At 44.5% G+C, this 144179-nt stretch overlaps 4 protein-coding genes across 15 annotated transcripts in view; 1 reads left to right on the top strand and 3 right to left on the bottom strand.

Annotated features, from left to right (window-relative positions):
* Positions 1 to 1329: 1329 nt before the first annotated feature.
* Positions 1330 to 90410, bottom strand: PER3 (period circadian regulator 3). 10 transcript variants are annotated; one of them, XR_014023834.1, is made up of 23 exons: positions 89817 to 90410; positions 89038 to 89180; positions 88150 to 88265; positions 86164 to 86365; positions 82827 to 82875; positions 78981 to 79123; positions 77291 to 77369; positions 75247 to 75353; positions 74866 to 75022; positions 68514 to 68619; positions 67499 to 67627; positions 66998 to 67127; positions 56758 to 56890; positions 56188 to 56312; positions 55782 to 55955; positions 51480 to 51710; positions 49963 to 50627; positions 48342 to 48450; positions 47270 to 47453; positions 46457 to 46607; positions 7140 to 7297; positions 5331 to 5432; positions 3154 to 3244 (listed from the first exon to the last, which is right to left on the bottom strand). XR_014023834.1 is itself a non-coding variant. In XM_081308471.1 (21 exons), the coding sequence occupies exons 1-21, from the start codon at positions 89939 to 89941 to the stop codon at positions 3170 to 3172; spliced, it is 3333 nt and encodes a 1110-aa protein (XP_081164597.1). In that variant the 5' UTR covers positions 89942 to 90410; the 3' UTR covers positions 1330 to 3169. The 10 variants fall into 10 exon arrangements, 6 of the variants coding, with proteins under 6 accessions (XP_081164597.1, XP_081164596.1, XP_081164595.1 ...); XR_014023835.1 differs by lacking the exons at positions 3154 to 3244; positions 5331 to 5432; positions 7140 to 7297 and adding exons at positions 35151 to 35166; positions 37446 to 37627; XR_014023836.1 differs by lacking the exons at positions 3154 to 3244; positions 5331 to 5432; positions 7140 to 7297 and adding exons at positions 37189 to 37627; positions 41770 to 42120.
* On the top strand, positions 31093 to 35104 carry UTS2 (urotensin 2; the record flags this gene model as incomplete). The annotated part of the gene is made up of 2 exons (XM_081308174.1): positions 31093 to 32868; positions 34950 to 35104. The coding sequence occupies exons 1-2, from the start codon at positions 32748 to 32750 to the stop codon at positions 35102 to 35104; spliced, it is 276 nt and encodes a 91-aa protein (XP_081164300.1). The 5' UTR covers positions 31093 to 32747.
* A 2118-nt stretch (positions 90411 to 92528) lies between the features above and the next one.
* VAMP3 (vesicle associated membrane protein 3) lies at positions 92529 to 101729 on the bottom strand. The gene is made up of 5 exons (XM_081308727.1): positions 101666 to 101729; positions 99593 to 99674; positions 96111 to 96269; positions 95059 to 95110; positions 92529 to 94294 (listed from the first exon to the last, which is right to left on the bottom strand). Coding segments are annotated over exons 1-5 (312 nt in total). The 5' UTR covers positions 101668 to 101729; the 3' UTR covers positions 92529 to 94277.
* A 13098-nt stretch (positions 101730 to 114827) lies between these two features.
* Positions 114828 to 144179, bottom strand: part of CAMTA1 (calmodulin binding transcription activator 1) — a 693838-nt gene continuing 664486 nt past the window's right edge. Inside the window, exons 12-22 of one of the 3 annotated variants that reach the window (XM_081306646.1) lie at positions 143623 to 143819; positions 143161 to 143239; positions 142525 to 142840; positions 141622 to 142145; positions 135495 to 135682; positions 134845 to 135091; positions 134005 to 134076; positions 130870 to 131063; positions 130071 to 130145; positions 127155 to 127185; positions 114828 to 118049 (exon numbers count right to left, since the gene is read on the bottom strand). In XM_081306646.1, the coding sequence (XP_081162772.1) occupies positions 118017 to 118049; positions 127155 to 127185; positions 130071 to 130145; positions 130870 to 131063; positions 134005 to 134076; positions 134845 to 135091; positions 135495 to 135682; positions 141622 to 142145; positions 142525 to 142840; positions 143161 to 143239; positions 143623 to 143819 (1956 nt within the window). In that variant the 3' untranslated portion in view covers positions 114828 to 118016. Of the gene's footprint in view, positions 118050 to 127154; positions 127186 to 130070; positions 130146 to 130869; positions 131064 to 134004; positions 134077 to 134844; positions 135092 to 135494; positions 135683 to 141606; positions 142146 to 142524; positions 142841 to 143160; positions 143240 to 143622; positions 143820 to 144179 lie in introns of all 3 variants that reach the window. The other 2 variants (XM_081306647.1, XM_081306648.1) reach the window with 2 other exon arrangements.

The following is a 144179-nucleotide window of genomic DNA, read 5'->3' on the forward strand; positions in this document are numbered from 1 at the left end:
GTGTTGGTATTAGGTGGGTATTGGTATTGGCTTTGGGCTCCTGGTGTCAGTATTGGGTTGGTATTGGTGTTGGGCGAAAGCTCTAGAATACTCTTCCATTTTTTTTTCCTTAGCTATGTCCAGAAGTGAGACAAGCAGTTAAGACAGTCACCAATCTCTGTTCCAGAGGCCTCTGTAGGGATGCAGGACAAATGTGAGCTTCAGGTTTTGATTCACATCAAACAAACATTTTTGCAGGAACATGCAGAGGTACCGCCTTTGACATTTCTATGACTTAATTTGTTGTGAATGCTTCTTCACAAATCAATGAAAACAGGATGTGCCTCTCCTGAATGAGACCCCACTTGCCTGTTGCAGCTGTGTGAATGCTATGGGTGTTGGAAGAAGCACCCAGGGCAAGAAGGAAAAGACCAAAGCTCCATCCTCGCAGCAGTCAGCTGCTCAATAGGATGCCTCTGCAGAGCTCCTGAGCCCTGATAAGAACCCACCCTCCCATGTGAGGGAGGCTGCAGGGTCCCTGAGTCACCGGCAGGACAAGGCCCCACCTCCTCTGTAGTGTTCTGAGGAAAGGAGCTAAACAGTCACGTGCTCACCCCCCAGGAGACCAGCAGACCCAACCTCAGGAAGCCCCATGTCCCTGCTGCCTGTGGTGCCTCCAGAAAAGGGAGGCCAGGCACCAAGAAGGAGCTCTGACTTGTCCTTAGACACTTGGGAAGGACGCCCACCCACTCCGGAAGGACTGACGCTGCAGACAGGGCTGAAGGGCACCAACTGGCAGGAACCTCTTCCCTTCTCAGCTGAGCTGCCTGATAAGCCACCCACACCAGGGAGGGTGATCTGCTTCATCAAAATCTCCTGATTCACATGTTCATCGTGCAGCAATGTCTAGACTGGTGTTTGCCAAACACTGGGCCAACGCCTACAGCCAGCTGTTACACTGGTGTTTGTCTGTCCTGGCAACGGGGATGCTCTACGCTCACTTCCCAGCCACCAGATCATGTGTCGTATTGATTCACAGATACTGCGTCATATGTAAGTATTTAAGAGCAGTAAGAAGCGATGATCAGAGGGCATTCCAAAAGCAAAGTCCCCCTGTCAAAGTAAATTGACTGCACATGTCTTTGCTTCAAACATTAGACACATTTCTTAAGATCCAGTGTAAAATAAAAATCATATTAAAACCCTAAAAGTTAAATTATAATGAGATCAATGAAAATAGACTGTAATATAAATTTAGGGAAATTTTTATTTGAAGATCTGAAAATTAAAGATCACAGAATCCTGAATTCTAACTCTGGCAGCCATGAGCAGCCGACTTTTTTTCACCTGATGAGAAAAAATACGTCAGAGGGGTAATAACCACCACGATGTTCTCCTCCGACATCCAGCTGTGGGGTCTCAGCTTAGAGACAAGAGTTGGCCAGGAGCCTTTTGGCTCTGGGGTATTGGAAAGAGTGAAGGCCCAAGACTCCAGTTCTGTGAACGTGTCAGCCACTTGACACAGGTGCATCCAAATAGCTTGCAAATCACTCTCTAGAGCTCATGGTACTTTATTATCTTTAAGAACAAAAGCATAGCTGGCCTATAAACAGGCCCTGGGACAGTGTGTCCTTGATACAGACGAGCCACCTGTCGGCAGGGTGTCGTGCCCGTTTGGTATCTGGGATGCCGGCACAAATGGCTTAGCCGGTTCTGATCCCCCACTCCTCCTCCCTCACCTTCCTGCTATCTCTAAGCATCTGACGCCCGGTGCAGAACAGAAACCCCTCCGCCGCCAGAGGGCAGTAAGGACGTCCTCCTGGGATCCAGGAGACAAAGCCCCCACCCGACCCCAGGCAGGAAGGGGAAGGACGAGGAGGTCGGCGTCTGCCTGGAATTGAGGTGCAGGTGGCCAGCGCCTGTGTGCTCAAGGTCAACCTGCGCGGCTGGGGGGAACGAGAGAGGCTGAGGACGCAATGGGACGACAGTAGAGTCGTCTGACCACGACGAGCAGCCCACCAACAGAACAGAGATGCCGGCCTGGGTAGGACAATCAGGGAAAGGCACAGCTGCGCTGCACCTGGGTACAGTGAGTCAAAATGCATCCTCTGTCACTTATGCCTAATGAAAATAAATAAGTGAATTTAAAGATACAAACACAGAAAGGCAACACAAACACCAAGCCGTCTCCAGGCACAATGACATAATGTCAATGGAAATGATCTTCAGAGTGTTGCAGGACATACCTGCTGCCCCAGGAAATGGCCCCTTCCCCATCAGAGCCACTGGCTGGAGCCCCTGAGGAGGTGGGCATCCTGCCCAGGATCCAGAGACCGGGAACTAGGCTGACCTTCCTCAGGAGGGTGCAGGTGGTTCTGTGGGCACAGGACTCTGCACACAGGGGCTGGTCTCCGTGACCCCACAGGGAGGGCACCAGGAGAGCCTGAGGCCAAGGATCTGTGAGGTCCAGATGCTGCTGGAGGGCCAGGAGGAGAACTGCAGCCCCCTGCAGCCCTCTCCGCTAGGGCGCTGAGCCCCCATGGCCTCAGCCCAAACCGGTGCCCCGGGCTCTGAGTCCGACCTCCTGCCCAGCCATGGCCTCCTCTCTCTCCCACCCCATCCACCACCCTCTCCTCTCGCTGGCTCTGCCCCAGCACCACTGGGTTTCCTTCCATTCCTTGAACCCACTAAACTCACTCTGGCCATGCGACATTTGAGTTTGGGGTTCCTCCTGGCTGCAGTGCTCCTCCCCGCCCCATGGCTCGGGCTCCCCGTTATCTGCTGGACTGGTCCCTGCGGGGCCTCACAGACTTCTCCAGGCCAAGATGCTCCAATCTGGTCAAGAACTTTGCTTTGCATTTGGTGGCACTGAACCGAGCCTGGCTCCTCCTCTGTGATGGCTGAGGGGCTGCCTAGCCTCTGTAGGGCTCTCGGGCCGTGGGTGAAAGGAAGACTCGAGCATCCTTCCGCTAACCACACCTGGTGCAAGAAGCACTGCACCGATCCACAGCCGGGCTCTCCAGCAGCGGTCCTGACCCTCCGCAGCCAGCCCCTCCTGCTTCTGCGCCCACAGGTGACAGACTGGAATCTTTAGGCCGTGCCCTCTCTCTGGCCATTCGTGAACCCACTCACCAGGTCATATTTCCAGAATCGTATTTTCCAACCTGCAGCGCAGCTATCTTGAGCCGGGTTACTGTTGACTGGACAACCTCAGCCGTGTCCCAACAGCTCCCTTCAACTCCAGGCTCCACGTGGGCCCAGTAATCTGTGGGGGATGGAAACCCATCATGGCGTAAGAGATTGCAGCGAACAACTTTTTGACAACACATTTAAAAACTTAAGCAAAAGGATCAAATGCCTAGGAAAAAGTTTACCAAAACTGACTTTAGAGGAAAGGAAAAGTTTGAACAGTCCTCAAATTACTGGAAGTAAAAATCTTCATTGAATTAAACCCAGGGCCCTGATGGCTGTAGAGGTGACTTCTCCTAGACCATCAGGGATGTTCCTGTCTTTTACAAACTTCCAGTGGATACGGAACGTGAAAGGCGCGCTCACCCCGCTGCTCCCCGGTCCCTGACCACGTGCTGATGCAGTAGGAAGGCCTGCTCCAGAGGCCTTGATCCTGGACCTCCAGCCCCAGAACTGGAGCCCATAACCCTCGGCTCCTGATCAGCCCGGGCCCAGGTGTTGTGCTGCAGCAGCATAGAACAGGACAAGATGGTGACGTCCAAACAGCCAGATTCCCAAGAACTCATTCCTCACACATTAAAGGGTCAACAGACCCTTAGAAGCCTCATCATAAAGCACATCCTCATCTACGCAGGCCTATGAATATGGAAGCAGAAACCTCACATAACTTAAAAACAAAAACGACTCAAATATATTTTATACATGATCCATAAAGCTTCTTTCTCAATATGTGGGTTCTACTGGACCTAATTCTCAAGGAGAAACTTGAAAAAAATCTGGTACCCAGCATAGAGAAAAGCTCATCAGATTTTTACAGTGAGTTGTCAGAATTCTCTTTATGTAACAGAATCACTTGTTTTCCTGAGCAATAGGAAATAGCATTTTAAAACAAAAGCATTTTAAAGTTTCCCTCAGGAACATTTTTTTGTGTGTGGTGCTTGATAAACATAAAGTAATGGACAGCACACACCTGGCTTGCACGTGGACTAGAGAGCTATAACCTAATCTCTCTCTCTCTCTCTCTCTCTCTCTCTCTCTCTCTCTCTCTCTCTCTGTCTCTCTCTGCCTCTCACTCTCCCCCCACCCCTTTGTTTGCACTGGGAATTGAACCCAGGGGTGCTTACCCACTGAGCATACCCCTATCCCTTTTTATTTTTTATTTAGAGACAGGGTCTCAGTAAGTTGCTGAGGGCCTTGCTAAGTTGCTAAGGCTGGCCTTGAGCTTGCAATCCTCCAGCCTCAGCCTCCTGAGCCACTGGAATACAGGGCTGTGCCACCACGCCCAGCTTGATAACATCATCTTTTAGAAATATATTTGGTTTTAACTGCCACACTGCATTGCACTTCTGACTGGGGTACAGTGTGACCTTTCGATGTTATGGAATGTGATGATGGGATGACCAGAGAAGGGCAATTGGCAGGTCTGTCACCTCTACCATTTCTTTGCTTAGGAACATCTTCCATCAAGAACAACACAGCGAGACACACACACAACACACATGACAGTTCTACTCCAAGGCTGTGATTCAATCATGGCTGGTTCTGAAAACGTTTGGTAGAAGTCACCTGTGAAACCCGGGTTTAGGTTTAGCTGGAGGAAGTCTGCACCTGTTTCCATGAACCCACCTCACACAGATGTGTGTACGTTTGGTGGAGAGCATGCCTTTCCTGCTGTCCCCACTGATCTGCAACGTGGCTTTTAAAAACTCAAGTTTCTAACTACAGATGAAGCAGAGTTTTTGTTTTGTTTTGTTTTGTTTGTTTGTTTGTTTTTTGGCTTAACACATTGAAGTTCAAATAACACCCAGAAAAAAAATTCCACTCAGCCCTTGTAATATCTTCCCTAGAAAGCATTTTCAGAGTGAACAGAAATGTGAAAAGTGCCATTCGTTCTCCACACCCCCACACCCTTCCCCCACAAAACAAGCCTTTTCCGTTTATAAGTTAATTTTCTCAGGCATTTTGTTACAGTAACAGCAAGCTGACTGGTACAAGGCCATATCTTGTGGTTACCACCAGAGAGAGGTTTAAATGGAAAGCAAAGACTTAGGAAACTTGTCCTTAGCACCTTCTCCTGTTAGTTCAATTTTTGTTAAAGAAAACTTGGGCAGATTGCTAGTGTCTGCAGCAGTAGGATTCCATCCACACGTGACCAGTCCTACCTCTGCACCTTCTCCTGAGGTGCCACGTCCTGCTCATGCTGGGTGACCAGGGTTGAGGTTCTCTCTTGGATCCATTCTTTCCTCACAGGCACATAGGGCTTCCTGTGTGCAGGGATCACACAGGACAGAAACACTCGGGGACATTTTCTCACATGGTTCCTGGCACTCCCTTTCCCATGGTCATAGAGGAGGGTCCAGCAAAGCAGCACCCAATGCCCAGCTTCCCACGAGACCCTCAAGGCTGGTCTCTCTCTCTCTTTCTGAATCAGTAAGATTCGTTGCATTTTAAGTGTTTTCTTTACAGACCAATTATCAAACCTTTGAGAACGAACAGTTTACTAAAGGGAGGGGAAAACCACTCAAAAATCCCCATTTAGAGAGGACTGTTTCCAGTTCAGTGTAGGAGTCTCTCTGTACCTGGACATGAATGAATGAATTACACACACACACACACACACACACACACACACACTTTTTGTTACAAATGCGTACATCCTGTTTACTCCAAGTGGGGTCTGTGGACCTCAGCCCTGGAATCATCTGTGAATTCATTAAAATGCAGAGGTCAAGCTGTACTCACGCTTACCAAATCAGGATGGGCAATTATTATCATTGTTGCAAGAAATCTAAGCATGAGATGTACACTCTGAGCAAATTTCTAATGCTTCTATTAGTGCATTACAGTGACACAAAATAGTGGGGTTCATTTTTTAACTTTATTTATTTACATTTATGTGGTGCTGAGGATGGAACCCAGAGCCTCTACCTGCGAGGCGAGCGCTCTACCGCCGAGCACAACCCCAGCCCCTGGGGGTTCATTTTGGACATAACCCAGTGTGCGCGGAGTCTAATTTGCTCCATTTCTGTCCCGTGATTCCTCTTTCCCTCCCCTCCTCCCTCACCCCATTCTCCTTCCTCGGTTCTACTGGTCTCCCTCCCGTCTATCTGTTGTTTCTTTTCAATTTGTGCTTTACAGATATGCCCAGGGGAGGGGTTCACTGTCACTCACAGGTGGACATCTGCCCTGTCGTCCGTGTCTCCGCAGCCCCCACCCCCCCCCCGTCGTCTTCCTCTACTGCATTGACTCCCTGTGTTGGTGAGGTCTGCCCCACAGCCGTCCTCCTGGCCGATGGCAGAGCACCCTGCAGTGGTGGTGACTAGAGATACAGGCTGGACATAGGAGCTTGGGTCACTGTTATTCTCTGAAGGAAACATTTCCCATTGGGGCTGGGGATGTGGCTCAAGCGGTAACACGCTCACCTGGCATGTGCGGGGCGCTAGGTTCGATCCTCAGCACCACATAAAAATAAAATAGAGACGTAGCGTCCACCGAAAGCTAAAAAATAAATATTAAAAAATTCTCTTTCTTCTCTCTCTCTTAAAAAAAAGAAAAAAAAGAAATATTTCCCATCAGTCTGTCAGTCATTCCTAAAATTGGCATTTCAAGGCCAGCAGAGTTGCATGATTAAGAATGGGATTCTGGGGCCTGGGGGTGCAGCTCAATGGTAGAGAGCTTGTCCAGCAAGCACGAGGCCCTGGTTCCATCCCCAGAAGGAAGGGAGGAAGGAAAAACCACAGGATTCTGCAGCTCAAATCCTCTCTCCCTTGGCCCGGGGCCTGCCCCTCACCTCTCCATGCCCAAGTGTCTGTGGGATGGGAGAAGGGTACCAGCCGGCCTCCCAGGGCTGTCATAAGATGGACATGAGTCCATGAGTGGACCTTGGTGCCAAGGACCCAGTGTTTTTGAAATACATGATTTGATCATCTCAAAATCTAGAAATAAAGGGACATGAATAACAGGATCCAAACCTGCTCTCTGAGAGCGTCCGTCTGGCCCGGACCCCTGCGGGCTCGTGTCTGTCTCGCAGGGAGGGGAGCAGGTCCTCGCCTGTGGCTTTCCTCTGGAGGCTGTGGGACCCTTGAGTTTAAGCACCATGAAGCCTGTTTCAGACTCTGGACTTCGAGGGCTGTTGGAGAATAAGTTCATGTTGTTTTAAGCCACTGGGTTTGTGGTGATTTGTTACAGCAGCAACAGGAAACTCATACCTTGATATAATAAACCCTGTGTGAAGTGCTCCCCAGAGAGGTGCTCCAGGCCCAGAGAGGACCGAGGAGCTGCCCCTACTGCAGAGGGAGGCAGGGAGCTGGCACGTGTGCACACGTGTGAAGCTGCCACACTCAGGACCACAGACACCCCCGCAAGGCCTCTTCGCGCCCTTGGCAGCTCACCCCCTCCCACGCCCACCCCAGCCATGCTGACCTTGCCGTCACTACAGATTGGCTTGAGTTCTCTAGAATTTCACACCAATGGAACAATTTAGGGCACACTCTCTTATTCGGGGATGGCTTCTTTCTTTTAAAATCTTCAACTATTATTTTAGATTGACAAATAAAAATGGGATACAGTATATTTGTGGCTTTCAATTTGGTGTTTTGAATATACATGTATTTTGGAATGGCTGAGTCAAGCCAGTTAGCCTGTGTCCAGCTCATAGTTATCCTTCCCCTCCTGTGTGTGTGTGAACTCTCAAGTGTGTGATATGCTGTTAACTACAGTCACCATGTTGTACAGCAGAGCTCTTGAACTTGACCTGCTGTCTTGCTGGCACCTTTACCCTCTGACCAGTGCCCCAGGCTCCACCCCCAGCCCAGGCCTGGTTAGCCACCATTCTGTTCTCTGATTCCATGAACTCTTTGGCTTCTCTCACTCCTCCTAGTGATTTGGAGATTCATTCATGCCATTGTGGAAATAGTTCCTCCCTTTTCAGGGATGAGTATTATTCCACTGTCTACTTAAGCCACCATTTCTTTGTCCAGACGTTAGCAAGCATCTGGGAGATTTCCAGTTCAGGTCTATCATAAATGAAGTTGCTGTGCACAAGTGTCTGTGAGTCTTGGCTGGATTTATGTTTTCTTTTCTGTTGGTTAAATCCTAGGAGTAGAATGGCCAGGTGATGTGGCAGGTGGAGTCAATCTTTCTGAGGAGTGCCTGGTCTGATTTTTCTTACATTATCTATCCTTTACTCTTATCAATATTTTGGGAGCATTTTTCTGTATCAGTATTAAATTTCCCTCACCATTTTAACGGGGCTAGAAATATCTTCCTAAGGCCTTTCTGCAATACCTCCTGCGGGTCTCCCTTGGGGCACGTGCCCCGTCACAGGTCATCTACACTCACGGACTTTTGAGCCCCATTCCCAAGTCTTCGGCGTGAAGACAGGAGAGCGGCCTGACCCGGCTTTGGTGACCCTCTGCCCTTGGTGCTGGAGGGAGGGAGGATGATTCTGAGGTCCGATCGCAAGGGCAGGAGAAACCCGAGTCGCAGCGGGTGCTTAAGTCAGAGAAAGCTGGGGGTGAAGAGCTGAGCTCAGATGGGATTTGGGAGAGGTTCTGAGGGGACTTTAGTAACACAATTGTCTTTTGTTGCTGTTTTGTCACACTCCTAATGACGGGCAAAGGGCTCTATTTTTCTAGTATTTCAGGAGGCTCTTCCCACACCATCTCCAGCCACATCACAGTGTTTCTGTCAATGGCCATGATCCTGGAAAAACATAGCAGATCTGGGAAGTTCCTGTCACACAGCATCTAGCCAACCTTCTCCCGTGTTTGTAGTGATGCTGCAGTAAAAAGCTACCGCCAGGCCAGTGTGGTGGCACACGCCTGTAATCCCAGTGGCTCAGGAGGCTGAGGCAGGAGGACCATAAGTTGGAGGCCAGCCTCAGCAATTTACTGAGCCCCTAAGCAACTTAGCAAGATGCTGGCTCAAAAAAAGAAAAAAAAAAGTTCTGAGGATTCCGTGGCTCAGTGGTCAAGCACCCCTGGGTTCAATCACTGGTACCAAAAATCTAAGTCCAGGAAAAGACTGAGGGGCGAAGAGCAAACTGCCAGCCATGTGGAGGCAGACTGGAGGATGGGTGACACTGTTGCGCACTGTGTGACACTTTTTATGCTGTTTCAAAGTGCACCCTGCTTGTTCAATAGAGCTTACTGTGCGCCAGCCTGACCCACGTGCCCGCTCACCTGCTCCCACGCACCTGCACCCACGCACCCCTCAACTGCATCAAGAAGAGCCCGAAGTGGTGCTGGCCAGATTCCAGGGTCATCCCCTGTGCAGTGACCAGCCCCAGCACCCTGGAGAGACGGGAGAGAGGGCCGCTTGGTGCCTCCTCCCCACCAGGGCTGAGCGAGCGCTCTGACATCTGGGGACAGCCACGTCACTGCTTCCCACCATGCGCCCCCGCTGCTCAGCAAGGCGTGACCAGGCTGAGCTGACATCCACGTCCCCGTCCCTCATTCACGAGCCACGAGTGCGGCCACACCTCTTAGGATCCCAGGGCCCATGGGCACCACCATCACCCTCAGCGCCCACAGGCCAGGATGGAGCCCCCAACCACCCTTATCTCCACGCCCCCTCCAGGCCAGCGCCGGGCTGTCCTCCACTCTGGACAAGGGACCGAGAAGCAGAGGGAAGTGGCCCTGCCAAGGCCCCACGGTGGCCAGAGGCAGGGCCGGCTTCCCCGGCGGAAGGTCAGCCCAGCCTTTGAACCTACCCAGGCCCACGGGGGAGCCTCAACTCGGCAGGACAGCCACAGCTGACCGTCCCTCCTCCCTCGAGCTGGTTTCCAACCGTCATGCAGACACAGCTGGTGTTCAAAGTTATGTCTGAGCCTCACGCGTGTGGCTGGCTGAGACAGGAGCTCAGCATTTTAACCTCCTTCCTCATGGACATCATGCTTCTGATGAGATGGCCGGGGGTTCCAGCAGCCAGTTCTCAAGCTGGTTCCTGCAGACGATGGAAACCTTGGAGTAGACACAGCGCTGAGACAGAGAGGGATGACAGACGCCGCTTCGGGGAAGGGCTTCTCTCCTTGTCACTGACTCTCGGGGGCACCAGAGGCTGAGCGGAGCCCTGGTGAGGGAGGGCTGGTCCCAGTGAGTGGGGTGGGTGGGAGGCTGGGGCAGCAGGACACGGCCAGGTGCCCTTCGGGGGTTTCAAGGTCAAGAGCCCCTGGTGTGAAGATGTGGTGGCTGGAAAGAGGAGGGGGAAGGGGTCTGAGGGCCACGCGGGTCTGGAGGGGTCTGGAGCAGCGGGGAGGAGCCCTGGGCCAGGGTCCCCCTAAGATCTCACCGCCCTCTGCGAGGGCCAGGGCCAGGCTTCTTACCATCCCCACAGAGAATTCCGACTTTGGGGAGGGACCCTGCTGCTCTGAGGGAGGCCATCTTCACCTGGAGCCTGACCCTCAGTTCTGTGGTCAATCTAGGGGGCGGGATGGATCTCAAACCCCGAGCTGGAGGAACACAGCACAGCAAGGGCACTCCCGCCCCCAGCTGCGGCCCAGGCCTGAAGGGGCTTCGGTTATTGATAAATGTCCCGAGTTCACCTCTAGTCTGCCCTAAAACACACACACACACACACACTTTGATTGTTAAAAGATATTTATCTTTTAGTTCTAGGTGGACACAGTATCTTTTTTTTTTTTTAATATTTATTTTTTAGTTCTCGGCGGACACAACATCTTTGTTGGTATGTGGTGCCGAGGATGGAACCCGGGCCGCACGCATGCCAGGCCAGCGCGCTACCGCCTGAGCCACATCCCCAGCCCCTGGACACAGTATCTTTATTTTGCGTTTATGTGGTGCCGAGGATGGAACCCAGGGCCTCCTGCATGCCAGGCGAGCGCGCTCCACTGAGCCACACCCAGCCCCCTTTGGCTTGTCTTTGTTGTCAATGGATCTTTGTTTTCTGTCCTGCGCTGAGGATCGGACCCTGTCCTCCCCCAGGCCCGCAAGCGCTCTGCCGAGCCACCACCCGGCCCTCCAGGTTGCTTTAGACACTGCTTTTATGGTGCAGACCAACCTTTGCCCAACACTAGGGGACTATTAGGGAGAAGAGGTCATCCCGTGTCCGTCCCTGAAGCTCGGCTTCTGCCCCCAGCCCCTCAGCATGTGTCTGTGACTGAGTGTGACGCTCGGGCCCCTCTGGGTCTCGTGCCCGCCGGGGAGAGACACGCTGAGAGGCCCCACCTACTGGGAGGCCCCTGCAGGACACCCCAAATGGAAACCCCGACCCTGAAAGTTCACTCCATGGTGGAACTGAGAATGTACACAACAGCCTGATGACTCTTATGACATTGTCACAGTCACGCTGACAGAATCCCACCACCTGCCACTTGGGTCAAAGAACAGGGACAGAGATGAGGAGAGCAGCAGCCCAGGAAGGGCCCCAGGTGAGCTTTCTTTATTCTGACCCCACAAAGCCCTGGGAGGGACTCCATGTGACCACACCGCTGTGTGGACTGCAGAGCCACGGGCCCAGGGCCAGAGGGGCTGAGGGCAAAGAGAAGCGCCCCTCTCCCTGGGGATCGCAGGTCCGGAGGGAAGGCATTACTTGACAACCGCCAGCCGCTCCCACGAGCCCTCGGCTTCCCTTCCCTGCACAGCCCGCAGGCTGCCTGAGACGGACGCAGCCCTAGGTCCCAGGGCCACACGGCGTTCAAGGGGTTTCCTCAGTGTTTCAGGGACACGTTACGTGGGCTGTGGGACTCTTGGAGGTGGGTGGTTTGGTAAAAAATGAAAGAAAGGAAAGCTATTCCCAATAATCACTTGAACTACTTCCAACCACTGCACTGCACTCCACTGGCGATACCCACGCAGGGCTCTGCTCCGCCCAGCAGCAGTGTGAGCTTGGGCAAGGTCGGCCTGTTGTGCGCTGTGGAAAGCCAAGCAGCCACTGTTTATAATGGGACTTCTCTCTTCAGAGTCCAAGGGACAAAGTAAAGTGCAGGAGGGTCAGCGAAATGGAGAGATGGCTGGGGAAAGTGCCTTGTGGACTCACTGGAGGCTGAGCCCACAGGGACAGAAGGCTGGGAACCCCTCCCCAGTTCCCAAGGCTGCGTAACCAACAGCCCCTAAACTGAGTGTCCTAGGACAAGCGTTCAACATGCTCGTGGATTTCGTGGGTTAGGAACTCAGCCAGGGTGATCCAGCTCTGCTCCACGATGCCCGGGCCATGTCTTCCAGTGACACAGCAGCTCGGGCTTGGGGCATCGGCCACTCCTTTGCTGCCACAGGTCTGCAGCTGATGCTGCTGTCCACTGGAGCACCTACACATGGCCTCTCCACGTGGCCCCAGGTTCCTCACAGCATGGTGGCTTCAGGGTAGTCAACTTCTAACATGGAGACTCGGTCTTCAGGGCCGAGCGTCTCCATAACAATGAAGAAGCTTCTGGAATCACCCAACCTCACTTCTCCGGGTTGTATTTGGTGGAAGTCACAGGGTAACATGGTTTCAGAATAAGTGTTCTTTGATATGGCGCCTTCCAAGGGTGGAAACAAACTGTCTTTCTCTTCTGAGTGACTCAGGATGAGGAGGTCAGAAATGTGACCTCCAAGAGCAGGTGATGATCTGTCATCACTGAAGCCAGCTGTCAGGTCATGAGTCACTCCAACAGCCACACGGAAAGGTCACCTGGTAAGGAGCTGAGGCCTCCTGCTGGGGACCAAGCAATCTTGAAGGTAGCTGAGAGCGGGCCAGAGCAGCTGAGCCGCTCCCAAGTCCCCCCTCTAAAGTCCTCCATTCCTCCCATGCCCCCCCCCCACTGCCATCGCCATAGTGAGTCAGCAGCTTCATATCAAAGAAAACATCTGGTCGCAGGTTTTTTGGGATTAGGTAACTTCACTTAGCATTATATTCTCCAACGCCATCCATTTACCTGCAAATGACATGATTTTTTTCTCTTTTAGTGCTGAGTAATATTCCATTATGTATGTATAACAGTGTTTCTTTATCTATTCATCTGCCGAGGGCATCCACAGTTAGCTATTATGAACTGAGCTGCTGTAAACATTGATGTGGCTGAGTCACTACAGTGTGCTGATTTTAAGTCCTTTGGCTACAAACCGAGGAGTGGGATAGCTGGATCAAAAGGTGGTTCCATTCCCAGTTTTCCAAGGAATCTCCACACTGCTTTCCATATTGGCTGCACCGATCTGCAGTTCCACCAGCAGTGTATGAGTGTGCCTTTTCCCCACATCCTCACCAACACTTACTGATGTTTGTATTCTTAATAGCTGCCATTCTGACAGGAGTGAGATGAAATCTTAGAGTGTTTTTTATTTGCATTTCTCTCATTGCTGGAGATGATGAACATTTTTTCATATGTTTGTTGATTGATTGTGTATCCTCTTCTGAGAAGTGTCTGTTCAGGTCCTTGGCCCCTTTATTGATGGGGTTATTTGGGTTTTTGAGTGCTTTATAGATCCTGGAGATCAGTGCCCTGCCTCATGTGGTGTGGTAGAGATTTGCTCCCCTTGTGTAGGCTCTCTGTTCACCTCACTGACGGTTTCTTTGCTGAGAAGTGTTGAGATGACAACTGTTGTTTCAAGGCACTGAGTGTCAGGGTGATTTGTGACAGGGCAGTGGATGACCAGTCCACAGGACCCGCCCAGACTGAAGCGGGGTAGCCTACATCCCACTTCTCCAGGGGAAACATGTAAAACGAATTTGTGGACACTTTTTTAAATGTGCTAATGGAACAGCAAACAATGATCTAATTCCCCCTGAGCCAAAAAGGGAGGGGAAACACTGTCCTCTGGAAGCTCCACGGCTAAGCCCTTCTCATTGCTCCTTTCCAGGTCAGTCCCAAGCACCTGGCGGAATTCCGAACCCTGAACTGCTCAGAGGAGAGTCCTGGCGAGAGCCTCCCGTTCACTCCTCTTCTCAGAGCTGCTTTTAGGTGGCTCCCTGGTCACACCTCGCGTGGTCTCCCCTTTGGTCCTGCTGACCCCACGCTGGTCTCCCCTTCCCCCAGCCCCCTGGCTGCCCGCCCTGTCTGCCCAGCAGGAGGGAACTCCAGGTGCCTCTCCGGGGCACCCAGGCCTGTCGGGAGCCCTCCACCCAGCAGAGGGTGCTCAGGGCTAATGTCCTATTCAGAGAGCGCTGGCTGTCACTAAAGAGTGGTGACGGTGAAGAGTCTGGGGCTGGGGGAAGATGGCCAGGGCCAAGAGCCCACCGAGGGCTCGCTGCAGACCACTGACTCCTGAGTGGGTTCCACCTCACTGCCTGGAGACTGCCCACAGTGTCCAGTTAGCAAGGGGGCAGTCCACTCAGGGTTCATCAGACTCGGAGCAGGAGCTGTTGCCACAACTAGGTGCGGATCCCCAATCCAAACGTGTTTCAGCAGTTAGAACTTAAATTGTTTGTTTATGGGGGAGGCCCTGGGGATGGAGCCCAGGGCCTCATGCATGCTGGACCAGTGCTCGACCGCAGAGCCACATCACAGCCAAGAGTTAGGTTTGTTTGTCTTCCTTCCTTCCTTTCTTTTTTTGTATTGGAGGTGGAACCCAGGGATGCTCAACCAGTGAGCCACACCCCAGCCTTTTTAAATTTTTTATTTAGAGACAGGGTCTCACTAAGTTGCTTGGAACCTAGCTTAGTTGTTGAGTCTTCCTGCCTCAGCCTCCTGAGTCACTGGCATTTCAGGTGGGTGCCACCAAGCCTGTCATAACGAGGTTTTTAAAAAGAAGTGACATTCAGAGCACTAATGTCTCTCAGATGATACATTTATTAATTACGCCAGACTCGTTTGTCAAGTGATAAAGAAGAAGAAGAAAGGCAATAAGAGATAACGGAGTCATTTTTCCTAACGGGTTTGGCTCATCTTGGGTAGATGACTGCAGGAACACGGAGACAGAAGTTCTCTGATGGACGCGCAAGGCCACCCATACTTAGAAACCCAGAGGCTCAGCGACCAGAAAAGAACCATCAGATTCCTCAGCTACAAGAGAACAAGGTAGAGCTTGTGGCATGAGTCTCATACTTCCCGTGGTCAAACCGTTCACTGTTTTTCCTTGTAAAAACTGTGGCCTCCACAAATAGTTGGCACGACTGGTGAGCAGAGAGGGAGGTGGGGGAGGAGGCGGCAGTGCTGAAGCTCAGTCAGCTCTTCAGTACAGGCCTCACGTGGACCAGGAGCTGAGCTCAACAAATGGAATCTCCAGCTGTAAAGCAATCACCCTCTAATGCAGGCAGAACTCTGATCTCTGAAATGCCATCCAATTTATATTGATTAAGTTCCACTGCCCCATATATTGAAGCCAACAAAATGAGAATGCAGAATCAATGAGACTGACCTTGCAAAGGTCCAAAGGACTACAGATGCAGTCTCCAGGCTGAATTTTAAAAGGCATTGTGTCAGGAAATTGTTGTCTTGGGCTTCCCTACCCAGGGGTTGAATTTGCTCTACAAATTGGAAAAAGAGACTGGATATGTGTGTGGTGTGCGCATTCGTGTTCTGAATACAGATACACCACTTGAGGGTTTGCACAGAATGTGACATTGAGACTTCCATGAAGAGGAAAGGAGGATAAGGTCTCTTTCCAGTGCCTGCTAAGTCCTCTTAGCAAACAAGCCATCTTGAAGGAACGAGATCTAACTTGAGACCCCTGAAGAGTAAACAGTAGGCCACAGACTGCCGGGGAGTCAAAGCGAAGGTGCGATCCTGGGTGGAGAGGAGGGCTGCGTTGCTGGTTTGGTTTTCTCTGTTGCTTCCCTGTGTTTGACACGAAGGCATCCCACCATGGACCGCTCCAACTCTGTCTTCTTGGCCACAGAACCAAGAAAAGGGGCCTTCACAAATCAAAGAGTACAGAGAAATCTCTGGTTTTTCTCTTTTTCTTCCTCTCCCTTTTTTCCTCCTCCAGCCCTGTCCTTCAACCAACCCCAGTGGCAGGAAGTGCAGTTGGAACTCTGAAAGAAAATCCGGATTGCCGGCCAGAGGGTTGGGAAAGAGGCTCCTGGGATCCAGAAAGTTCAGGGAATCGCAGAGCGGACAGAGCTGAAGAAGGGGAACCTCCCAATTCTAAGTATAAATTGGAACAAATCCTGGGTTCAACCTTAAACTCTGCAGGAGTGAATCCAAAATAGGATAGCAAGAGCTTTGAGAACTGAACTACTATCATGCTCCCAGATAACCTCAGAGTGGCACATGCAAAGGAAAGGCCCAAAGGAGCACAGGAAAGGTTTTAACAACTTAGGTGGCACGGGAGCCACCATTCATAGAGAACAAGGTAGAACTTGTGGTATGAGTCTCATGATTGCCTGCCACACAGCAGCAACCAATCAATATTCTCCAGAGGATTACAACAGAACATGGAAGTCTCCCAAGAGAATCATCAAAGTGTCAAAAATTCTTCAACATATAAAGAACCAGGAAAATGTGAACAAACGAAGGGAAAGAACTGTCAGATGGCAATGCTGAGCTGACTCGGATAACGGAGTGCACACGGGTGTTAAAGTGACGGACATAACCTCTTGAGGGAAGATGAATGCACTTTAAATGAAGGTAAAGGTGCTAGTCTCTCAGCAGAGAAACAGAAACCATGAGGAAGAAATGGGAACTAAATGGCAACTTTAGAACTGAAAAACACACTGTCTGAAACAACACAGCAGAATGAGACAACATAGGAAAGCGTTAGTGAACTTGAAGATCGAAAATTTTCAATGTGAAGAACAGAGAAAAATGATTAAAACTACTGAACAGGAGGCGCAGAGCCCTCTGGGACAACACTGAAAGGTCTGACACCTCTGCCACTGGAGGCTCAGGAATAAAGGGGAAAGAGACTGGTACAGAAGACATTTGAAAAAATAATGACCAAAACTCCTCAGATTTTGGTGAAAAACAACTTTACAGATTCAAGATGCTCCATGAGCCATCCAACAAGATAAATTCAAAGAAAATGGGCCCATATACACCCACTCAACTGCCCACAACCAGAGACAAAGCTCTGGGAAGCAGCCGGGAAACGTGTCATAGCAGACGCGGGAAGGATTAGAGGGACTGCAGATTTGTCATCAGGAACCATGGAGGACAGAGGGCAGTGGAACAGTGCTCTTGGTTTAGGTGAAATATTCTTAAGGAATGGAGTCAAACAGATGTTCTCAGATGAAGGAAAATGTAAAAAAATTGTTGCCAACAGACTTGTTCTAAAATAAATACTAAGTGAAGTTTTTTTGGGCTGAGGAGATGTGAGAGAGAAACTTGGTGCTCAAGGAATGAAAGAACGAGAGAAGTGGTTAATATCTGACTAAATAGAATAGACTGTTTTCTAAAGTTCTTTAAAATATTTTGACTGCAGAAAGAAAAAAAATATCATTGGTAAAATGTTTGATGAATGTAGAGATCATACATAAAACAACTAAAGTATAAAGAGGAAGGTAAAATATGTTTATAAGGCTTGTACATTTTACTTGAAGTATTAAAATATTAAATTTAGATAGACTATTAAAAATGAGGGATGTATGTTGTGCTGTCCAGAGCAACTCCTATGTAATAATACTAACAGATACGGACTACAAGCAATAGAGTAGGTGAATTAGACATAGTACTAGGGGCTTGTTTTAGTCAGCTTCTTTGCTGCTGTGACTAAAGGTCTGAACAGAACAATTGAAGAGGAGAAAGGATTTATTTGAGGGCTCATGGTTTCAGAGGCCTCAGTCCATAAAAGGCTCCATTTCTTGGGGCTCAGGGTGAGGCTGAACTAAGGCCTAGTGTGCGGCACAGGGAAGCAGCTCACATCACGGTGATCAAGAAGCAGAGAGGGGCTGGGGACATAGCTCAGTTGGTAGGGTGCTTGCCTGGCATGCACACGACCCTGGGTTGGATCCGCAGCACAGAGAGACAGAGACAGAGAGAGAGAGAGAAAGAGAGAGAGAGAGAGAGAGACAAGACAGACAGACAGACACTCCACTCTCCAGACAGATACAGAATATATGTACCCCAAAGCCACACCCCAGCTCCCACCTCCTCCAGCCACACCCTACCTCTTCAGCTACCACTCAATTAATCTCTACCACTGGGATTAAAACACTGATGGGGTTAAGACTCTTACAACCCAATCATTTCTCCTTTGAACTTTCTTGCATTGCTTCACATGTGAGCTTTTGGGGGACACCTCACATCCAAACCATAATAGGGTTTGAGGTGTCGCTTAGTGAAGTGCTTGCTTAACATGCATGAAGTCCTGTTTTCAATCCCCAGAACCACAAAAATAAATAAATAAATCAGAAAGTACCAAAAATATTTAAATAATCCCCAAAATTGTGAGAAAGAGGTAACCGAGCAATAAAAAACAGTAGGAACAAACAGAACAACAGGGGCCCAGTAAGTAAGCCTGTGGACCAAAGCACATCCCTTCTCTGGTGACACCTGAATTCAACACAACAGTTGAAACTGGTTCTCCGCCAAGCAGGGGCACCATCACTTAGGGCAGGCCAGACAGTCAGTGGAAAATCTACTTGCAAGTTCCCATATCTAATGTTTGAGAGTCCAAGCTGTCTTCCAGTTCAGAGACATCAGGGATCCCCTTAGTAATGGGGGTCCCCATCGACTAGCCAAGGGCATTTTCTTTTTTTTTTTTTTAAAGAGAGAGTGAGAGAGGAGAGAGAGAGAGAGAATTTTTAATATTTATTTTTTAGTTCTCGGCGGACACAACATCTTTGTTGGTATGTGGTGCTGAGGATCGAACCCGGGCCGCACGCATGCCAGGCGAGCGCGCTACCGCTTGAGCCACATCCCCAGCCCCCAAGGGCATTTTCAAAAGGCCAATTCCCATGCTCAGTCCCCAAAGTGGAATAGAGAGACACATGAATGATGTCGAAGGCCCACAGTCTATTTGATCACTTCTTCTATCCACGCGCACCCACAGCTTACCTTCTGTGTTCAGGCCACCTGACACCCAGACCCAAGGTCGTCCCGGGGAAGGAAGCCCCCAGCCCCCAGAGCAGAGGGAAGCAGCCTCGCAAGCCTTGCGCTTCTTACCGGTACTCCTACCAGCCCTGGGCCTGGGCCTTCTGGTTAAAGACATCCCCAAGGAGAAGTGTGGGGTAAAGACCCCGTGGAGGGGCCAGGCGCCTGCCAGCCCACCGCAGGGAGGGAGGGAAGCTGAGCTCACTGGATTTCCCAGGTACATCCTCTCAAAAATTGCTGATTTTCATAAAGTTGCTGAAGTCATTTTTCTGACTCTGAAGAGACTATATTGAAAGAATAAAATAGAAATAGCATCAACAGAAAAAGATTCTAACTGAAGCCCTAGAGTCATAAGGGAATTCAATTCCCAGATTTGCTTTTTAAGTTCTTTGATTCATAAACAGTTGAATTTAGTGTCATCAACTGTTCACTTCATACTTTTCTTGTTTTGGTTAAAATTTTAAACTATCTTGCAGTAACTTTTTAAAACGCATGTAAATAAGGGCTACAGAAAGGTCTTAGAGAATTCTGCTTCTGCAAGTAATGTGGTAATTTTGCCTATGCACCAAAGGTCTTGTTTCTTTTAACCACTGCTCATCAATCTGGTAATTATCTCATTTAAACTAATCCATTCCACTTTTTTTTTTTTTAATGCGGGGTCAGTACTCTACCACTGAGCTACTAGCTACTGGACCAGCCCACATTTTTGGGTACTGATTCTGAGGCTCCATGGTAACTTCCTTTATGACTTGATGGATGGAAGAAATTAAAGCAAACATTTCTGTGTCTGACTGCCACCTCTCCAACTTCAGCCCATTTGCTGAAAGGCAAGATCAAGAGGGCAAGCCCTGCTGGAGTGACACCCGTGCCTGTACTTGCTGTATTTTGAATTTTTGTTTCCAACTAAAGAAATCTGCAAATATTAAATAGGGTTGGGAAATGATTCCTTAAGCTATGTGTAAATAAATGTGGAAAGTTTTCAAAGAAAAAAAAGATAGAACTAGACAAATCTACAACTCTTAGAGATTTCAACATTCCTGTCCAGTAATCAATAATAAAACAAGTACAGGACAGCAGCAAGAAAGTGTGAGGCCTGAGCACTAAACCAAGTTGACCTGATTGAGATTTACAAAGCACTCCATCTAAAAACTCTCTGCAAGTACACATGAACACACATCACAATGGACCACATTTTGGGTTACCAAACATTAATGAACTTAAAACAATTAAAATAATGCAGGATACATTTTCTGCCATATGAAATTAAACAGCGATATCTGGAAATACCAAAATATTTTGAAATTAAAAAAAAATACAGTTTGGGAGCTGGGTTATGTGGTATAGTGCTGGCCTAGCATGCGTGAGGGCCTGGGTTTGATCCCCAGAACTACCATCAAAATATAAAACAAACCAAAAACACACTTTTAAATAATTGGGATTTTTTTTTAAAGTCAGAAAGAAAACCATAAACTATTTTTAACTGAATGAAAAACCCAAAATATCAAAACATATGGATTACAGCTAAATAAACATAAAAAATTTGTGGATTCTACTTAGAAGGAGTCTTAAGATAGATCCTAGAACTGGCAAATAAGTCTAGCAAGGTCATAGGATAGGAAGTAACAAAAATCAAGCAAATTTTTATATACCAGCAGTGAACAAATAGAAATAGAAATTACACATTTATAAGCACCCAAATCGTAAATAGTTTGTTATAAATCTAACAAAATATGCATGGAATCTGCATGCTGAAAACTACAAAATACGGAAACCAACTTAGAGGGGCACGTGTTCGCTTTGGCTTATGATTTCAGAGGTTGCAGTCCCAGGTTGGCCGACTCCACTGCCTTGGGCCTGCGGTGAGGCAGACCATCACGGGGACTGGAGTGTGTGGCAGGGGGTCTGCTCAGCTCACAGCAGCCAGTTTTAAGATTTCTATGAATTTGTTTCCTGCTAGGTTAAATAAAAAGTACTCATTCCATGATTTTCCTGCTTGCATTTGAACCCTCATTCCAGCTTCGGGGGCTGGATGGAGCTGTTCTCTGTGCTGATGGTGGTGGTGGGTACATGACCACAGGTTGTCCAAAACTCAGAAATGCTTAGCAGAAGTATACATTTCACCATACGCAAATTTAAAGTCAGGTAAACAAAACTTAAAAAAAAAAATCCACACTGACTCTGAGTCCAATGTGAGCTGACAGCGTGGCACAAGAGCAGGTGGCACTGCAAAGCAGAGCTCTGGGCCAATGGCACCATGACAGGAACCTGTGCCACGGGGCTTATCCTGGCGAAATAAAGAAGAGAAATAATGTCGGATGATTTAAAAAAATAACACGGCCATGGGGCTGGGTTATAGCTCAGTGACAGAGCACTTGCCTACCAGGTGTGAGGCACTGGGTTTGATCCTCAGCACCACATAAAAATCTAAATAGAGTTAAAAAAATAACAGCCACAAACTGCCCAAAGGTTTTTCTTTTTTCTTTTTAAGTAGAAGAAAAGCACTGATGAGCTCCATAAGGCAACATCTGTCTTCCTTATATTCTGTGCAGAACCAATTTCTTCCTCCAAAAATATTTCTAGTTTTGGACCCTCCTCCCCATTTTACTTTTATTCCACAAAGGCTCCTGAAGTCCCCACATACTTTCCTTGAGCCTGAAATAAAAATGTACGAGGCCTGGGTTCAAATCTCAGAATCACATGTAAATAAGTAAATAAAATAAAGGTCCATCAACAACTAAGAAAATATTAAAAAAAACAAAACAAAAACAAAAACGTGAGCTGTAGCACAGAAGTGGCCTCTCGGCTTGACGGGTGACTCCTGACACAGGCAACTGCTGTGCATCAGGCAGTATGTTATTTTTTTTCTTTGAATACCATGCTATTGTTAGAAGGTCATTTGGTTTAGAAACTGTAGATCAGACCAATGCCCACCTGTTAAGGGACACAAGAGTCCTTCTGGACCTGTGTGGTTGGCATCAGCAGATGTAGCCAACTGAGGACTGAAAACATTCAGGAAAAAGATTCTGTCTGTCCTGAACATGTTCAGACCATTTTTTTGGTCATTATTCCCTAAACAACACACCACCAGAACTATCTAGCATAGATGCTCCCTACCTAACACAATACACTGCATTAGGAAGTGAGCCAGAGATGACTGAAAATAGACAGGGGAATGTGCTGTCTTAGATGAGGGACTTGAACATCTGTGGATTTGGGTATTTTGGGGGTCCTGGAACCAATTCCCTAAAGATCCTGAGAGACAACCATATGCCATATGGAAAGCTTCCCAGCAGAGAACCGTTACCTGACCACAGCTGCAGGTCTCTGCGCACGTCCATTGAATGGTATGAGATGTTAAGAAAAAATATTTGCTAGCACTTGTAAGTGGGAAGATCGTGCATATATTATATGTTTTTAAATGACATTATAACAACAGACTTTAACAAAAAAAAGAGCATACAATTTTCTTTAGCTGTTTCTCATAAGATTTGTATTCCCTTGTAATAATCGAAGAAAATAAACTTAATGCAATAAATAAATAAATGAACTTAATGCAAAAAATGCACCCCTCTGTGATTCCACCCATGAAATTAAGTGATGTTCTTTTATTTCCCATCATGAGAACCATACGGTACAATTACAAAATCACCTGGCTTCTGTTGTAAAGTCCAGAAATGTGCCTCAGAATTACCTTTCAAAATAATCTTGATAGAATTCCTTGGAAGGCTTATTTAGGATGAAACTGTGGAGCTGTTTGAACTTGACGTAAGGACCCCCTGTGAGGACCCTGTTTTTGCCCTGCACACACAACAGTGTGTGCTCGCTTCCTGTCTGGGCCACATTTGGACAGTTCTTGCAATATCTCACATTTTCTCACTATTATTTTACCTGCGATGGTGATCTGTGACCAGTGATCTTGATGTTACTATATCGTAACTGTTTCGGGGAGTCATGAACTGCACCCTGGTGAGATGACAAACTTGATCACTAAGTGCACTGGTGTTCTGGCGGCTCCACTCTCTCCTCTCCTGGGGCCCCTGTTCCCTGAGACACACGAGTTTGAAATTGGTCAGGTGGTAACACTGCGGTGGCCGCTAAGCCTTCAAGGGGAAGGAAGATTCACCCACCTCTCCTGCCTCCCTTTCAATCTAAAGCTGGAAGGATCAGGCTTAGTGAGGAAGACAGGTCAGAGGCCAAGACAGGCCCAAAGCTCAGCCTCTTCTCCAAGAGCCAAGCTGTGAACACAAAGGAAGAGTCTGAGAAGGGAGAAGTGTTTTCCCGCAAACGCGATGATACAGTGGCCACACAGCCTGTTGCTGTAGGAAGTTTTATTGATGAAAGTTTTGGCAGTTGGGACAGAAGATCAAACCAGCCACAGCGTTCCCTTGAGCCAGATGTAGCCAGAGCCAGGCCCCCACTCTCCCTCTTTGGGGACCGAGAGGTGAGGCTGCCGAGGTCGCTCCTGAGGCTCTACCAGTCCTGGTGCAGGTGACGCAGCAAGGGCGGTGAAGCAGCTCAGAGTTGTCCCCAGGATCCATCTGGGACAGCTGATGGAGCCGTAGCACCAGCAGCAGATTTCCAGTGTAGACGGAGCAGCCTTCTGTGGAAGCAGGTGTTGCCCAGGACTTTGATGGCTACAGAGAAGTCAGCGCCTGAGCAGGTCATCAAAGGACAGTGACTCCTTGTTAGGGGCGAAGGCAGCTGGTGACTTCAAGGGGAAGATGAAGCCCGTTGGGGCCTTCCGAATGACACAGCTCTGCTGCCTGCGCTCCGTAAAGGGAATGGCCAAGGCTGTGACGTCTCTGTCGTCACGTGGCTTGCTGAGCACGTCCACCGTGGAGCCCGCTGCGTGAGAAGAGAGTCCTTCCCAAGCGTTACTGCTCGCCGACAGCGCGCTGGTCTCCCAGGGGCTCTGGGGAGATGCTCCGCGAGACTGATGTCCTTTCATGCCTGCCAGCAGCCTCACCGTGCAGCTCCTAAGTCTGATTATCACGGAGACACATTTCCTAAGGCCGTGGCTGCCATCAGTAGCGCAGAGCGCCTGCCCAGCCTGCGTGAGGCCCAGCACTGCACACAGCAGAGTACACTAAACAGTGTCCCTCTGAGGGATCTGGGCAAAGTCAACAGGACGCCTCGGGAAAGGACCCGCCATTCAAGATGACATTAAGAGCATTTGGTACTCAGGGAGGAGGTCAGAACACCAGCACTTCACCGGAGTCTGGACGGGGTTGATCCAGCGCTTGTGGCCCACATGAGGGCTTCCGGATTCCAGTGGAGGAGGAGCTGCAGGTGCGGTGAGAACAGCAGGAGGACTGGAAGTGGAGCCGGAAGTGGGGCCTGACTGCTGCCATCTCAAGGGACAAGGAGCTGCCTCTTACTGATGAGCTACGAGAGCGCTGTCTGGAGATGGAATCCACTGAGGGTGCAGGAAATGCTGCTGAAATGACGACAGAGGCTTGAGAATGTCACACAAAAGCTGAAAGGGCTGACCTCGATTTTGAAAGAAGTTTACAGGGTTCAAAATGCTGTCAAACAGCACGGCGTGCTGGAGAGAAATCTTTTAGAAAAGAAGCATCAATTGATGAGGCAAACTTCACTGTTGTCTTATTTTAAGAAATAAGCCGTAGCCACCAGCCTTCAGCCACCACCTGATCAGTCAGCAGCCAGCAACAGCAGGCAAGACCCTCGACCAGCAAAGATCATAGTACTCAGAGGTGACAGTTAGCATTTTTTAGCAATCAGGTACTTTTAAATTTAAGATAGGTACATTTTTTAGACATAATACTATTGCACCCTTAATAGACTACACTACAGTGTCACCATAACTTTTACATACACCCGGAAAACAAAAAACTCATGAGCCTCTATTTCCATATTTGCTTTATCATGGTCCGGGCTGAACCCACACTCTCTGAAGAATGCCTATAATTTGCCATAGTTAAGATGTGGCTCCTTTAAAGTTAGCACTAGCTAGAATAATATCCTAAGCATCCTCAGAGGACTTGCATAGGCTGTATAGAAGTGGAAGATGCTTTGTTCTAGCTTGGTAAATACTAGTAATTTGTTTCACTTGGGATACATGCTGACTGCCAAGGATAAGGACACAGGGACAAGGAAGAAATGAGAAAACTTTCCAAAGACGTTCCCTTTCCAAATGAGAATTATGCACAGCCCAATATAGTCATAGATGGATAGCTGGGTGGCTGGGTGGACAGACAGGCGGAATGACTCCTATTGTCATCTGGAAGTGTGGCCCTGGGACTCAGGACACTAGAACATTCTCTTAGAAAAGGCCAGATGTGACTCAGCCAGGCCCTGTGGATTCTACAGTTAACAGTCTTTATTAAGGGCCAGCACTGGTAGCCGAATTGAGCCTCCCCTCCCGCACGTGTTCCAGGGCACGGGGACTATGGATGAACAGAACAGATACACACTGGTCCCCAGGAGCTTATGGGCACCAAATAAACCAGACATAAGCACATCAACAGCCCGTGGAGGACAGGGCCTGTGGAGAGAAGCCAGGACAGGGGAGGAGGACACAGGCAGAGAGGCAGGGTGACAGGTCAGGACTTATCAAATGACTCCGTGCTTCTGAACCGCAGAGCAGGTGGGCTGTGCTGGCTACCTGACAGGTAAGTGGCCGTGAGTGGGAGGAGGAAACCAGCCCATCAGCAGGGCTGGCCCGGCCCTCCCAGCGGTGCCTCAGTGTCCTGCTGAGCCTCATGACTTCCATGACCACCAGCACCAGACAAGCACACTCTGGTGTTGGATCAGGTCAGAAACAAGACCACGGCACACACGACTGAGGCTGCCCCGACAAAGCAGGAGCATTGTTTGAACGGAGAAGTCCCCCAACCTCTCTGTGGCTGAATGAGTGAGGGCTGCTTCTTTGCCAGTGACAGTGCTAGCCTCTCACGAGTTCTGGAAGGTTCTTCCTTATCTTTTCATCGAGAAGGTAAGACATCCTAACAGAGAATCCTCCTGCTTCCCGATGGCATCCAATCTGGAGCAAAGCTCTTTCTATGGGTGCTCCCCCAGCTCACACCGCTCAGGCCACAGCTCTGGAACGCCCTGTCCTCACTCCTCACTGACACCCCCACAGTTCCCCATGGCTATGGCTTTATCAGTGAGTCAAAAAAATGTAACCTTCTCACCAGGTACGGTGATGCACACCTGTAATCCCAGCGGCTTGGGAGGCTGAGGCAGGAGGATTGAGAATTCAAAGCCAGCCTCAGCAAAAGCAAGGTGCTAAGCAACACAGTGAGACCCTGTCTCTAAATAAAATACAAAATAGGGCTGGGGATGTGGCTCAGTGGTCAAGTGCCCCTGAGTTCAACCAATTCCGAATACCAAAAAAAAAGAGAGAGAGAAATCTAACCTTCTTTGACTACAGATATGTTTCTGGCAGTTTTGGGCTAGAGGAAATTGATAATGGGCAGGCAGTACAAATTAAATGATGTGAGGAAAAGCAATAATTCAGTTTCAATATTCTATATTTTTTGAAACTTGAGGCTATGTCCTTTTTCAACTGGAGGACTCAGGAGACTAGATTCTGACCCTGGACAGGCCTACAAGCACTATAAGGGGGACTTTGGAGATCGAAGGTTAGTTCCTATTCCCAGAGCAAGAGGACTCTCTCACATGCAAAATCAAGTGACCTGTGACCGAGTACTGTGGGGGCTTGATTTTTCAAGATGGGACAGAGAGTGAGGAGCCGCAGGTCTGCTTCCTCACAGCTCTGGAGGCTGGAAGCCAGGATCACGGTGCCACAGGGTGGCTTCCTTCTGACACCCCTGTTGCTGGGCAGAGGGTCTTCTCCCTGGGTCCTTCCCTGGCCGTCCCTTGTGTGTGCCTATGTCCTCATCTCTCATAAGGACACTATTCATATGGGTTCAGGGCTGCCCTGATGACCTCACTTTGGCTTGGTTCTCTTTGAGAGGCCCAGTCTCCCTTGCAATCTGAGGTCTGAGCGTCAGGGTCTCTGTATGTGGAACTGGGGCCGGGAAGACAGCTCCAACCAAATCTGCCCTTAACAGGAGTCAGTGACAGGAAGTGGGAATACGTCCTTAAATAAAGTCTCGCACTGGCTCAGCACCCATTGCCCTCACAGGGGCTCCCTGGTGGCACGACTCAGTGGTGACTTTTCATTTCCGTTTAGTGTCACCCCTGGCTCCCGCAGCAGTCAATATTCTCTCTGACCGAGTCTCCTCTAATGTCAGTCCTGGCGGCAACGCTGGCGCAGCCCGTGTGCCCTGCTCAGCTGACGCTTGAGTCATTCCCTAGAACCTTCCTGGGGAGCTGCCTAGGAAACGGGATGAATCAGATCAATGAAGAGCGGATGTGGGACACGTCACCCTTCCTCCCTGCCCGGCCTCGCTCGGTGCATCCGCTGCTGGATCAGACCCAGGCCCGGAGCCACGTCCCCTTGGCAGCTCATCCTTCCTTATGAAGTGACGGCCAGTCACAGGAGATGGGGGACATCTCCCTGGAAGACGGATGCCTGAGGGCCGAGCAGGACACCAAGGAAACCCGAGGCGCTGCAGCTGGTTCTTCAGGTGCTCTGCAGGCACCTGGGCCCGTGAGGCGGTGCTCCTGTCACCAGGAATGTCACCACATTCTCTGTGGCCACCCTGTTTCAGGGAGGGGACAACCACAGCTGGCTCCCCGCACCAGTCCGCATTGCTGACTGGACTTGGGAGCGCGTGAGGTGGTGCTGGGGAGCCCCGCGCCCGGGTGGGTCATCACACAGCGGACAGCTAGGCAGGCAGCCCCAGCACCAGGCTGAAGGCCTTGCCAACCATCACGCCTTTGGTGGACAGCGTGAGCTCCCGCATGTGCCCGGGGCCTGCTAGGCTCTGGGGATACCCCAGCGAGCAAAATGGAGATCCCTGCCTCCATCGCAACCCCAAGGACATACTACCTAAGTCAGATGTGACAGGCGGTGTGGGAAAGCATTTAACAGACCAGGTGAGGGGCGGGAAATCCAGGGCTGGAGACGCAGGTTGTGATTTCAAACACAGGCTGTCCACATAGCTCCATTAGGAATGTAGATTTTGAGCAGAGACTTAAAGGAGGCAAGAGTTAGCCATGGAGCCACCTGGGGAGGGCATTCCAAGTAGCAGGAATAGCTCATGCAAAGGCCCTGAGGTGGGAGGAAGCAGGCTGGAGGCACGAGCTCCAAGCAGAGGACATGTTCCTGACGGGGCGCCCACTGTGGGGCAGAGGGTCAATGCCTGGCAGGGCCACTTCCTCTGGACTTCTGAGGACAATTCCATATCAATTCTGTTAGAAAACTGTGGCCCTTTTGTAAAGGCAAAGACAGTGGCAGAGGGAGGGAACCGAGATCCATTTCAAAACAGAAACTGAAAAGGGGCTCTCTGTGTCCATGCCCTCCCACTGGTCACTCATGCTCCATGGGCAGAAGTCACCCAAAATAGGACACGTGAATAATTGGCTTCTTCATCACACACGCAGGTGACCATTTTAAAAGGAACTTTGCAACCGACCTACGGTTTCTGCCCACCAGGGTGGACGCTGCTCCCAGGTGTCCCAACATAAACGTCAGGCCGCCCTGCCTTGCACGAGAACCACTGTGGCTCAATGACATGCTCGGGACATTTCTGGGACAAGGTGCCACTGTCATTGAAAGCCACTTGGAGGAAAGAAGCTAATTTTCTTCTGAGCTTAAGCTTTTGGTAGTAACTTAATTAGGCCGTAAAACCATCACTGATAGCTGTCGGAAGGACCTCTGAGTCACTAGGAGATGACAAACGTGGCAAAGCCACCTCCACCAGCAAGGATGGCTGGAGTTGGAAATCTGCCTTCTGCCTCCCTCCTCGAGGGTCACCCCAAGCCCTGGGCCTTGCAGCCTGTGTCCTCCCCACCCCTTTCTCCACACCCAAGAACTACACACACACACACACACACACACACACACACACCTGCAGCACGAGATTTAAGGGGAAGAAAAATCCTTTTAACCAATTATTTTAAATTTTGCAATGTTACATACCAATTCTTGCCCACATACCTTCCTTTTAAATTCTGTTTATTGGTTCTAGTTTTGAGTCGTACCTGACAGAGGACTCACTGTGACATGACTTCACAGGCATGGACGACATCTCGCCCTCACTCAGACCCCAGCACCCGCCCTTCCACCCCTTGCTCCCTCCCACAGACCTTTTTCTTTTTTAAAAAACCTTTTAGGTACTGCTTTAAGGGTTGCTAAAATAATATGCTGATAACTCTATGATCCACTAATACAACATTTATTTGAGGGTATTTGGGCTAAAAACGATGGCTATGGATTGAATCATGGCTTGCAGGTGTTTCTTTGGTGTTTTCAGGGACGTCACGGGGAGGCTTGGGATCCGGGTCTCAGCACACTGGCATGCTACCAAGTAGCAGAGGTGCCCCTTCAGGGAGAGCATGCGGCATCCACTTTGCTACAGTTGCCACCACTCCCTGATGTCACCCACCAGGCCTGCCTCCTTCCCTCACATTATCACCTCTCTGATCCCTATGAATACTTGAGTTGCCACCTTGGATTTCATGTCCCTGCCACTACAGATAGGTGACAGATGATGCCTTCAGGTAATTTTTTGCTCACGTTCAACAGAACATTTCCTTAGGGTCTATTTCTGAAAGTAGTCCCACTGTACAAACATGTTTAGTCTCCTGCCATACTGTACTCTACTTGAGGTGTCCTCTGGGACTATCCTCCTTTGGGGTGGCAGCTCTTTCTTTTACAATTGTCCATATAACCCCCTGCAAAGACCCTCTCCTAGGAACTTGAAAATTGGATTTAAGGACATAATTGTGTCTGAACTGGTCACTGAAACTGAACAAAGAGAAATTTTGGCAGTGGAGAGGTTATGTTTGGCCAAATATACACAGAAAAGAAAAAATGTTTTTGCTAAAAGAAAAATGAGATAACATGTGAATGGAGAGATGTGGAAGCAAGAAACCCTGGGGGAGAGCTGGGGACGTAGCTCGGTTGATAGAGCGCTCACCTCGCCTGCACAGGCCCTGGGTTCAATCCCCAGTGAGGGTGGGAGGCAGGCATTGAAGGCGGAGGCCAGAGGCCCATGGGCTGCCGGCTCCTGCCACCCCACGCTCCCTTGGGTGGATGCTGGCCTGTTCTTTCCAGGTTTTTCTCGGCCCTGATTTGGATGTCAGGCCAGCTCCCTGTCCTTTGTCCACAGCTGTGTCCCAGCTCTGGTGGCATGTGGGAGACGCTGACCTAGTTGGTGAGATGTAAGCCAGGAAGGACCCCTGAAGAGGTGGCCCCTGCCCAAGATCTCAAGGCTGGTTTCCCAGCTGGGCCAGGGTCAAGAGCCCGGCCATAGCCCACTTCTCCCTTGCTCCTGCTGGGTGGGCTCTTCTTACAGCCCCTGGGCTGGACCCTTAACTTAGTTCACGAACCTTGAACGTGTCCCCATCCTGCATAAATTTGGGTTTCTGCCAAAACGCCCCCACTCAAGGCCTCCCTCCTGAAAGCACACCGCCCCAGGGCCTGCAGGCTCCGCTTTTCTTCATGCCAATAAAGTCACTGCAGTTGGACCTCTGTTTTGTTGTTGGTCCCTCCAGGTAGAAATCCTTTCCTTGGGGTCACTCACTGCTTTTTCCTGAGTAGGGACGGCACATGGCGGGCGCACACTTCGGCCTGACAGGCACTGAGTGCCACATGTATACTAAGTACCTATGTCTAACAAACGTTGGAAGGAGCTCAGTGCAGGGGAAAAGATGGGAGAGGCAGGGTGCTCAGCATGCGGGGGCCAGGTGGCGGGAAGGTCCCGTGTAGAGGGTGATATTTTAGAAGACACCTGCAGGAGGTGAGAGAAGAGCTGTGCACTCCTGGGGAAGAGGAATCCAGGCAGAAGGACCTGAGGCAGAGATGTTTTCAGGAAGCAGTGAACGGTGGAAAATGGTGGTGGAATGGAGTGTGCAAGAGGGAGAGCAGAATTCGGTCAAAATAAAATCAGGAGTTAGTGGAGGTTTTTAAAAACCAGCTTTATTCAAGTATCATTCACATGCAGCAAAATACACCTGTCTTATGTGTACAGGTTGATGAGTGTCGACTGAAGCTCGTGCCCTCGCAGCCACAGCCTTAACTGTCATGGGGAACATTCTTGTCATCCAAAACTTCCCTTGTTTCCCCAAGTACCCCCTCTGCCTCCCACCCCAGGCCACTTTGTTGCTGTGGCCAGTTCTGCCTGTTCTAGATTTCGTTTGCACAGGACCATGTGACAGTCTCTGCAGGTCTGGCTTATTTTGCTCAGTGTGTAGTTTCCAAGATTCATTTCCTTTGTGTTCCAGAGTGGCTTCTCTGTAGTGCACAGGGAAGGACACCAGGTGCCTCTGGTTTTTCACTGTTATGAACAGAGCTGCTTTTGCCATCAGGGTGCTGAGGTCTGTGGGAGCCCATGTTTCATTCCACTTGAATGAAGTGGAGAGGCATTTTTGGGTTGCACAGGTAGGGTGCTTAATTTTACAAAAACATTCCAGAATGTTCTGGGCATGATAAGATCGCTTAAAAATTTAGTTAGCAGGCTGGGCTGGGGCTCAGTGGTAGGGCGCTTGCCTAGCATGTGTGAGGCCCTGGGTTCGATCCTCAGCACCACATATAAATAAAGTCCACTGACAACTAAAAAAAAAATTAAAAGAAGTAATGCTATAAAAAAGAATCTATTTAGCATCCTCAAGCGTGCCACCCATTGTTTGAACGAGTCACCCGTGAGCGTGCACCTCCGCCTCTGCTTTCTTCTTGTGTAGCTGATGTCCCTATAAATACCTGCCTGATCTGAGGCTGCAAAGGTATCTGTGTATTTTTTTCCCTAATAATATTCTTGACTTTTAAGTCAAAAGAGGGTTTTGAGCAAAGAATGGATGTCCGCGCTATGGCATCACTTTGCTTTGCTGAGGTGGGGCTCGGGCAGCGCTCCTGCGGACACCACGGCAGCTGCCCAGGCTTGGACCTAGAGGGCCAGGTGCCATGGTGAGCAGGTCAAGTTCTGGAGATATTTACCAGCAGGGTCTTGGGGTCCTTTAGCCCTGCTTGACGGATACCGTCCAGCTTTGCAGAATGCTCTTCCCTCTCCCTGACATCTCCATGCTTGCAGGCCCTGAAATGGAGTCCTGAGCTATGTCTGCTATATATTTCAAGTTATCTTCACTGTTTTAAAGAACTGGTTGTAAGTCTGTCCAGAGGTTGTGCTTGTCCAGGCACGGCAGCCCCAGCACCACACGGCAACTCATCAACTCACTCACAAGATTAAAACTAAAGGGAACCAACATATTTCATGTCACACTCTGCGCCACTTCTGTTAAGACTCATAAATCCATGTCTCCTACCTTGGCCACATCAACTCACTTCTGACCCTTTCTCTAACTCAAGATTTACTGCCAAGTGACTCCTGTTGCCAGATCTGTTCTTTATATCACCTACTTTGCACACTAGGCAACGAGACAATAAATTTATTGTCTATGAATTGTTACTTTGAAAAATTACATCAATGCAAAGTGATTGCCTTTTAGCCTACAGAGCCAATACATTTACAGTTTTCTGAATGAGGTCATGGGATGGTATATATAATCGGTGACCACAGACTGAGGAGGAGCAAGCTGACAGCATTCCAGGACAGAGCCAGGGGGACTTTGCCTCTCCACAATCATGTACCAGCTGGCCTCCTGCTGCTTGCTCTTAATAGGATTCTTAAATCCTCTTGTATCTCTTCCTGTCACTGACTCCAGGGACATGTCTCTCCAGCTCCCAGGTAAGACGCATCTTTTGTGCTAGTCTTTCTGGAGGATCTCCACTGGCCTTTGGGGCCGTGCTGGAGGTGAGGGTGGGATTCCTGCTTGGAGGAGCTGGTTACATGGATAGTCCCAGCTTTCCCAAGAACACCGGGCGCCCTTGCAGCACAATTTAGATTTAGTAGTGGACGCAGCTTTCTCTTTCTAAAATGTAAACACAGAAAAGTAGCACTGCTGGCTTCATATCACCTCTCCAATTCAAACTTTTGCTTTGGTCAATATTTTTTCCCATTTATAGAAATTGCACTGAATTTAAAACATCATTACTTTTAATTTTAAAATGAACTGGGTTGAGTGTAGAATCAGCTGTTCTAGTTACGGATCAGTAATGCTCTCTCCCCTTCTATAATAAAAAGTAATCACCTGATGTGTGGCTGAGACAAACGGGCTTATTAAAGATTGGGAAAGTGGCAAGCAGGGCAGGGATGTCACAGTCTTCCAAGTGCATTTATCTTTTCCTTTTGATACGTGCTCATTTCATAAAAGTCCAAGTTGAGCTTTAGGAAAATACAACCAGTGAGGTACATTAGTTTAAGAAGTGAGAAGGCCGAGGTAAGTTCCATTAAAAAAATTTTCACTGGATTTTATCTTTGAGTACTTTTAGACATTTTTTTAAATAAAGAAAAAAACCTCTTCTAAGCCATTGGTTTTATAATTTCTAGCCTCTAAAAGTTTCTGCAAACAGCTTTCTCGTGACTCTCAAGTGTTGCTAGTCATCCATACGTCGTCAGCCACTTCTGGGTCACTGAGCTCCTAACCGGCAATCACCTTGTTGGTCAAAACCAGGCACTAACCACATCTCTATTATTTAAAAAGAGATTTTGATAAGCACTGTAAGAAGAAATCAAATGAATATTCAGATACTAATGTATTTTAAACACTCAGATAATAATGAGAAACAAAATCAGATGAAATGAGGGCAGCACCTCTCCCAGATTCCAGGCAGGCAGAAGCTTACCGCGGAATTTTTGTCACAAATCTTTGCTCCTTTGTAAAGGATCCTTCAAGCCATAAGCACCTGTCCATGATCAGACTTTACAGGTTTCGTTGGTATTAGAAATGCTGAGAACATGCTCGGACGCCTTTCGGAAGGAGGGTTTGTGTGCCGTCTTGCAGACAAGGTCCTAGCTCCGCTGTCAGGCTGTGGCCATGTGTGGCTTCCGCCCACTCCCGCAGCCTGTGCCCCTGCACGGCAGCGTAGCCCACGACTCCGATCCAATACAAGCGCCCTCAGAGCTTTGGTGATGACTGCACAGTGCAAGGCCAGCCCACTGGCCACGTTTCATGCTGGAAAAGCACCTTAAATTGATTCACATCGATCAAGCGCCTTACAAGTGGTCTTGAAGCTAATTCTTTTCCAGGATAGTAATGGTTGTATCTCCACCTGGAGGACAGTGAGAGGTGCTGCCACTGCCCTCCCTTTATGGAAAGAGCAAAAACCATCTCTTTTCCTCTCATTCCAATGGCACCACACAGATATCTAAAGAAAAGGCAGTCAGCTGCAGGGGACAAGTAGGGAAGGAGGGTCCCTCAGACTCTCTGAGCTACAGGGTGCTAAGGGCCCCGGCCCTGCTCTCCCTCCGGGGTGGTGAGGTGAGTCACATATGCAGTGAAGAGGTGACATATGAGATCCACATCTCCTGACCTCTGTCCTGCTGGCATGCAAACGGACAGTGGGACTTTCACTTGTTAAAATACCACTAGTGCCGGATGCAGTGGCACATGCCTGCCATTCCAGCCACGTAGGAGGCTGAGGCAGGAGGATCCCAAGTTTGAGGTCAGCCTTAGTAACTCAGTGAGGCCCTGTGCAAATCAGTGAGACCTTGTCTCAAAATAAAAAATAAAAGGGCTGGGGATGTGGCTCAGTGGTAGAGCACCCTGTGTTCAATATCCAGTACTGCAAATAAATAAAACACCACCAGTCCCAGAACACGAACTTTGCATCAGAAGTTTTTCTAGTATTCCTCTCCCTGTTGCTGGTACTCCCCCAACACAACAGGGAGCAGAAATGATGAGCTGAAGGCCGGAGCGAATCACTTGTCTTGATCTCACTCTGCAGCACCTGAAGACGACTCGAGGTTGGCCCTGGAGGAGCTGGAAAGAGCCTCTATCCTAAAGCTGCTGCCAGAGGTGCTGGGTGCGGGCAGAGGCGACGGGCTGCTGGGTGCGGAGAGAGGCGACGGGCTCTGGGAAGCAGGTCAGCTGAGTCCCTGATTACAGAGGGCTTGGTTTCATGGCTACTGAATTCACCCTCTGTCCTCAGACGAGGGGAAACCCTGTGCAGGAGCATAGAGGCGCACCAGATGGAACAGCAAAACTAGTGACCCAGCGCTCTCCCCTCTTGGCCCGGACTCCCACTGCAACCTGCGGTCCTCACCACCCAGCTCCAGGGGTGCAAGGCACCCTGAGCCTCTCTTTCTGTGTGGATGGGGGGTGGGGGGCAGTGGTGATTGTTTCCAGTGAGTGCAATTTTAAATCCTGGTTTCCCAGAGTTTGAATCTTTTTGTAACCCAGCTCTTCATCAGTAAACAGAAATGACAAACACCTACCTCTGGAGGTGTTTTGAAAAGTCAGTGAAGAAATGCAAGTGAAATGCTCAGAGAACAAACGCCAGCTCTGACTCCTGTCCATGGCTAGTGTCTCCCCCAGCACGGACGCCATGCTCAGGACATTCCAGAAACAAGATGGAGCCTTTCACTGCGTTATTTAGCAGATGGTAGTTCAGCTTTTATTAATTTTTTTAAAAATCAAATATTGAACTGTTAAGCATTTTTGCAAGGCCTCTGTGAACCCCAGAGGTAAGGACCCCTCTCTGTATTCAAAAGTGAACCCTGCTGCAGCATGAGGGATTGGGAGGAGATGTGACTCATCATACACTATTTTATGTGTTCTAAAGTAAGCACACACTAGGCACAGCAGATCTGATGAACTGATTTCAAAACTGTTTTCCAGATCCTACTATGAACATTTCCAACCCAAGAAGCCATCCGAGAAAGGTAAGTATCTCTGCTTACGAGAGGTAGGAATGAAAGGGGAGCCTTCTAGTCCTGATTTCACAGGACTAGAAGGAACTAGTGTTCAGGAACTGCTGGTGTTCTTGTAAAAATTGCACCTTAAAGTAATTGGCCAGTGTTGTGGAAGCATTAACTTGACCAAACCATTATTCATAAAAAAATCTGAATGTGACAAGGACTCACCAGTGTCTGTTAAGGGTAAGTTAAATAAGTTGTAAGAATTTAAAGCAAAACAAAAACAACAACAAAAAACAACCAACTAAACAAACAAAAAAACCAGACAGGGTCCTTGCTCTCAAGTGTGCTGGTCACTGTACGGTCACCGTCTTCTTGACTCCCGCCAGAAGCACTGCATCACCTGGGAGCTTGCAAGAACCACCAAGCCAGCAGCGTGTAGTGGCACACGCCTGTAATCCCAGCGGCTTAGGAAGCTGAGGCAGGAGGATCGCCAGTTCAAAGCCAGCCTCAGCAACAGCGAGGAGCTAAGCAACTCAGTGAGACCCTGTCTCTAAATAAAGTACAAAATAGGGCTGGGGGTGTGGCTCAGTGGTTGAGGGCCCTTAGTTCAATCCCTGGTACCCCCTCAAAATAAAATAAAACCCACGAGCCATCCCCCTACCTCAACGAGCTCCCCCCCTCACACCTGACAGCCCTGGGAGCTCGGCACCTCCATCTCAAGGTAGGAATGCTGTGTCCTCAGTTGTGGGGTGCAGGAGCAGAGAGCAGTCTCGAGAAAGTCGCTTTGGGTGGAGAGGGCTGGAATAGGGAACGAGGATGGCAAAACCCTTGGTTAGAAATGGTGCACAGTGCGCAGAGGACCTGACAAGCTAGAAGAAAAGTCTATGCAATCATCATCAACCCCAGAAAGCTCTTGATGTTGCCTGAGGGGTCTCCTGAGTGCGCCTCCTGCGCCTGGCCTCGGCTGCCCTGGGTTCCCACTCTCCCTTCCTGGCAGTGCATGTACAGCAGCGTATGAAGGCCCCCAGAAGGTCACTAGCTCAAGAGCCTCATTTAACACTAACCAACCATTTCCCATTCTGACCAGAGGCACCTCTTTGGCTATAATGCCCCTTAACATTCCAGCAAAAGTACAAGGTGGACACATTAGATCCTGCAGACAGCACACACCACATACCACCTGCAGTCCCAGAGGGAGAAGCTACCCAGAAGGGGACGCCCTGGCTTCTATATGTGGCTAATTACAAGTCACCATTCCCATGTTTATGTTCTCCTGAACAGGGTTATGATTCACGATTAAAACCACACAGGTGATCAGTAGCTGTGTTTGTTAAATTCTAGGGGAAAAAAAAAAAAACAGAATAAAGAGAAAATTTTATGACCAAGATTTGATACACAGAGAACAATATATGTGCAGAACATGTCACTAAGAGAGAACTTACACAGGACTAGGCCAACAAGGGCTTAGAAAATGTCACAGCAACCACAGGTGGGGAGACTGGAGGCCTGGGACGAGGAGCCGGAGGGAGGCCAGCATCCAGGGGGCACAGGAACAGCCAGAGGGCCACAGGGCGAGCACTCACCCCAGGGGCTCGGCCAAGGCTCCTTCCTCTTGCACTGAGGGTTGACGTTGTTCTGGATTGTTCTGGTTTCAGGCTTTCCCTGAAGAGGGTCCTAACATTTTTCTGAGTCAGCTCTTGCCCAGACCCAGGAAACAGCACAAGCAGCACGGGCCCCCCTTGGAGTGCTTCTGGAAGTACTGCGTCTGAGGCGAGAGGGACCCGGCTCAGTATGGACAGTCAGACACAAGACACCTGACCAGAAGCACTGAAGAAAAACGAGGCCACCACCCAATTCGTCCTTGGGAAACACGCTCTAGTCCGCAAGATCACGAGTGGCTAGTTCACTTGTAAGCATGTCCTGGAAATCTGTCATTTTTCTTACCTTCAATTTAGTCCTAATTTCTTGGAAATTTAAAGTAAAGATAATAAATAAATAGAAACAAATACTAAGAAGAAAAAGCCATAAAGGTGAAATTTAGTCAAAATCATTCAACTACAAACCATTTAAACAAACAGCTGATGTCCTCTCACCCTTAAAAATGACCACATAAATGGTTACTTTTTAAAAAGCAGTGCCATAGCTTGGCTGGTCTCTAGAGTGAGTGACACCTCTAGGCAGAACCCAGGATGGGCTCCCACCAGGAGGTTCCTGGGCTTGGCCTCGCCCCTCCCGGAACAGCCAAGACATTCACACAGACACATGCTGGAACTGCGCTCCTCGGAGCTCTAGAATCACAGTTCATGTATTCTGGGGGAAATACCTTAGTTTCTTATTGAGAGAAAAGGCTATGGCAGGATTTAAGATTGCAGAACAGAAGAGCCCTGTTTACTAATCTTTAGAAACCACACATGTGTAAATCTACTCCACGTCACCAGCACCTCCACAGTGATGTAGTCAGAATGACTAGGGTGAGCACCAAGGGCTCTGCAGACTGTCCAGAGGGGGACCACAGGGGCTGTCCATCCTCTTCCCTCGCAGCACAGGCTGCACCAGGCACTTAGAAGCAGGTGATGTGCACTTATCTTATCAGCAGCCATCACAAATCTCTTAGAGTGCAGCTGGATAAAGCTCTCCTGGTTTAAGACATCAAGAACATCTATAGAGAGGGCTGGGGTTGTGGCTCAGCGGTAGAGCGCTCACCTAGCACATGCGAGGCCTTGGGTTCAATCCTCAGCACCACATAAAAATAAAGAAATAAAATAAAGGTATTTAAAAAAAAGAACATCTGTAGAGAAAGATGTTAGTGAGGAGTGGGTACTTGATCTCAGATGCATGCCCACACCAGGCACAGCTATGGGACACGCTGGGACTCTGAGAGCTGAGGGAGCCCATACCAGCTCGCACCACGACACCAGAAAGAGCCTCACGGAAGAATTCCCTTGTAGTGATTCCAAAATCCCTCACTCATGGTAATATCGGGAGATTATTCCTACAGCTCCGCAGTCAGATCATGAAATTCAGACCCTTACTCGCTTCACGTACCAGCTGTGTCCTCCACCAGGCTATCTGCTCCCTTGCCACAGTGTCCTCCATAACAGGGACGACAAGGCTTATTCGGGGGAAGCTGAGACCAGGAGCTGTTGACCCACACTAAGTGCCACCCACACTAAGGCCCTTTCCTTCCTGCTGTGGTCACTGTTGCCACAGAGAGGTGGCAGGGATTCAAAAAGGGTATTATTAAAAGACCTGTTGACTTCAGGCTCTTGTTCCATATTTTAATTTCTAGATTTTGTTGCTGCTAAGTTACAGTCTTTGTTTTTTTTTTTTTAATTTTTTTAAGAGAGAGACAGACAGAGAGAGAGAGACAGAGAGAGAGAAAGAGAGAGAGAATTTTTTTAATATTTATTTTTTAGTTTTCGGCGGACACAACATCTTTGTTGGTATGTGGTGCTGAGGATCGTACCCGGGCCGTACGCATGCCAGGCGAGCGCGCTACTGCTTGAGCCACATCCTCAGCCCAAGTTACAGTCTTTGTAAAACACAGGTTTACCCTGTGGAATATGAAAGAGTAATATGCTAACTGGGTTTCATTAAAGTGGCATGAAAATTACTACACACACACACACACAGAACCCAATAAATTCTTCACAATGCTGGAGCAAGGTTTAAATGAGCCAATGTGCTGGGAAAAGGGACTGAGCCACGCCTGTCACATTAGCCCACATGCGCTGCAATGGCAACCCAGTGCCTCCAGGAGAAGCACCTCTCATGACGCAAAACCCACTTGAGACCAGGGCTTGCCACATAGCACTGCTAGGGACCCACAGGTTTCACATGTACAGTTTATTATTTTACTTAAAAAAGATACCCAAATAAAATATTAATAGCCATTAAAAACCAGTAAATCACATAATTATAAATTCAGTTGAAACAAAATTTCAAGTTGGATTAAATTTACTTTATGAATAATGAAGTTTTGTGTAATTGCAAAACTATTCCCTTTGTACAGCATTTTGTTTTTCATAAATTTTGGCCTCTGACCCAAGAAAATAAAGCTTTTTGGGTAGTATTTATGTAAACATGGAAGTCTATAAAATACACTTTTATCACCAGTTCCTACAGTCATTAATACAAAAAGCTGATAATAAACTTGAACAACCAAGCTTCAACTGGGTGAGACCAGACCCCTGGGGGGGAGCAGAGGCCACTGTGAATTCCCTTGCATCTTGCAGTGCGACAACCTCTACATGCACTGAACAATCTTCTCATCAAGAGAAGAGGCCTGAGAGTGCTCCTATAGACCTGTCCTCAACAGCACCACATCAGATCCAGCCTAGCATCATGTGACTACACAGAATGTGTACGAAGGATAGAAACAGGTGATTCTAACAAGCGAACATCCAAAACAGCACAAAGAAGCCTTGCGTTGGCACAGAACACAGAGTTTAAAGTACACACACATAAAGGCAGAATGACCCTGATAGCTCCAAATGCCAACTTTGATTTACACAAACTAAGAACTTCATTACTCTAGAAAGTTGTCAGTGGACAGGCTAATTTTTTAATCTGATTTTTTTACCAAGGGAAAAAAATACCAGAACAACTGGATCAACACACAAAGACCTCAGAAATCATTTAATTATCAAGATGGAATAGAATATGAGTGTTCTCTATTCATAAAACAGCAATATTTGTATGCGAATGCTTGATACTAGAAAATTTCAAGAAATGTCAAAGGCAGCATTTGAAACTGATTTTTGACACCTGACGACTGAATCCAGAACCCACTACTTAGGGAGAAAATCTGAGCTACCGGATTGGAGAATCAGGGTCCATCTATTCCACAGACAAAAAGGTCAATATGCCTAATCATTATGAGGATGCATTTAGAAAAAGTTATGAAACTTCAAAGGAGAAAGAAGTCTTTTCCTAAAACAAACAAAAAACAAAGCAAAGAAAAGAAAAATAAGTTTGTTGTAAGTTATATAAAAATACAAGGTCACTGTGACCTTCATCTTCTATTTCCTTTTCTGAGCTGCATGGGTGTGGATCACGCATATCATTCTAAGTCTGAGAAGGAACCATGACTTCTCTATAAAGAGCACCAGAGTGAGCCAATCTGTCAAGTCAACACTCACTTCTTGAGACTCTTCGGCAAGTGACACAGAAATCAATGACTCCTGAGGACTGCAGTCCCTGAGGGCTGGGGATGCTGGGGTCGCTGAGCTCCCCAGAGGTTTCTCACTGGGTATCAGAACACTTACCCTGTTCAAGGGCAAACAAAAGGCAGTGCCAATCAGACCTCTGCTCAGCACAGAAAGCCATCTTTGTGTAAATTCAGTGGAAAGCAAAAGTTAATGGTTAAACACATATGCAATAAGAATAATATTAACTTATAGAACTTTTGTCCACTTTTTACAATCATTATTTTAAAATCAAAAAATCTTAAAAAGAAAAACACTATTGGTTGAGTAAACAGCTCTTTTGTTTTAACTACATTTACAATTGCTAATTTTAAGTTCTCAAAGAATAAGCCCCTTAATAAGTTGACGGATTCTTTTTAGAAAAGCCTTTTAGTGACAGGTTAAAAAAAAAAAGTAAAAATGCATTTGTAAGAATGAAAGTAAAAATCCAGCCTTAAAAATAGTTATTTCCTGATTTACTAGTGGACAATGGACTTTAATGGGTGGCAGGAAACTGGGATGTCCTGTCTGAGTCACAGGGGAGCACCACGCTGCGGAGGCACACGCCCGGAGTGTGCTGCTCCTCGCACTCCACCCGGGAGAACGACTCAGGCAGCAACAGCCAGATCAGAGAGGCTCAGCTGTGGGCTCATTTTAGCTGTACTTCTAATCATAATTTATTTTGGGTGATATTTGAAATAAAATTTCACCATACACCTACCTCTTAAAGGCAATCCAATCTCTCTAGAAGGCAGCTAAACTAGAAAAGGAGTCTAATTGGCAGTTTTAACACATCAGGAACAAAGAGAAGATTCGATATACAATGCTGCTTCTGCTTCAGAAAAATGACGTCTGTTAAAAAAGCACGGTGGGAAGTCTTATGTTGATGATGACTTTGTGGTCACTTGTGAGTCGAGCTTTAGAGACACACAGGGAGGTCTGTCACACGTGCCCTGGAAAGCTTGTGCAGGGACATCCTCATGGTGGCTCAGCTGCTGTCTTCTCCTGGATGCGGCCCAGGGGCCTCTGCAGTGTCACCAGCTGAACCTCCGTCTTCACAGGTGGCGCAGCTCTCAAAAGAGAACACAGGCAGGCCTATTACGCAACGTCTGTGCCCTCTGAGGGTTTAAAATCAGCACAGGGCTGGCCAGCAACATCATTTTCTAACTCCTCAACTTATTCATGTCCGAAAGTACCTAATATGGTCCATTTTTGTAAGAATGTAAATGACAGAAACTGTTTAGATATGTTAGCTTAAATTCTTTGGAAGCTCATTCTTCACGTACTCTTCCAGGGGGAGTCTATTTGAAGGCTACAACTTCCAGGGGAAGGCCTCAATGGTAAACTGTGGTCGGTTTTAGTCAAATTCAGCTGCAACAGAGCACTGGCTACCCAGTGGACATGCATGTATTTCTGGAGCAGCGTGCATGCAGCTCATGGGAATCAGAGTGGACAGTAAGGACTCCATCCTCTGACAACTGGGACCTGTGCTCTGGCTGCTGGCTGCTGCTGGTCTTGGTGGTGTAGACACTCAGGTGGGCAGCCATCATGACACCCTCCCCTCTACTGTTGCAAGCTCCTGCCCCACCAGCTGAAGCAACTCTCAAGGAATTTAAAGGGCCAATGCCCTTTTCTTTTTTTTCTACTCGCTCCTACCCCTCCCCCCACTTTGGGAGGCAGACATTTAAAGTCTAGGACATTCAAATGCAACCACTTATGTGGGGAATTGGAGAGTCTCCATGCACATCTGGGGAGAAGTGCAGACCTAACAAAGGTCTGGGAAGTCCTGAGGTCTGTGCCTCCTGCTGCCCTCCAGCAGGTATGGTCATGACAACCAGTGAGAAAAGCCAAAAGCAGCAAGCTCCAGGGACGGAGCAGGAGTCTACCACACAACCAGGTCCCAAGGTCTAGTTCAACCACCGCTGCAGGCCTAAAGACAGGAAAGCACTGCCCACTCAGGAAGAAGGAGCCGAGAGCAAGGGCTTCCGAGGAGGAGCAGATGGCTGGCTTACTAGACAAGGGCTTCACAGCAACTATCTCAGAGATGCTTCAAGAACTCAAGGAAGGGGCTGGGGATGTGGCTCAAGCGGTGGCGCGCTCGCCTGGCATGCGTGCGGCCCGGGTTCGAGTCTCAGCACCACATACCAACAAAGATGTTGTGTCCGCCGAGAACTGAAAGATAAATATTAAAAAAAATTCTCTCTCTCACTCTCTCTCCTCTCTCACTCTCTCTTTAAAAAAAAAAAAAAAAAAAAAACAAAAAAAAACTCAAGGAAGACATGGAAGAAACCAAGACAATGTATGAACAAAACAGAAATAGCAATAAAGCAATAGGAAATATGTAATGAGGGGCTGGGGCTCAGCGGTAGAGCACTGGGTTCCACCCTCAGCACCACATAAAAATAAACAAACAAAATAAAGGTAGGTGTCCATCTACAACCAAAAATAGTTTTAAAAAAAGAAAACATAAAATAAAATCAAAAAGAAACTCTGTACCTGAGAAACACAAAACAAATGAAAAATTCACTAGAGGGACTCAAAGGCAGACATGGAAGGCAGAAGAAGGAACTAAGAATGTGAAGACAGTCGAACTGTCAAGCTGAGGAACAGAAAGGAAAGACGGAAGGGAAGGGAAGTGAACAGAGCCTGAAGTGCCCGTGGGACCATCAAGAGAGAAGCAAGCATGGAGCAGGACAGGGGGGTGTGAAGGAAAATGGCTGAGAACTTTCCAAATTTAGTGAAAGATATGAACGTACACGTCCAAGAAGCTATCAATCAACTCTAGGAAGGATAACCTGAGAGACCCACCCTGAGATCCATTAAAATCAGTTTAAGGTTCAAGAAAGAGCATCTCAAAGGCAGCAAGGAAGGATTCACCAGGTACAACGGTGAGGCTACAGGCAGAGGTCCCATCAGATATTATGGAGGCCAGGAACACTGAGCCAATATATTTAGAGTACTTTAAGAAAACCCAAACTGTCAATCAAGAATCCCATATCTGGCAAAACTCCTTCAAAAGTGAGGGAGAGGGCTCAGTTGGTAGAGTGTTTGCTTTGTATGCACAAGGCCCTGGGTTCGATCCTTAACACCACAAAAAAAAAAAAAAAAGAGGGAGAGCTGGGCATGGTGGTACACGCTTATAGTCCCAGCTACTCAGGAGGCTAAGGCAAGAGGATTGGAAGTTCAAGGCCAGCCTCAGCAACTTAGTAAGACCTTGGGCAACTTAGTAAGACCCTGTTTCAAAATAAAAAATAAAAAGAGTTGGGGATGTAGCTCAGTGGTAAAGAAGTGCCCCTGGGTTCAATTCCTGGTACAGGGAGGGAAAAAAGTGAGGAAGAAATTAGGAATTAGAAATGCTAAAGGTTGAAATGAAAGGACAACAGACAATAACTCAAAGCCAGAGGGAAAAAAAAAAAGTTCTCAGTAAAGAAAAATATGGGGGTAATTATAAAAGCTACTATTATTCTAATAATGACATGTAACTTTTTGTTTTCTATATGATTTAAAAGACTAATACATTTAAAGAAAGCTAGTCTCAAAGCTAATATTATGGTAACTTTAGTTTGTAATTATATATTTCATTTTCTACATCATTTAAGAGATTAATGAATAAAAACAGTTATTAGTTTGTTTTTGGACATACAATATATCAAGATCTAACTTTGGGCTGGGCACGGTAGTGCATACCTATAATCCTAGCAATTGGAGGCTTAGGCAGAAGGTTTGCCAAGTTCAAGGTCACACGCACAACTTAGCAAGGTCCTATGCAACTCAGCAGGACCTTGTTTCTAAATAAAATACAAACAAAGGTCTGGGGATGTAGCTCGGAGGTAGAGCACCCTGGATTCAATCTCTAGTACCAAACAAACAAAATCTAATTTTGTAACATCAGTAGCTGAAAGGAGATAGAGATGGAGCTCTATAGAAGTAGTTTTTTGTTCGTTGGTTTGTTTTTGGTACTGGGGATTGAATCCAGGAGTACTTAACCACTGAGCCACATCTCCAGCCCCTTTTTTGTACTTTATTTAGAAACAGGGTCCTGCTGAGTTGCTTAGGACCTTGCTAAGTTGTTGAGGCAGGCTTTGAACTCACAATCCTCCTGTGCCTCAGCCTCCTGAGCTACTAGATCATAGGGATGCACCACCCTGCACTCAGCTCAGGTTTTTTTGTTTTTTTAATGTTATTGAAGCTAAGCTGGAATAATTCAAACTGGAGTGATATAACATTGGGATATTAAATATGACCCTCATGGTTACCACAAACAAAATAATTACAGAATATACACAACAGAAAATGAGCAGGGAATTAAAATTTTCATTGCAAAAAATAAATAAATAAACCTAATACAACAGAAGACAACAATGAAAAAACAAGGGTCAATGACAATAAGCAGCAAGAGGGCACCGTGCGCCTCTGACCAGCGGTCCCTTAGACGTAAAGGGCCCGACTTTCCACTCAGAAGGCAGAGGCTGGAACAAAGGGTGTGAACACGTTGATCTGACCATTTGCTGTCCACAAGAGAGTCACGTTACCTCTGGACACAGGCTGACAGTGAGAGGAGGGACAGACAGGCCACACAACAGCTACCAAGAGAGAGCAGGTGTTTCTACAAATAAGCCAGTCGGAAAGAGAGTGTGTGTGCTGCATCTGCACAAGGTACTGAAGTACTCTGCAGCCAGGCCCACAGGTGGACAGCGGGAGGACTGCCCAGGAGGTGGGAGGAGAGGCAGGAGGAGAGATATTTCTAACCTGATGCCTCCACCTCCCCATGTTGAGACCTGGGGGAAAGCCTTATTACCATGCAATTGTCACTTCCATTACTACACTGCACCACCGGTAGGAACAGTGGTGGATAAAGTCTTCGCTGCTAAAGCCGTTCACGAACATTCTACGGCCTCATGATGGCAAAGCCCACGTGGGCCCCACCAAGTTTCCTGCTGGCTGTGAACACCACCTCAAGTGTGAATCTTCTGCAACTTTTTTTTTTTTTTTTTTTGTGGTGCTGGGGATTGAACCCAGGGCCTTGTGCATGCAAGGCAAGCACTCCACCAACTGAGCTGTATCTCCAGCCCACAATTTTAACTCTTTTCAAACATGCATGTATATGTGAAATGTATGTCTCTTCCACCTCTCTCCTCCCTCATCATACATCAAAGGAAATATTATCTTTATTGCCCCCAAATAGTCCAACTGGTGAAAGAAAAAAAATTAGTGTCAAAAAGACCTGAGTTCAAAATTCAAAGAACTGCATAACCTTATATTATTATTTAACATCTACAAACCTTAATAGCACCTCTGTCAATTGGGAGGATTACAAATCTCAGTGGGATCATGAAAAAGCTCACCTACATTAAGAACACTTCCCAATGCAAAACACGTCTATGTGATGGTTATGCTACTGGGCTTACTTGGACATGCATTCCTCGAGGGACAGTCTGGCTTTGAATCCAAGGATGCACCTTGGCTAGCTCTTCCTTCTGCCCAGGAGAAAACTGGGGCTGTTGCTGTCTTAGGCTTTCCAGTTTTTCTAGATCTTCTTTTAGCACAACTTCCTTAACCCTGGAAACAAACAACGACATCTTCACAGTCCTGAATAAGGTACAGGGTTCTGTTCTCTTTGGTGGGTGAGACACTTTCACTGTCTGGTTAATATTAATACACGATGCACGCATGGACAACAGTGCAGAACCATTTCCCAGCCAGGCTGCTAGCAGGCCTTTTCTTCTCAATGGAAAACAACTGCGCGATGTTTCAATGAAGCACATGGAAGAAATGGGCTTCCCTTTGCTCCCCTTGTCTTTTAGCGTCTAAAGAGTAAAGTTCCTCACCTTGTGTACTATCTTGGAACATGGAGCCCCCCCCCCTTTTTTTTTTTTTAGTTGTAGATGGACACAATATCTTTGTTTTTATTTATTTTTTTTATATGATGCTGAGGATCAAACCCAGTGCCTCAAGCATGTGAGGTAAGCGCTCAACCACTGAGCTACAACCTCAGCTGTTTTCTTGTCTCAGGATGAGACACACATTTGTTCAGTCTGGGTCTGTGTATGTGCCGCACTACTACTGTAACCCTTGCTTTAGGAAGTCATTTCTTGCTTGACTTCAAATGAATGAATCTGAAGGGTGTGTATAAAACATTTTAAAATACTTTTATGGTTATGTTATATTTATAACACTAGAAGCCATAACAACATAGAATGCCTTTTAGAATGCTTTCTTACCTCTCTGGCACCTGATACGTCATCAGAACACACTCAGGAGTTTGTGCTATCATTTTCCAGATGGGATCCTCAGCTAAACTGTGAAAGGCGTTTGTTTTCTGTGTATCCTGAGATTGTCGCTCATTTTCAGAGCTTTCAGAAGAATGATCAGTACTAGTGAAGAAGATGCAGCTACTACTGCTTCCTGAAAAAATCAACAACAGATGAAAAGACAGACTTCCAGGTCTGTGGTGGCCAGCTGCTCCTCACCACCCAGCCCAGCAGGCGCCCCGGACACATCTGCTCTGGAAGCAGTTGGGCAGTTTCTAACCAAGCTGACCATACCCTTGCCACAGGCCTCAGTTCCACTCCCAGGTATTTACCCAAGGAAAATTTAAGCATATGTCCACGGAAGAACTCACAGTGGCATTACTGATCCCAGCCCCAGAGCAGAAGCGACCCGACAAACTTCCTCTGGCGAATGGATACAGGAACTTCCCACACACCAGGATGGATCTCAACAGCCTCATTCTCAGAGAAGCCTAACATGAACAGCTGCTTGCTGTCTAATCCAATGTGCAAAATTAGAGCAAAAGCAAAATTAAAGTGGCAAACCCAGGGCTGGAAATGTCTGAAGAGTCACAGAAGAACTTTCTAGAGTGATAGAAAGGTTCTGGTGATTGTAGAAGTGGTTTACAAGTGTACAAATCTGTTGGAATTCTTGTTTTGTGTAATTAAAACTGGTCAATTTTATTGTATGTAAATATACTCCAAGAAAGCCTATTAAAAAAAAAGGTGGAGGGACTTTTTTTTTTTTTTTTTTTTTTTTTTAAAGAGAGAGTGAGAGAGGAGAGAGAGAGAGAGAATTTTTAATATTTATTTTTTAGTTCTTGGCGGACACACATCTTTGTTGGTATGTGGTGCTGAGGATCGAACCCGGGCCGCACGCATGCCAGGCCAGCGCGCTACCGCTTGAGCCACATCCCCAGCCCCGAGGGACTTTATCTTTACACCAGTGCCTCAATCAGATGGCCCTCAACACAGCAACCTCTGGACAACAGAGTCTGAAGAAGCGGTTTCCCAGATCAACTACCTGAGGCTGCAGAACCAGCTCCAGATGGAGACACCTTGTGGGGTGGGGCTGGGGAGAGGTCACCAGCAGCAGAACTGCTCCTGCTGCCACCGCCACCTGAAACACAGTGCTGGAGAGGAGGAACAGGAGAAGACACATGTTAACATTCCAAGCATCCCATGACGGGCAAGTCTTCAGCTTCACGCTAGGAGGTGAAGACGAGCCCGTCCCTAAGGACATGTCAAAGTTCCTCTGTGTAACAGGGAAAGTGTCACTGCAAGTGTGCTCTTTCGTCTCTGTCGTTCGGTAAATATGCATATTGAACATTTCATTTGTTCCAAGCACTGTGCAAACTGTAGGCATATGGCAGCAGGCGGAAGGAAGTCCCAGGTTCCCCAGAGGGATGTGCTCAACATGTCATATGATCCTTGGAATAGGCTCTGAGCTAGCTATCTTTTTACTTTCTTCATAAGAAAACAAAGGCAAAGAAAGATTAAATAACTTGTCTGAGCTAACCCCCAACTAGTGACACAGTGCAGTTTAAACCATGTCCTATTCCCTAGCCCAGACTCCAGTCAGAATGACACGGGGCCTTGCTTTAGATTTTTAGCCAGTGCACTGGTGCCAGGCTCTCCATAGGTGAGCCTAAATTCTCGATTCTGATCATCATACTGTGAACATATGTTCAATGAAGGGTATTATACCTTGAAGGGAAGACCAAAGAAAAACAAGTACATATCCACACTTGTTGGATTCTATACTGAAATACAGGAATGTCAAGATTCCAAAATTTAATTTAGTAATACATAAATTTAACAAGGCACAGTATTTGAAAAGTTAAAGAAAAATGATCCAAATGATGTGTATAAACATGAAATTTAAAGCTGCCTGCTTCTCTTGGGTGGGGGTGGGGGTGGGCAGTGGTACTTCAGATTGAACTCAGGGGCACTCAACCACTGAGCCACATCCCCAGCCCTATTTTGTAATTTATTTAGAGACAGGGTCTCATTGAGTTGCTTAGCACCTCGCTGTTGCTGAGGCTGGCTTTGAACTTGTGATTCTCCAGTCTCAGCCTCCCTCCTGTCTCAGCCTCCCGAGCTGCTGGGATTACAGGTATACACCACAGCACCTGGCTAAAGCCGCCTGCTTTTTGATTACAAAAGGTGACTCCTACCTCTTGCATAAATCCTGGTGTCCTACAGATATGCATGTCAATTCATATTATATGGCCTATTCCCATCTTCCCAGATCTAACCTCAGTTGTAAGAAAATACTTTTTATAGGCAATAAACACGTTAAGTTTAAAACCTGGATATCAAATTTTAGAGGGTGCAGGGAACCTGGTTCACAAAGAAAACTTGAAAAATGGCCCTTTACAAAAGAGATCTCATCAAGCACCTGAGGACCAGTCCTGATCCCCACATGGGGTCAGGAGGCCCATGCAGGCTCTGTGGAGCAAGGGTTAGCCGAGGTCAGATGAGGACCAAAACAGGACAAGGGACATTCCATGGGGTCAGAGGCCCACTGCAGGCCACATGGAGCAAGGCTTAGCCTTGGCCATAGACAAGAGAGACAACCAAGAGGATATCAGTGTTGAGCCTAAGCCAGACGGTAGGTGTGTGCTGACAGCTGCATCACTTACGTCTGTGGCCTCGGGGCCAGCATCCCTTCTCACTGCGTCTGGAGGCTCAGGAGACGCGGGCACATCTGCATGGAGTAGGTCTAGCTGCAGTGGTGAGCTGCTCCGAGAACTGATGAACAGGTGCTCTTCCTTTTGCATCTCCCATTTTTCCTCCACTCTCTGGCTGTTGACTAAAGGAGGTGGTTCCAGGTTTGGAGCCATTGCTGATACCGAGGGAGGAATTTCAGAAGAGTCTGTGGCTCCCAAGAATGGATATGGAGAGAATGATGGTGACCACAGAGGACAGATACGGGGGTCGTGCAAGAAAAAGGTCATCAAAGTATCCACGTGCAGGGAAGGGAGAGCAGGCAGATGCTGCAGGCCACTGGACACAGGTGGCTTAGGTGGACATTCAGGCGTAGCTGCCCAGGCTGGCAGGGGAAAAGCTGGAAGGAGGTAAGAGGACTGGCTGGGAACCATCACAGCAGCTGGGAACCCCAGGCCCGAGGCGCAGGCAGAAGACGGGGTGGAAGGGCACCAGGGCAGCACATCCTGAAGAGGTCCCCCAGCCTGGGAACGGAAGCTGTCACTGGAGCTGCTACTGCCCAAGGGCACTGGTGGCTTCGTTCGTTTGTGCTTCCCCTTTCTGCATCCTGCTAACCTGCTCTGCTTGGAAGTGAAATCTCCTGAAAGGATAAAGATGGAGGCATATTATGGAAAATTAAACTGAAAGAAGGAAGAGAATGCATGTATAGGTAATTGTAAATAGATTATAAAGGAATGAACACTTGCCAATATTAAGTATGTCTACTTCAGAGACGGCAAAAAGTAGCTCTAAAAAGATGAACAAAATTCTGGGTAAAAATTATTACTGTAAAATAAGCTTGGGGTTGAGGCTGTGGCTCAGTGGCAGAGCACTTGCCTAGCACGTGTGAGGCACTGGGTTCGATCCTTAGCACCACGTGAAAATGAAACAAGTAAAATAAAGGCATTCTGTCCACCAACAACTACAAATTTGTTTTTTTTAAAAATAAATAAGCTTATTTTAGCATCTCTTCAGTTTCTTATAAAAATCAATAGCTCAGATCTCATAAAGATCCTAAGTAAATTACTGACAAAAGGGAATTTACTTCAGCATCTCTCTTTCAAGCACAACCCCAAGAGCTCACGCCATCTCTCTGGAAGTTGGCCCTCCATATCCACAGGGTCCACATCGATAGAGTCAACCAATCACAGATGGAAAATATCAGAAAAAAATCTGCATGTGTACTGAATATGTACAGACTCACCATCCTTGTCAGTATTCCCTAAACAATGCAGTAAAAGAACCACTGACATTGTCTCAGGCTTTACAGTAACTAAGAGATGAGAATGTGGCAGGTGTGGGCAACCCTCTGCCTTAGGACTCGGGCGCCTTTCAGGTGGGGACCTGCCAGGGTGGGACCTGGAGCCCATCCCAGCCAACCCTGAGGGACAGCGGCACCTGTATGGCTTTATCAGCTCAGGGACAAGTGGAATATGTGTTCTAATGTAACCACCTTGAACACAGGAGCGTCTGGCCTTGCTGCTGCTTTCGCGATGAAGACAGCAGCTATAAGGCGAGGAGAGGATCTTTTTCCGGAACCTGTCCACATAATCCTGTTCTTCTCTCTGTGTGTGGGCTGACAGAGAGGCGGTTGTGAGCCCTACATGTCTGAATTCTTCTGCAGCGAAAGGAGCTGGCTGGGCGTTTAGGGTCCAGGGTTCACATCCTAGGGCAGCACCCTCTGCTGAGGTGAAACAAGGCAGGTTTGATTGTAGTCCTTGTCAATTATTTCTATTCACTCATTTATTATCTCAAGTATTTCAACAATTTTATACACATTATTATAACACTAGAATATAAAAAACTTCACCATTCTAGCACAAAAATTCTTATTTTTCCTTATAAACAGATATATACGCACTTTACAGAGTTATGATAATCAGTTCATGTTTCTTTAATTGATTTTATCATAAATGCTTTTTCTATCTCCCTGAATTCTTTAAAACATTTTTTAAATCTTTGTATTTATTTTTCAAACAGGTAATATCCTCAGGTGGTTAAAAAACCAGCAAGTATCTTAAAGGTATTAGTGAGCTCTCCCCACCCTGTCCACTATCTGCCCACTACCTCCTGCTTCTCACTCGTCCTCCTCAGGAAGCCACTGCCTTACTATCACCCAGCTCTTTATGCACGCGGGAACAAGGGTGAGCCCCACCGAACCCAAGGCACAAGTGCCCACAAGCCCGCAGCTCGCTCCCTTCCCACACGACACAGTGGAGAGCTCCGCTGCACAGTCACCATGTGCTTGGACGCTGCAAGGGCTCCATCTTAGCTGCCACCCACAGGGTGCGCACTCCTAAAAATCACTTCTTTCAAAAAAAGATTCTGGGGGCTGAGGTTGTGGCTCAGTGGCAGAGCGCTTGCCTAGCATGTGTGAGGCACTGGGTTCGATTCTCAGCACCACATAAAAATTAATTAATTAATTAAAGGTCCATCAGCAACTAAAACAAAATTTAAAAAAAAAAGATTTTGTGGTGGGCACTGTGGTGGACTCCCCAACACCCTCTGGGGCTGGGCAGCATCCGGTGGCCTAGGTGGGCTTGGCCCTGTGCCACTCCCATCAGGGGGCCCTAGCTGGTCTGAATCAGCTCAGCAGACAGGGGACCAGATTTACCTTCCTGTCTGAAACAATGACAATGAACGAACCATATGAAACATGGCTTTGAGGCCGACCTCCAGATGGAAGGACAGTGACCCTGAGGACAGGAAACAGGGAGACCAGCCCAGGACTGCCCCAGCTCACTGCCTGGAGGGGCAGGTGGAGGGCTGGTGAGATGAGGGACAGGGTTTTCAACAAGAGTTGCAGGGAGAGAGGGTCCTGAGAGTGACAGCCAGCCCCCAGTCCATTTGGGGGAACACTCATCAGTGTAGTTGTGTGCAGAAGGAACCTCCTGAAACACAAGAGAAAGGGAACCAAAGATCCCAAAACAGCACTATTTCCATCAGTCAGACCAGAAAGCCTTGTGCTTCCTGAGGCAGGAGACAAGGACTCAGAAAGACCTCTTCTTGGCACCAGAGCAAAATCAGGCCCGGACCACACACTGCTTTGCTCCTGCCTACCAAACTGTGAAAGCAAAGCTTAAAGGGTCAGTCTGTTTCCAGGTAACTTACCTCCGATAACAAAGCTTAAGACTACTCAAAGGAATACAAACTATCTGGTCTGCCTCTATAGTACCTGGCATCCCATCAAACATCAACACTCCTGTATAGCAGCGGGAAAAAACAACCCACATCAAGACACTGAGGAGCGCCTATCATCTGCAGGGACAGAAGACTGGAAGATTCCAGGAACCTGGAGCAACACCACCCGTTGGAGGATTTGCACCACCTGATTTAAGATTACGAAGTTGAAGAGTCAGGCGCCACGGCCAGCACAGGGCTTGATGAATTTTGTTCATCTTTTCAGAGAAACTGCTTCTAGTTTTGTTTCAACTGATGCCTGTTTTCTATTTTGTTGACTTCTGCTTTTATCTTTATCACTTCCTTCCTTCTCCTGTGGGTTTACTCGGCTCTTTTTTTTAGTAAAATGGAACTTTGGATCACTGATTTGAGATCTTTCTTCTGTAGTATTAGCAATTAAAGCTACTAATCTTTTTTAAAAAATATTTTTTAATTGTAAATGGATCTTTTATTTTATTTATTTATATGTGGTGCTGGAGATCGAACCCAGGCCCTCCCACATGCCAGGCAACTGCTCTACCACTGAGCCAGAACCCCAGCCCCCAAAAGTTCCTAGTCTTATAAGTTCTTCTGTAGCTGTACTGCACAGGTTTGATGTGCTATATATACTTCCATTATTGTGGATTTTGAACTATTTTCTAATTTCCTTGTAATTTCATCTTTGAATCAAGGATTTTGTAGAAATGTGCTCTTTAATTTCCAAACGCTCGGGTTTCAATATCTTATTAGTGATTTTTAATTTAATTCACCCTCCCCCAGGAAGCACAGTATATATTTCATGGACCCTTTCACATTTGAGACTTACATTTCAGCCCCACGTGCTCTACAGGCCCGTGAGCACCCTGTCCTTACATGTACATTACGTGGTTAGCGGGCACAGGTTCTTGGCAGATCAGCTAGGGTGAGGTGGCAGGCATGTTGTTCAGCTCACCTCTTTGCTCAGGTTCTCACTCTGACCACGGAGGCGTTTCTCTACTGCCTATCTTCAGAAGCTCTTGCCTTAGTGAACGTTCCTGGCTGCGGCATCACCACAGGGCGCGCCAGTCCTGCCCTGTGCAAGCACCGCAGGCCTCCTCCCCTACTGCCCAACGGCATGGCCTTTCCCATTCCTTCACTCCCCGTGCACTTGTGAGTTTGTTTCAATTGTAGATTGATGACAGCACTGCGGGCGGGATATGGCTGGCTGCTGATCTCTGTATCTGTTCTGACAATCTTTGCCCCTTTCTTGTGGCATTTAGTCCATTAAGTCATTTTGATAATAATTAGATTTAAAGCTATTATTTTATTATGTATTTGATTTTTCTGTTTCTGTTGATTTTTCTGTTTTCATTACTTTATTTTTCTTGCCCAGCCCGTCTTTTGGATATGAGCATTTTTAAAGTTTTATTTCAATTTATGGATTGGCACCCAGGCATAGCGGCACATGCCTGTAATCCCAGCTACAAAAAAATGCTGGGATGTAGCTCAGTGGTACAATGCCCTGGGGTTCAATACTAGAAACAAACACATGGATTGATTTTTAGTCATCTCTATTTCACATTCCATCTTAATTGGTCCCTGCTACAGGTCCTATGGTGGGAATGGCTCTTGGGAAACACTTTCTCACTTTGCCACTCACAGGCCACAGGCCTCTGGGCTAGCTGGCCTGCTTCCCCAGTTACACCTGGGTGTTCCACACATGCAAGGAAATGCTCATGTGATCACGGTCTTCAGACCCAGCACATTACTAGGGCCAGTGTGTGACCACCACAATTTAAAACACATGAGCTGACTCTGCTTGGAACAGAGATGTGGCCTTGCAGTCACTGAGACTGGTTTAAGATCAGGAAAAAAAAAAAACTATAATCTGTAAATATTTCTTTAAATGAAAGCAGATGGATTTTAGCATGAATTCTTTCAAAACGGTAACGTAAGACCAGAGTACCAAAAGCACGGTGATATGGTAAAAAAAAAAAAGAGTTCTTATTGGTGGAAACCCTCCCCACCTTGCATGGGCCTGGTGGTGGGAAATTAAACACCCTGTATGATCCCTAAGTAGGATGAAAAGATGCACTAAAAATGTGCCCCTGCTCCTGTCCTGGGGGCCTGCCTCAGCTCTAGGAAAACACTTATCTTTGGCTAAGTAGCAAATAATCCAATCTCCCTTTTCTACCAACGACAGCTCTCTGCCCACCATGCTCCAGCTGACGGGCTGCTGAGAGAACCCAAAGGGCAAGATGCATCCAAGAACAAGAAGAAAAGGCACAGGAGCAGCTCAGCATGGGCTGGCGAGCCTCCGTGATGACCAGCAAGGACAAACTAGGGTACCTGAAAACCCAGTGTGACAGACCTGTCCCCATGTCATCTACTAAGTCTTTATGAGCTATCAAAAGGTCAAGAGAACAGGAGGGAACAGAAGAGAAAGAACAAGATCAGAATAATCCACCACGTAATCATGCTGTTAAGGAGAGTTTTCAATCTGTTCTACTCCTAACTTCTCCATCAACACAGACGTGGATGTACCCGTGACAGACCTAATTCTAAAGTTAGAATTAAGCAAATAGTATCAATGACTCAGTGAAGGTAAAGGTGGCACCTGGCTCTGGGGGTGGGACATGGACGATGGTGCTGCTGTAGCTGCACTGGCTGGTGCCTGACCCCAGGCTCAGTGTGGCAGTGGACAGGGTTCCGGCCAGGTCTGCTTCAGCCTCGGTGGGCCATCCATTTGTGGGCACTTTCGGCTGAGGCATGGCAGGGGTCTGTGCGACAGCTGGTGAGACACGAGAAACCAATAGTGAACAGAAGACTCCCAGTGGGAAGTTTATGCTAAAGGCCAACAGCTTACAAAGTTGGTAACTGACGAATTAAAGCCTCCTGGCCATAAAGAAGAGACCTGAAACTAGGGTCTCGTGATCACAGTGAAAGAGCGAACGGCAAGAAGGCAGAGACGCGACAGGCAGCTCGGGACGGCTCCCTCAGTGCAGACACGGAAGCCCCGTCACCTTGCACTGCTTGGGTGTCGTCTGCCTGGTGGCTCGGCTTCTCCTTTTCTGATGACGAAGCCATGGTGTTTGTGGAGGACACACACTTTCTTTTCAGAGCTGGGATGTGGTAGCTCTTTAGGTACCTGCAACAACAGGAGCAGGCCACAGCTTCTGCCTGTCCCCTTGCTGAGCCTTCCCACCTCTGCTTCTCCTGTGCCACTTGTTTGGGATCCTCTGTTCTTTCCTCTTTGGAGTCTCCCCCGTGCCCTGGCCTAGACCGCTGGGTTGGGACTGCTCATCTATCATGGACTTGGACTGACTCCACGTCCTAACCCACCCAACTCTGAGAAGCTCAGGTCTCGTCTTCCAGCTGCCCCACGCTCCTTCAGGGGAGGGACGTCATCTAATTGCACACTCCGCGATATTCAGTGTACTGTGGACTGCGTGCAGTAGGCACCCCATAAATATCTACTAATTTCTAATATGAAATCAAGACAGGACAGCTGTCAGAAATCTAACAAGGGTTCCGCAGGGACAACGTATGTATTTGGAAAAAGCCAACGTGCCATTAGAGCGTGTGTCTCCCACCTGATGACACTGTCAATACAGTTCATCTGTTGATATGATGAGCTGTGCTGGTCTTTCCTCAAATCCTCACAAAACTCAGTGCACGTGCATTTATTTTTCAGTGTCGGGGAGGAAGAAGAGGCCTTCTGTTCATCTGGAGGAGAATGAAAGAATGTATGTGCAGATAAAATACTGAGCATGCAGTTAAGAAAATCAGCAAAATTAAATCATAGTACTTTTATGACATACATTATTATGCACCTATAATACTATGCAGCTATTAAAATGAGCTCAGATCTTTTTTTTTTTTTAAAGAGAGAGTGAGAGAGGGAGAGAGAGAAGGAGAGAGAGAGAATTTTAATATTTATTATTTTTTTTAGTTCTCGGCGGGCACAACATCTTTGTTTGTATGTGGTGCTGAGAATTGAACCCGGGTCGCACGCATGCCAGGCGAGTGCGCTACCGCTTGAGCCACATCCCCAGCCCCGAGCTCAGATCTTAACGCCCTGACAAAAAGATATTCATGATACATAACAATGCACATAAAATAAGGTGCACAGCATATTACAACAGAATGATAATATTGGTATTTTTAAAAATGAGGAGTGAAACATATTTCAGACAAGAATCATCAATGAACTGGGAGGTGAAAGGCTGATGGGAGTTGCGCGATGCCAAGCTGACAACACCGTGCCGCCGGTCAGACGCTGCCCTGTGAGGGCAGGCCACTGCACGCAGGCATGGCTGCTGGTCATGGCAGGGCTGGGGGGTCGGCTGATCACTGCGTTTCTCATGGGCTGCAGTGTGAAGTACACAGCGCTGCCTGTGGACCCATGTCCAACAGAGCCTCTGCAATGACGAGCAGACTCCTGTCCGTGTGCCCAATATGGGAGCCACCAAACTACCACCTGAAATATGGCTAGAGCAACTGATGGAAACCAAATTTTCACTGTATTTATCCAATGAGGCTGGTGGCTACCATGTGGCATAGCGCAGGTGTAGAGAGAAAAGAGGCCCCAGGCCTGAGCTCTAGGAACTTCAACTTGCTGTAGAGGGGAATGAGCCAGAAAGGTGACTGAGAAACAGCCAGAGAGAGGAGACCCCTGCCCAGCAGGGGGTCACGGGAACCAAGAATGGGAGTGGTTCCAGGAGGAGTGGACAGCCTGTGTCAGACACTGTCTGCAGGGAGGCCATGTCGATGCTGCTGCCACTAGCAAAGGCCACGCTCACTGGCCTGGAGAGCTTCCCTGTCCTCAGTGCCATTCTGGAAAAATGACCACCTGTGTAACTTCTTCTGTTTAACTTTGAAATTTTAGACTTAAGAGCTGCAAAACCAGTACAGAGTTCCCACATACCTCTGACCCAGCTTCCACTAACTGTCCCACCTTAGGTACACCATCATCAAATGACCAAAACACAGAAGGCACAACGAAACAGTGGCCAACTGTCATACAGAGTTCATCTGCATTTTTACCAGTTTACACTGATAAGTTTAATTTTTCTGTTCAGGTCTTCACACTTAATGTCATGGTCACCTCTCCATCTACTGCATTCTGTGACAGTTCCTTAGTCTTCATTTATTCATTCAGTGGTTGATCACTATAGACTCTTGGCTTTATTTTGTTTGCTGGATTAGGATCCAACACTATCATTATGTATTTTTTGCTCCAATTATTACATTTTGGGCCACTGGCAGCTCTTTCAAATTGTCTTGTGTGACCTTCTGACACATCCCTCTATTTTATTTTGAACAATTTCCTTACTTTCTGGCCTTGGTTCTTTTTGTTAAAAAAAAATTTGAAACCAAGATCTGGCCACATGTGTCCTTGCTTGCGGATCCTCGACAATCAGAACTGTTAAGTATGTTTGTATACCGACCCTTGTCTGTCCATCTGTAGGTATGTCCATCCATCCATTAGACAAAAATGCCTGAGTTCCTCCTAATGTCTGTATCTGTAAGCCAACATGATTCCAGAGTTCATTCTAGCACTCCTTTTCCAATTATCTGAAACTTCTATGATAGTGAGGAGTATCATTATCCTTATTTGTATCACATTCACTAATTTGTTCAACCCCAGTTTACATATAAATCAGCTTCAGAACTGCACTGGTAGCCAGGCACAGTGGCACACACCTATAATCCTAGCAGCTCAGGATAGAGGCAAGAGGATTTCAAGTCCAAAGCCAGTCTCAGCAACTTAGCGAGGCCCTAAAGCACTTAGTGAGGTCCTTTCTCAAAGTAAAAAAATATAAATAGGGATGAGGATGTGGCTCAGTGGTGAGTGAGTTCAATCCCCAGTACCTCTCCCTCCAAAAAAGAATTGCTCTAATGAGAAAGAAAGAAACCATCTGGAGTCCAGTGTTGGTGCATGTTAGCATTTTGTGTTTAGCTCTAGAGTATCCACTGAAAATGTTGTTTTCAAAAGCTACCCAGCTCCTTTCGTCCCTATCTCCTTCTGCATCCTTACACCATTCAATTGAAACACCGATTCGTTTGTCACAGCTGGCCTACCACCTTAGGTTCTCCCTACATTCTGGGGTGGGGCCTCAATGGGTCTTCACCCAACTGACAGGGAGCCGTGCCTCAGTTGCCACAGTAACCAACAGAATACTCCTATCATTTAGAACTCTCCTAGCTGCCCCTTTGGAGCCAAATCCTTCCCCATCCAACCTTAGTACGTATCCGCCCTCATCTGCAGTCTCAATTTCTGTGATCTCAGTTCCCCAAGTCAACTGCAGTTTCCAGGAACTGAGAAAGTTCCAGAAATAAATGATTCTCAAGCAGTGAATTGTGCACTATTCTGAGGATCGTGATGTTCCATTCCACATGGGATGTGATTTACAACTCTCTCTGGTGTATCCACAATGAATATGCTACCCATTTGACATCGTCAGGGCTCAGTGATCCAGGACACCAGAAGCAAATGATCCTCTTTCTGAGTTCTATTGGGAAGGTCAGTAGTAGACTGACACTATGTCACAATGCCTACGTCATTCACCTCACTTCATCTGCTCACTTAGACACTATCATCGCACATCATCACAAGAAAGGACATTCATGTAACTTTCTAAAAGGACATTCATATAATTTTTATTCTAACATATTATACATATTTTATTATTGTTGTTAATCTCTTACTCTGCCCAATTTATAAATTAAACTTATAAGTACGCACATATGGGGAAAACATAGTGTATGCTACATGGGGTCAGTAACAATCAGTGGTTTCCGACATCACCGGGGGTCTTGGAACATATTCCCTACGCATAATAACTAGAGCATTCCAGAAAAGAACTGTACAATATATAACCTTTTGGCTCTGCCTTCTTTTACTCAGCAAAATGTAGTCAGGATTCACCTACACTTCTGCCTACATCAGGTCCACTCCTCTTCACTGCAGAGTAATATTCCATCATGTGGATGTACTAGTAATTCATTTGTTGAATGACAAGTGGGTTGTGTCCAGTGTAGTAAATATCCCTGTAGAGGTTTTTGTGTGAACTTAGGTTACTTCGTTTGGGTCAAGAATTAAAATGGATCTTTTTTGCCAGGTTATATGGTAAGAACATGCTTTATTTCATAGAAAAAGGTCAAACTTCTTCCAAGTGGCTGTATAATTTTGCATTTTGTCCAGTCATATGTGTTCTGATTACTCTGCATCCTTGCCAACACTTAACAGTCAGATTTTCTCATTTTAATTGATCCATTCTAATAGGTTTGTGGTAGGAGCTCACATGGTTTTATTTTGTCTAATGACTAATGAGGTTGTGAATTCTTCATATGCAACTTGCTGTCTATGTGTTTTGGAAAAGTGTTCAGATCTCTTGACTATTTTTTTTTGGGGTGGGGTGATGGTGAGGGTACTGGGAATTGAACCAATGGGCACTTAACCACTGAGACATCCCCTGCCCATTTTATTTTTTATTTTGAGACAGGGTCTTGCTAAGTTGCTTTCGGCCCAAGTTGCTGAGGCTGGCTTTGAACTTGCAGTTCTCCTGCCTCAGCCTCCTGAGCCACTGGATTTACAGGCGTGGACCATCTCGCCTGGCTCTTTACTATTTTTAAATTGTTGTTCATCTTTTTATTGTTGTTGAGTTTTAAGAGTTATTTATGTATTCCAGATACTAGTCCTATATTGTATATATAATTTGAAAATATTTTATCTCTTCATTTTCTTATCAGTATATTTCAAAAAATGAGTTCTCAATCCTGGTAAAACCCAATGTGTATGGACTTCCCTTCTTTCATTCTTTAAGCTAAAAATTTACTACTTTCATTTGCTTTTTTTTCTTTTTCTGTTTCTAATTCCACTGATATCTAGATGGTCTTTATTTCTTTCCTTCTTTCTTATCTTGGATTTAATTTGTTCTTTTTCTCATTTCTTAAGGAGAAGGTTGGTTACTGAGTTGAGATCATTTTCTTTTCTCCATATAAACATTTAATGCTGTAAATATCCATTAAGCATTGGTTTAGGTAGATCCCACACATTTTATGCTGTCTTTGGGTCAGTGAGAAGTCTATTACTTAATTTCTAAATTTTGGGGGATTTTCTAGGTACCTTCATTACTCATTTCCAGTTTAATCCATGATCGTCAGAGAACATACTTAGGATTATTTCTGTAAATTTTTTAAAAGTTGTAGTTGGACACAATGACTTTTTAATTTATTTTTATATGGTGCTGAGGATTGAACTCAGGGCCTTGCACGTGCTAGGTGAGCGCTCTACTGCTAAGCCACAACCCCAGCCCAATTTCTGTTTTTTAAAAATTGTTAAGTTTTTATTAGAACCCAGAATATGGTTTTTCTTGATGAATGTTCCACATATCCTTGAGAAAAATAAATGACTTATGTTGCTGCTGCACAGTGAATTAGTTCTGTCCTGAGGTGTCACTCAGATCCTTCCCGTCTTCACCCGTTTTCTGCCTTCTTCCTCTATCACAGAGCAGGGTGTTCAAGCCCCCAGCTATCACTGGTTTTGCTTCCTGTGCCTTGCAGTACTCTCGTTAGGTGTGGAAACATGTGCGTATGGACTATTCCACATTCTCGGACAAGAAACCCTTTATCGTCATGCAATCCCTTTCTGTAACCCTGAAAAAAAATTTTCCCCCCAGGTTTACTTTGTATGATATCAATGTAGCTTTCCAAACTGTTTTTCTTTTTTTCTCTTTTTACATTAACATGAAGTCTTTTCTAACCTTTTGTTTTTACCTTATATTTTTATTTTCAACATGGGTTCTTTCTTAGGGGTGCTCTACCACTGAGCCACATTCCCAGGCCTTTCTATTTTGAGACAAGGTCTCAGTAAGTTGCCCAGCCTGGACTCAGACTTGTGATTCTACTGCCTCAGCCTCCAGAGTTGCCAAGATTACAGGCACAAATCACTGCACCCAGCTTTCAAATGTGTTCTAACAGGTGACATGCAACAAGATCCTTTTACCTGATTGGACTTTTAACTGGTATTCTAAGATCATATTTAATGTGACTACTGAAGTTGCTGGGTTAAAGTGTACCATCTTGCTCATGTTTTTGATGGATTCTGCTGGGTTTTGTTTCTTTCCTCCTTTTTTGTCTCATTTTAGGTTGTTTCTTTTTTTATTTTTTAGTTGTAGTTAGACACAACTTTATTTCACTTGTTTATTTTTGTATGTGGTGCTGAGGATTGAACCCAGGGTCTCGCACGTGCGAGGCAAGCGCTCTACTGCTGAGACACCACCCTAACCCCTCATTTTGGGTTGTTTCTTAAATTTCATTTTATCTCTTCTATCGACTTATTTTTTTCATATTTATTTTTTAGTTGTAGTTGGACACGATATCTTTATTTTACTTATTTATTTTTATGTGGTGCTGAGGACTGAACTCAGGGCCTCGCATGTGCTAAGCGAGCGCTCTACCACTGAGCCACAACCCCAGTCCGTGACTTATTTTTTTAATACTTGCTTAAAAATATTTTAAATTGTTATCACAGTTTCTAATATATCAATCCTTAAATACTCAATATCTATCTTCAAACAGTACTATTTCAGGTATACAAATCCTGCAACAGTGTAGTCCTAACCCTCCCCATCTTTGTGGTATTACTGTCATTTGTCACTTTGATATATGCTGTAAGTGCAGAATGATTTTTGCTTTAGTCAGTTATCTTTTTTTGCAATTAAAAATAAAGCTTGTCTTCTTTTATTTTATTTTCAGTGCCCTTCACTTCTTGGTGTAGACCCAAGTTTGTTGCTTGTATGTTTTGGGGTGGGGGTCTTATATCCTATTCCTTCTACCTTAAGAAATTCCTTTAGCATTTCCTACAGAATGAGTCTTCTAGCACATAAATTCCTACGATTATTGTTTGAGAAGATCATTATGTTGTTTTCATAGCTGGAAGAAGATTTTTCACTCCGTATAGAATTCTGTGTGGGCAGCTTTTTCCTTTGAAGATGTCACTCTATTGTCTTTCTAGTGTGCTTGGTTTCTGGAGGAATGTCTACTGTGATTCTTATCTTTGGGTCTATATGTGATTTTCATTCTTTTTATTCTGGCTGTTTTCAATACGTACTCTTTAGTTTTATTCTTAGCAGTCTCACTATAAAATGCCCAGGTTAATTTTTTTTAAAAAATTTTATCTTACTTAGAACTTGCTGTCTGTATCCATGGAAAATTCTTGACCATTTTTTCTTCTGAAATTCCAACTGAACATATGTTAGTCTGACATTGTTCCCAGATCCTTAGGATGCTGTTTTCTGCTTCTGTGTCAGTTAAGTAACTACTGAAGTCAGCTGTCTTGGAGTTTATTGATTCTTCCCCTGATGTGCGGGTGAAAGGCCTTCTTCATCTCTGGCACTCTTCCCCAAAGTATGCAAAACTTAACTTCATTCCCTTTTAACTCACTTTACTTGATATTTTTTAAATGGCAGGAACAAGCCAGTAGGAAAACAGGCACTAGGGTGTGCAGTGTCTCAGGTGGTCCTGATGTCCGTCCCACCCTGACGCTGGGCTTGCACATGGCCCCTGTGGCCTCCAGCCTTGGGTTAGTGCTGGGATTATTTTATGACCTGTCAGGTGCACTTCAGAGCCACAGGCTGAGCCTTGTTCTGGTGACTACTTTATCTCTTGGGAGGATCTTTTTATTCTTGCTTTTCCACAGTTTCATACGTTTTTGCTGAACACTGAGTACCTGTATAGGACAGTATAGACTGGGCCTTTCCTTCTGAAAGTCCTGTCTCTGAATTAACCCTATTAAATTTTAGACTAGATTCGTGTTTGTTGTTGTTATGGTTTTATGGACATAAATCCATATTCAGATCATGCTACACTTTATGCTTGCAGGGGCAGCTGGTTTGCAAGGTTTTTGCTTTGCTTTGTTTTTTCTGCATCTGTTCCACTTCCAGCTTTTGGTCTTCCCTTTGCTCGTGCCTCAGGAAGGTCCACCTCCAGCAAGCTGCTGGAAGCCAGTGCACCCAATCTAGCACCTGCACCTCACTCCTCCCTGAAAGCACAAGCCTCGCCTTAGATTTTAGCTATGCTGACTGTCCTGTAACCCTGGCACACCAGCACTCTGATGGGGTCAAGAAAGGTCATGAACTTGCTGTCTGTCTTCCACAGTGAGTCTGGACTGCCAGGTCTGCTCCCACAACCCTGAGCAGAGCCTGGAAGCTCCTCCTAGGCAGCTTCACCTGTGGGCCCCCTGCTCTCACTCAGGCACTGCTCCAAGTCAGACACGCAGAACCAATCAGGCCTCTGGCAGTTGACATCTGTGTGCATGGCTGACAAACTTGCCCCCCCGCCCGCCCCGCCAATTTGGACTTTTAAAATCTCATTTCTCATTCTATTTTAAAGCATTATTTGCCCTTGTAAGAAACGTAAAAGTATAAACTCAAAACTTGAGTTCTTTTTGGCTCTGGCACACTATAGAGAACATGTACCAGGGTCACTGCACACCTTCCTTCTTGTTGATGTAGTCCTCTATTCAAGTTCTAACATTTAAATTGCAACATTCTTGAATCACATCCTGGTATCTCTCAAACAAACAACATGAAAGGTTTGAGAGAGACATTTTTTTTTTAATATTTATTTTTTAGTTTTCTGCGGACACAACATCTTTATTTGTATGTGGTGCTGAGGATCCAGCCCAGGGCCTCGCACCGTGCTAGGCAAGTGCTCTACCGCTGAGCCACAACTCCAGCCCCATGAAAGGTTTTGACAGCTCTTTAAACCAGTGGGTCTTAGAATGTTAATAAAAGCCAGGATCCTCAAAAGGCATTTGTTCTCCAAAGCTACACCAAATGGGGACAGGTCGCCCTCCCCCACAGTCACATCTGCATGTGAAATGTCTAAGAGCAGGAACATTTGTTTCCAAAGCAGCAGGTGAACAGAGAGACTGCCTGTCACTTATGTGACAACATGTAAATGATGAAAAGCTGTGATCTGCCTGTCTACAGTGTTTGATAGTTCTGATGGGGTCACCAGACCAATACAGTGATAAGAAACTGGACAGTGTGGGAGGTGAGACAGGAAGCTGCTTGGAAATGAGATGAAATACAGAAGTCAGGATATAAAACTGTGACACTAATAATGAGATCCTAGGTCAAGGCAGCAGGGAGCAGGACAGACTGGACCAGACAATGAAGAAAACGTTTAGAAATGTTAACTTTAAGACCTCCCCAAAGTATTTTCTGCCAAGACACATGAAATGATATATATATATAGCAAGAATGAAACTTAAGATAAATTCTTTTTTCTTCTTCTTAAGTTTATATCCTGGTTTCTCTTAAGTAGGAGTGTGAAAGAGAATCTGGTGCTTTCCAAAGACCAAAAAAAAAAAAAAAAAAAAAATGTTGCTATTCATTTCTTATGCTTCCCGCCCAGGTGAGAAGGGAAACTGACAGGCAGGCCTTGTTAGGTCTGGGGAGAACCCTGTGAGCTCCTCATGGTCTGAAGGCAAGTGTCCCTTCAGGATTTGTAGGTTGGCATTCAAACCCCAATGTGGTACTATCAGAGGTGGGCTTTGGTGCAATTGAATCCCGAGGGCTCTAGGACCGTCATTAATGACTGCACAGGGGCTAGAGGCGGTGCGCTGTGCTCCCAGAGTCCCAGGACTTGGGAGGCTCAGGCAGGACAATCGTTGAGCCTGGGAGTTTGAGGCCACCTGGGCAGCGCTGTGAGATCTGCTGGAGGGAGCCAGCTTAGTCCCTGTAGAACACAGTGCTCCTCCCTCTGAAGGACTCAGCACTCCAGAACCCACTCAGGGCACGTGACCACCGACTCTCATCCCCAGCCCTATTTTGTATTTTATTTAGATACAGAGTCTCACTGAGTTGCTCAGCACCTCACTAAGTTGCTGAGGCTGGCTTTGAACTTGTGATCCTCCTGTCTCAGCCTCCTGAGCCACTGGGATTACAGGTATGTGCCACTGCACGCGGCTTCAAGGATCCATCTTGAAAGCAAAGACAGGGCTCTCACTAGACTCTGAGCTTGCTCCTGGCCTTCCTGACCTCCAACACAGTCTCAGATCCTGACACAGCAGCATAAAACAACTAAGGCAGGCTACTGTGACTTTACATGAGGAAGAGCACTGCGATTTTTTTATGGCATACATGCTGTCAGGTCCTGAGAAACAGCTACTGGACTGTCATTACTGGCTTTAGGAAGATTGAGTGTCACCCCCGACATGTAAAATGCCTACAGCTGACAATGATAGAGACCATATATACCACTGAGGTGACTAAAATCCATCATGACTGCCAGAATCACATTAACATTCAGGGGAAAAAATGAAGGGAAAGTTAGCTAAGTTAAAAAGTCAATCTGACGTGATTTCTATATCAGAGTACTTTCCTCTGCTATATAATGTAACTAGGTTAACTTTTCAAAATAATGCCACTAATACAATTGATCAATTCTTTTGGAGTAGTCCTTACCTCATGCTTAAGAAAAGTAAGCATGTATTAAGGGAAAAAAAAAAAAACACAATGTTTTTCATTCAAAAACCAACTCTTGGTTTATGGGGAAACAGGAAAATCTTGAATTTGCAGGTATCATCATAAAAGTTAATTCTTCAATAAAAATACATCAGAGCCACATTCTAATACCATTTAGCTTTCAGAATAGTATCTGTTGCCACCATCATTGCTGTTAATATCACTAATGTCATTTGGGCAAATTAAGAAAGCTGAAAAGCAGCCACATGGCTCAGGGCTTCATGCTCCAGGCTCCAGTGCAAGAGTCTGCAAGAGATCTCAGTGCCTGGGGGAGGCCCCAGGGACTCTGACTCACCACCACCAGAGGGCTCTGGGCGTGTCCCCGTCACTGGCTTCACTGACGACCTGGCCATTGAATCAATGTAGAGCTGCTGGCCCAGATTCTTGACTTTGTTCACACTGGAGTAGACCTGCTTCAAGGTCATCTTAGGAAAAGAACAAGACAGGTTTCAAGTATTATGAATATGTACATGAAAATACACATGAACAAAACACTGTTCACTTCTGGTTCTCTGAAGACACAACAACAAGAAAAGCCATGGCTTGAGCTCAGCTGCCCATGGGCCACAGTACATGGTGCCAATGTGACTTTGAATGTATCAGTTCACAGCATGCTAATTTTTAGAACGCATACAATTAATCCAAATATCACCTTCCAAAGTTGTGGTTTTTTTAAACAGGTTTTCAAATCAAAATGGATTGAAATGTCTCTTATCGATTGAGGGCGAAGATGTCAAGTGCAGGCCCAGTACTGACAGACCACCCAGCGCCTGCACAGGAACATATCTGCACGCACCGGCTCCTTCTGCACTTCCTCCATGCAATGCCCGCTCGACTCGCTGGAAGAGTCCACGCTGACCTGGTGCTCCTGCGAACCACTGCTTCCCAGGCTCCCATAGCCACTGGAAGTACTCACGTGAATAGGCTGAGAGAGAAGAGGCCTAATTTCAGAGTCTCTGGCTATATAAATGGCAAATGGTAGCATTAAGCACCTGAAAGTTTCTCTAAAATCATCAGAAAATTAACTTCAGAAATTCCCCGTCCTAAATTAGATATTTTGGGGCTGATGTTTTTAACCTGGATGCTGATTAGAAAGACACTACTTTGTCATTTACTGTCAAGGGCAAAGTCTTGATTTGCAGTCTAAGTGGATATTTCTGGAACAGCAATTGTTTTAAATGCATAGTATAATTAATTTTTAAAACATGAAAATAAATTCTATTTATTTATGCTGAGTTTAGTATAAACAGAACAAACTAAATATATACCATTTTGGGGAGAACTTCACAGACACTTCACAAATCCTAGAGATTTTATCAAAGACATTTTGAAAACCACTGGGCTATTCTATGTGACACTCAGTTTTATTTAGTAGTAGAAACCATCTTTGGTATTTCTTTTCAACAGGCAATTTCTCCTGCTTTTACCTTCTAATAACTACAGATACTGAAACTTACTGTCCCTTTCCTTCACCTTTAAAGTTGGGATTATTTAAAAAAAAAAAAAAAAAAATACGCCAAAACCGAGAGGTTGAACATGCTGGTGGTGCCTCTTGTGTAGAAAGGTTGTTGCCCAACTGCTGTGACTCGGTAGGCTGTTTTACAATGCGTTTTTCCAAAAGGATTCCCTATATTTCACATGGAATAAGGAGCAAAACAATTAGCATAATTTAATCTAAAAGACAAAAATTTATGTAGAGGTAAAAATTTCTCTTTGCTTACAGTTCAGGAAGTGATTTTATTAATATTGAATGCTAACATGAAACCCAATTATATAATTTTGTGTTTGGTTTTTAATATCTTTCACTTTACCTGCAACAGAAGTTTATGAATTTGTTCTTGTAATTCTGTTATGTCTTTTTCATTACTGTTCGTCTTTTTTATTCTTGTAGCAAAAACATCCTCATTTAGTGGACTCCTATAAAATGCCAAGTAAAGATTGAATCAAGCAATTTTAAATCCATTTACAATGAAGTCCAGAGTGATTTTTAACAATTTTACTCGACAATAAGTTTGTGCTTTTATAAAGCAACTCTTGACTCCAAATACAGGAAATATGAAGCTAAAATTCTCTTCATAGAGGTATAGTAAATACAAGAAACAAATGAGGCACTGACAGGCTTCGTAAGTTTCTCTGAGGCACTAATCTTTCTGTAATCACAGCCATATGTATAAATAAAATCAGTGACGAGTAGCTCCCACCGCATCCTGCATGGGGAGGGAAATCAGTAGTCGTACAGAGGTGTGGGCTGGCTGGAAATAAAAGGCTGAAAACATGATATTAAGAAATAAAGAGGGGGGCTGGGGATGTGGCTCAAGCGGTAGCACGCTCGCCTGGCATGCGTGCGGCCCGGGTTCGATCCTCAGCACCACATACCAACAAAGATGTTGTGTCTGCCGAGAACTAAAAAATAGATATTAAAAATTCTCTCTCTCTCTCCTCTTTCACTCTCTCTTTAAAAAAAAAAAAAAAAAGAAAGAAAGAAAGAAAGAGGGCTGGGGATGTGGCTCAAGCGGTAGCGTGCTCGCCTGGCATGTGTGCGGCCCGGTTCGATCCTCGGCACCACATACAAACAAAGATGTTGTGTCTGCCGAGAACTAAAAACATAATAAATATTAAAAAATTTTAAAAAAAGAAAGACAAAAGAGACAAGAAATATATGAAAGCAGGGGCTTGACAGGTGGAAAAGACCTGATGGGTCTGAGCCTAACAAAGGGAGAAAGCCCACCAATCTTTATTTTATAGGGGAAAAGAATGCATTCTTAGGAAGGGTTCTTTAAGAGGGAAACTGGCACAGTAGGGGCCTTATCACTTACACAGTGAGTCTTCCTCCTGCAGGTAACTGGTGCCTCTAGGCTGTTCAGGCTCACTGGTGTCTAGTGCACTAGACAGGTGTACAGGCTAGCAGGTGTACAGGCTGGCAGGTGTATGGCTAGCAGGCATCTAAAAAAGCTACTGAACCCATAAATTACATGCCAGGCATGGAATTGGCCCCATTAACAGCTGCTGCCTGCAAATGGGTGTGTCTTTCTACGTCTTCTCATGGAAAGACTCCCAGATGCAGTCAAGCTGTCCAAGGCTATGGAGTTCAAAGCAATAATTTATTTGCCGCTCTGGACAAGTAGCCTCCTTAGCTTCTAAAACATCTTCAATAATGACTGGCTTCAAAATTTGACATTAACTCAGCAAGCTCCTATAGGAATTTTTTTTTTTTTTTAAAGAGAGAGTGATAGAGGAGAGAGAGTGAGAGAGAATTTTTAATATTTATTTTTTAGTTCTCGTCGGACACAACATCTTTGTTGGTATGTGGTGCTGAGGATCGAACCCGGGCCGCACACATGCCAGGCAAGCGCGCTACCGCTTGAGCCACATCCCCAGCCCTCCTATAGGAATTTTAACACCCAAGTTTGCCAAACAACAACTAATGTTTGATGCCCCTTATCACTTAACCTATCTATTAACAGGAGTCTAACTCACAGTCATGGTGAAGGTGTGGCTGTCACCAAATTATTTTCAGGCCCGTGTATACTCAAATTCTACAGATTTAAAATCTACTAGCTGAGTATAGTGAACAACAGACATGCCAACAAAGATAACAAAAAGGAGGAGAAATGAACACATTTAGGATCTGCTTTGTGACAAGAATTGTACTAGTTTTTATAATACACAATAAGAAGAACCAACATCTCAAAACCCTTATGATGTACCAGGCACTATTCCGAGTGTAAATATTATTCACTGGAATCACAACCTTCCCAGGTGATCTAGCTGATAAGGGGCAAGCAAGGATGGGTGAGGGGACTGGAGTCTAAGCCCCAAGGTCCATGCCTTTGCCACCGTATGGCTCTACCTCCTGGGACCTCAGCAAAGCAAGGTCTACTGAGGTCTACCCAATTAAATATACTAATTCACTGCATCCCATGAAGCAGGAGGTACTCCTGACTTCTAAAAGTGAGATGAGAGTCAGGGGCTGTAGATCAGAGGCAGACAGCTTCAGCTTGCCCAGCGTGTGTGAGGCCCTGGGTCTGCTCCCAGCATATCCCATGCATGCACACATACAGTGGGAGGAATTGAGTGTCCAGGGAACATGCCCAATTTACGTAACCAAGAAGCAGCAAAGCCAGGGTCTGAATCCATGTCTGACCTCAGAGCCAGTGTTTGTATTCCTAGGACATCAGTCTGCTATTTCTTACCACTTGCACATGAAGTTTAGTTACCTAAAACTCAAAACACTCTCACAAAGGCAGAAATTATTATCAGACAATCATAGGATATCGGCATTTTGTTTACCTTCTCACTCTCAGGGTCTAGCACAGTGTCTCACCAGGGCAGGCAAGCCCTAAATACTTGAAAGAATACTGCATTGAAAATAATTTTGTAAATATGATGAACAACTCTATCATTATCAGACAATCATAGGATATCGGCAGTATCATAAGAGTAGTCAGCAATAAATCTACATTGGGGACCATTCACTCATCATGCACAGCCCTAGTCATCTCTGTGTCCAGTAGCACCTAGATGGTAAACAGCGACCCATCAACATCTCTCAGCACAGCACAGTGCACTGCACAGGGCAGGCTGTGCCCTGCTTCACAACCCAACAGGCTGCACCTCACCTAACTAACTGCTCTCCAATCTGTTCCCTGTCTGTTCCCACTGCCATATAAGCTCCATGGGGCTGGGTTTTGTCTTTCTTCACTCCTGTACCTTCTGTACCAAGAACAGTTTCTGGTGCACAGCAGACACCCACAAAACGTGTTACAAGAATGAATTAATTAATATGAATGATTAGTTATCTGGAAAAAAAGTTCATCTGGCTCAAAATATGTTCCATCTTTCTGGGCACTATGAGCTTGAAAATCTTCCACATGTATTATTTAGATTTTGTTTTTTGGGTGAATTTCTGAAATGGAAACAGAATATAGACTATTTTATACTCTGAGATTTAAATATTCTTAGTTGTGAAAATTTCTACAAGACTATTTTTAATCCAGCTGATTAACTTGCAGGTGGTGGCCAAGCGGCTGAGCAGTACCAGGCGGATGTGTGCAGGGGAGTGAGCAGGAAGAAAGCAGGCCAGGCCTCACTTTCCACTTTCTGCTTCTTCTCTAAGTGACCTCACAACAGTGGCCACTTCACCTTTTGCAAGAATTAATATAAATGATTAGTTATCTAGGAAAAAAAAAAGTTTATATGACTCAAAACATGTTACATCTTTCTGTGGACTATGAGCTTGAAAATCTGAATATATGATTATATTCTTAATATAATCTGAATATATGCTCTGAGGCTTTTTAAAAAATTTTTTTTAGGTGTAGATGGACACAACACAATGCCTTTATTTTTATGTGGTGCTGAGGATCCAACCCGGGTCCTGCCCCTGCTAGGAGAGCACTCTACTGCTGAGCCACAATCCCAGCCCCTAAGGCTTATTTTTTTTAAAGAACTTTTTTTTTTTTAAGAACACTTTTTATTTATTTATTTTAAACAAGATTAGGGAGACAGTGTTTTCTTCCTCTAGTTAACTGTCCTGGAATACATCCATTACAGGAAGGAAAGCCAGGGGAGGATCTAGGAAGTGAATATCTATCTCCAAATTAATAAGTGAATCCTAACATGCCTCCAGGGTGGGCACCTGGGACCCCTACCAGAGCACTCCTGGAATGCAACCCTGTGCTCCTCCTGATGGAGAGAACCATGGCCTCTGGGACAGGAGTCCCCCGTGTTCCTCCTTTGCTAGCAAAGAAATAAAACTTCTTTTTCCTAAAACCATGTCCTAGTTTTTTAATTGGCACGGGGACAAGGACCCAGTTTTCCGTTACAATCTCTAGGAAAACTGTGCTGAATATGAGTTTTTTTCTGTAAAATAAGGTCTCAGGACCTAAGCTCCCTGCCCACAGAGCTTCCAGGAAGGGCCCAGAGAGATGTGGGTGGGTCTCCTGTTAAACACAGCCCCCTGCCCATTTCAATGGTCACACTTCCTTAAATTCTACTTGTATGGCAGAGCCTTTGTTTGTTTTTCTCTGACACAGGGTCTCACCAAGTTTCCCAGGCTGGCTTTGACTTGTGATCCTCCTGCCTCAGCCTCCTGATCGGCTGGTATTAGAGTGTGCATGCCACTGCGCCTCGACTGACAACACCATTTTTATTTGCTGTCTCTCCCCTTACACACATGTGGGTTCCATGAAGGCGAGAGAACATTTTGTTTACCTTCTCACTCTCAGGGTCTAGCACAGTGCCTCACCAGGGCAGGCAAGCCCTAAATACTTGAAAGAATACTGCATTGAAAATAATTTTGTAAATATGATGAACAACTCTAATTTTATGAAAAATTAATACCTGTAGACTCTACATCCTTTTCATCATATAATCTTGGGTCTTGAGATGTAAACAGTGGCATACTTTTTAAAAATGCTGACAACAGTCTGAGGATTCATTATATATCAGGTAATTCCACACATATTCTATCAAAAAACTCAAAGGATGACCTAAAAAATCTAGGATTTCTCTCAGGCACTGCCTGGGGGCAGGGGACACAGACCCATCAACAACCCCTGGATGGATGTTTTAGGAAAAAAATTTTATTTGCTCTGGGTTTCCCCCCCATTTGCCCTGAGCAGTTATCTGATTTTATTTTCATTTCCCAATAGGTTTCCTACTGAGAGAAGAAAAGTCTCCCTCTCACTGGCACAAACAGTACTCACTTGGTAGTCCTATTTCCTATTTAAACTTTTCAATTAGTTTTTAAACACAAATCAGTCTCAGAGTAGCAAGGAACCCATTCCTCCCATTGAGGTTCTAAACCTGCTCTGCAGAGGCCAAACCTTAGAGTACAAAGCAGTAAGGGAAACCTCGAGGCACTTCTCATCATGAAGGGAATATGAACCATCTCCACTGCCATATAAAAAAAATCTGATAAAATACGTTTTATTGGTAGATCTACTGTTCTCAGGTTTTTGTTATGTTTTGGTCTGGTTGGTTATTTTGGTATCAGGGATTGAGCCCAGGGGCGCTTAACCAGCCCTTTTTAATTTTTAATTTTGAGACAGGATCTTACTAAGTTACCTAGGGCCTCGCTAAGTTACTGAGTCTGGTGTTGAATTTAAAATACTCCTGCCTCAACCTCCCAAGCCACTGGGATTACAGGAGTGCACCCAGCTATTCTAGTTCTATGCTTACGTACACAAAGTTGTATACCAAGGTACAAAACATAACCTCTTGATTTCAGCATGTCAAGCAGAGGTAAATATGCATTCTATCCTTAAAAAAGCAAACACCACCCACGACCACCACCACCCAAAACCTCCAGCTATCAAAAAGAAACTTATGGCCAGGTCAAAAAACCCTACAGGTCAACTAAAAAATTCAAGGGACAAAGGCAGCCAGGTTGCTCCAGATCCATTCACATGATGTCATTGCATGGACAAGGAACAGGAGTCAGTCATGCTGGCAGGAAATGAAAGAGTGAAGAATCCAATTTTGTAAAAATCAAGATTTAATAAAACAGATACCAAAGACGGTGGACTAAGATGGACATCATTACCTTAAGTACATGTATGAAGACACGAATGGTGTGAATATACTTTGTATACAACGAGAGATATGAAAAATTGTGCTCTATGTGTGATATGAATTGTAATACATTCTGTCATATATAACAAATCAGAATAAAAAATTAAAAACAGAAACTACTAGGTAAAATTTGACAACAGAAGGCTGACATAAGAAGTTGTACACGCTATGGAGATCTTTAAAATATATAAGGAGCAAATAGAGGGAAAAAAATCCTTAGTTCCTCTACTCATACCTAACCCATATTAATTTTTTATTTCCTCTGATCTTCTTTTCCCTATTTCAGTTTGTATGTTGGAAACACAATTAAAAGGACAGGTGTAGATAACTTTGTATGCTGCATTTTACATCTCACATGTCAAACATTTTAGGTATCATGTTAGGTAATTTCTGCAAAAATTTTTATTGACCAATATAATAATACATCAAGCAAATATTCCAGAGTTTACTTAACAATGGACATTTAAGGAACTCTAAGTCTGACATTACTTACTTCAGGTGCCAACTGCTTCAAGGGGCAGTCAGTGGGCTAAAGAATATTATTTAGTAAAAAAAATGTTTAGAAAATATTAAAGCCGATTGACTTACGTCCGAACTTTATGCCGACCAATGATGAAGGAAACCTTCCGGCTCCAGGGGTTCACAAAGCTGGACCAGCTGGAATCCAGTATGACATAATCTCCATTTTGAGTACAGAATCTAATGGGTGAGTGTTCAAAGGGAGGGTGGCCTGCATACTTCAAGACTACGTGAAATGAGAAGACAAAAGTGACTTTAGAGACACTGATCACAAGTGCTCTTTTCAAGTTGTTCATCTGTCAATTTTTTCAAGTGTTGAAATAGAGAACAACTGCTTTAGGGTCTCAACCTGTTGCCGATCTAGTTAAAGGCTACTGGCCAAAGAGAAATGAAGTGAAAAATTGGACGAATCAGTGGTTAAAATTCCCCCTGCAGAGGAGCAGGTCCTACCTTTCTGGTGCATGGTGACCATCAGAGGCCGGTCTTCAGGGTGCAGGCATGCTAACACAGAGGTTCCGGTCAGATCCTGAGGGAGGTAGCCCAGCAAAGGCACTGCTCTGGACCGAGGACACAACAAAGGCAGCAGGTTACACTCATCGAGTAACTTACACTTCACACACTTTTAAAAACGCTTCTCAGCTGGGGTGCAGTTCAGTGGTAGAGTGCTTGCCCCACATGAGAGGCCTTGGGTTTCATCCCCAGTTCTGAGAAGCAAAACCCAACAACCACAAAGCCACCAACAATATCCCTGAAAACACTTCTTTACTAAGTTCTAAATAGGAAAAAAAACTTATGCAAAATATGTTCATGAAACGATTTATAAAAGCAACAACATAAGTGGCTGCACTGAGGGGAAATGGTCTTATGATCCAGTAAATGTTGGTGTCAACAGAGAAGCTGCATCACAAACACACACAGAATGAGCCAGAAGACAGACCTGGTAAGACCAGGCATCTGTTTCCAGCAAGTTCTTCAGAAAGAGTCTGATGCCTATTATGTTGCCATTAAAAAAAAAAAAAAAATCATAACATAGATGCTGATAATTTTAAATGAATAAAGCAGGTTACAAATTTATACAGTGTTGTTATAATTTAGATCTTGAATGTCTCCAAAAGCCCACATTAAAGGCTTGGCCCCTGGCCCATGCACATGCTGAGACCTTTTAGTGTGGAGGGTCTAGTGGAAGGAAGTCAGGTTACTGGGGACTCTGGCCCCTTGCGCTTTCTCTTTCTGCTTCCTGGCCACAGCTTTGCTCCACCCCATGCTCCTGCAGGGATGTTCTGCCTGGCCACAGATGCAAAGGCAATGAAGCCAACCAGCCATGGACTGAAGCTTGTGAAACTGAGCCAAATAAAACTTTTCTCCTTACAAGTTGATTATCTCGAATATTTTGTCACAGTAACAGAGAGCTGATTAACATAGCATGCTTAAGAATACTTAAATACAAAAGATGATATGAAGTAGACACAGAAACACTTTTAGGACACTTAACACATTCATGGGAAAAATGTTATGGTAAGAGTAAAACTGCCCTAGAAAAAGCTGACTTCATGACCATTTTCTGTGTATAGAAATCCAAAAACATTTTCTAATGCAATAAATTTAAGCTATTTACAGAATTAGCCTTCGATTTTCTAACTTTACACAGAATATATTATACAAAGTATTTCATTAATTACTGTTTGGTTTCAGGGTAACTATAATTAAATAAACCCATTTTCAAATGTTAAGCTTTTTAAAAATCAAAATTAATACCTATCATTATTATGCCCAAGTTTTTGTCATTTTTACTTTACACTATGTGTGGAACAGCATGGATTCCCAGATTTTCAAATTTCTTTAATAATTAAAATTCAAAAATAAATGTGAGGGAAAAATGGCAATTACAAATATAATATCAATCTTTAATATTTCCAAATAAAAATATTGAAAATCAGTGATAAGCAATTATTAACATCTACCATTACTATTCTTTAAATAATAAAAACTATCTAAACACCCTCCTCAAAGAAAGAAGGAATGACTTAAATTCAAAATAAAGAAAAATTCTTTAAATAAATTCTCTTTAAAAAAAAAAAAAAAAAAAAAAAAAGCTTTTCCCCCACTTCATAAACTGATTTGAGGAACACTTGTCCACTGGGAATGCCTGGGATTAGAGAGACCAGTGTCCAGTTTGAGTGTCCAACATCATGGGTATTACTGGTAAACTGGCTCCCAGGTTCACTGTGTGCTTCTGAGAAGGACTGACCGGCCACCTAAAGCATCATGAAATCTAATATGGTCTCTTGTAAATCACTTTTAGAAATATATCAAGTGTTTATGTTAAAAATCAGACAACACAAATAAATTCCAACCTAACTAACAACAATCTTGCGGGCAAAGGGATGGACTGCAGTTTCACAATGTAGAAGAGCATGCAAACCTGATGTAAACTTTTTCTCATATTTAATACATTTTCAGGAACAAATTTCTTATAGGTTTAAAAAATTCTTACCTTTCATCTATTTCAAGAAACACACACCCTGGGGTGTGTGTTGTGGTAAAAATTCTTTTATCCACTGGGATTCGAGGAGCTAGGAGAAAAACAGAAAGACCCATTTAAAGGCAATGGCTAATTAAATCCACTTAACTACTGCTTAACATATTAAAAAGGAACTAACATCACTATACGAAATAGTGAAAATCTCCCTTAGGGCCCAGGCCTTCCAGCAGCCAAAGCTACAGACAAATGATAAGAATTTCATTAACTACATCTTAATCAAACCAAGTGTGACATTCACTAAGGATAACTTGAAGAAAAATTCTGTACCCACTCAATAGCCTGTTTTCATCACAAATAATCTAGTGGTTAAAGCAGAAGTAAATAAAAAGTTTAGTGCTAGTTAGTGGTTGCAGACAACTCAACAACAAAAGTATCTGAAATTTACTTAGTACATGGACGGTCTTTGCATAATAAAATCGGTACTGTCGGGCTGGGGTGTGGCTCTGTGGTAGAGCGCTCACCTAGCACATTCAAGCCCTGGGTTTGATCTTCAAATAAAGGTATTGTGTCCAACTACAACTAACTAAATAAATATTTTAAAAAAAAATCAGTATTGTCAGTTTTGCTCCAACATGTGATTTAAAAAACAGAGAGATGATATCCTAGGGAACAATCTGAGCATCTACAGCACCACATTTGCTCAGGTGCGATTTCTTTTGCAAGAAACCTTACATGGAGGCAGAAGTTGAAACCACTGAAGACACTAAAACATGCACCACTCCCTCATCATCCTGCTAGCCGGGTTCTTCCTGCGTTGCCTGCCAAGCGAACTGCAGTGTTTCATATCTCTTAAGCATGATGGGGCTGGAGTTGTGGCTCAGTGGCAGAGCACTTGCCTATATGCATGAGGCACTAAGTTCGATTCCTGGCACCACATAAAAATAAACAAGTAAAATGAAGGTATTGTGTCCATCTACAACTAAAAAAATTTTTTTTTAAAAAGCATGAATGTGTAAAATTAGCTTTTATTTTTATTAGAATCCTGTCTTATTTTTCATGTGTGAATAAGTTTTGGGCTGACCCTACTGTCACCGCAGCTCTGCAGGTTTGTGAGTTCGTGCAGGCGAGCATGCTACATCAGAATGGCAGTGACGGCCACAGCACCCAGAGCTGCCTGAGCACTGGCACGTGAGTTTAGAAACATGGCTCTGCTTGCTCAAGTTTCAAAACAGTTTTTTAAAAACACACATTCCAGGGGCTGGGGGCATAGCTCAGTTGGTAGAGTGCTTGTCCCGCAAGTACAAGGCCCTGGATTCAATCCCCAGCAACCCCCCACCAAAAATAACAACAAAAAACATACAATCACTCCTATGGCCTCTCTATGCATCAGTTTCAGTGCTCAATTCCACACAGACAGAATCAAAAAGCCCTATAGAATGGGTCACCAGCAGAGAAGGGACTGGAGGACCATGGATCTGTCTGAAGTCCCAGGCTAAGATTGTGAGGCCAGGCTGTCAGTGAAGATGGCTGCTCTGGAAGTCAAGGTCAGTAAAAGTTGACCAGCATGCTCAGAGTCTAGGAGCCCAACTCCTAAAAACAAGCATTTTTCTGCCCTAGGGCTGCAGTGAACAGGCTTCGCTGTGTTCCTATCTGATTGCTGGCGTTTCTGCATCTCATCTAAAGGCAGGTCCTCCTGACTTACCTTCATAACCAGAGTGAATCTTCTCAACCAGCGTTAGACAGCAAGGTTCTGATTCTGGTTGGGTAGAGCTATGTACATGAACCAAATAGGGGATGATCCGGAACGGGGAGTAATGCTTCTCGTGCTCTCTGCCTCCACCTCCACTGAAGAGATGGAAGGTGGTTAGTGCTGGCCCTGGTGCCCTCTGGGAATGGCCCCATGGGGAATTCCCAGACAAACACGATCAAATCTAAGATTGTTTAAACAGCTTGTTTTCCATAGCAGGGCAAGGTTAGTTTGAAATTTCAATATCCAGGCAATACTACTCGTCCATTGTTCATTGAATATGGAGAACTGCTTATATCACCATGAGTGTAATAGCAGAAGAGACATTGCATGATTTTCTCCTGACCTCTGTGCCCCAAATGCCCAGGCTGACTCTTCTGCTTCTGACGTAAGGAAGCCTATCTTATGGGTCTACCTCAAGTGCCACCAAACAGAGAACTGGTTCTCTGTGGTCATGTCCCAAAGCCAACTCTCAGTTGTCCCTTGCCATTTCCTCTTTCCAAGAACTAATTTAGTCTCATAGCTTCAGCTGGACAGTCGGGCACTCTAGTCCTTCAAGATGCTTGCCTGAGGAGGAAAGGAGAAGTCGGGTCTGAAATCCAGCCCCTGCCCCAGCCCTGGCCCTGAGCATGTGCCTCCTCCTGATTCTCACGAAGATCTGGGTTAGGGGTGGTGTCTGGCTCTGAGTGACCAGTACAAGGATTTCACCCCAGCTGCCCAGGGGGCATTTTCACTAGGATGTGCCACCATCCCTTAAGAGTCCATATGCCCGAGGTCTGACTCCCACACTCCACTGTGCTAACCACACCTCTACTCCACACCATCCCGGTCCTGACACTAATCCCAAGCCAGTCTCAGTGCTGCCAGACATGCGCCCAGCACACACTCCCCACTGGCTCTCCCCTCTCTTCCCTGTTCCTAGGACCCTTCCTCCTCCTCCTCCTGCCCTGCAGCAGGTGGCCACACAGGGGTTCCTGGATTCCCTCCTACTCTTCCCTCCGTTCCACGATGGGCTTCCCAGGCTCCTCAGTCCAAGGGTTCTCATGCCACTGACATGCTGATGACCTAGGACCCACCTCTGGGCTGGACACTTCGCTTGAACTCGACTCATGTCTCAGCTCAGATCTCAAACTTAACTTGCCTTCCTGCCTCTCTCCAGGAAGCTGCTTCTCCTACAACTTCCTCCACCTCAGTAAGTAACTCCAGCTGAAAAACCCTGCTGTCATCCTCACACCCCAAATTGAATCCTTTCATAAATCCTGGTGATAATCCCACCCGAAGGCTGCTGCGCACTGCCTGCTGGCCTGGCACTACGGACAGGCAGCCTTCCAGCACTCTCCCTGCCTCTGCCCCTTCACAGTACTGCCAACACAGCAGCCAACACAACCCTTGGTAATGTAAATTATGCTTCCTTTCAAAAACCCAAAGCTGTCTGGCTCTGTGCACTGAAATTCCTGGAGCAGTGAAAACCCTGCAGCAGCCATGCCTACTACCCAGAGCCAGTCTCCAGAGCTTTCATGCTACTTCCCACAGGAACTGGGGATTCCCAGGGAAATGACTGACTGCAACTCTGGGAAATCACATGCCTGAAAGAATGGAGGTCACTGAAACCTCACGGGCACCCTCTCAAGGGCACAGGAACCACCCTGAAGGGTTTCCTACTGCTGAAATGGGCAATTTGAGTATCACAAAGATGACGGGAACAAACATTGTGAAAAAACCTTTGAGGAAATAACACGATAGCTGAGATTCGCTTCAAAATAACTTGGGGAAGAGGAGCAGAGGAATTGGTGATAGTACACTGGTCACAGGTTAAGGTTATGGAAGTTGGATGATTACATATTGATTCTCTACTTTTCTGTTATGTTAGAACACTCCCAAAGTAAAAGGTTTTTGAAACAAGTGATGACCCTGAACAAAACTTACTCTATTCAAAAGCTGCTCCGCGCATCTTGGTCCTTCCTTGGCCACAGCCAGGCAGTTTCCCTGCTGCCCGCCCCCTGCCAAGGCGGTGCCAGGCTGCACCCTCTGCCAGGAGCAGCTTCCTCAGACACTTCCCGGCCCTCCATTCCTGTATGGCTCACTACCTCACCTCCTCCAGTCTCTGGCTGCAATCAGGCTTCTTAAAAGGAGAGTTCCTTGATTACTCTTGCCACCGTCTGGTTATGGCTTGTCACCGCCAAAGTTCTAATTGCCAGTGCAAGGCACTGAGAGGTAGCGGGGCTTCAAGGGGTTTAGGGTCATGGGACCACCCCCAGGAAGGGTCGGTGTCGTTCCTGTGGGAGTAGGCAGTTTCAGTGAGAGTGGGTTGATCTGCCATCTGGTTCCCTGGCCCCTTCTCTTTGCACATGCCAGCCTGCCTGCATCATGAGGCCCTTACCAGAGGCCCAGCAGATGCTGGTGCCACGCTCTGGATTTCAGAACTTGGGCCCAAATAAACCTTTCTCCTTTATAAATTTTCCAGCCTCAGGTACTCTAAATAGCAACAGAAAATGGACCAAGGAAGCCTGAAATACAAGGGCAATCTCTTCACTTCCCAGAACTCCCTTCTGCTGAGTTAGTCTCTACAAAGAATTTACTGCCAGGGGACACACACATTTACATGTTATTGGTCCCCACTACAGAATTCAAGTACACAAGAACTCAAGTACACAAGGGCAAGCGTTTTGACCCCAGTACTATAATCATGCCTGCTCAGAAGTTGAACCTAAACACAGTCATTAAGCTGATGAACCCACAGGGTATTTCCTAGGGGCCTGGGCTGTTGGTGGGCAGCAGCATAGGCCTCCCTGCTTGCCCTTCCTTGGCTCACCCCTCCTTGCATTCAGATCCTACCAGTGCAGGCCTCCAAATCCATGAGTGATATCATTAACCAATTACATGGGTTTCTCTCTAACTATCTACAGCAGTTATAGCTTTAATCATGATGCCATCTTAAAATATTTTCCCTTTTTATTATGAAAGCAAACTCTGTAAGAAATAAACTACCATTAATATTATGGTCTATTTTCTTCTAGTTCACCATCTCTGGATCTTTTAAATCCTTCTCACAAGTATAAATACCTTGCTTTCTTAAAGCTATTTAAGTGGGATATAGTGGTACAGCAGAGACTTGGGAGGCTGAGACAGGAGAATTGTTAAGTTTGAGGCCAGCCTCTGCAACTTAGTGAGCTCCTATCTCAAAATAAAAAATAAAAAGAGTTGAGGATGTATCAATGGTAGAGTGTCCCTAGGTTCAATCCCTAGCCCCATGGGGGAGGGGGATGGAGAAAAAACTTCAAAAATTTAAAAATTCAAGTATAGCTGAGTAGGGAAAAAAAATTTTAAATGTGACTAAAAGATAAAAAGCAGACCAAAAAGTGCACTAAATAATGGTCACTTCAAAACGTGTGGCTGGGGTTGTGGCTCAGTGGAGGAGCGCTCACCTAGCAGGTGTGAGGCTCTGGGTTCGATCCTCAGCACCACATAAGAATAAATAAATAAATATAATAAAGGTACTGTGTCCAACTACAACTGAAAAATATATGTTTAAAAAACAAAAAATGTTCTTCCTACCCACTGACCCCCACATGCCACTGGGGTAGATAGTCAGCTTTCTGACTTTGCCCACTGCATTACTGTCTTGTTTATTCCCGAGCATGTCTCTTTTTAATACAAATGCAAATTCCTCATGGCAACCACATCTATTTTTTTTTTTTTAATCTACAACAGAATCCGGCTGAATATAAAAGAACCAGAATAAGTGCTAAATACAAACCAGAGCATCAGATGCATTCTGGCCTCCCCAGCCTGTTCACTTACCGGATCCTGCAGAAGAAGGGCTTCACTGGAGCACATTTGTACTGTGATGCTAGAAACAGAGATAAAGCGTCAGTTTCTCGTCCCAAGGGCCACACTCCTCATACGAGCAGTCACCCATTACTGCCAGCCAACAACTGAGGATTATTTTTAAAAAGAGATGAGCTTTTGACTGAGAGGACTCTTTTCCCTGGGCTGAATGGCCTTGTATTATCCCAGCAACCCTCAGGCAGACAAGTGGGGGCAACTGACTTAGTGATTGCTGCATGCCTGCCCACATTCGCTACTTCAAATGCCACCACAGTCGTCCTTTGACACCATTATTTTGGTGGTAATAGTCTGGATAGTTCTCAATACTTGGAAATTTAGAACAGTTTCAGCCTTTAGCTCTATGAAATATACATTTCTTTGACTTTTTCCCCTTCACTTTAAATTCTTTCCTTGGATAAGTTTCTGAAAGTTGTGTTCTAGGTTAAATGATGTGTTCATTTTACAACTCTCAGATATTCTTTTTTTAAAAAAATACATATTTTTTTAGTTGTGGATGGACACAATACCTTTATTTTATTTATTTTTATGTGGGGCTGTGGATTGAACTCAGTGCCTCACAAATGCTAGGCAAGTGTTCTACCACTGAGCTACAATCCCAGCGCCATCTCAGGTATTCTGAAATTAATTTCTAGAGACTATATAGATTTACAGTGTCACTAATGCTTTCTCTCAATAATATTTTCTCATGATCTTCATGCCAACAGTTTGTGTCAATTTAGTGACTACTAACTTACAAGGTGACAATTTAGAAATAAATTTGCTTATCTTAGGGTCAAATGAGGGGGTTGAACCTTTACCCAAATGTTTGCTATTTGTATTTCCTCTGGTAGAACTCCCTAAAAATATTTTTTGGGCATTTGTGCACTGCAGTAAAACATGGAAAGCTTTGAGAAGTTAAAAAACAAAACCAACAAAATAAAACAACTGATGGTAGCATAAATGGTGACAACCCTAAAGAACCAAAATACTGAATCAGGCTAATCTCTGCTTCCACGGAGAGGACTGTAGGAAAACAGGGGATCAGCCTCTGCTGTGATGTGAACTTGCTCACAGTGTGTGATTACAAACGGCACGAGGCTCCTGAACCCAACTGTGTTCACCTCAAGTCCCAGAACCCTGGGAGCCAGAATATGCGATCTCAGTGGGCAGAGCCCATGAAGCATTAGACACCCAGGCTACAAGTGTGAATTCTTGTTTCTGAAGTATGTTCGCAGTAAATAGCAATCAGATCCTTCTGAGAGGTATACAGAACCAGTTTTAAGAAGAAACATGTTCTGATGCAAGACCAAGGGCTGCCCACAGCTGACTACATCACTTCCTATGTCCTCTTATGTTCTGAAGGCGGTAACATAGGCCCATCCACTTGTAGGGCTCAGCAACTGCTCTCAGTATGAGCTTGAATCCTTGAGATTCACAGGAAGAAATATAATGTGCATCAGATCATGAAGGCACAAGTCAATTTGAGGTACCAAAGACAAAAATTGCAGGAGACACTGTTTTTACATGGAAGGAGCGTGTCTCAATCAACAAAGATGATCAGGCTGAAAAGACAGGACAGGGACCACACGTCAGTGCTGAAGGGAAAATGTGCAGGAGCTAGAGAATACTCTGGAGGGTCTGTCCTGTTCCTAGGCTGGACCCCAGCATCTAGAATTGTCCCTGGTCCACAGTGACTGCTGAATAGATGTTTATGAAAAAAATGACTAATAAGGGGAAAGAAACAAGCATGGATATTTAAAGATGAAAATGTGTATTTAGGAATGAGGAAGAGAAAAGCAATCAATGCTTTTGAAAGATGCAAAAAGTAGAAATGATGGAGCTAGGAGGCAAGACTGCTAGACATGTTTTCTAGAGCTTATGAAGAAATATTCAAAAAAGATGGCAGAGGGGCTGAGGCTGTGGCTCAGCGGTAGAGCACTCGACTAGCATGTGCAAGGCCCTGAGTTCGATCCTCAGCACCACATAAAAATAAAATAAAAGCATAGTGTCCAACTTAAAAAAAAAAAAATGGCAGAAAGGTGACAACTAGAAAAAGAAGCAAGGCCTTTCCTCATTGGGCCAAGAACTGGATTTAAAAAAATCAGAAAAGATATATATTAACCTGGCAAAGATGAAATAGTTCTGTTTCACAACAGTGCAAATATACTTCACATTACTGATCTATACACTTAAAAATGATTTAAGAAGGCAAATTTAATGCTATAGTTTTTTTTTTCTTTCTATTTTCTTTTTGGTACTGGGGATTGAACCTTGAACCCAGGGACACTTAGCCACGAACCACATCCCCAGCCCTTTTTAAAAAAAAAATATTTTATTTAGAGACAGGGTCTTGCTAAGTAACTTGGCGCCTAAGTTGCTAAAGCTGGCGTTTAACTCACCTGTGTCAGCCTCCCAAGCAGCTAGAATTACAGGCATACACCATCACACCTAGCTGCTATACATTTTTTAATCACAATTTTTAAAATTTAATTTTTTTAAATAATTAAAGGGTTTGGAATCAGACAGTAAGCTCTTCGAGACACTTCACAAAGAATATGAAATAAATATTATAAACAGTGATTTAAAATAAAGGAATTATTTAAAGATCATACAGGATTGAATGTCACAAGGAAAACTGACTACACATCCCCAGTTCAGATAGACAAGCATTTCAAAAAAGAAAGTAATGAGATTCATAAACTTTTAGGAGGAAGCAAGAAAAACTGGAAAAGGGAGCTATCAGTTTTATCTCTAAAGTAAAATCTATTATATAAGGAAATCATGAAATCAACATAGAGGAAAAACATTTAATTTTATTAAAGGAAACAGGTTTTGTAGCAACTAAACTGTTGTATAGTATGCTGGTAATCAAATCATATTTTAATATATAATTTATGAAACTAACTTGACTAAATGAAAACCAACTTCTTGGGTCCTTTGTGTTATTAGAAACATTTAAAATGCTGTTTCAGCTTGTAATCTCAGTGGCTCAGGAGGCGGAGACAAGAGGATCGCAAGTTCAAAGCCAGCCTCAGCAAAAAGCAAAGCGCTAGACAACTCAGTGTAGACCCTGTTTCTAAAGAAAACAGGGCTGGCGATGTGCTCAGTGGTTGAGTGTCCCCGAGTTCAATTCCCGATGCATGCCCCACCCCCCAAAAGCTGTTTCATCATATTTTGACATTTTAAGAAAAGAAATAAGACAAACTATATAGTTCACATATTCTAAGTGCTGCATTAATTTCTGCACTATTTTTGTAAAAATGAAACTGATCTTGGGGCATGATACACATCCCAACATTGGTCCCATTACCTCTTTGGGTCCAGCTGCTCCAGAAAGGAAGCTGAGCTCGGGCAGTGTGTGTGTAGAACACCCTCACGTCTTGAGGGGCAAGCAGGTCAACAAAGTGAGAGGACTTCAAGAAATCTTTCTTACAATTCAGGATCAAAGCAGCCTGCTCAGATATGTGCACTAACCTTCCAGAAAGAAACGAAAACACGGCCACAAAGGTATCCTATGAGAAACCATTTAAGACAAATGCAAATGTTATGATACTTATGGGAAATACCCCCAGAAAGGAAAGTTTCTTCTAGATTTCTACTATAATCAATAACCTAAATCATATTCAAATCCTGAAAAGGCAAGAAAATTCCAAAAATAGTTTCTTTCAGCATTCCTCTTAGAAAATATCACAAAATCTGCAATTCACCTGCTGAAGGTTTGATTTCTATGCCAAAAAATACACTGGCTCCTTCTACACAGACTCAAAATACATGTGGCACAAAAGCTTCTTCAGAAACCGTGCCTCACACCCAGGGAATTTGCTGCCTTCCCAGCAAGTTCTGTGCCTCCTTCAGGAAGTATCCCTGAAGACGCCTCACCCAGCACCACTGCTCTGGTTATCCATTAGACACAATTAGGATTTGTTTATGATCAGCCACCATTTGTAGTATCATGTTTTCCTCTTTAGCTTTATTTTAAAGATCTTAGAGGGAAAATGTTTTCTTAAACTTTTTTTTTTAAAGCTTCATATATCCTGCTACAGTATTATGCACATACTAGTTGGTAAAATAAGCTCTATTTCAAAAAAGTAGCTTTTTAATATTTTTATATGAGCTTATTTTACGTTACAAAATCGTTGTTACAAGTATGTTGAAGTCTAAATATAAAATTAAGTCATCACTCTATCAACAAAATGTGATGCCTATTTCCCTGTCAACAAGACAAAAAAAAAATTATCTTCCAAAATTTCACAAAAAATGAGAGCATCTCAATTCATCTGTTCTATAAAACCCAATGGTAATAACCTAAAGTAGTAGATATTGAACCTAAGAATGATACAAATAGAAATTAATAATCTGGAGATGAGAATAAAATGTAGGAAGTTACTCTGCGGCATTATTATTTTTCCTTTTTTAAAAAGCGTTCTCTCTGTATGACTTTTTTCATTGGTTCTTTGTAGTCTATAGGATTCATTTTGACATAATTATAAAAACCTGGAATATAATTTGTTCTAATTCATTCCCTAGTACTTCCCCTTTCCCCTCCTCTCTTCCCTCCCCTTTACTGATCTTTATTTGTATAGAGTTTTTTTTTTTTTTTTTTGTACTGGGGATTGAACTCAGGAGCACTTGACCACTGGGCTACATCCCCAGCCCTTTTTTGTATTGTATTTAGAGACAGTCTCACTGAGTTGCTTAGGGCCTCACCACTGCTGAGGCTGGCTTTGAACTCGCCATCCTCCTGCCTCAGTCTCCTAAGTTGTTGGTATTACAGGCGTGTGCCACCGCATCTGGCGTTTTTTTTTTGTTTGTTTTTTTTTTAAAGTTAGTGTCTTATGGATGTACATGATGGTGGCATGTTCATATTTGTACCTAGGAAACTTAGGTCAGATTCATTCCACTGTCTTTCCCTACCCCTTCCTTGTGCCGTCACTTCATTCCCCTTTGTCTACTCCACTGATTTCTTCTATTCTCCTTTTTTTTTTTTAACACCCCTCGCCCTTATTTTGGATTAGCTTCCATTTTTCCTTTTAATTTAAGAAAATTCAGGCATGCTAAGGGGATAGAAGCAGCTGGTGAACAAATGAAACTACTGCCCAGTACACAACACACTGCTTCGGTTTTTGGATGTTCTCTGGCAAGAGAAGCTACACATGCCTTTTGAGCAGTTTCTCCTCTGTTTACCTCAAACTGTGGTTCCTGAAAATTTCACTCAATATTTTTAAAAATATACAACTACAGAAGCTCCTTAGGAGAAGTCACCCAGGTTGACATGGGAACATTCATAAATTCTTACTGTGTTCTTAGAAGTGTGTTCAGAAGCAACAGTGGCCAGCTCCTTCAGACTGTACACAGTCACTTCCCTCTCAGGTGCTCTGTTTAGATTGTGAATCTGGAAAAATTCACTGTTTGCTAAGAAACACAGGGAAATAAACAGTCCAGTGACAATGGTATCTTCAGGAAATCACATTTAGCATTACTAAGCAGGCTTATTAGGAAAAGAACACCTTAAGAGCATTTCCCTCAAGTCAATATTTTTCTGCTTATATCTAAAATACTGACAATTATGCAAACTTACAATTGTGAATTTTATGACTCTGCCTGTTCTAGGTCATAAGAAGCAAGATACATTTAATATACTAAAACAAGTTAAAAAAGCTTCAGACACAGGCAATTTTTATGGTGGGAACATTACTTCACCATTCTGAAGCTACAGGTTATAGATGAAGCACAGAGTTTTGGGCTGAAGAGAATATGATTGTATGAAATCCCCTGAGGAGAAAAATCAGACAGAAAAAGGAAAAAGTGTTTAAAATTGTTCGTTTTTAATTTGGCAAATTCTTAGCGTATCATGACTGCATTTTCAAAGCATGGGTAGGATGGGAAAGGGTAAATTGTATTTAGTCAAATGTGTTTTCTCATGTGACCCCCACAGGAGACAATGTTTAAAAAGTTAGTTTTCAAAATGTACTTATCCTAAATTCTCTCTTGCAACAGATCAGCAAAGTATTGCATAACTACTAAACTGTTAGCCAAATAAGTTCTCCTGGTCTTTCAAATTTGAAAAATTAAGACACTAATGAAATCAGTCTTAGATGTGCTCAAGACATCTTACACAGAAAGCTAAGACTCCCGTTCACCGCCAAGGTGCACCTGCGCCTGCATATCGTCCGCAGCTGTTTACCTTGCACACTGCGCACGCAGCGAAGGGCATAGTTGAGGGCGTCTAGGGTGCTTGGTTTACTGCGTCTCTCCGCTGGGAAGTATTTTTTCATTTCTTGGACAACCATTAGAAGTTCTTCTGAAACTCTTTTTCGATCTTGTTCCCTGGAAGATAAAAAATGAGAAATAGGGGCTGGGGTTGTGGCTCAGTGGTAGAGCGTTCGCCTAGCGCGTGCGAGGCCCTGGGCTCGATCCTCAGCACCACATAAAAATAAAGATGTCGTGTCCAACTACAACTAAAAAAATAGATATTAAAAAAATGAGAAGTAACAATGTTGCACATGCAGGGACAACAAATTACTTTCCAGGGTCACTGTGCACATCCACTCTTTCATTTGTTTATGCTTTTTTTTTTTCTTTTCCTTTTGGCACTGGGGATTGAACCCAGGCGTGCTTCGCCCTGGAGCACATACCCAGTCCTCTCCGAGACAGGGTCTGAGTTTCCAGGGCTGGCCTCAAACTCGCCATCCTGCCTCAACCTCCCGAGATGCTGGGATTGCGGGCAAAGAGACAGAAGACGTCACTCTCCACTCCTATTTCCCACCTGGCCCGACCTCAGGGGACCTCTCGGCCACTCTGTAGCTCTGCTGTACTCTAGTCACTGTCTGCGGCATCCCAGATCCCTTCGTCCTGATCTCTCCCCGCACTTTCTCCCGGGGTTAAGAACTCAAGATCAAAAGGGCCCGAGTCCTGCTCTCCCAGTCCCTGCTCCAGAGGGACAGCAGACGGCCGGGGCGTCACCTGTGGCCGCTCTCGGCGCGCGTTCCCTGCCGCCGGCCCCCGGGGCCCCGCGTCCCTCCGCGCCCCGCGCCCCTGGACTCGCGAGCGTCGCCGCGGGGCGCTCCCAGGCCTTCACGAGGGTCCATGGCGCGCCGAAAGCCCTCGGCCGGCCGCCGGTTTCTCACTCTGCAGTCGGCGGCAGAGAAGGACCTCCCATCGTGGTCCCCGCCACCGCGCTGCAGGAAGACCAGTCACCACAGCCCGCCACCTCCGGTCGCGCTCATCTCAGGGGCACTTTCCTCCTCGGCATTTCACAGAAGTTCGCGCTTCTCCCTCGCGGAGGTCCAGCCCCGGGGAGAACACGAGGTGACAAGCGGCACGAGCAGCTCGAGCCCCTGCGCGGCCCTCTGCCGGGTCCTCGCCGCAAGCACCGTCCCCCGGGCCGTGCTGGAAGCCGGCGTGCACCCAGAAAGCCCGCCGGCCGAGGGGCAGCTCCACGGCGCAACGTTCCGGGGCGCGGGGGCCGAGCGCTCGCCGCCACCGCGGCCCCGCCAGCCCTGCCCGCCAGCAGCGTGCGGTCTCGAGGCCTGCCGCGTGCCGGGGTACTGTCGCGCCGCGCCCCTCGCGCGCCACGGGACGGGACCCCGCCCCCTCAGCGCGCGATTGGCCGCGGCGGCCGGGTGCGCGGATCCCCATTGGCCCGGGGGCGGAGCCCGAACTGGGACGCCTGGGTTATATAACCGCAGGGAGTGGGCGGGGCGAAGCCCTAGAGCACGTTACATAACACGTCGGTTAAGGGCAGCGCTCGGCCAATCCTGGCGGGCCGGCGGGTGGGCGGGGGTGGAGTGGCCCCGAGGAAGGCCAGGGCCAACTCGCGGGAGTCGCGCGCCAGGCTCCCTGGGGGCGGGGCCAGTGGCAGCTGGCACGGCATTGATAGGGTACTGGAGCTGCCAGTCGCGAGGGGGCGGGACCAGGAGGGGTAGGCGGGTCCGGCGCGGCCTCCGCCCTAGCTGCAGGCGGGGGCGAGGGTCCTGAGTGGCGCTCGCGGGTAGACAGGTGACTTTAACTGCGGGAAGGGAGTCCGGGAGGCCTTGGGACGGTGCGGTACTCTCCGGTCTTCTTAGTTCCCATTGTTTTCGTCTTTCCTAATATTGCTTTCCTTCCCGCTAACTCGAGGTTAGTGGGGCGTGCTTGGAAAAGCCGGCCTCAGGGCAGCCCAGGTAAAATGCAACTCGACCTTCAAACAGAGAAGTTAGACCCTGAAACTTGGCCTTCCTAAAGTTAGCGTTAATTTGGCAACTGGAGGAAGGCACGTATTTGGAAAAGATGGTTCAGAAAAGGGACTTGGAACCCTTGGAAAAGTCTGGGCCTGGGGATGTGGCTCAGTTGTAGAGCGGTTGCTTGACTGCGTGAAGCCCTGAGTTCCATCCCCAGCCCGGCTGAAACCAGACAGTCTGTTCCTTTCCGTTGGTATCTCAATTCATCCCGACAGAAAAAGTGCATATCAAAACCCTACCCTCGGCTGCCTGATACATCAAAAATTACTCAGTTAATTGTTTCATGAATCAAAGTTGTGATAAAGGGAGAGGGGAAAAGTGAAGTGGCGGTTGTCCATATTATGTATTGGGTAAAACACCTGTTTTTCTAAGCGATACTCTACCTTGCAACGCTGTTCTCCCAAGCTGTTTTGCCAAACTGCATTCCTTCAACAAACACTGATCGCATATCTGGGCAGGGATGACTGTTAGCTTTGGAGACAGAATGGTGGACACACAGAATGAACTCAAGATCAAAAGGGCCCGCTCAGGGAGTCTACATTTTGAGAAAGACATCAAGCATGAACTACTCCAATAAAGGAAGTTCAGAAAGCACTAGGTGCTGTGTATAAAACAAGCTAATGGGATGGGGTATACCTGAGATAGGTGGAGGTGAAAGGCACTTTAGCCAGGTGATCAGGCAAGGCCTCTGATGTGGAATTGGAACCCTGGTGATGAGAGAAGTAGGCCTTGAGGCTGGGGAAGGAGGCCCAACAGAGCAGAATAGACCACAGACCTGGACAGGGAAACTTCTGCTGTTGAAAAAAACAGGAAGGCAGTAAGCTTTGCCTGGAGAAGAGAGGGCCAGAATGGTATGAGACAAGATGGGAAAGTTAGGGCTAGATCATGGTGGGGTTTATAATACAGGAATGTATTTGGATCTGTTCACATACGCAAAGGTTTACTTCACAAGGGCTACATGTTTCCTAGTTGCTAAAGAGTAAGACTTGGAAGTAAATATAAGGGAAGGGGGAAATACAGGTGGCAAAATACAAGAGTGTTTGTGTTTGGAGATGTCCCTCACCCTTCCAAGCTTACCTACTCTACGCATGTCAGGGTCTACCTAATTCTCCATATATAGAGCCAGCTCTGCACATCACTTCTGAAAGAACATATTTAAAAACCCCAAAGCCAAATCCTGAACCTTTTGGTAATTGTGTGAAAGCCAGCTCCCCACTCAATGCTGAAAGGCACTTTTCAAAGGGGAGTGGTATGCTTCTACCCACTCTGGTATGGGGAAACTAAGGTACCAGAAGAGAGTGTGTCCTGGAAGGGTACGGATGGGAAAGAAGAGAAAGTGCAGTGTGTAAGGGAGAGGGAGGAAGTGGCACAAGGATGCCATTTTCAGTACTTGGACCAGGCAAAGCTATTGCTAAGGAACACAGGAGCCAGAGTCATATTTATAAACACTTTATTCAGGTCATTATAGTGCGTGAGTTCCCATCTAAATGCACGGATACAAGCGAGGTATTCCTAGGTTAATGCCAGAGCCAGTGGGTTACATGGGACTGCGTATTAAGGCTGAAGGGTGAGCACCAAGGATTCAGAGTCAGACCCTGTGCTGAGGGTGTGCAGATGTCTCTAAACCAACAGCTGCTTTCTCACAGCTGGGCATACTGCAAGGCATGTCTCCAACATTAAATCATCTCAGTGATATCAGGGAAACAGATATTAAAGAAATGGAACCAGTTCCTGGTGCAGCTCAGCTGTTGCTGCTTTGTAAAGTCATGCTAGCATGTAAACAAGCATTTTAGAACATTCTAGTAAAAGTGGGCCACAGAGCAATAAAGCTCATGTGTTTTTCTCTCTCAATGCCTCCTAAACTGCTTTCATTCACACTGGAATTCCCACCTTTAAGCCACATACCCTCATGTTAAGTCTAATGTATGTAACAAAAAGTCTCTCAGATGAGAATAGCTATTTCCACAGCGGCATCCTGTGCAGTTTGTCACTGAAGAAAGCAGGCATCTCGGCTAGCTATCCTCTGTGAAGAGTCACCCACCGCTAACCAATGCCTCATCACAACCCTGATTTAGAAGACTGATTTAAGAAGCAAAATATGAAAAAAAAAATAGGAAACAAACTTCAAAAAACTATCACCTCTGAGGACTGGATTAGGTAATGATCAACTGCACAGGTGGTCTTACTTAAAGGGCTACAAAACTGTTGCTCAAGTAATTATTAGACAATGGAGCCCACAGCTGATGGTTTGCAAGAAGCTGGGAAAACTCTTTGTTTACAAGTGTGAGAGGAAACTATGAGAGCCTCGCTCCCCTCTCAACCCCACTGCAAAAGGCCGAAGCAGAAGGGATGGGAGCCATCTACAGCGTTTCAGAGACACGGCAGTGCTCAGGGTGTGGAAGGTCCACACACAACATTATCATTCTCCTTTTGAAGGACACCTTGAATTCCATTTGGCACTTTTCTGAATTTATCTGTCAGGGACAGACTTAAGGAAAATTTATTCATATTTAACTTTTTGGCAAACTAGGAACTTTGGTCATGTTCATAGTTCTATAAAAACTTTTTAAAGGGGTTATTTCTAATTAATATTTTAGCAAGTGATATATATAACAAGAAAGTAAACATCTTCATATCTAATGAAAGAGCAAAAATTCTTTACCAGCATCTTATTTTAAATACAGCAAGAGTCAGTACTGCTTACAAAAAGACGGCTTACAAGGAACCAGAAAAGTATCAAAATAAGGCATAGCCTATTATTGTCACAGATCAGTATTAGGCAGTAGTGTTTTTCCTGGAAGGCACAAGTTGGAAATCTGATTACTCAAAGGTTTAAAATGTGGCTCTGAAGATAATGTCAAATGACAGGAGAAAGAACATGGAATGGATTCCCTTAACTGGAATCAATGGCAATGAATTAGTGACAACGTTAAGTCTAGATACAGTACTCTGGAGTCCAGATGTCCTGTTGCTCATAGGTAAATCTGTAAAGGCATTGTGCAAAACGGGGGCAAGCTGGCCCTCTGGTTTGGAGTGCATATTAAAAAACAAGGCACATAGCCTAGAAACCAAACTTTACATGAACTAACAAAAAAAAAATCATTTTGGAAATAACAGTAGGTAGGCTGGATAATGTAGCAGGTTCAAAGTCGAACGTCTTGAAGAGGTTTCCTGGACAGCAGGGTTGAGTTCCACCTGTTCTTCATTAAGAGACGCTCCATACTAAGATGAGAGGAGATTCAAAGACGAGGAGAAGGGCAGTTTAGTCTTTCAGAGAAAATCCAGAATGAGCAGGGACTGCAATCTAATTTTCTACAGGCTACAGAGGGCTGGAGACTAGAGCACAAAGCATCCAAGCCACCACACCCATTCTTATTGAAAGGAAACATCCACCAGCATCCACGTAAGCAACGAATGGAAAACACACTTCTCTAGTTCCCAGATACTGGTCCAAAAGTGGCAATGAGTTCTTCCAATATTATATGTAATAGTAATGATAGTAAGAGCTGTGGTATTTATTTATATAACTATTTTTTAAATTATATACTGGGTACCATCCTATGCACTTTGCATATATTTAATTAGATTTGTCCTCCTAACAAGCTAAGTACCATTATTATCCCTATTTTACACATGAGGAAACTGAGGTCCTGAGACATTAAATTGCTTGTCTATGACCACAGTGCTGGATGGTGGTGGAGCCAGGGTGGATCAGAGGCAGTCCATGCTTTTAATCATTACATCACAATAAAAGGAAATAGAAAATAAAAAATATATTCAGAAAGAAAAGCCAGTTAATAGAGATGAATAAATTTTCCCTAACCTAAAAGGATCAATGTAAAAAATCTTGGATTTTAATCATACAAAACTCAAATATTAAAACATTCGCTAAGGAAATTCATAAAACCCTTGGACTGAGCTAACATTCAGAGGGGAATTTTGTTCTTTACCTGCACACAATCATCTGGGAACACAGAGTAACTCACCAATGATGATGATGACGATAATGACCAGAACGCTGATCCCTATTGCCCACATCTGCAACAAAACACATGTCCACTTCACACTTCAACAGACAAGGAGTGCTTGCTGAAGAGCATCGTGTGAGGTGCACCACAGCCGGGAGCAATTCATAATTTCTAAAGTCTGAATTTAATATTCTCAATTAGGACTTGAAGGTTATTTACTTGCTTTTAAAAATACGTTCCTGGGCTGGGGTTGTGGCTTAGCGGTAGAGCGCTCGCCTAGCATGTGCGAGGCCCTGGGTTCGATCCGCAGCACCACATAAAATAAATAAAGATATGTGTCCAACTAAAAAATAAATATAAAAAATTAAAAAAATAAAATAAAAATATGTTCCAATGATCTGTGGCCCCTAGAAAGGCATCTGCTTGTGTATACACATTTTCCAGATAAGGAAGGGCTACTAACCCCTGTCCCAGGTATCTCAAGGTGTCACTTCTCAACTTCGCAGACAGGACTGGTTGTGTGTGGGATCTGATCATGGCACGTTTGTTTACTAACTATGTAAAATCTGCTTCAGGCCATGCACTCTGTGTGGCTGTTTTCTCATCTTCTGTTAATGGACATTTTATTTATTTATATGCAGTGCTTGGAATTGAACCCAGTGTCTCACACATGTGAGGCAAGCGCTCTACCACTGAGCCACAACTCCAGTCCCCAGTTGACCATGCATTTCTTTCCCTTGACCTTGGAGCCATTCACAGAACTACCTGCAAACTGACCACCAAGGCCAGCCTTCTCCTCGTAGTCTGTGTTCATGGTTCTGATCGGCTCAGGTCAGAAGGGGCTTCTGTCTGTGATTGCTTTGGGACAATCTTGTTTTACATGTCTCTTAAGATTAGCCACAGAACCTGGGGAGTCCTACTTATGGGTAAGTAGAAGGGATGCTTATTTTAGATCCAAATGTTCATGCGTACAAAATCAAACCCACATCCTAGGTTCATGAAAGTCCAGCATTTGTAATCCTTTGAGAATAGAAAGGGGGCTTAATGGAAAGATCAGTTAAGAGAGTTACCTTGCAATTCTTCCACCAGTATTTTCTCTTCAACTTGGCAGCACTTGTCTCAAATTGAGAAGCTCCTGCCTGCAACGCATCTGCACGGTCGTCCAGCTCAGAGAGCTTCTGGTCTCTTTCTAGCACCTTGTCCACGTTGACTCTCATTATGTCCACCACCTAAACCAATGTGATCACAGTAAGTTACATATAAAGGAATGGGGGAACCAAAATCCAAATGAAATTTATTGGCACACTGTTTTCCAGATCATCACTTTATAACTTTGAGCCAAACTTCATTAAAAAAAAAAAATGGGCCCTAATCTTTCATGATAAAACCACTCACAAACTAAGGATAGAAGGGAACTTCCCCACAATTAGTATCATACTCAATGGTGAGAGGCTGACAGCTTTCCTTCTAAGATCAGAAAGAGGGAACGGGTGCTTACTTGCACTACTGCTATTCAACACTGTACTAAAGTCCTGGCCAGACCAGTTAGTCAAGGAAAGAAAAAGCATCCAAGTTGGAAAGGACGAGTACAACTATCTCCATCTGTAGGTGATTCTATAGATACAGAAAAATCCCACAGAATCCACAAAAGCTACTAGCCTTAATAGATTCAGCCAAGTTGCAGAGTCTAAGATCAACGTACAAATCAGTTGTGTTTCTATATGCAAACAGTGAACAATCTGAAAAGGAAATTAAGGAAACAACTGCCTTTACAACAGCATTCAAAAGAATAAAATACCTAGGAATACATCTAACCAAGGAGGTGAAAGACTTACAGAATGAAAACTAAAAATCTCTACTAAGAGAGAGTAAAGAGCAGCTTAAATGGGAAGATATCCCAGGTTCAAACAGTCAAACTTAATATTGTCAAACTGTGAGGGTGGCAGTCCTCCCCAAAGTGACCCTGAGTCAACGCAATCCCGACTGTCATTTTTTCCTTCCCCTCAGAAAAATCCTAATGCTATTCCAATCACAGTGACTTTCTTCCATATTAATTGTAGGGAGACTTGAACAGGCAAAATGATATGGAAAACAGCTGAATAAGGTTGGAGGATTCACATCTCCAAATTTAAAACCCACTACAAACCTACAGTAATCCAAACTATGGTACTGGCATAAGGACAAAGACCAATGGAATAGATCGAGAGTCCAGAAATCAGAAAATCACAAATCAACTCAACCATTTCCCCCTGCCCCCTTGTGCTAGGGATCGAACCCAGGGCCTTGTGCATACAATGCAAGGTAAACTCTACCACTGAGCTATACCCCTTTTTGTCTTGGGGGGGTCAAGACTATCCAGTGAAGAAAGGAATAGTATTTTCAGTAAATAGTACTGGGACAACCAGTTAGCCACACGCCAAAGAATGAATCTGCACCCCTACTTCCCCTCACACAAAAACTAACTCAAAGCAGATCAATGACCTCAATGTAAAAGCTAAAACTATAAAACCCTTAGGAGGAAAAATAAGGGTAATCTTCATGACTTCAGATTTGGGCCTGGATTCTTTAGTTTGATACCAAAAGTAAAAGCAACAACAACAACAAAAAAAGATCACTAATAAACTGGGCTTGATAAATATTAAAAACTTCTTTTACATCAAAGTATGTTATCAAGAATGTAAGTCAATCCATGTAATGAAGGAAATATTTGCAATCATATATCTAAAAATGGCTTAAGATGGAGGATACATAAAGTATTTTTACTAGTTAAAAACAAAAAGACAGAAAACCCAATCAAAAATAGCTCCTTCTTCAAAGATATGCAACAACCCTATAAGCACATGAAAAGATGTTCAATATCATTAATCATTTACTCATGCAAATCAAAACCACTGCACCCATAAGAATGGCTCTATTCCAAAACAGAGAAAACAAATGCTATCAGGGAAATAGAGAAACAGGAACCCTGGGGCACTGCTGATGGGAAATAAAATGGTGCAGCTACTGGGTAACAGTTTGGTAGTTCCTCAAAAAGTCAAATATAGAATTACCATAACGGTAAGGCCACTCCTAGGTAGACACTTAAGAGAAATGAAAACTATGTCTAATCAAAATCTTGTTCTTAAACACTCATATAAGTACAAGTCATGAGACTAAGAGGTGGAAGCAACTCAAACATTAACTGAGGGATAAATCAACAAACAGTGGCATAAAACACAATGGAATATTACTCAGCCAGGAAAAGGAAAGGTACTGATACATCTAACAACTTGGATTAATGTTGAAAACATATTAAGTGAAAGAAACCAGACATAAAAGGCCACATGTTTTATGTTTCTTTTAATGATTTAATAGGCACATCCATAGAAACAGAAAGCAGATGAGAAGTTACCAAGGAATGGGAGGAAGGGGGAATGGGGAGTGATTACTAAATGGTTAGGAGTATTTTCAGGGATGATGAAAGTATTCCGAAACTAGAAGAGGTGATGGCTGTCAACACAATGAATACACTAAATACTTTAAAATGACTGATTATGTGTTAAGTGAATTTCACCTCCATAGAAAAGGGGAAAAAAAATCTTTCCTTTTAATTACTTTGGTTAAAAAAAATAGATGCAATTTGATTTTGTAAGTAAACAAAAGTTTCAGGTGAAAATCTAAAAGTTTCAGAATTAAGTTCATGAACCATCAAATCAAGACATTATTGTATGATTTAACAATATATCCAACTTAACTTTAACTGTACTTTTTAAGGAAACTAAATGCAGAAAGACCAAGATATTTTTGTTGGACAGTGACAGCTTTTAGGAACATGGAAATATGAGACAACTCCTCACACCATCTTCATGGGGTCCTGCATTATAGTGAAGGTCTTCTAACTCAAGAATTCTATAAATATAGATCAGTTGGGCTGGAGCAGTTTGTCAACATCCACCTTCTGCGTGCATTCAATGGTAACTGTCAGAGAAGAACTCTACAGACTTGCTCAGGCTGAGAAACTTGTTAAGACAGGCTATAAGACAAGGCATTCTGGAAAAAAAAATGATCTGAAGGACTTGTTCCTTGCTTGAGCAATCTGTAAACCTGATCCTTAAATTTTTCATTACCCTATTTTATAAATTAATTCTTGGAAAATGTTACCAAATGTTTGTGTTTGGGGTATATGATTTGGGGGCAGAAAAATCAGCATAAAAACAGCAAAGTCTGACCTCTGCTTAGATCAGGGCTTCCAGAACATCAGGGGGCAGATTTTTGCTACAGTGAAAATTTACTTTATATTCACACTTTTTTTTTGAAGGGCAGAACCCGAAAACAACTCAGTTTATTCCAAAATATTTCTAATTCCTAATGAATTAACTACACATTTCCCATGGCCCCATGTTTATCGCTGACCCATCAATTTAAAATACAAAGCGTACATTTCCCACATGTCCCAAGTTCTGCTATATTCACACTTTTGATTTTTTTTCCTAAGCAGAATTATTTCCAGAGTGTTTCCAAATTTGTCTAAAAATCTGTCTAAGATTCATGTTTTAGAATTTTAGAGCAATACCTCATCTACTTGATTTTGTGTCTGTTGAATTCTCCGATTACTGCCAGTGGCAGCACTGGAACCTGCAGGCGCACCAGCAGACCTGAAATGTACAAAGAAACAAGCACATACACATTATGATTCCACAGACATTTCTGTAAACACAAAGACTCCAGTCCAGATTCAGAACTAAAGCAAAATAAGAAACAAAAACAAAAATAAACTTGTACTGCAATAATGAACAAGGATTCTTAATATCCTTCTTAATTCCCAAGATTGTCCCCAAGATTGTGATCAGGGTCGAAAATGAAGGTTTAATAGTTTCTTCTTTGTGTCACTGAAGTGCCTCATCCCAAGATAGGTACACTTTTTTTTCTAATTGTTTTATTTACTTATTTTGGTACTGGGGATTGAACTCAGGGGCACTCAACCACTGAGCCACATTTCCAGCCCTATTTTGTATTTTATTTAGAGACAGGGTCTCACTGCGATGCTTAGCATCTTGCTTTTGCTGGCTTTAGACTCTAGATCCTCCTGCCTCAGCCTCTGGAGCTGCTGGAATTACAGGTGTGTGCCACTGAGCCTGGCTCTAATTATTTTTTACTTGTTTTAAAAGCATGTATCTGCTTAAATCCACTCAATATTCCCCAGATCTTTTTACTGTAGCAAAGACACACATAAATTTTTAAAAATAGGAAAAAAACTAACTTATAGTTATGAACAATTACAGAATGGCCCTTTTTCATTATGAAAAAATAGAACCATTTACAGAAACAAGATCAGGAACACTAGGATAGAGATGGGGTGGTGTGAATGGATGAATTGAAGCTATGCTCTTTTAGAAAGGTACTCATTATTTTTTTTTCTTACAATCTTCATCAAATGTTTCATTTTTCTCCATGCAGATCTTTATAATCACTCCAGCTTTGAAGTCCTTATTGCCTCCATTACTTGGCTGGCATCCCTTTGATTGCTCTGTATATACATGATTTTTAAATATATATAAAGTCTTGCCTACCCTAATAGAGCACAGGTTCCTGGTCTCAGAATTCTCTTCTCTGTATCCAAGACAGTACCTAGCACGGGCCTTGCTACACAACAATCAAGGATTCACTGATTCAACAGTTATTTCCAACCTACATTGTGTCAATAACCAGGAATCAGGGGACACAGCAGACCTGAGTGCTGCCCTCAAAGAGTTTAGGGTGTGGTAATAGATAAGGACTGGACTCGAGCTGCGAGCTGCGGGAGCTGCGTAAGCCCTGTCCAGGTACTTCCTCCTTGATCCTCAGAACTCTCAAGGAGATACTCTGTTACCCCCATTTTACAGATGAGAGGAGTGAGGTTTGGAAGTCAACACAGCTGGCTGCAGAGAGCCAGGTCCTAATTCCTCAGAGGTAGCTCTCCAACACCGTGACCCCTTTTCTGGCACAGCAACCTGGACAGGTACACTCCAAGTGCTGCGCTTGGGCTTCCTCTGTAGGTGACCACTGGGCAGGCTGGAGGGAAATACTGGGTCCTCGTGATTCTCTGAACGTTCCCAGTGGAAACACCGACTATTTAGGGGCCAGTGCAAGGCGGCTTTTGCTCAAGCCCAGGGCGAAGGCCCGCGGTCCCGTGGTCTCTCCAGCGCGGCAGCTCCCGGGGCTCCCGAGCCCTCACGAGCTGCTGGTCTGCTCTGGCCCGCAGCGGCCTCACGACGGGGCCCAAGTCCTTTCGCTTGCACTTCCGCAGCCCAGCGGCGGCCGGGAGGGGAGCTCCCGGGCGAGCGCAGTCGTCGCCGGCCTCCTGCGGACCTCGGGGAAGGAGCCAGGGTGCGGGTGGGGCCGCCGCTTCCTCCGGGAGGCGCGGCCGCCCCGCCCGACGGCCGCGGGGCGCTCCGGGGGACCGGCGGCGCCACTGGACGTCCCGACCCGTCTGCGACCAGCCCCGGGGCCGCCGCCCACCCCCAGGTCCCGGGCGTGCCGCGGAAGCCCGCCCGGCCTCGGCCCGCGTCCGAGCGGCGGACGGCCACCCCCGGGCGGTGCGGGGGGCCCTGGCGCCGGCCGCCGCCTGCGGGGCCCGAAGCCGCCGGCGTCGCGGCGCGTCACTCACATTTTGGCGGCGGGCGAGGGTCCGCGGAGCTGCGCAGCGGGCTGAGCAGGCCGGGGAGGTGGGCGGGGCGGCGCGCCGGTGACGTCTCCGGGCGCGGGTGGGCGGGGCGCGTCGGCCGCCGAGGGCGCGCCGGAAGTGGGCGGGCCGAGACGACCTAAGGGAGCCGCCCCTGCCTGGCCCCGCCCCGCGTCCTGCGGGCCTGCGCTGCCGGGTGCCGAGCGGGTGCAGAGTCCCGGTGCGGAGTCTCCAGCGCCCGCCCGCACCGCCAGGCGTCCCTCCCTCCTGGTCTGCAGGGCGCCCGCCCGAGGTGCCTTAGGCGCAGCAACGGGGATGTGAGGCAAGCGCGGGGCGTCCGGGCAGTTTCTCCGGTGGAGACATCAGCGACAGCGTCCGTGCTTCGCCTTAGCGTCCCATGTGAACCTAGTGATCCTGCGGAGACCCTGCGCTTTTCGAAGAAAGTGGTTACAAGTCCTTTGGAGGCATCTTCACAGCTTGGGTCGGGCGAGGTTCCCGCTCTCTGGGCTAGAAGTTTATCTTGTATCAGCAGAATACAAGAAAAACGCCACCCGGAGCACAGGACCAGGAGAGGAGTCTGCAGTGGGACCACTGGATTGCTGTTTTCCTCTTCGGGATTTGTCCTATTACCGGGGCAACTCCTGCTGTGACAGTGGCCCGTGCTTTGAATACAACCCTCGCTGCTCTGCCACTGCGTCTTATTTTTGAAATGGCCATGTTTCTGTCTCCTCCTCTCCCCTTCCCCCTACCTAATCTCAGGGGAACAGGATCGCCTTTCTTCACCATCCCAGGCAGAGTTACCTGTCCTGAGTACACACCCGCCATAGGAACAAAGTAATCCAGACTTTGGGGGTGGTACCAGAAGACCTCAGAAAAGGCCATCTTCCAAATTAACAAGTGGATTACAACTCCAGACAGAGAACACATGGACTGTAGCCTTTGAGTCACCTGTTCCTGCCGAGGTGCAGAATCTTAACCTCTGGGACAGAAGTCCTTGTGTTCCTTCTATGCTAGCAAAGCAATAAACCTTCTTTTTTCTTTTTCTCAAAACTGTGTCCTTGTTATTGGATTGGCATCAGGGACAAGGACCAAGCTTTCAGCAACACTGCCACTAGTTATATATTCTAATTAGATGAAAATAAAGTCACCAAAAGGTACAAACAAACTAGGGTCTCAGGCCTGCAGGGAGGCAGCAGACCAACACAGGACTAGACTGGCTCAGACACTAGGGCTTGCTTGAGCCATGCTCTCCCTGAAGCCCACTCTGCTTTAGGGAGTGAACTTTTGCTTTTAATAAACCTCCTCTGGCTGCTTCTCCCCTGCCTCTTGCCCAATTCTATGTTCAACATGTGTGAGAAACAACCTTGCCTATCCAAGCCCAAAGACTGGACAAAGACGCACAAGCAACAGCAAAAAGCAAGGCTCTGCTTTAATGAAGGTCTTGCAAGATCAGGTGCCTGGTGTCAGACAGCCCCAGAGTGGGTACAACTAGTGTTTTAAACCCTAGAGTGCATAGTCCCTCCCCCAGGTCTTCCTTGGTTGAGTACTATAGTATACACAATTTTTCCAATTGTCACCTAGGTTTTACTGTCTCCTTTTGGGTTATTTAAAGAAATATATTTTGAGTTGTCCCCACCTCCCTTCATTCTCAATACCCTTGGATTGAGTGCCTTTTGGCACATACATACTTTATCTCTGTTGGTCAGGTAGGCCCCTTCCTTCTCACCTACTCTTTGTCACACTCCAGTGTTAACTGCTTTAACTTTTCATTCTACATTCTCCTCCAGCTGTCTTTTTTTTTTGGGGGGGGGGGGAGCATACCAGCGATTGAACTCAGAGGCACTAGACCACTGAGCCACATCCCCAGCCCTATTTTGTATTTTATTTACAGACAGGCTTTGCCAGCCATCTTTCTTATGTTGCTGAAAGCTTGGTCCCTGTACCTGATGCCAAACCAATAACAAGGACACAGTTTTGAGAAAAAAGGAAAAGAAGGTTTATTGCTTTGCTAGCAAAGGAGAAACACAGGGACTCCTGTCCCAAAGACTATGATTCTGCCCATTCACAGGGGGCTTTTATAGAGGTGATTCAGAGAAAATGAAATTAGGGAGAAGTTCAGGGAAAAGAAGATTGGGAAAAAGAAAAAAAAAATAAGTTTCAAAGCCACAAAGAATATAGTCAAAGCATCAAGTGAATCCCTGTTACACTGACATCCTGAGTCATTTTACATGTAAAATATATTGTATTCTGAAAAATGGACCACTGGACTTTTTATTTCTCAGATCCCCTATTTCTCTTTTTATATCCTTTGGTCTCATTTTCATTTTGTTCTTATGCCCTTTGGTACTGTCACCAGTCCTACCCATATTCACTGTTTGAGGTGGAAACCACCCATGGTAATGAGTGGACTTTTTAGCAGTTCAGACAGCCATCCCAGGCAGGAGCACTTGGTCGGTTCCCTTCCAGCTTGGCAGAAGCATGTCTTCTCGCTAAGTCTTGATTAAAACCAAGTCACTAGACTATACGTGAGGAACTGTGAACTTCAGAAGAGGAGTCTGAGCAGAGTCTCTTTAACCTGAGGGATGATAAAGTGGAGAATATGGCCAGGATATATGTTCTTAGAAACTGACCTTTAGTTTCCATGGTAGGGAAATCTGTACTTTTTCCCAAATAAGGGAGCCATAAACCAGCTCATGATAAATATCAGGGCTAGATAATCATACCAGAAGAGGGGGGAAATAAAAGAAGTCCACTTATGTAAGGATGTTAGGAAGACTTATAGGTCTTAAATAGACTCAGAACAAACTTGTGACTCTGACAGAGCTTCTTGTGAGATTTATCAGGCACTCCTGTATAAAAACCCTTTCTTGGGCTGGGGATGTGGCTCAAGCGGTAGCGCTCTCACCTGGCATGCGTGCAGCCCGGGTTCGATCCTCAGCACCACATACCAACAAAGATGTTGTGTCCGCCGAGAACTAAAAAATAAATATTAAAAATTCTCTCTCTCTCTCCTCTCTCACTCTCTCTTTAAAAAAAAATAAAAAATAAAAACCCTTTCTTTATAATCTCCCAGTTTACTTCCTTTTGGGAGAACTGACACAAACATACATCTCTATTTTCATTTTTAAAAAATTGTCTTTTCTCTTAAACTCCCATGTATGACTGGGCATGGTGGTACATGCATGTAATCCCAGCCACTTGGGAAGCTGAAGCAGGAGGATCATGAGTTCAAAGCCAGCCTCAACAAATTAGTGAGGTCTTAAGCAACTTAGTGAAATCTTGCCTCTAAATAAAATATTAAAAAAAGGGCTGAGAATGTGGTTCAGTGGTTAATCACCTCTGGTTTAATCCCTGGTACCAAAAAAAAAAAAAAAAAAAAAAAAGACCAAGTTGGTCATAATTGATCCTATTCTTATCTACTCTTGGGAATGTGTGAGAAGCCTCTTGGCTCCTTTAGCTTTCCTCTACCAGTTGTGCCATCCACCAGGAGTGGTCAGGGTCTTGAGACCCACATGTGGCTTCCCTTGGAAGCACATGGGACATTTCCCTGTCCAATGAACCCCCTCTTTGCAGATGTGCACTGATTGGCTTCCTGTTCTCTAGGGTCCTATTGATCCCCCTGATCAGGAGGTTCAGTTGACTCATCAGAGTTGGCTCCTTAGAGGGGTCAAGCTGACCCCTTGGGTCCTGGCTGACCTTAGAGGGCAAGGGCCAAAATATTGACTGGGTTTTCCTTCACCCTTTTACTTCCTTGACTCTGCTTTCCCAAGTTTTGGTTTTAAATATCCAGCAGGCCAGTTTCACCAGTAACTAATATCTATAATTTTATAGTTAACACTTCCATTTAACTGGGATTTGCATTATAGAAGTCTGCCTTTTATCCAATTCTGTCCTGTAGGTGATAGCTTATTATCTCAAATTAAGTCAGGTTGTTTTGTTAGAAAGAGTACTTCTTTAAAACACTAATGGGAAAAAGTTATAAAGTTATATAAGGAAAATAAAAATAATAAGATCAAAAACATATTCAGTTTGTATAATAGCTTTGAAGCAAGAAATATAACTTCTATAATAACACTTTGGTATCTATTTTGCCTCCACAAATACACATACATTTATCAACTCAATCACGTATAAAACCCTTTATAAATTTTACATTTAAAAAAAACTGTCTGACAAACTTACATATGTTTTATAATTTGCTCAAACTGTTACTTAGTTTTGTAGTATATTCCTTGTTTATTTTGGAGATTGCAGTAATCTTTGCAATAAAAATCATCTTTTGAACATAACTTAAAATAAGCTTAAGTCTACCCTTCTTTGGAGCCATCTAACATGAAGTAGGGTGAGAGGCAGAGCTTTATCTCAGGTGAGGTGGGACTCTTAACAAATCTTAGGTAAAGTGATTATTTCTGAAGTTGATCTTTGCTTCTTTCTTAAATATCATTTTATAAAGTACTTGTATAGTTTACTGAGTCCATATGAATATCATTAACACATATAACATTATATCTGAAATGTGAATCAAAACAGAAGGTAAGAGAGCTCCTTTCTTTTTATGGAAAAAAAGTGGCAGAATGCTTCCATGTTTCATATTGTCAGCCTTTAAACAAATTAGGCTCTCCTTATTGTCTTCCAAAAATACATTTAAATTTCTATCCCAGAGTAAAAAGTAACCCAAAATTCTATATATAACTTATTGATAACAGGTTACCTTTATCTCGTTACAAAACATTAAATGACATAAATAAATCTCCAATTAAATTTTCTATTTTTTTATAAGTCTAAAAAAGACTACCACTACTGACAACTTTGGTTTGGAGAACACCAGTTTGGAAAAGTGTTCCCCTAAGCTCTCAGCTGTACCTCTAGTCACATATATTTAGGGTGTAAAATAGACTATAATAACCTAAAATAGCAGTTGTTTACTAAGTTATAAAGCAATCATTTAAAAGAATTTTTAAATGGTACAAATCCTAATTCCTTTATAATTTAGTTTCCCTAAGTAATAAAACCTAACAGACACAAGAAATTATCTTAATAGAAAATATCAATGTTTTAGACTTTGTTTCATATCAGTGCATTAAAATATGACCTTAGGGGTCTGGGGTGGTGGCTCAGTGGCAGAGCACTTGCCTAAGTGAGGCACCGGGTTCATATCAATAAATAAAATAAAGGTCCATTGCCAACTACAAAATTTTTAAAAATATATGACCTTAGAAAACCATTTAAATATTTTTTACTGACTGATGTAATAATAGCCAATTCAATCACATACACAAAATTTTTGAGATTTACCTCCACAAACCCTTTGAAATTTACTTAGTCTACAACTTGTTTACATTCTTAGATTTGTCCTCTTTCATCTTGGACTTCAGCACAAAAATATTCCATTTTCATACAAAATACTTTCTCATCTAGAACATACATTACCCTCCCTACGACTTTTTATATCTCACTTCTTCCGGTTGTTGACTCTTTCTTAAATTTACATTCTGAAAGTAGTCAAAACTAGGAAATTTCTGAATTTAGATAAACTACTCCTTTTTTTTTTTTTTTTTTTAAAGAGAGAGTGAGAGAGAGGGGGACAGAGAGAGAGAGAATTTTAACATTTATTTATTTTTTCTTAGTTCTCGGTGGACACAACATCTTCGTTGGTATGTGGTGCTGAGGATCCAACCCGGGCCGCACGCATGCCAGGCGAGCGAGCTACCGCTTGAGCCACATTCCCAGCCCCTAAACTACTCCTTTTTAATAAGATGAAATACTTTACTCTTTTTACAGTACTTTAATCAAAAGACAGCTGAAACTTTTTATTCTCTGCATATAGAATGACACCTATTAGAATTTTAACTTCTAGTAATCTTGCTTTTAGTTTAGGCCCAGAAGCACCCTTTAAACTGTTTTCCATTTACCAACTTATAAAAACATATTTAATATGCCCAATTATGTTACCTTATGGAATTTAAGAAGCTAAGAGAACTTAAATTTAAACTTAGCAGTTGTTTTAGCATTTTAACTTTGCAAATTATCAGATTTCTCCCCTAACAAACACATTCATAAATGTTTATCCCATTTATGTTAAATTTAATTTGCCCATTTTTAACTTCTGCTACCCATGAAAACCAAGGTATCAGACAAACCTAGTTAACACTTTAAATTCGTTATTCCTGCCAAAGAAAAATCCGTGAACATTGATTGCTCTATAAACATTTTATAGAAACTATTTTTTTTTATTAGCTGGCCAACTAGAAAAACATGTAGTTTAGCAATTTCAATGATATCTTCACTCTTACCAAAGTAAATTGACCCTTTAGAAATTAAAATGGAGACTGTCACAGATTTTTACAATATGACCCAGACATGAAGAGGGTCTGTGCAGTTGGGAACATTGGGAGTAAAGTCTGTCAGCCATGGGGGATGTTGCACTCAAAGATTTAGGTGCCACTTGTCCTCCAGGGGGGCAGATTCACTCCCACCATCATCATCGTTTATTTTCCCTGCTTAGAACTCTTCAAAGAAAAAGAAGACTTGTACATATGGGATCTTTCCATTTATCTTCCCTTTCCCCCCATTTTTGGTGGGTTCCTGTAACTGAGTTTCCTCTTTTGTATTTAACTCCCTGCCCTCCTTGGGCTCAATCCCCTTTATTGGGGATTTTTGGCACACCCATTTGCTCAAACCCTCTTATGGGAGGTTTCTTGTAAACCCCAAGCTCTTGTTTCATCGTCTCCAGACATTTCCCTTGAAGGAGAACAGAACCGTGGATCAGGACTCGGCACTCACTGGGGACCAGGAGACATCTCAGTCACACACATTCTACCTCAAAATTCCCAACCACCAAGGCTGCAGAGATCAACCCAAGGCCGAGAGGTGGTGTCACCAGGAACAACTCCCAATAACCAGTTTTCCTCCCTTAGCTAATGAAGCTGCCTGGTTCCCATGGTGCCTGCCTTTCCTGCCGCTTTGAAAGCCTTGCTGTCACTGTCCTCCAAAACAGTCTCAGGTGTTTCTGTGGCCTCTGGGGGAGGCATGGGGGTGGGGCATCCAGGCAGAGTGAGGCACTCAAAGTGAGGTGGGATGAGTCTTCCCTCTCTTCCAGAGGTCCTGGAGGAGCCCCGAAGTTGTGAGAAACACGCTCACCTGTCCAAGCCCAAAGACTGGACTAAGAGACACAAGTAACAGCAAGAAGCAAGGCTCTGCTTTAATGACAGTCTTGCAAGATTAGGTACCTAGAGGTCAGGGACCCCCAGGCCAGTGGTTTGCTCCCTAGAGCTCAGGATCCCTCCTCAGGTCCTCATTGACTGAGGATTCACAATATTCCAAAGGTCACCTAAGTTTTACGGTCTCCTTTGGGTTACTTAAAGAAATATACCTTCCGTAGTCCCCACCTCTATAAAGTCCTTGCTTAGCATCTGGACGGCCATCTTAAGTGTCAGTCGCCATTTTAAGGAAAAAAGGGTCGATTTCCCACCCAAGGGCCTTTCTGAGAAAGGCTCACTACTCCCTCACACCAACCCAACCCCTAACCGCCCGCATTAGGACCCTCAGCTCTGATTCCTGATCCTGCCCCATAAAAGTCCCAGAACCCAAGCCTGTTTTGCCCTTTTCCACTCTAAAGAGATGGCCTTTGTTGGTCAGCTCTGTGTATCTCCGCCTGGTCTCCCCTTTCATCTCTCACTCACCCATCTCTCCCGTTCCTTTCCCCTTCAACCTCCCTTTGTTCTCTTGGCTGGAAAGTCCCCTTGGGTTGAGTGCCTTCTGGCAAGTACAGTTTTCTCTCTGTTGGCTGGTCAGGCCCCTTCCTTCTCACCTCCTATTTGTCAAGGGGCTGTGGATTTTCACCCTGGTATTAACTGAAGGATCATGGAAAATAGTGTCCCCAAGACAGCCCAGGGAGAACAGGGGGAGGGAGAAAAAGGAAGGCAAACATGAACCGTCCCAGTAGTAATGAGTCCTGAAGGGACAGAGCACGGGGCCACGGACTTTCACCCTTTCCCATCGTTGATTGTGGAGCTCGGGGTGACAGTGGGTCCCAGAGGACAAGACACACAGGGAACCCCTGCCGCGTTCTGAGTTTTCATCACTTCCCAGTAACAATAAGTTTCTGACTTTCTACAACTTTTTTTCCCTGATTGCCCAAATCAATGAGTCCCGCTTTAGTGTCCAATGATTAATTCACTCTCATTGTGACATACAAACCTCAGAGCCCCTCTGTAACCAGCGGCCATTTTCTATCCAGAAAGTGATGCCCCCCACCCCCCAACAAGCTTGCTGATGCGTCCATCCGGCCTGGTTATCTTTGCTGACATTAACTGCCTGCTCTCCCCCCAGCTGCCTTTCTTACACCCCAAGTCATTTCACATGCAAAGCTGAATTCTGTGTTCTGCAAATGGACCACAGGCTTTTTATCTCTACCAGGTCCTACATCACCTTTTGCAGCTGGCCACGAGGTACGGGAGGGGGTCCTAAAGCACCACTTGGCCCCAGTTCTCTCTGGACTTATTTTTTTTTTTTTAAGAGAGAGTGAGAGAGGAGAGAGAGAGAGAGAGAGAGAGAGAGAGAGAGAGAGAGAATTTTTAATATTTATTTTTAGTTCTCGGCGGACACAACATCTTTGTTGGTATGTGGTGCTGAGGATCGAACCCGGGCTGCACACATGCCAGGCGAGCGCGCTACCGCTTGAGCCACATCCCCAGCCCCTCTCTCTGGACTTATGTCTGAGGCTGTCCCAGGGGTCCACACTCAGACTAACCTGCCAGCTAGGGATCATCCATGCCTGTGACTTCACCAGACCCAGTGTGTCTCAGCCTCTCTGCTGGGGCCCTACCCTGGCTCCTTGGGACCCTCTGAGTTTGTCCTGGGTATCTGTTTTCTTTTAATACATTTAGGCCTCCTACCATTTTCTCCTAAGTTCCTGGGTTGTTGACAATGATGTGCCTTGGATATGTGGCCACACTTAAGAACCATTTGGGCATCTGCTGCTCGAAGGCTCCTGTGACAGGATTATCTGGTTGTGAGCTGCAGTCAGAATTAGCCTGTGCTGAACTCAAGACAAAGCTCACCATCCTAGGCACATAGGAAAAAACATCCATCCACCCCAATCCTGTGGCCATACAAGGGCATAGTGGGTACATTCTGTGAGAGACCTCCCTCTCTGGTGGGCGTGAAGCCCATCCTATGATTTCATACTCTTCCTGTTTCTCTCACCTCCTACAAGTCTTGTCAGGAAACTTCCAAAACCTGGGTAACTATGCTACCTATTGCTCCCATGAGAATCCAGAAGGCACCTGGAACAAAACCAAATGTAAGCCCCTATACAATACTACATGGACGTCTTTTCCTATCTAAAGACCTTGGGGTAGATCCTGAGATCACTCAGCTCACCAAATATCTTGCAAACCTAGGGGAATTTCAATGGCCATTCAGACCATAGGTGGCTGGCTTCTTCCAGCTCCTGGTAGACATGCTCGAGTATATCAAGGGGAACAAGTTGTAGTTGAAACTGGGAGGAAGGCTTTCTGGAAGACCAGTTAAAACCTAAGTGATCCTGAGCACCTCCACAGCTGTTAAACTGGTGAAAGTAAGCAGTTGGATGTATCTCTCAACAGTAAAGACTGCTCTGACTCTTCCAGAATCAGAACAAGATTTGAAAAAAGACTTTGAAGACCTGGTCCAGTGAGCCAATTAAGGACCTCAAGCTATCTTCAGGAGACAGCTACCCAAGGGCTAGGTCAGTACATTAATCACTAATGTAATAAGTGTTTTGTTTTTTAATTGTTTCCAGAACTCTGACCACAAAACTTTCTAATCAAGGTGCAGGAATCTGTATCCTGGAACTGACCCTCACCCATGGCCAGTAATTGGCTCACGTTGGCCTCTAGGAGAATCTTTGGGTCCACAGACCTGTTTAAAACTTTAAACCTTCCCCAGCATATTTTAAATCAATTTAACCCTGGGTTGGCCAAGGGCTGCTGGGTAGACCTGTACCCCAGCTCTACAGGTACTAGAGCCCTGGCCATCCATGCCTGACCATGGGCTAGCAGCCTTATGACTCTCTACACTAAGTATCCAGGTGGCCATTCATTCCAGCTAATGACCTTAGGTGATTTATACAACATAAAAATGATAGACATCACTAAAAAACAATAACTGGAAGGTAGTTCAGTTCCTCCATCTATTAAAATAACCTAAGATCTCATCTCACCTGCTATGTAACCCACATGAGCCTATTACAACCCCAATGAGACTCAAGTTCCAGGTGCCCCCCTCTGTATCCAGAAGAAACAGAGTCCTGGGCATGACTTGGGTGAGTCAAAAGACCATTTTCATAATCATATCCTGGTAGCTTCTCCCTCAAACAACCACGCCAATTACACAGTAGCTCAATATACCCCCTTTAAACAACCAGTAAGGTTCTTGTGGAAACCATCCTTGAAAAAGGACCAATTGTTAAATAAAAATGCAGGTTACTGTCAAAATAGACCTCTGCTTGCACAAGCATCTTTCCCCGAAGACTTGCTCCAACCCAACCCTTTCAGAATGCTTACTAATCCCCAGTTACAAAAGCTCAACTGAATGTATTCTTTTTTTAAAAAAATATTTTTTGTAGTGGTTGCTAGATCTTTATTTTATTTATTTATTTATATGTGGTGCTAAGAATTGAACCCAGTGCCTCACACATGCCAGGAAAGTGCACTACCGCTGAGCCCCAGCCCCAGCCCTGAACTGAATGAATTCTCATTGATATGTTGGGGAAAAAAAAAACTAATCAACCAATCAAACAAAAAACAGGCGTTGGGAGCAGCCCCCGACCAGTCCTATAGTCCCTTCTGTCCTCTGACTGGGGCTACACTAGCTGAAACCCTATCCACATGGGGATTTGGAAATAGAAACCCCACGTGTTCACAATCAAAACTAGTTTCTTTATAGAAACACCAGGAATCTTCTTCCTATGTGGAACAAATTCTTCCTAGTGCCTACTGACCAAGCAGATGGGGACATGCACACATCTAGCTCTAAACATAGATATAGCCCCTAATGATCAATCTCCAATCACACATTTAACAGCATCCATTAGAGCTAAACCAGTTGGACAACTAATTCCTGTGCTGGGGGATTGGGAGTAACTGCTGGAGTGGGCACAGGGAGAGGAGGACTATCGACCTCCCTCTCCTATTTTCGGGGTCTGTCTAAAGATCTCTCTGATGGAGGAAATAGCAAAAAGCACAATTACCCTCCAGAACCAGAGATTCAACAGCAGCAACCAGTCTCCCAAACTGGAGAAGACTTGATCTATTAATTGCTGAAAAGGGGAGGAATGCTCCTGAGGAAGAATGCTTTTTTATGTAAACCCCTATGGGATAGAGGGATGCAGCAAAGAAAGAAGCAGACTGTGCCTTTAGGATACGGCAGCAATTGTCAAGAGTCAAGGGGATCATGGTCAAAAATTTAGAACTGGATATTGATTACTACCCATCGGCGGGACCCCTTTTGATGTTCCTCCTGGCTTTGTTTCTTGGACCTGCCTATTAAACCTACTAACAAGTTTCTGTCTCCTCATTCAGGGTCTCAAACTCCTGCTGGTGCTAAGCAGGGCTTCAGACCAATCCCACAAATGAGCCTGGGTGCCCTGCTGTCTCATTTGGACCAAATAACACGAGTTCGGTGATTCCCAATCGTTAGGGATGACAACCCCCAGTGGGCCTCTAAGCAGCTACAGAAGATGGGACTTCCAGCCCCTCAGCCACCCAAAAAGATTTTTGGGATCATGTCTCTTGTGGCGGGGAGTAGGAGTTTAGGGACATCAAGGTGGTGGAGGCGGGGTACCAGAAAAATGCCAGTTGGAGCATGGACTGGGAGAGGAGTTGAGCAGTGGGACCACCAAATGGCCCGTGTGTTCCTCTTCAAGAGTTACCCTATTACCTTGGCAAGTTCTGTATTCTAATTAGGTGAAAATAAAGTCACCCCTAGGAATAAATGGGGCAGTGTCTCCCATCAGGAATGCAGGGAGGGAATGAGGCTCAGACTCAGGGCCTTGAGCCATGCTCTCCCCTGGGCTGCTCTGCTTCGGGGAGTGAACTTTCAATAAACCTACGCTCTGGCTGCATCTCAAACTTTCTGTTTGTTCAATTCTTTGCGATTCCACGTACCTGGACCCCACCTGGACCCTCCAGCAGTAGCACTGTCATGTTTTCACTAGAGGTACAAATACCTGTCATTGCACAGACCACATTACAGATCGCAGCAGGGAGCTTGGCACCAGGAATGCAGTTTCTTTCACTTCTTTATTCCCTGGCCCTGACACAAAATAGGTCAACTTTAGGTCGAGTGCAGTGACTGACTTTGTTATGTATTTGTTACTGAAATATTTCTACCAACAGAGACAATATCCTGCATGAAACAAATAACATCAACCCATAGGTCTGTTGGAGGATCTCTCAGTAAGTGAAAAATAAAACTGCTGTCTTTTCCGGCACAGTAATTTGAAAAGGGAAATGTCACTGTATATTACACAGAAGTAGAATTGGAGTTGAGTAAATAGCCCAAGACAGAACTTTCCAGCCAAGGGATGAACACACACCATGAACAGGTCAGCAGAAGTGGACAGGGAATGTGCAGACCATCCAGAGGGTACAGGTTGGGCATAGGAGAAAATAAGATCGAAGTAAGAGGTGGGAGAAACAAGCATCTAAGTAAAGCACAGTTGGTTCAAGAAACCACCAAGGACTCACAGCTGGGAGATTTCTGATGCAAACTCTGTCCAGCAGTAGTTTTGAGATGGATTAAATGGGAGGGATGAGGATGGAAACAGAGGCTCTGCAGGGAAGGGGGCAGCCTGGAAGAATACTAAGGGGTGGGGGGCTGGCAGTAGTGGGCTGGAAAAGCCTTACAAAATTCAGAGGATCCAGCTGGGATGGTTTGATTGGCATCTCTCCCTCACAACCTCCTGACTGACTGTTGAGGGGGCCCTGGGAGGCAGGGAAAGCAATGGCTCCAGGAAATGTGTTCTTTGCCTCTGAAACTGCAACATTCAATATCAAGACACTGTATCTGGATGGGAAGGAAATACTTGAAAACGCATTGTGCTAAACACGTAAACACGTTGGATTTCGGTATCAGGTCCAGTTAAAGCAAGACACGCAGATAGTATGGGGAAATTTTCTTCATTTTTAATTTACAGCAGAAAGAATATAAAGCATTCAGAAAACATTTTCCATATTTTAAGGGCAATTCAAAACATTTTGCATGGTTTCCAGCAGCTGAGTTCTTCAACAGATCCATTGATTCAATGATGCTTTACATGCACAATTACAAAAATAAAACTTACAAAAAAGAAGACATCTAGACTAGTTTTACATGCAAATCTCAGGGACCCCCCATTGGGCGCCAACTACTGTGTGGAACTGCCATAAGCGACCGTGCAGCCAGAGAGGGGTTCGTGTTATTGTCTTTATTTCGTTCACACAGTACAGCTGATTTCGAATGGGTAACAAGAATAGCAATTAAATCTTCAGGAGACAGAATAAGATTAGCTATTAATTTTATAAGGAAACCCTACTCCTGGCACTTGGGAATTCAGATTATCCAAGAAAGCTGCGCTTACCTATCATCTTATATTCAAAATTAAGATTTACAACCAAGAAAAAGCGGTTAGAAATGCTTTGTTTCAGTGGAAGTGCATTTTTTTTTACCTCACCTAGGATTCACAGTTGGAATAGTAGGTTTTTGAACCTACTTCCTATTCCCTCCATGAGAACCGCCTAAATCTATGTAAGTCTCTATCTTCCGGAATTTTCTAACTTATTCAGCTAATAATGTAGATGTGAAACAATTAAAAAAATAAATGTGAGGGTCAAAGCAAATCCACTGAGGTCATTACTCTGGTCAAAAGATCCGTTGTTTGTACCATAATAAATGGAATAAATGTATCCAAATGCAGTATTAATATAGGATATTCTGAAAGAGCTGGCTTTCACATTCTGTTCCCAGTTTCGAATGCAATTGCGTTGTGTTCCTAAATTACTCCGCGTCCTCCTACAAGTCAAATTGTGTCAAACAGTGGGTGTTCGGGGGACTGCAACATAACCCACACATTTAGAAACAAAATTGAGTCAGGTCAGTTTACAAATGTACAGGTGGCTCCTAGCTGTGGGGCTGTCACTGTTGTCAAAGCTGATCACAAGCAGAAAGACATATACTGTACAGTAATTCGAGGTTGGCAGTGAAAGGAAGTAATTAAAAAACAAGTACAATTATAGAAAAGGCACCAAGAGCACTGACCCCAGTTTTTACCACAATCTCTTTGTATCTATCTTCCTTCCAAAGACACCAGTTTAAAAGCTTATTTGTGAATATTTTTAGGCTTCACAACAAGCCTTGAGTTTTAACTCCAAGTTGGCAGCCAGAACCAAGTAAAAACACCTCAGCTTTACACCAACTGATCCTCAGACTCCACCTGGGGGTTTTCAACTGGCATCAGCAAATGCAGACTTCATTCTCTCAATCTGACTTGAGTAGTTTAATGTTTAAAAGCATCAGATTTCTTTGGCTCCTCATTGTGTGAAGAGAGTAACATATCGTGGCATCCCTACGAGGCTGGTCTGCATCTTTTTTACTTTTAGGTATTTTTTGTGCAATTTGTATTAATTTTCTGATTTCCAGCAGGAGATATGAAAACGTGACATTTTTCTACTTTTCATACTATTCCTTTTGTCAGGTTTGATCATTCTACGTGTTCTTTGTTGGAGTGAGTGGATGGTGTTAAGCTATATACGGATTCATCTTATGATTATCTGTTTTGCAAAAGTAACTTAATTTTCTTCAGCAATATTAGCATTCACATTACTTGGCACCATTGGCAAAAAAAATCTTAAATAAAATAAAATAAACTCCTGGTAGCCAAAATTAAATGTAAACATATCCTTTTTTTTTTTTTAAGTAATGTTACTCTGCCTTTTTTCCTAAGTCTAGATACAGTAGCTCTTTTTTTTTTTTTTGCAGTTTAGTCATGCTTTAGCAAAATGTTCTTCTAAAGAACATTTAAAATAAAGTACTCTTATAGTGAAATAAAGTTTTTTTGTTTCATTTTACAGACCATAGCCACTAATGCTTTGCTTTTGTTCATTTCTTTTTTCTTGATTTCATGCACATATCTCTGTTTTAATATATACAATATATACAAACAATACATCCACATTTTTTTCTTGCTCGTTCAGACAAAACTATACAAATAATTTTATCTTGCCACGTTATTGACCTTTGTGAATAAAATATTTAGCAATTAATATAATCCCTTTCAAATATTTTCTCACTTTTCATTTCTACCTTCTATATATACACAGAAACCACTTAGTTTGGATGAGATAGAGCCAAAAACATGGGATTTACTGGCCAGAACGCAGCACCACACTGGTCGTTTAGGTGGTAAATGTCCAGGCTAGGTTTATGATTCCTTGGAATGACTAGTTTCCAAGGTCACTAAAAAAGGCTACATGCTTTACCAATTCTTAAATAATTCTCATTGCACATGAAAGTAAGGCAAAAAAATTAAAGTGCTGAACGTGAGAAAAGGGACAAGATGATGCTATCCTCGCAGGTTCTTGGGAGGTGGTGGGGACAAGAACATAAATTTAAATTCTGTAAGCTGTTTCTCTTTATTTCCCATGCATTACCCATTTACCACACACCCGCCCCTCTGCAAATTTCCACAAGACATTAAAACCTGCAGATTTTAAAAGTTGCATTAAGTGTGCTGTAGAGATTAAAACAAACAAACAAACAAACAACAAAACAAAAATAAAACAGTGAAGGAAATGAGAACACACGGATCCAATAAAGATTTGTATGATCTAAGCCCTCCACTGAGAATCAATCCCAAAGATTCAGCTTCTTGGAAATAACCGACAGGGGCAGGTTCAGCATTCTTTTTTGTTGCTAGTGTATCCCCACCTTTTCTTATCTATATTTTTGGTATAAATATTTGTACAGTTCCACACGATGTTTGAATACAGCCCTATATGAGAAGGAAAACGGCTTCCGCCTAAGAGGAAGCCTCTTTCAGTTTCTCCTGGTGTCTTGATTTCCTATGATCCAACAGAAGATTGAGTTCCAAGATGTCTTGCTGATCAAATTAAAAGTTGTCCATGAAAGTGCAAATGCAATGACCAAAACATTCCTGTTAAAATCCTGCAGCTGATCTCCCCAGAACTGCAGAGGGATTGTGTGTGCGTGTGTGTGCGTGTGCGCGTGTGTTGTTGTTGCATGTCTCTGCTAAAAACAGAAATGAAAACAGTCTGAAAAGCAACGTCACATTGCTAAGGGATGCTGCTGTATGTCTTCAAGTTCCTTGGCCTTTTTCAATTCTTTCACTCTGGAAGAGAAACAAACAGAACACCAGGCGATGACTATACAGTGTAAGTGCGACCCGAAAGGGGCCGGGGTGTTACTCTTCCCTCTGAGATGAAAAGCCAAAACAAAACCCCTTTTGAGGACAGATGGCAAAGGAAACTCCTATGACACTGCTGGGAAGATCATCCCAGGAGGACGCCTGTACCCTACTTAAGGTGGTTTTTAAAAAAAATTTAAGAACTTTGTCCTGTACCAGGTCCTCCAAGAGCAGTGTGAAATCAGTCTGTTGCTATGAAATATAAAAATATGTTCATCTTGGAAAATTTCATTCAAGTAACTTCCTCCTCTGCCTGCTGGACCACCGTGAATGCCCAATGTTGCACGGCGTAGAGTAGGGGAACCGAACACATTTTTTTTTAAGCTTTGGATAGACCTGGGGATCCAGCTATTACTTTGCTCACAGGTTCAATTGCTAGCGACCACACAATCTGCACGACTTCTCTTTCCTTCATGAACTGTGGAATCTGATTTTCCTATTCTCCTCCCTTTGCACCCTGTAATTGTGAGGGATGTTTGGGTTCCCTCTCAGAGCTCCCAGATGGACGGCAGTTGGGGCAATATGGAAAAGGTACTTTGTTCTACTTAGATTTATTGTAGCAAACAAATTTAAATGGAACTAGTAGAGGCTGAGTTATGGAAAGTTCCTAGCAGCTGAGTATTAATTATCACTTCCAATCTATATTTTTAATGTAAAAAATTTGCTTCCCCCACCCCCCTTAATGTGGTGGCTGATGTGGGAGGGTGTCAGGGAAGCATTTGTAAACTAAGAAAATCTCTCTGTGCTGACCAATGATAATGAGCTTGCCTTAACAGCAGAATGATCAGATGCAAGCCAGTGCATGCTGTGCACGTCTCAGTGAGGAACTACAGACCATGTTGTGAGGTTTGTTTCTCAAAAGTGGGTGTGAGAGGACAGCTTTAGCCAAACAGGAGCAGATGTCTCTACTCTACCTCAGCAGCAGGTCAGGGAAACACACGATTTGTTACAGGCCTACAGCGAGGTTGATAATTTCAAATACTATTTCCTCATTCCCTCATGGTAAGGTCTCTCCTATTATCTTGTTATACCAGTAAATTAAAATTTTAACATTCATGCTTGTTTATTTTTTATGTGGTGCTGAGGATTGAACCCAGTGCCTCACATGAGTGAGGCAGGCGCTCTACCACTGAGCCCCAGCACCTTGTGCTTGTTTACTTTCTAAACAGACTCTTGATAGCACTCGGGCAGGAAGAAAAAGCATTCTGGAAAAAAGAGGTAGGCTTTCTGCAGAATTAACACACACTGGGAGTCGAAGGCTCTCCTCAGTCAGGAGCAACAGAGGAAACTGAATTCACAACCTGCAAGCATCATCATTTCTGAGGATTCTGCAAAAGTTGACAAAATCTCTTCAGAGAGAAGATGCTCTCTTTCAGAAGAAAAGATAATTCATTTTACCATCAATAATAAAAATTATTGTTTGAAAACTTGCTTATTTGTCCTAGTGGTGACATATTCTAAGCCCAGCTTAGTCTAGGTGTGATTTTTATAGATGACAATGACCGACGCTCTACCTCCCAAATGGTTGACTCTTTCTTAATAGCTACATTCAGAACACAACTGCTATGTTCCTAACTAGATCTGGATATTAGTTTTAAATTTTATAATTAAGGATACCATTTTTATTAAATTTTAGGGTAATGTGAGTCATATTACAGTACAGAATTGTGCATCATTACAGGTCCCTAATTTTGGACATGCATACTTGATAAATAAATGGCTTTTTAAAAATTGAAACATGCTACAGTCTGTGTTCAATTTTTAAACATGCAATATCTATACTAACATCTCTTTGCTGGAGAAATGCAAGGCATGCACGGATGCCAACTTTACTTCCGGACATGCAACATCTGTACTGTGCAGACCTGTTTCCTGAATTCCTGCAGAATGTGCATGCTACTTCAGATATTACATCTTATTTCTGCACTAGCACAGAACTCATTCACAAATATGCAACAGTGACTCCATCACTGATAAGATTTCTAGAATTTAAAGAATTTCAAGTTGGAAATCTGATAGCATAAACACAGATATTCATTCACAGTTTTTCTAACATGAACAGGAATGCTTTACAAACATTAAATTCATCATCGAGATGAAATAGAGAAGGAGAGTGAATTATAAACCAGAAATGCTTTATGTAGTCTCATACCAAAGAATCTGTAATCAGCTGGTCAGGGAAGGTATCACTTAAAACATTTTTCTTCTAGTTAAAATGGTCACATTTGTTTTTTCATTTTCCCAGTTTCTTTCAGAACTAATTAAAAAGTCAACCAAGTTTTCATAAGGTTTTTAAGTTATCAGATAAATACTCTGCTAAAATTAGTGATGTCCTCACAGACTAAGTTCAGGATAGGTGCACATCCACACATAGGAATGTCTGCAGAGGAAACATGAAGACGTTCCAATTTTCAGATTTGTTTTCTGGGCTTCTGTAACTCTCCTAGAGCTCTAGAGGAGAATCTAGTTCCTGGTTTCATCATGAAATTACCACAGTAAAGTAGCATTATAAAACACCTCAAAATGACTTCACTAGTAAAGGAAGAATGAGGAGTACAAGAAGAGCTTATGTTCCAGTAGCTACACAGGACTGAATATTGTCATCTAATGCAGCACTCACAATTCTGCCATTCTATCCAATTTGTACATTAGAACTTCGGATTGATAAGTATTAAATAACCTGTCCCAAATCATACAGAAAATAAGTGGCAGAGCAGGGATGTGAGCCCACTATGGTCTGACTTCAGAGCCTACAGTTCTGCCATTCCACTCTCCTGCTTCTAGTAATTTCTCAGGCTAACTAGAAATTTTAATAAATTCTTGCTTTATTGGTTTTTCCAAAAGACTTACAGAAAACATGCATTTGGAAAGTTTCTAAAATATGAAATGAAGCTGACAACAATATTTTCTTAATTCTGAGATGTTGCTCTTTATGAGACCCTATGTTGATTTAATTACAATGTTGTGGGGGCACAAAGACCCCCACATAAGATGTACTTGATTTATAACACAATTAAATTTAGAGTCCTAAAACATGTATAAACAATGTACCTAGAATCAAATCAGCTTTTTAGCTTTGATCTCTCATCTGTGATTCAGACTGTGTTGATGTTTTGGGTCTTTTTTTGAATTTTTAATATTTATTTCTTAAGTTTTCAGCGGACACAACATCTTTGTTTGTATGTGGTGCTGAGGATCGAACCCGGGCCGCACTGCGTGCCAGGCGAGCGTGCTACCGCTTGGGCCACATCCCCAGCCCAAAGGATTTAGGCTTTTTTTCTTTCTTTCTTTTTTTTTTTTTTTGTGGTGCTGGGGATTGAACCCAGGGCCTTATGCATTCAAGGGAAGCACTCTACCAACTGAGCTATATCCCTAGCCCCCTGTGTTGATGTTAACTTACCTCTGAAAGTTCACATGAAATTGAGACACTCACCCTCTGTCCTACTGAACTCATACGTGGGGTTTTAGGTTCCTTGAGGGCAGATTATTAAGATAAAATGGGGTGCCTAATTTTTGTTTTAAATCAAATGTCAACTGGGTAGATGTAACTGAAAGTTACATTACCTCCAAAGAAACAGAAAATGATGATATCCCTGAAGGGACCTGGAATAACACCTGTTAGAAATCTAAGAAATAGATACTTCATTCAGAGTGTTCCAGTCAGTTAAACTGGTTTTGCCTTATCATCAGTCAGAGACATGATTAATCACTAAAAGGCATATGTTAACAAAAAATAAATCTTTACCAGCAAGGATACATAATAAAAGTTTAACTATTATCATCTCTGGGTTATTTGCCTTTCTTATTTGTAGTTGCAAAATTAGCTACAATGAATATGTGCTTGTTTTCTAATAATAATAATTATTATTCCTACCTTAAAGAATGTTTGAAAATATTTATATTTTTCTATCCATCTGTTACTATTATGTCTTATTAAAGTTGTGTACATAGGACACAAGCTGAAAAATCAGTGGAGGAAAAAATTTATTTTCATAGACCAAAGCCAAAATTAATCAACTAAATTTGTTTCACTGATATTACCTGTGTTATAAACATATTTTTTTTCAGTATACAAACTTGGTATATATTTGAAATTGGAATGATATTGAAAATCCAGTGGCTGTGTTGTTTGCATTGATATAACTTAGAACACAGGTACTCAAAACTTTTATTGAGTTATATTACACAAACTTGCTAAGGGTTACTGAGTTTTTGGTATTACAATCATGAGGCTATGAAAGAGCTGAACCTAAAATGTCCAGGTTATCTTAAAAAAATCCCATCACATAGAAGACAGGCAAAGTGGTTTTCATTGAGGTCATAAAGACAATTAATGCTGGGAGAAGCTACAGGTGCAAGGCTACTGCTTCCCTAAGAGCTGTGTGGACTACATTCCTGAACCTCACATCAGTCACTTAAAAAATACTCCTGTTATTAGTTTAGAGTTAAGTAATCAGGACAGTAAGACTTTGACCTGTGACCATTCAACTATTAAAATTAAAGACAATCCCAGGATTACCCCAAGCATTCTAGGACGAAAATAATCACCACCTTGGGATACTCTGGCAGTCTCAACAAAAAAGAAAAAAAAAAAAAAGGTGCATCATAATGTACTGAAGTGATGTGGTAAGCAACAGCACTGAAAGCCAGCAGAAGCCCACGGATTTATTTCCATCAGACGTCCAATGGTAATTCATGGTAAATGGAATAGGCCTGCTTCAGAACCTTGTAGCAAACAATGCTCCATGGGAAAAGCATAAGGCAAAGCCGCTTCATTACATCTACTCAGTAATGCTCAGCCAGAAATGCTTCATGAGTCAGTGGATTTCGGCAGGTATATTCTTGCAATGCTGGACGTCAAGTATACAGGGCAGCCCGATGTGGCTTTCTGATTAGTTACCTGTTGCTCTGAGAGCTGCAATAGCTTGTGGGGAATTTAGGAAAAGAGAGATCTTGCCATTTTCCAGAAATTTCATTTGGATTGCAAAACAAAAAAGACAGAGAGGCCCAATAAGAATGACACAGAGCATGTTGTCTGCAATTTAACACACACCACTGTGTTCCAAAAATATTCATTTCCTAAAAGAGGCAAGTAAGACAAAATTATTTTGGAGATTTAAAATATACCCTTGATGATCATCCCACACTCACTTCTCAAGGGACATATGATGTGCCACTTGGAAACTAGACCTCAGACCGGACTTAACTTGGGACCACATTTGTTGATCTTAGTCCACTGACTACTTTTCTCGAACAGTACACTTCTGGGCATTGTCAGAGAACTGTCCCTTCAGATGACACAGCAAAAGGTGTGAAGGATACGTAACTCTCAGAACTTGGTCGTGACCACTGGAAACATTTCACAGGGCTGCTCTCAAGCACAGGGTGAAGCTACTGTACTGAAATCACTACTTACCAAAATGACTGTCAGCTTCTGGAAAAGTTAAAGTGTTTGCAAACCTGGCTCTCAAATATAGACGGAATCTGTTGTTAAAAAAGGTGCTCAAAATGCGCTATTTCTCCTTCCTCCAATTAAGGCTCTTTTATGCCAGAAGATAGCTGTACCCACCTTTACTGAACATGAGTGACTGGCTAGCAATTTAAGAAACAGGTTATTTAAACAGCATTATTTCCACTGCTGATAATCATCTGCAGTGACTATAAAGCTTATAAAGCCCCCTTGTGGAAACACTCTCTCATACAGGGAAAGAAATTTTTCTAAGAAATAGAAATGGAAAACCATCTTTTACCCAGAAAAGCAGGCTCTTTCTTTAGGCAATGAAGTCTTAACACCCTGAGAAGTCTGCTACGTAAGAAGATGTTTGCCATTTCCTCTGCCTGTGACGTATCTCGGTTTTTCTGCTGTGGCAGTGAGTAACATCCTGCCAGGTATACTAAGTCCAGTTGGAAAGTAATATTTTCAGCATTTACATTTTAAGTTTCTTTTTTTTTTAAAATTATTTTATTGTTGGTTGTTCAAAACATTACATAGTTCTTAATATACCATATTTCACAGATTGATTCAAGTGGGTTATGAACTCCCATTCATTTTAAGTTTCTTAAACCTTAAAAATTCTTCAGTGGTTTGCTGAAGTTGGTTTATCATCCGAGTTAACTAAAAGAATTGAAACAGTTGGTTTAGTATCTCTCCTGAGTAATGAAATTCACTCAAGTATACAATTACGTGTCTGGGACAAAAACAAAACACCCCTGATTATTTCAGGGATTTGGTAACTTTATTTTCAGTTACTGGATAAATTAGCGGCTAAGCCTGAAGGAAAAGCTGAGTAAAAACCTCAGCTGGACTCAGGGAAGAACATGGGGAGCTCCTCTTGGCCGTCCACAGGCAAAAAGGAAGCTTTCAGGACACAGGGTGCGCAGCTGCTGTGCTTCTATGAGGAGCCTGCTGTGCCTTCACTCTAAGGAAGGGCAGTGCCTACCTTTTCAGAGATCCTTCTGCTTATCATCCCAAGAGTGTGGATCAATAACAGCGTTTTACAAACACTGCACCACAAAATTTAATTCTTAATGTTTTCTTTTTTCTTAATATTTTTGAATATTATTTTTCAACTTATCAACCTTAAATGTCTTAAGTATGGTGTAATTTATAAATTAAAAAAATAAGTATGTCATCTTTTTTGACATAAATTCCAGGAACATAAATCCTCCGAGAATGCTCAGCTCCCAAGATTTTTAACATGGGGACCACTAGAGGGAGTGCCATCGCAACATTCCTGAGGGAGAAGTGGAGGGCATCTGACTGGTGGTTACACAATGTTAAACATACAAGCTGCTCCACGGATACTGTGATTACCGTTAAGTAAACGTTCCTACACCAGCAGGAACCTAACCCCTCCCTGTTCCTCTCTTCAGATGCCCTGAAGACTGTGCGAGGCAGTAGGGATGTTACAAGATTCCAACTTTCCAGTTGCAGTTCACAACAGAAAGCAGCAGACACTAAAGAAATTAAAGAAGGGGCTCTGTCTGGCACTGAAAGACATCTTCAGAAAATGTTCTCTCAAAAAGGATCATAGCAAAACTAACAGAGCGCAGAAACAACCACTTCTAATGGAAGGTTGGCCCCTTGCAGCAGGCTCTGTGAAATACAATGAATTCGCGATACACCACCACCTTCAGGTAAACTGCATATCCTAGGGCATGCGTGTTCGTGGAATTGGTGGCAGTGGTCATTGTTTTTTAATGAAAATAAAAATTGTCTATGTTTGCAGAAGGTGAGAGGGAATAGAGAGACAGAGATTTTTCTCTATTTTAAGCAGAGGAATCTCTGATCTGGCTCTACCACACGGAAAATGCACCCAATGGTAAACAATTGTCTAATAGTAAAGAGGATCAACTAGTCAACAAATGCTGCTGCTTTTGGTTTTCAAAACAAATTTTTCCTTCAGCAACTGTTCATGGTTTCAAAGCAGGTAAGACTTTAAGTCTTATACAGATAAGCTCATTATTCAGGAAGAACTTAAAAAACTCAATTCTATTTCCAAGTTGGCAAACTGCAGACTGTGGGCCAATCCCAGCCCAGTGCCCATTTATGTAAATAAAGTTTTATAAGAAGACAGTTATGATCATTCTTTTATACACTGTCTGTCTGTGGTTGTCTTCAGGCTACAACGTAAGAATTGTATAGTTGAAACTGACTGTATACATGGCCCCAAAAGTTGAAGATATTTATTCACTGGTCTTTTAAGAAAAGTTTGCCAACTCCTGGTATAAAATATAATGACTCAATACTAGTAGCAATATAACTAGTTAGATGCAAAATAATGTCTTGCAGAAACACTGAAATTTTAAGATTCTTTTTCTCCAGTATTAGGAACTGAACCCAGGTGTTCTCTACCCCTGAACTGCTTCTCCAGCCCTTTTAATTTTCCACTCTTGAGACAGGCTCTTGATAAGTTACTGAGGCTGGCCTTGAACATATGATCCTCATGCCTCAGCCTGGGATTATGGGTATGTGCCACCACACAAGTTTTCAGATTTTCTGAATTATGATTTCAGAAATCTTAAAAATGACCAAAGTATTAGTGCAAGGCTAGGAAGAGGACACAATGAATCTGGGTGATAAAGACAGCCACCTCATCTTAAGACTACATAAGAAAAAAAAGTGATCAAATTTACCTAAATTCAAGTCCAGTACTGGTGAATTCCTTTCCTAGCTTTTAGAAAACAATTTTCTGACACTAAACCTTTTATTATAACCAAGATGTGTTATGGTTGCATCTGGCAGAGAATGCTGCCACACTTATAAATGAGAAACATACTCTAAAATCCCAGGCCAATAGTGTCTACTGAATACCTATTCAGGATAACTTATCAAAAATATGAATTCCTTTGGAATAATCAGTCCCAACTGCAAAATGGAACATAAAGACTTAGGACCCTTTCCTGCATGTTTTTTATTCAGCTTTACCCGTCATGCTGGGGTCTGGTTTGCTCACTATTTAAACGAGTGTCTGAGGCATAGCAAGGGGAAAGAAATTACAGAATGGAACTATAGGAGTAGGGTCACAGGGAAGCAGTGATTCTGAACAAGAAACAGACTGGCTTGGGAAAAAAAAAAAAAGCCTAGTACTGCCGAGTGAGCCTTCTTGCTTTATGTATGTCTACAAAGCATTAGTTGAGAAGATTTAGTATAGCGAATTATTTTAACACAAAACCCCACTTGCTTACTGTTTTCTTAAAAGACAGCTTTGCTTAGACTTCCACTTGTAGCCAGCCACGTGTGTCTGCAGAGGCTCCTTCCACCCAGCCTAGCATGCCCTGCGGTGGCCTCAGAAGGTCCCTCCCTCCTATTTACTCATGCATCTGTACAGTTACTGCCTGTGACTGTTCTTCTGCTGTATAAAATAGCAGTGTTAGTAATTAGGGTTAGTTTATTTTATTTCATTTCATTCAATAATGGATGTGAAACTTACTGGCATACCTAGGCTGCAGCCCCATGCAAGCAAGCAAAAAGCACAATATTGAAAATGGAAGATAAAGATAAACTGGCTAGCAGGCAGCTAAACTCACCCTTTTGTACAGCCTATGGTCCACCAGGGGGCTTTAGACAGTAAAACAACACCAAAGAGCTATTAGCATTAAGAGGGTCACAACAGAAATCTTAAAAAATAGCTTTAATTCAACCAAAATGAGTATAAAGTGGTTTCTTTTGGGGGAAGAAAGAAAAGGAGCAGGATGGTGGGGTGTGTGAAATGAGCAGGTAGAAAATTCAATTTATCCTTTAAGTCTTAAAACACTGGGGTCACATTACTTAGAAATGGGACCCTCGTTGATTCCGAAGACCACTATCTACCTACCTTTTCAAGGGGCGCCATATGAGGTTTTCTATTTAATATAGACTTTAATGATTCCAAGAGACAATAAACATGACAGTATCTCTTAAAAGTAGTATTAAATAAATGCGAATGGAAACAGGATTGTATACTCCTAGGAAAAATGTGAGTTTAATAAACCTCTGAGATAGATATTCAGGACTTCTTCAAGCTCCTTCATTGAATGAATTAACTGAATTTATAGGAAAGGGAATTAAATACCGATCTTGTAAGTCAGTATTAAAATACTGCACATATACTGACTATATAAGGATGTTAGAATTTGCCTGTATTTTTCTAACATCTGAACTATGAAAACAGTCAAGAAAACAGCCAATCAGGGTGACTACTTCATCCGATCACACACACTCAAGGCCCATAATCTGATGCACTCTTCATAATAAAACTTGTTGGCTTTCTTATGACTGTTAAAAATCTTCAGGAAATTCTCCTCCATCAGTTCTCAAAAAGAGAACTCTAAGAGCCAAGAGTGGAAAGGCTTCTTTGTTCAGCCTCTCTTGGGAGGAAATCTTTTATGAATGTATGTACTGCTTGGACATCTTGCTCTCTTAACTCACCCACTATAAACACAGGTCAGAAGAAAATAACTTACATAATTTTGTTCATATTGCATTCCCTATACTCATATTCAAGGTTTGAGAATACAATAAGAAGAGGGGAAAAGCTGTGTACAATTCAACCTGCAAGTATTCTGGTTTGTCTGGAGTGGCCTCAAGAGCAATGTTAAGGTGATTTCTTAAAAACAAAATCTCCTGGAAACCCTGAACTGCAGCCTCCTGAAAGAAGGTGCCTATGTGATTCTGCCCACTGGGGTCACAGTTTACCGCTCTCTGTACTGGGCAGAGCCTCCTGGTTTTTCATTTTGCAGGCAGAAGGCTGAGTACACACTTTTGAGTGTAAGGAAAAGGACCTGGAATCCTTGATATTTTCACCAAATGCAGCTCATCAGCTTTCCAACTGGGATAGCACTCTGATGCCAAGTAAAAGGCATGAATGGATAACAAAGAGACCACTTCATTAGGGCCTGAAAACTGATTTTTTTACCTTTTTTAAAAAAAATTGTTTATTTTTATGTGGTGCTGAGGGTTGAACCCAGGGCCTCACACATGCTAGGTGAATACTTTACTGCTGAGCCAAAACTCCAGCCCCTGCAAACTGATTTTTTAAAAAATTTATTTAGTTGTAGATTGACCCAATATCTTTATTTATTTATTTTTATGTGGTGCTGAGGATCGAACCCAGTGCCTCACACATGTGAGGCAGGCGCTCTACCACTGAGCCACAATCCCAATCCCTGCAAACTGATTTTGTTATGTTATTGCCATCCCCGTAGTTTTGATGTGTGTTTCCTAACACAAGTTCCTATCTCAGAGTGTTCATGTTGGTATCTCATTTGTTAGCTCTCCTGGTTAAAAAGACCCTACCTGCAGCATGGCAGAGAGCAAATGAGCTGCCGAGGCCCATGGGGTGAGGACTCAAGCTGCTTCTACCACACTGGAGCTACAAAACCCCATGTGCCCCAATAAAGCTCTTCTGAAAGTTTTTATTATTATTAACCTAGTTGCTGTGCAATTTCTTTCTACGGCCACATATATGCATTCTTTTGTTGATTTAGGTGAAAGTACAAGTAACCAGTTAGACCCTATTAAGTCTCTAAGGCAAACTTTTGCAAATTAGCAACCAGATGGTCTTAAGAGTAAGAAAAAACTACAGTGGAACCTCTTAAAAATTAAATTGAACAGGCACCACGGAGCCTGCTTTAAATCTGCAACCGCCAGCTACACAGCTCCTGATGTACAAAGAAACCACCCAACCACAAGGAAGGCTACTGGACGTCTGCATGTCTGGTAGCCCCCAGATCGCAGCCTGGAATACTATTCTCAGCAGGGCAAACACAGCACTGCTCATCAGCCCCCAGAAGCCTAATTGAGAACCTAGTCTTCACAAAGAAGGCTCAACTCTGGGGAACAGCCGCTTCTCCAGCTGAGCTCCCTGAGGAGGGACAGTCCCAGGGACAGCACAGGCTTTCAGTGCACTTCCTGCTAACTAAAAATGCAGCTGGGACCTCAGATGTCTGCCTCTTCCTGCACAGCTTCACCCCAGTGGTTTCTCCTGCTCTTCATCACAAACCAGCTGCCACTGACAACCTAGAGCCCATTAGCTTTCCTTCCTCCAGCAGAGGGCACCAGCTCTTTGGTAGAAGTTCTACACCAGAAAACCTGGAAGGTTTTCTTTTTCCTTCATAAGAAACTTGTTTTATTTTCTGTTTTGATACATGTTGTAAGGATACAGAGTTGAGACCATGATGCAAAGTGACATAAGAATAATAGAGAAACTGAAAGCTAGTCTGAATAAATTATACTCATACCCAAATCAAACAGAAAACCCTGGTACGAACCTGCCGTTTTACATACATGGCTTTCCGAGTTCGATGGGTGTCAAGTTGACAAGCTCTATTACTTTATCATAATTTGGGATGTTTACCCTGGTGTTTGCTGGGGTTTGGCTTTGTGCAGAAGTTAAGTGAATGGTTAAGAAGGTCAGGGCTGTTTAATTATTCTTGATGAGTAAAACGCGGGATAACTTAATGTACCTGTGGCGACAACGACGTAGAAACCTCATTATTTTTCGAGCAGCTTGGTCCTGCTTTTTGGTTAGCAAACTGCTCCTGAAAAAGTCAGAATATTAAATTGTCACAAGAAGGGTTCCATAAAGCTTAATATGCACAAAATTAAAACTGGTGAGTGGTGACCAGGGACTTTTCACTAAATAGTTCATGTAGTAAATCCAGCAGCATACACACAGGCTGCTCACACAGTGCAGTCTAGGCGTGGCCAGAAGAGGAAGGAAGAGGGCAAAAGCCCCCCTTTGTCTCTTAAGCTTTCAGAGCACAGAAGACTGAAAACAAGATATCCCTACAGCCATTTCATTGGAAAGGGCATTCTGTCATTAGAGACTCTGTTCAGAGGCTGACTTGCTGAACTTGGAGTTACTCCCTATTGTCTTTACATGATTTGCTCTGCTATAGGTGCTATTTTAACAGCTCAACCCTATCTACGTTTCCAATGTCTTCTGTGCAGTGACTCTTCAGTTTAGACTACTCTACAGAGTGAATGACTGTTGATGTCTCTTGGAGCCCAAACTTTGGTCCTGCAAATTTTGATAAAAGTTGAAATTGGCTGATTAGGGTTGGGGTGGAGAGAAGGGTCTCAATGGACAGAAGGAGACATAGCACAAGTACTGTTTGCAAGGTCTCCACACCCAGGTTCTGAAAAGAAGGAAACCTTGGACACCTTGCTCCACGCTGAGCCTGGTGTTAGCATGGGGCAGTTCTTTGGAACCAGTTGGGGGTTCCCCTTCCTGCACAGCTTCGTGAAGCCTTTCCAGCCCACCTGAGCTTCTGCTGAACGATGACTGCGGTCCGGCGAGCCTGCCGTCTCTTGCCACACTTCTTATAACTCCGGTAATACTTCTGGATCAGCACAGCAGCGCGCCGGCTCTGCTGAAACTTTTTTTGTTCGTAGTAACTTCGGAATTTGCTCTGGATAAGGATGGCCGCCTGAGTCATCTTTTTATAAAGTGCATACTGCAGGGGAAACAAGAATGAGCAGGACAGTAACAACGGAGCTCTGGGGAAGGGAAGACAGAGGCCCCTTCCTCCCTCTCTTATCCTATTTTCAGCATGGTGTTTAATCACGAAAAAGGCAGGTGAAGACTCTTTTCACCTGCCTTTCCAAATGTAAAGTACTACTTTGAGAGTTGCTTGCAAATAATTTATTGTTCTGCAATGTGCTTTTCCCTAAAATATTAAAATATTTTGCACTTCTTGAAAAAGATTAATAGCAATAAGCAGAGTATTTATGAGCCTAAGAGCATACTGAAAATAAAATTTTGCGTGTTTAAGATTAGTATTAATTATCTGATTTGGAAACTTTTTTTTTTTTTTTTTGGTGCTGGGGATTGAACCCAGGGGGTGCTTAACCACTGAGCCAGATCCCCAGCCCTTTTTGATGCTTAAGGCCTTGCTAAGTTGCTAAAGCTGGCTTTGAATTGGTGATCCTCCTGCCTCAGCCTCCTGAGCCACTGGCACTATAGGTGTGTGCCACAGTGCCAGCTCTGGAAACCTTTTCACCCCTTTTCATGCTTCCCACTATACGCCACGTCCACCTAGCAGTCAGCATCTGACTGATTTCTAACTACTGTCTGATGAATTTCTGATGGAGTTACAAGGTCCCAAATACAAGGCTTATCATGAAACGCTGACACCTTTAAGCCATTTTACCCTGTAAAAGATTAACACTCATCAGATCAACGGTGGTGAAGTAATGACACCTGGATGGTCATCAGAGTTGGGAACTGCTTGAGCCAAGGCCAGCACCCCTCCACCCAGCCTGCTGCAGGGCCACAACAGTGGTGGATGAAGGCACAGGGTGTGTGTGCTCACTGCTAACACTGTCTAGGCACTAAAGTACAGGGATCAACCATGGTTTAAAAATACTTTGTTCAAATTTGTAATGGAATAGAAAATGAGTCAGGGGACAAAAGGGCACACAAAGCCTTTTGCTTACAAGAAGGCAACTTACCATTTTAATGAAAACTATTCCTTAGAAAATCCCTGCACATGCCTAACTACGTCCCTGGATATATGAGGTGGGATGAGGGAAGGAATTCTTGAGAAATAGGACCCTTCTGCAAAAATCATCAGTCTCATCTGATCTTTATATTTACTGCCACTGGTCCAAAGGTCTAAGACAAGAATGCTGCACCCTCTGAGCCTGCAGTCAGCTCACCTTGGGCCTGTACACACGGCACCCTCAGACCCTACTAGGCCTGTGAAGCCCACTGTGGGAAGAAGATATTTTCTCAGTGGCCACTGGGCTCATGGTAGTTGGCTCAGATGGACCGACACTTGCCAAGAAAATGTCCAGTCATGATTGATGCCAAAACCCATCCTAACTGAATAACCACAAGGTCCCAGAGGATGGGCGTGCTCTGGCTAGGTGGCCTGCAAGGTGGTTATGTCTGTGCAGGACTGTGCCATCCTAATGGCCCCTCTGGTGGCTGGTGATGGGTGTGAAGCTTGTGACTCTTGTGGAATGGTTTGTGAGAGGACTTGGGTGTATCATTACCTTCAAGGCTATCCATGTCAGCTTGGGGGAGAAACAGAAAATACAAGATTAATGTTAGATTGCTGAATATAATGAAATTAAAATCAGAACCAATAAAACTCCCAACCAAAAAGAAAAAAAGAACAAAAAAAGGCATCCTGGCTATGTTAATGCCTTCCACCTTCCAAAATCTGTCTGACAGCTCTCATTATTTCTAAAAATAGGGCCTGCCTTCCACCGTCCTCACTGTTGACAACATTTCTTTGGGAAGGAATTTGTTTTTTAAAAAACAACTCATAATCTGGAATGAACACCTGCTATTAACACAGACTAGAAGCCTCCATCAGTGTGCCGCGGGTGCTCACAGCAGACGCCAGGTGTGGCTCCTGCCACAGACCTACAGGGATGCACAGCTACAGGGACGTGGTGTCAGCGTTTGCACAATAAACCTTCATTTTCTGGGATCGTGAACTCAGCTGACTCTGAGCTGGAGATGGTCCTTCCCCGCCCTGTTGTAGGGTTTAGTCCTAAAGAAACAGGAGCTAATGCCAACCCATCCCAGAAATCAAAGAACAAGAGAGCGTGACCCCAAATCGCTGAGATCATCACACACCTTTGCATTTTCAGTCCTCAAATTAAAATGCAAAACCTACCTGAAGCACAACCTAATAAAAGGTTCTAGAATCTAAGCAGTTTGAGGATTAGAAAGTCTAATACTTACTGAATTTATCTGAGCCTCAGATTCTAAGATGGAAACGAAACTTTGAGTGTCTGCAAGGGTGAATGAGATGGTGGGCCTGAGGCCCCGCACACACAGGTGCTCCAGGAACAACAGGCACCTTTCTTATCTGGCAGTAATCACCAACCCCACAGGCTGTTTGGAAATGGTAACCCTGCATAGAAAGGTCCTGCTCTGTACTTCCTGCACTTGCCAACTAAAGGTGAAATTGGCCTGAGATGCTCCGAGCTTCTTAGGATTCTCAAAGATTTTTACAATTCTTCATTTTAAAATGGATAAGCAGCAGCTGAATGGAAAAGGGCAGAAGACTATACGACCTATATAATTCAATGTCCAAGGAATGGCCAGCACTGACCTCCTCCAAGAGCCATGTCAAACTCTCCAGAGTTCCTCAATTATTAAGTCTATGAAATTACTGGAACATCGGTCCTCACTTCAAACACAAGTAATTCCTTGTATTTATCTCAGGGAGCTGAAGGCCCAGATTCTGCACACAAGTTATTTTGTGGCACAAGCTGAACTGCAGATGGCTTTGTTTCATTTCCTGGTCCTCTGGTTTTTAATCAAGGCAATGCAAATCACTTCTATGTGGTGCTCACTATCCAAACTGCACACCAGGTCCTCAGAGGTAGGGGCTGCAGGGAAGGCCTCCTCCTCCTGTGACACAGACTGAGGTTTACCTGTTTGTACTTTCTGTAACAACGCTGAATGACGGCAGCGGCCACTTCCTGCTGTTCCCGCAAGGGTCGACCCTTAAAGTAATATGAGGGGGAAATCATTAATGGCCTAATGGTAAGAACTGTAGACTTTCTAAAAACTATGCAATCATGTAATGCAACTCTCTCAGACCGGAGACTCCCAGTTTACCAAAACAATACACTGATCATTGATTATAAATAAACAAAAATAAATTTATAGAGTAAACCATGATATCTGGACATTAGGAGGCCTAAAAGTTATTCATTTTAAAAGTATATAACGTATTATATATCATACTATTTTCTTACCAGATCTCAACAGTCTTCCTAAGATAAGCCTGGCCACTTTCAATTCAATGATTAATGGCTTTTAACACCTTTGTGGGGGTGGGAGCATCCAAGATCCTTTAAGAATCTGCAGAAGGCTGTGGATCCTCTCACACACCAAAACCACATATACAGAAGCCTCACCATGTAATTTTAGGAATTCATGGGCTGCCTCAAGTCAGCCCCCAGGCCTCTGGCTGAAAAAATCCCTGCTTTAGGTCATAAATTCTTTATAATGAAGGTATCAACTCGCTTTGTATTAAACAAAATATCAACAATAAGTGGAGTTGGTGACAGCTGTCCACTACTGGTTCTACTTCACTAAAGCTCCTGAAAATCATTAATAATCTAATGTGATGTAATTAATAGCTTTCTATAAAAATGCTATAAGCCCAGAGATAAAGGAACTGGGAGGTATCTCAGAATAAGTAGCTGAGTCTCATCCCTGCTCCCTGATCTTAAGAACAAGACAACATCAAGAACCTTCTATTTTACCTTGTATTTCCGGAAAGCTGTCTGGACAAGCCTAGCAGCTTCATAGAGTTCTCTCTGTTCATGATCAGACAGGGTGAGCTGAGCAAATTCATTCTCTACCTTCTCACTGGTGGACGCACTCAGGAATTCTGACCAGTCTGCCGCTGAAGGAAGGGTAGGTTTCTCAAAAGCCATTTCACTGACAGGAGAGCCTTCAGGGCTCAAGCTGGTATTAGAAGAAGGGGTCAGAGGCTCATTATATGCACTTCTGAAACAAGAGGAGGAAAAAGAGAGGCAGTTGAAGAGTGACTGGCATAATTGGTCAGCTGTAAATCAATGAGACAAGACAACTTCCACTGGAGCCACTGTGGGTCACTCGAAATAGGCCCCCCTCCTCTCAGGTGAGTTGCCGGACACATTCAGTACCTGAAAATGACTTTAGTACTATGGTAAATACTAACCCCACAGAGTGTACTCTGGTCTGGGGAGGAACAAATGGAAGCAGTGAGGACAGAGTCGGACCTCGAGAGTGGCGGTGGAACACATCCTGACCCCTTCTCCCGCCTGGTACAGTCTCATGCTACACCACAGCATTCAACCTATCACTTAGCCTTCCCTGCCTCCAGCAAAATCCAGTTCATGCTGGGCAGTGACCCCAGAACATTCCTGACCTGATCTGGGCAGCACTTGGCAGACGATCAGCATCAGCCAGGTAACTGGCCAGCCAGCTCATCGTACTGCTAATGGTGGTAGAATCTGTTCTTTCCAATGCTGAGGACTCCATGGGCACAAAGTTCTCCTGCTTGATCCGGTCAGGAGTGGCCTCAATGATGTGTTCTGCCAAGGTCATCATGTTCACCTGTAATTAGAAGGGCACAGAACACGCAGGTGAGAAAGGAACCTTGAAAGGTATCCAGGTCTCCCTCCACCCCCTACTTTGGAAAGCAGACTAAAAAGGGCAGGTGGACAGATTTCCACCTTAATGCAGTTACATAGCATTTTAGGTTTATTCCACAATTTTATTCTAATACACTGAGGTCCTGAGACCTGTTATCTCCAAATCACAGTTTGGCCAAAAACCTTTGGGTACATCTTGGAGAATGTCTGGTTCAGGCCTATTCTCCACTCTCAACTGGGTCAGCAATCAATGGTACCATGGCTGGGCAGGTGAGCACACCCATCTTAATGTGGTCACACTAGTGGTTGCCTAAGCAGCATTCAACTCCCCCCTGCCTTGCCTGGGGAGGCCTGATTGTGTAGAGCACAGCAAGGTGCCAAACCCTAGATGACCGTCTGCCAACAGAGTCTCATCTCTCACCTTCCTGTGGTGAGACCATGCAGATGTGTGTCCTTTCCTCCCTTCCTCCTGCCTTGAATACAGATGATCAACCTGCATGGCTACACCCATTAAAGCATCAGGCATGAAAAGGAAAGTCATATGTGGGGAGCCACATTGAGTTACCACGCCTTCCAGTCTTGATGTACCACAGGGATCTGAACGACCACTATAGTCTTGTATGGTAGTGCCATGACTTGTGACTTGGTCTTTCCCCCCACTCAGATAGCAAGGCCAGTCTTCTGAGTAGGCATACCCCTGAGGTTGAGCTACACTCACCTATTCTTTTATAATCCTACCCCTTTACCCTGTTTGGGATAGAATGTTCCAAGGAAACTCCCTTTGTGTGTCCCCTTCTCTTGCTCTGCCTTTGGGCATGGCCTTCCTAGCTGTCAGTCAACCTGCTGAGAGCAGACAAGCTATACTCAACCTCCAGAAACCTGACCCCTGGCTTCATCTGAATGGCTTCTTCCCAATAAAAGGGTTCAGCACGGCTCGCTCTCTCCTTCTGTGGACCTCTAAGGTCAGAGGAGCCATCACAGGATCCAAAGGAAAAGGTATTTCTGTCTCTTGTGTGATTATTTCGTGCAGCCCAGTTCACCTGGAGTGACCCTGAGTGTTTTAGTCGTGAGGAACACAACAGTCATAGGAACAGGTATGTGGGAAAATGAAAGACAAAAAAACCTGTGGGTCCCTCAAGACCAAAACACTGAGCAACTGGGCTTCCAGATCTTTTTTTTTTTTTTTCCCAATGTTGGGAATCTAACCCAGGGCCTCATGCATGCCAGGTTGGACCTTTGGTCATGCGAAAAAAGGCTTTTTTAAAATTAAACCAATTTAATTAGGTTGCTAGTACTTGTACCCAAAACATATTAATTTTAATAGACATACTAAAGAATCCTCAAAGCTCATCTGGATGAAGTATTTTTTTTTTTTTAAATCAGGATCAGAACTATAGCCTCATTTTTTAAAGTTTCCTGACATATCTCTCAAAAGTGGTGATTGGAATACAGCAGTTCAGGGTATTAAGTCACCTGAAAATGTTCTGGAAGGAGCTCTACACAGGGACAAAATGCTTGTCTTACAACACCAGTGCACCTCAAGGACATGGCGCTTAGTGGCAAGAACCAGGCACAGAGGACTACATATTGAACGATTCTATCCAGGAGAAACTTCTAGAAAAAGCCAAATTCTGGAGATGCAGCCAGATCAGTGGTTGCTCAGGGTCAAGTAGAGCAGACACTAACTGCAGAGGAGGGCTGAGGAAGTGCTGCAGGAAAGGAGTACAGGGACAACTGCATAGCCCTCCTTTCCAGAGCTGTTAGAGATGCTGACTTTGAATGATTTTCCAAATTTTCTCAAAGAACAAGAATTACTTTGTGTAATAGACATAAAAAGGAAAAAAAAATCCCGTTTTTCTTCTTCTAGATTGGCCCTCTTGGTTTGTGACTCAAATAACAGGAAGTCCTGCCTCTACTCCTTGTCTGTGAAAGTGCTCAGACTCTTATTTCTGTTTTCTTGTTTTGTTTTGGATGAGAAAGGGCCTTCCAAGGTTGCCCAGGCTGACCTTGAACTCACGGCCTCAAGCCACTGATCTCTTCCCTCCAAGTAGCTGGGAGACAAGCATGAGTCACTGCGACAGTTTTATTTATTTATTTATTTATTTTATTTATTCATTTTTTTTTTATGCAGTACTAAGGATCTAACACAGTACCTCACACATGCTAGGCAAGTGCTCTGCCACTGAGCTACAAGCCCAGCCCACATACTCAAATTTTTATCAATAGTAAAAGACAATTTCTGAAGCCTGAAGGTTATTAGTACATTCACCCCACTTCCTTCTCCACATGGTGCATATACACCGCGGAATAGCCCCTTAATATGACAGTGAGCAAAGACTCTGAGACACCAAGTAGCTGATTTTTTTACTGTGATGGCTCCAAAAGGCAATGAAATTTAAACAACTTTAAAACAATTAATACTCTTAGCAACTAGATCTAAATAACGGCACTGTAAATTTCGTGCATTGTGGTCAGAGAAGTTAGTCTTTAAACGCGCGGCTTTGAGGTATTTTTTAAATGCCTTTATTTACTGATTTATTTGTATGTGGTGCTGAGGATTGAACCCACTACCTCCCATATGCTAGGTGAGCACTCTACCACTGAGCCACAGCCCAAGCCCAGCTTTGAGTTTTTATTCAAATTCTCTTTGTGTCCCAGAATGAGAAATTTTAATAAAATTTCTTCAATATTTGAAAAGAACAATTAAATATTTACTATGTGTATCAATTACACATCTATAAAATTCTATCATATATATAAAATAATCGAGCTTCCTAACTGTGCTATTCAAAGGTTTCATATCCTTTTCATACCCACGTGATCTGACAAGCTATGAGGTGGTGCAGCAGGGTCACACCATGACCACAGTTCCACTTTTTTTGTATTTACTAGTTTTTTTTTAATGTTTTTAAATATATTTTTTAGTTGTTCATAAACTTTTATTTATTTATATGTGGTGCTGAGAATCAGACCCAGTGCCTCACACATGCCAGGCAAGTGTGCTGCTGCTCATCCCTAGTCCCAGCCCCGTGTGTACTAGTTCTTGCTGTGGTACTTAGAGGTTATGTTGCTAAGAACACAACGGTTCAAAATGGTCAAGATATTCTGGAAAAGTTGTACATAAGTACACTACTTGCCTTGCATTGTACCTTTATCTTTTTTTCCCTCTTCATGCTGGGGATGGAGCCCAGGGCCTCACATATGCTAAGCACGCGCTCTACCACTCAGCTCCCTCCCCAGCTGCTCCCTTTTCTTTTTATACTCATTCATCTGTGAGATGAATCACATTCACTTCATTTCCATTCTTTCTGCTTCTTTTCATTTTAGTTGGTCTCTTACAAGCAGCATATGCTTTTCTTTTTAACCAAAAGCAAGAATCTGCCTTTTAATGGACTCATCATTTACCCAAGTGTGGATGAATCACATTTGAAACATTCTTACAATATTCTTTCCTGTTTATTATTTCTTATTGCTGGTTTTTCCTGTTACCATCCTTAAACTTTCCCTAAATGAGCCATTCTTTTTCTCTTTAATAACTTGGATGTTCAGTAGCCTATTTTTCACAGTCCCTATTAGCTTGACATTTTTAACAAGCGTATGTCAGTCTATGCTTATCTATCCGTGTCACCAGTGGGAGGAAGTCTACAGCACTCCCTGAACATTGGGCTGCCTTAATGAACTTTGTCTTTATTTCCCCACCTTCCTAGGTCTGTTAAAATAACTTGGAATTAGTTCTAAATTGTTTAAAAATTATTCCTCTCCCACGAAAAGAATCCCTTCCTAGAAATGCCCTCTACATACAACCACACAATCAACAAGTACGGACATACTGATGCCACTGATTTGATTGATCATTCCTTTAGAACTCTTGTCATGCTGTTTCTGAAATTGTTTTATTATTTTTAATTGTTATTTTTGCATTTGGCAATATACTTCTTTAGATTGCTGATTTCTTCACAGATGTGTGCTCTTCATTTAGCACAACAGTATTCTCTCAAGACTTGGTAAAAATCTGAAGAAGTTTTTTAAAGGTTATTTTCTATTTTCTGCATCAACTCTGTTTCCGTGAAGGCTAGCCGCTAGAAAGCTGTGCCATCCAACAGCTATTTCAACTTGAATTAAACATAAGCAGAATGAGAAGTCCAGCTACTGAATTTCACCGCCTTACTTCAAGGGCTCAGTGCCTCCCATGGCAAGGGGCTGCCAGAGTGTGGTGCCTACGGCACATTTCACCAGGGCAGAAAGCTCTGCTGGATGGCACTGCATGCTCGACTCAGTCTCCCTCCTCCGAGCCACCAATTTTCAAACTGCTACATTTATATCTAAACACAGCTCTGGATAGCGTAGTACTGACATCTGGAATGGCTTCCAACAGGAACTGTCTAAAACAGGATTTGGCCAACTATACCAGGCTGAATCCAGCCAGCTACCTGCGTAAATAAAGTTTTCCTGGAATGTGGCCATACACACTCATTTACTACTGTATATGGGTGCTCCTGCGATACAGCAGATTAAATAGTTAAGACAAAGTTTCTATGGTCCACGAAGCCCACATTATTCATTATCTGGCCCTTACAGAAGCAGTTTGCCAGCTCTTTGTCTAAAACGTTATTTAATTTGGCAGCTTCCCCAAGACTGCAGGGTTAGAGATTAGTAGTGGGCCTTCTGTCCACCAAGAACAGGAGCTTGGTAAGCAGGCCTGCTTCTCCTCCTGTGCTGACTGGCAGAGGACAGTCATTGGGAGCAGCTCAGCACTCAGACTTCTGCTAGGTATGCTGGCCGGGACAGAGGAGCTTCCACATGGCCCTCCGGCTCCACCACTTCCACAGGCACGGGTTCCCTGCTGAACTCCTAGCAGGCTGTTTTCTCCTTTTGTATTTGTTTTGGGTTGGATCAATGGGAAGTTGGAAAGAGAGGAATTCTATCATATGTGCTCCTGTTTCCTTTCAACCTCCTCTGTAATTCTGTTTATTTATTTAGTAGTACCAGGGATTGAACCCAGGGTCTTGCACAACCTGGGCAAGTGCTCTACCCCTGAACTACATTCTTTCCCAACCCTGCCCTTACATATTTTAGTTAATGGAATTTGCTAATAGCCTACTGTCAAGTTTACTTCAGTACATATTCTTTTAATCTGTAATGAGTTTAATGCCTTAAGAGGATTCTGTGTTCTCTACATTTTAAGGGCAGTCCATTATCAGCTTCAGAGATGTTTGACTGCATTTCATGAGTGCCTCATGCCCTATATGCCCTTTATAATAGCTAGATGATGGCTATGCCATTCAAAGTCACTGTGATAATACAAATTGTATGCACAGGCTTCCCAGCTAGCTATTTTTACGGCCTTAAAACAGTGAAGCCCATCATCCTGGATGCGAGGAGGAAGCAGGCGACATACTGTAGGGTCACAGTGAATTCCGAGGAGCTGGTGCCAAGAGGAGAGGCTTTGCTGAGACCTGGGCCCTGATGTTCAGGCCCTCTGCACAGTGCCTGGTTTCACTGAAGGAAAACAAAAGCCCAGGAAAGAAGATACTTCAAAGCTCTCATGCATAAAGCCAGACTTTTTCTTCTTTTTTTTTTTTTTTGGTACCAGAAATTGAACCCAGGGGTGCTTAACCACTGAGCCACATCCCCAGCCCTTTTTAAATTTTTCATTTGAGACAGAGTCTTGCTAAATTTCTTAGGGCCTCACTAATTTGTTGAGGTTGCCCTTGAACTTGTGACCTTCCTGCCTCAGCCTCTGAAGCACTGCTGGGATTACAGGCATGTGCTACCACACCCAGCTAAGACCAGACTTCTACCCCTCCACCAGGGAGAAAATTACATGACCCTTGGAAATGAATCTAAAGACCACAGCGACTCTAGGTTGTGGCCTCTGCAGCTTACCTGAGCAGAGCTCACCTGAATGTCATCCATGGGCTGTGAGCATTCCTCGTTTTCTGCACTATCACGGTAGGACCCCATCTCTGTATTCACCACCTCTCTGTTAGCCATCATCAGGACACTCATTGGTTCCCGTGGACGCACCTGTGAAGGTGCCGTGTCCTTTCCTACACTGGTCCCCTTCGGATTTCCAGTCACCTGTACTGTAGACACACCAATGTAAAGATCTTTGGAACTCCACTTTACTACAGGCTGAGATCCAGAGGCTTGGAATGCTGCAGTCTCTGGAGTGGGAGGGGAGAGTTCCCGGCTGCAGTCCCTCACTCCTTCACTGGGGCTGATTGTCTCGGGGACAGACTGCTTAGAACTAGGGCTCTGCTTCCTGATATTTGGCTGTTCCAGACTCAGTGCAGTGGAAAGCAGCTTCTCCTGCCTTGCCTGGAAGTACTCAGGGTTCAATTTATGCTTTTTGGGAGCCGGATAATCTTTGTGGCTCTCACTGCTGTAGTAATTAGAGGGTTCAGACCGAGGTCTTCTCAGCTCTGAAAAGTACAGTAGAAAGGACAGTCAGGACAGGCGATAAAAGTAGGAATCCTCAAGAATTAACACTTTCTCTATGCCTGAGAGACAAAGTGCAAAGCTGGAGCTCAAGACACATCCCTAAGGCTTAAATATTCCCCAGCAGCACACACAGTACTCAGAAAGTTCTCCTTCAAAAAGGTGTACTTTTGCATGAACACAGAATTTCTGTTATTTTCCATATGGGGGGGTCACTAAGCATTTTTAAAGGAATACCAAAAACATTAAAAAAAATAACCCTTAAAAATATGTGAATATCCTATAAACTTTTCTGAGGGCAGTGGCATGAAAGCAAATGGAAGAGCTGTCAAACTCTGAGATACAGAAACTCTAAAGCTTTACCTGGGTTGGTACTTGCAATAACAGTGACTCCTTTGGATATTTCTGGAGAGCTCATGGCCTCACTGTGCCACTGGGCCATCCAGCTATCTGTACTTGGCTCTTCACTTGGAGGACAATGGATCCTGGGGGTCTGTCCCAACTGCGCCTGCTCGTCCCTCTGCAGGTGCTCCAGACACTCTGCTAGTTTCACGTGACCTCTTGATCTAGCAATACCCAAAGGCAGTCTTCCCAGAGAGTCTGGAATGGAGATGGCCCGACGGTCCCACTTGTACAGCACGACAGCAGCTTCCAAGTGCCCTAGGGCACATGCCCACATCTAAGACAGAGGGCAGAGAAAGCATTCTCAGTAAGAGTCTGAAGCTCTACTGTACTCTTGCTATGGCTGCCAACCCACAAACTGGTCCTTACTGGCAACCTTGGTAGGGCCATTCAATGTTACCATCACAAAGCACCTCTGATAAATGCCCTGTATCACCGAGGGATGACACTGGGCATCACAGTTCAGTAAACAGTTAAATTCACCCTAAGAAAACTGTAACATAACAACTCATCTTTTACGCGTTGTTCTCAGATCCCAGAAGAGTCCCTACACCGGTCTGAGAAAATGGTTGGGGGATAAAGAAACCTATTCCTTACCAGAGGAGTACAGGAGAAATGGTCCACATTCAAGGGGTCGACTTCCAGTTCCAAATCAATGCTATCTGCATGCTTCGTGCTGGAAGGGACGGCACCAGAAGTTATTACACGATTAATCCATGTTAAAAGGAATACTGGAGTATTATGAAACCCCACAAGATGAAACTAAACTAGGCATCTAATCTCCCTAATGTGAAAAAATAGAGTGGGATTTCCGAGGTAGCTTGGATTCTCCATCTGGCTAGGAGCCCACAGGAAATGTAAAATACAGCATTTAGTTAGTACCTCACCCGGGAATTCTTGGGCACAATTCATAACGTGTCTTGGAAACTGTCCTCCAAGAAAGCCTTTGCTCCCAGCCTAGAAAGCTGAGTGGCACTGCTGTCTCCCCATTGGTGGAATCCCTCTAGCAGCTGTGTGCTGGTAGGTGAAGATGACTTGTCATTTGTACCCCAGCCTTACCGCCACTTGATGAGGGTCTGGATCAGGGTGGCGTAGCCTTGGGCAGCAGCCAGGTGCAAGAGGGTCATTCCACGGAACGTCTTGGAATGGATCAGATGCTTGGACTTGGCCCAGCAGGCCCGGCTCATCATCTTCTCACACACAACAACCACACGACTCTCGAAGCAGCTCCCCAAGGTCCCCGTCCCAGAAGTACACTGTCATAGACAAGAACACATCACAATAGGAGGACCACAGCCACTTTAGCATATCCAAATTTTGACACAGGAGAAGCAAATGCTTTGTGATTAGCAACTAGAAACGGAAAACAGACAAATAGAACAGGATGGGACAGAGAACAGAATGGGCAGCACGCCTCCAAAGTCAGAGCACTAGGTTAAGTTCCATTACTGGTAAAACCAGCATCTACCACAGCCAGGACTCCAACTCTGAACTCCATGCTGACCATCTTGGGGAAAATGTATGCTGCTAAAAAAAAAAAAAAAAAAAAAGAAAGAAAAAGGCTCTAGCTTCCCTATAGTTCCCTCCCTGACTTCTTCTGAAAGTCAAGTTACCTA

The sequence above is a fragment of the Spermophilus citellus genome (genome assembly GCF_964194105.1).
Source record: "Spermophilus citellus genome assembly, chromosome: 9".
In the NCBI taxonomy this organism is placed as follows: Eukaryota; Metazoa; Chordata; class Mammalia; order Rodentia; family Sciuridae; genus Spermophilus; species Spermophilus citellus.

Bases quoted from the DNA above. Each gene is read 5' to 3' on its own strand.
- PER3 (XM_081308469.1), bottom strand. From the start codon at position 89,941: ATGGACCCTCGTGAAGGCCTGGGAGCGCCCCGCGGCGACGCTCGCGAG. The intron at 88,266-89,037 runs GTAAACAGCTGC...TGTGTTTCTTAG, and splicing joins CTGCGTGCGCAGTGTGCAAG to CAAACAGTGAATTTTTCCAG. The intron at 86,366-88,149 runs GTAAGAATTTAT...GGTTTCTCATAG, and splicing joins AACACACTTCTAAGAACACA to GATACCTTTGTGGCCGTGTT.
- VAMP3 (XM_081308727.1), bottom strand. The intron at 96,270-99,592 runs GTATTGCTCTAA...ACATTGGTTTAG, and splicing joins CACAAAATCAAGTAGATGAG to GTGGTGGACATAATGAGAGT. The intron at 95,111-96,110 runs GTAACTCTCTTA...GTTTTGTTGCAG, and splicing joins ACTGGTGGAAGAATTGCAAG to ATGTGGGCAATAGGGATCAG.